Source organism: Brienomyrus brachyistius, unplaced genomic scaffold (genome assembly GCF_023856365.1).
Source record: "Brienomyrus brachyistius isolate T26 unplaced genomic scaffold, BBRACH_0.4 scaffold47, whole genome shotgun sequence".
Taxonomy (NCBI): Eukaryota; Metazoa; Chordata; class Actinopteri; order Osteoglossiformes; family Mormyridae; genus Brienomyrus; species Brienomyrus brachyistius.
The window spans coordinates 1396631-1539575 of NW_026042322.1; the positions used below are offsets into that span (position 1 = coordinate 1396631).

At 46.6% G+C, this 142945-nt stretch overlaps 4 protein-coding genes, 1 long non-coding RNA gene and 1 pseudogene across 16 annotated transcripts; 4 read left to right on the forward strand and 2 right to left on the reverse strand.

Annotated features, from left to right (window-relative positions):
• The first annotated feature begins 11856 nt into the window (after window positions 1–11856).
• Window positions 11857–20456, forward strand: usp38 (ubiquitin specific peptidase 38). Of its 4 annotated transcripts, none has more exons than XM_048999807.1 (11): window positions 11857–11993; window positions 12662–13393; window positions 14839–14974; window positions 15407–15536; window positions 15791–15892; window positions 16318–16476; window positions 16573–16766; window positions 16906–16999; window positions 17226–17332; window positions 18005–19274; window positions 19732–20456. In XM_048999807.1, exons 2-11 carry the CDS (start codon window positions 12712–12714, stop codon window positions 19894–19896), a joined length of 3039 nt encoding a protein of 1012 aa, XP_048855764.1. In that variant the 5' UTR covers window positions 11857–11993; window positions 12662–12711; the 3' UTR covers window positions 19897–20456. The 4 variants fall into 4 exon arrangements, with proteins under 4 accessions (XP_048855764.1, XP_048855765.1, XP_048855767.1 ...); XM_048999808.1 differs by lacking the exon at window positions 11857–11993 and adding an exon at window positions 12002–12176; XM_048999810.1 differs by lacking the exons at window positions 11857–11993; window positions 12662–13393 and having other exon boundaries at window positions 14844–14974; window positions 15370–15536.
• A 3010-nt stretch (window positions 20457–23466) lies between these two features.
• Window positions 23467–64276, forward strand: LOC125723364 (GRB2-associated-binding protein 1-like). 7 transcript variants are annotated; one of them, XM_048999871.1, is made up of 14 exons: window positions 23467–23574; window positions 23794–23956; window positions 24084–24184; window positions 48574–48868; window positions 51852–52062; window positions 52404–52469; window positions 53020–53645; window positions 56185–56276; window positions 56502–56805; window positions 58127–58213; window positions 60160–60253; window positions 60653–60779; window positions 62345–62473; window positions 62627–64276. In XM_048999871.1, exons 3-14 carry the CDS (start codon window positions 24113–24115, stop codon window positions 62783–62785), a joined length of 2262 nt encoding a protein of 753 aa, XP_048855828.1. In that variant the 5' UTR covers window positions 23467–23574; window positions 23794–23956; window positions 24084–24112; the 3' UTR covers window positions 62786–64276. The 7 variants fall into 7 exon arrangements, with proteins under 7 accessions (XP_048855828.1, XP_048855829.1, XP_048855827.1 ...); XM_048999872.1 differs by lacking the exon at window positions 60653–60779 and adding an exon at window positions 61780–61855 and having other exon boundaries at window positions 23485–23956; XM_048999870.1 differs by having other exon boundaries at window positions 23486–23956.
• An 813-nt stretch (window positions 64277–65089) lies between these two features.
• On the forward strand, window positions 65090–74334 carry smarca5 (SWI/SNF related, matrix associated, actin dependent regulator of chromatin, subfamily a, member 5). The gene is made up of 24 exons (XM_048999869.1): window positions 65090–65806; window positions 66967–67053; window positions 67294–67460; window positions 67591–67691; window positions 67799–67899; window positions 68025–68204; window positions 68882–69037; window positions 69242–69373; window positions 69616–69684; window positions 69795–69904; window positions 70052–70278; window positions 70433–70554; window positions 70644–70796; window positions 70909–71041; window positions 71225–71373; window positions 71467–71586; window positions 71674–71781; window positions 71869–71982; window positions 72350–72472; window positions 72596–72728; window positions 72833–72951; window positions 73124–73336; window positions 73451–73561; window positions 73693–74334. The coding sequence occupies exons 1-24, from the start codon at window positions 65723–65725 to the stop codon at window positions 73756–73758; spliced, it is 3078 nt and encodes a 1025-aa protein (XP_048855826.1). The 5' UTR covers window positions 65090–65722; the 3' UTR covers window positions 73759–74334.
• A 93-nt stretch (window positions 74335–74427) lies between these two features.
• Window positions 74428–109736, reverse strand: LOC125723362 (FRAS1-related extracellular matrix protein 2-like; annotated as a pseudogene).
• An 8435-nt stretch (window positions 109737–118171) lies between these two features.
• On the reverse strand, window positions 118172–141246 carry LOC125723324 (uncharacterized). Of its 3 annotated transcripts, none has more exons than XM_048999805.1 (11): window positions 141095–141246; window positions 140795–141001; window positions 138440–138487; window positions 138209–138256; window positions 138072–138104; window positions 137791–137867; window positions 137428–137512; window positions 137186–137287; window positions 129542–129727; window positions 128608–128703; window positions 118172–118943 (listed from the first exon to the last, which is right to left on the reverse strand). In XM_048999805.1, the coding sequence occupies exons 1-10, from the start codon at window positions 141132–141134 to the stop codon at window positions 128642–128644; spliced, it is 888 nt and encodes a 295-aa protein (XP_048855762.1). In that variant the 5' UTR covers window positions 141135–141246; the 3' UTR covers window positions 118172–118943; window positions 128608–128641. The 3 variants fall into 3 exon arrangements, with proteins under 3 accessions (XP_048855762.1, XP_048855761.1, XP_048855763.1); XM_048999804.1 differs by having other exon boundaries at window positions 128608–128706; XM_048999806.1 differs by lacking the exon at window positions 137186–137287 and having other exon boundaries at window positions 128608–128706.
• Window positions 123289–123961, forward strand: LOC125723325 (uncharacterized). Its single transcript, XR_007386861.1, has 3 exons — window positions 123289–123413; window positions 123506–123656; window positions 123687–123961. It is a non-coding gene; the product is annotated as an uncharacterized LOC125723325 (long non-coding RNA).
• Window positions 141247–142945: the final 1699 nt, after the last annotated feature.

A 142945-nucleotide genomic window follows, 5' to 3' on the forward strand; every position in this document is an offset into this window, starting at 1 on the left:
GGAGGGGCGAAGAATATTATCAGGGTGCAGAGGGCACCGGGGTCTGAGATAGGCAGCACTGCAGCTGGACGGTGCTCCCCATTCTGCCATGACAGATTAGCCAACCGGTTCATCCCAAACAGGAATAGCTAGGCTTGAGAAAAGCATGGAATATACCATTTGTCTGTTGGAATAGGGGGGGGTGGCTGTTGTGGCAAGGCACCACCAGGCCTGTGAGGTAATCAAAGAAATGACACGTAAAAATTGAACACTAATGCTCACCGCCCACCTCTCCACCCCGTCGCGCTTCCAGGCATTATTCACTACCATCGTTTTTCCTCTCACGGCTTGTTCCAATCCCCCTCCTCTGTAACTTGGCGCTGTCCAAGCAGTCCTCCTCGCACCTTTGGTACTTGAATAATGTCTTCCGGGTCTTATCGGGAGGTATAAATAAAGGCCGATTGTAGTGATGAATGCAGGGCAGCGGGAGACTAATGCAGAGAGGGGGGGGAGATGTGGATGCAAGACACATTGCATTATGGGAGAATGGATGGTTCAGGCTGCTCTAGGAGCTGTAAACAATCAGGAACGGGTCATGGACTAACAAAAAAAGAATCGAAAGACGATACAAAGTGAGCCATTTTCACTTAACCATTTCCCAGCCGTTCTTTAAACATTAGACCGTTAAGTATATTAATGTGTGGTTATCCGCAGAGCAAATGACAGCATGTAAAGCAGCATGGCGACGCGCATCGATCCGCAAGGCCCCGAACCACAGCGCGTCGATAACAGTCAACGCTCAATGTCAACGATAGACTTTGCTAATGCCAGATGGGGGCGTCGAATGACCGGACGCCCTGAAGATCTCGGCAAAGCGGCTCACTTGGAATCACAGGTCACTGATTGTTTAAAAAATAGCCAATTTCGATGTTGCATCCATTGCACTTATCATCCCTCCGCCTCTCTGAGTATTTTATCCCCAGATTACCCCAGATAACGCAGGACACGAGGCAGGGGACACCAGTGCAATTAACAGTTAATTATGTGCTTTTATCTAAATCAACCTACAGCTCTGCATTTATTTTATAGATTTTTTAAAATGAATATTCTTTACATACGAATTAAAGCATCATGCCCTAGGGGATAACAGCAGGACTATGCCAAAGCCTTGAACCTGCAATTAGTTACAAGTAATTATTAACAAGTCTGGGTTCATTATTTAAAGGTTGCCATGCGTAGTGCGTGTTTCCATCTCAAGGCCACCGGGGGCAGACAGGAACACGCGGGAGTATCGGATGATATGTCAACAATATGCAACAAACCGACTGCAACAATTAAGCATAAAAAATGAAGTAACTATTAACACACCGTAACCTAATACGCGTCACCACACACCGAAGTGCTTACAGTTACGTTTGACGTAAATAATACATTATAGGAACGGATACACAAGTATCATATTTGTCGTAATCGTTAAGGGCCAAGCTTTTCTACCAGCACCGGAACTCATCTCGTTCACATTCCAGTCCGTTGGCAACAGTTCGACAAACAGGCCATTGTCTTTTCATGGCTACTCTCCTTCTTCTAATTAAAGTACAATTCAATTGCGGGGCAATTAATTACAGACGGCTGTCAGTCAGCTGTGAATAATACATTAGGGATGGTGGCGTACAGTGAAAGAAAGTAATTTATGTCACACTTGGAAGAAAAAAAGACACAGGAGGGATAAAAAGGTGGGTAAGATACACCGGTAACAATATTGACTGAGTGGAACGTGAACCTATTCCATCTATCTTGCCCAGAAACACTGAGTGCAGATTATCTGATCTCTGTAATGCATTCCCTGCTCAGAGATACCCATTTGGATGCTCCTCACTTTAATGGTCGAACCATAAATCGGACACCAATCACGGCTCCTACGCCGGTGCTAGATCTTTCCCGGTATCATTGCGGACAGTTATATTATACCTGACATTCAGTGAATAGGAAAATTTATGCCAGTCTTAAAGGAGACTTACAGGCGTACTAAGCAAATCCTAATCAGATTTCTACAGCGCGCACCTTGCTTGCGGGGAGGTTAGATTTAATGGTCGCCTGCGTGCAAGGGGCGGAGCCCTGACTGAATTGCAGGCGGGGTCTCTGCATCTAAAAGGCAAAGACCAATGAGTCAGAGAGCTGAGAGACAGGACCTATCAGGGCACAGATCCAGGTTGGCTTTCACGGGAAGGGAGTGATAAGGAAGATATTACGCATTTAATCTGGGCTGTAGCAATAGCAGAAAGATAATTATGATGTTATCACCTACAATACATTCACATTAACATACTGCTACTTTATCCACAGGGACAGATTCCTTTAAACAAACACCTGACAAATATTGAAAAGCATGCACAGGAATGGATCAAAAGTATGTAATCATGCATATTTGCTTAATTCATAGTATGAACAGATAATCTTCTTCAATAATGATGCATGCATTTAAAAATATATCAAATGACACCCACTATAATGTTTTTGCATGTCATGCATAAGCTTCTGTGGATTTCCCTCAAATGACACTGTCATTAATGCATGACCGTATCATCACAACAACCCTTATCTGACAGAAGGAGGCCGTCTTGAGGTGTTTCTAGAAAAGAATATATAATGTGCATAGAAAACCAAAACGCTCTAGTCATTTTCCCTCTAAATGCTCTCCAAACCTCTGGAAAGGGTGACCTGAAATCCCAATGTCGCTTAAGCAGCCCGTTGGCAAGGAGACACAACGTGACCGTAAGCGGAAGACTTCTCCTGCCCTTCTGAGCATGGGAGCTCCGGCAAACACAGGCACTGCACCGGGACAGCAAGGGGGTGGTCTTACCTGTGCAGGCTCACTCATCGGCCACCGCCGGTCCCTCCTTCACGTCCTCGCGCTCTGCAGCCGTGCACGAGAGAAAGTGAGCGGCTATTAAACATGGATGGCCCGCACTTACGAGTCTTTTTATAACCGCCCTGCAGCCGCTGCTTGGGTTTTACTACTTGCCAGCAATGCAGGAGGATGCACCGTTTCAGTGGTCCGGGGGGCGTGTGTGGGGGGGGTGTCATTAGCGATTCTTGAGCAGCTCTGTCACAGCCTGGGAACATGGCAGGCTCGTGGGAGTTTTACTTACGCAAAAATGTTCTGAGGGCAGAAGGAAAAATGATTGGTTCAGAGAGATAAACTACTGATTGTTGAGGAAGTGAGTGCAAGCAACTACAGGAGGCAGGACCCACCAATCAGATGTTTTGGTCAGACCGCCTCTAGTTGCTTGGACTCACCTCGTCTACAATCTGATTGGTTACCTTTCTGAACCAATCATTTTTACGTCTGCCCTCAGAACTCCCACGAGCATATGACGCCCACAGTGGGTTAACTCAACTTTGCGCTCGCTGGGATTCTCATAAGGTGGGCAGAGCTCGTTGAATGTGCCAGAACACAGAATGGTACGAGGACTCATCTAATATTTCTCGGAAGGTGGTCGGGGCAGGGTTGGCTGTCATGGAGCAAAGCGCTAGAGGGGGTTGTGCCGTATGAGGTAGGAATATCAGAAAAAGCCATGTAACATTCATGATCTGCCCTTGTTGGACAACGCTTACACGCACACTCAGGCAAGCATCCCTGCCCCTCGGGCATTCGGCCAAACAGCTGGTGATATTTAGGACCTTCTGGTACCAAATAACATCAGTCATGAGCTTGATTAAGTTGGGACGCATGTCCGGCCCATAAGTGTAACGTCCTTGTTACATCTCCCGGGTTTTTCAAACTAACAGAAAGTGAAACCAGGCAGGACCACAGAAGGCTGAGAAGGTTCTCCCCTCGAGAGGATGACCGACCTACACAGGCGTCCACATCGCAATTGCGTCCACAAGGCCACCGGGGTGCGGGGGGGGGGCACTAAAGTGCACTTGGAACCCCCCCTATTTTCATAACTGCTCAGAAATTCATGCAATCAGCTGTTCCCCAGAATACAGAATTCACTTCGCTGACAAGCTATTCCCACAAACAGCAAGCAAATATTTGAATGAAACCCTTAGCACGAGCCAGAATTTTTTAAAATGTCATTTATACCTCTGGAGGGTAGCTAACCTTGAATGAAATAACCCCAAGCTATCCCAGTCACGTGTCAATCTCACATCACTGTCTCACCGGGCATGCTGCATCTTCTGAAAGGACACTAAACACATTTTAAGCCTTGGGGTGAATATTATATTGCAGCAAACCTACAGGAGTATGAGGACTGATGCATGAAAACATTTTACAGTTACAATTTTTATTTATGCCGGCCCTGGGATTTGATCTAGCGACCTTCCGATCATAGGCACAGCACCCTAACTCGCTGCGGAACACACCACCCCCACAGCATATTTACATATGTAGATATTTGTTTATTTGACACTTGCATTACCAGCTGTCATTTTGCTGCTAATTGTACACCATTCATTGTTATTTACAATTACTGTTTGATGTTTATTGCTATGATATTTCCTGTTACCACTGTCTTGAAGTCAGGAAAACAAGCGTTTTATTGCACACTGCAGTGAGTGTAACTGTATGCGACAAATCAGACTTTGGTCTGATTTGATTGTGTCCAGTGCAGGGCTGTTTTGAGGCTCTTCGAGGGGCAGGTGCTCAAAGGTTAAAAAGGGGGACCTTTAAAGCACATACTCAAGATCACAGCCCCCTCCCCCCAAACGTACCTAGTCTGTGGTACCTTTAGTAGCTTGTATGCCTTTGCGTTGAGAAAGGTGGGCACTTGAAGGTCTGTTTAATGTGGCTCACTCCGCCATTGCAATGTAACCTACTGTGCCGTGCAGAGAGAGATGGGCTAAAATCCGTTACAGTGGAAAACAGAAATAAAACGAAAAACGTCTGGGATAGTGCTTCACCATCACATTAGGCCCTTGAGCTGACACGGTGAGTGATTTTGAAAATTTAGTGCACGGAATACTCGGTACTCGAAAGCCACGCTCCGCTTGTGCTGTCGGGAGTCGGTGGCGTTTCTCAGGGGACCAGCTGATTGGCCAGTTGCCTCGTCCAATGGCTTATGTCATCTTGAATGACCGGCGACCATAAAACTCGTTGATGCCAGCGGTGCAAGAAATGAAACTAGACTGATTTATGATGTTTCTTACACTTTACCAGGCCAGTCTATGAAAAAAAATTAGCCGGAAAAACAGCGGGGGTTTTATTTATCGATTCAGTCCAGCGCACCGATCCGCGCTGAGCATGACTGCTGACTCTGAAGGGACTTCTTAAGAAACGGAAAAAATTCCATCACACAGAAAAACTGGGGAGAAAACCCAACAGGATTCGGAGACTACAAGGCCATCTGTGCCTGTCAACCCATCAGGCGACATAGGCGGCTGAGAGATGCTTACTTAGCAAGGCAGTTTCACTTTATTTCAGACAGGGGGCGCCAGTGGTGAAGTTTGCCTGGGGTGGCACATGCACTCTGCTCAGTACAGGAGGCTGGGACCAATGGCCTTCAGTGGGGAAAAACAAGCTGTCAAACAGAGACTGGAGCTTTGTATTTATACTTTCAGTAAATCCTACAGCAGGGGTGTCCAACTCCGGTCCTGGAAAGCTACTGTCCTGTGGGTTTTCTATCCTACCCGGCTTCTGATAAGCCACACCTGTTCCTGGTATTTACCTGAAAACAGGTGTGGCTCATCAGAAGCCAGGTATGATAGAAACCCTACTGGACGATAGCCCTCCAGGACCGGAGGGGGACACCCCTGCCCTACAGTCACCATGATGCTCACATCTTAGAGGTCTCAGTCTGTTCAAATATCACTAAACTCCAAAGACATTCACAGTAAAATTTCATGTTTCTATTAGAGAACGGGGCTGTTAGCTAAGATTACTTTAAGAAAGAAGTCATGATTGTCCAATAGGAGTGCTCCTTACCTAAACTCTAATTGGACGATCATTACTTATAACTTAAGGTTAATCCAGCTAACTCAGAAATCCTACTTCAAGAAGCACCCCAACCCCAGGAACTGGCTATCAAGTAAACACTGTTAGACAGACGCTATGCAGACAAGTCCAATGCAGCACCGCCGTTCCCCTGAATGTCAGCTCCAATGCGGCTCCAACACTAATGCTAACACTTCAGTCAAGCAACGATGCCACCTAGTGTTTCAAAGCCTCAATGCAAATAGGAAGCGATGACAGTAGGGGGAGGGGGGTTCTGTTTCCTGCATCGATATATAGCTGCCCCCCCCCCTTTAAAAATCAGCACCATCGCCACAGCAGTAACCACAAATAAATATAATTTAAGAAAATTACGTAAGATGCTCTGCCTGTCATCAGGTGGTCGTCAGTTCGAATCCCAGGATCGGCAGGGGAATTTCACCGGGGGGGCCCCTGAGCAAGGCTCTTAGCGCTCAATAGCTCCAGGGACTGCCTGACCCTGCTTCCTCTCAAAAAAAAATGTGCGTCACTTTGGATAAAGGAATCACATAATTAAATAAAATGGAATCGAAATGAAAGGAACCTCAACAGCCAAACAGCTGAACACGGAAAAGCTGTTGGACCAGCAGACCTTCATAACAATGTAGCTACACCTCTCCCCTGTACGACTCCGCACACAGGCCCAACATTGCAGTTAACGATGCCTCTTTAAAGACATTTCAAAGAGTCCTGACGGTGATTTCAAAGTCATCCGGTCTTGTGTGTAGGACACCCTCATTTGAAGTTTGCAGTAGGTAGCATCTGCTTGACACACCACAGAAATGACAAACAGGACATGGCCAAAATTGCTGCTATCAAGAGGTAGCAACAAAAAAAAATTAAAATCCACCAATTACTCCTTAAAAAAAATGGAGCACTTAGTCACTCTAGCCCATAAAACATTTTGACAACTACAGACCTTATTTTCTTCAGTGAAATGTAAATTTTGTCATAACTACCCGCTTAATTACAGCCATAAGCGTGATTATGTAAATTGCGGGATGTCAAGCAGAGCGAGGACCCCCTGCTTTCGTGCTGCGGGGCAGATGGAGATGCTGAATCCTTGACAGGGAAGCTGACATGGGGAGGAGAAGCAGCTGTTTTCCACATCTTTGGGAAATAGAAATAGGGCGGGGGGGCTATAATCCAATCTGAGGTTTATGGGATCAGAGCCATCAAGTACATTGAAAGCTTGAGGTTGGGTTGGCGGGGGAAGGGGGGGTGGTAGTGGCGATCATTGATTTTTATTCTTTCCAGGTTAAATTGATTACTCTTGCTTGAGACTGAACAAATGTGAGAAAACATGGGCCTTTATCAGAAATCAGAACTTGCTCGCAGCTTAATGGCTGCCTGTTATGTCTGCCAGTTATGATCTGTAGCTGCCCGGCTGCCCACTACAGTTGTGCATGTAGCGTTAGCGAGGATTTTCTAGCCCTTTCCGCATCAATCTGACCCTCATAGTCATGTATTAAGAATTAACCATCATGCATATATGTGTGGATGTATGTGTTATGTTTCAAATGTCCCCAAAATGTAATAAAAATCTGTTATTTTGATGTTGTGGGGACCATTTTTTCAGTCCCCGCTGCAACTGAAAAACTAAAAATGCCGTAAGTCTTTTGTTTGGTTACTTATGGTGAAGGTTAGGGCTGGGTAGGGGGTTAAGGTCGTCATTGCTGGGATTAGGGTTTTCCCTATATAGATGAATGGAGAGTCCCCGCAAAGATAGAAATACAAATGTGTGTGTGTGTGATCTGTCAGTGAGAAAAATGAAAGTTACGAGCACAGGATTTGCAGGTAACTCATGCTGACATGTAAGGATACAGACAGCTTTTGACTCCCTAGAACAACCATCAACAACAAAGGATCCAACAGTCAGACTGACACTTGGCAAGGCTGTGATGGAGGACCTGAAAGAAACCTTCAAAACCACCAATTGCCCTCTAATAACACAGACCAGATTTGTTCAAAATATGGTCTTTTCTGTGACTCTTTATGAGCGTAAAAGCAGGACAATGAAGAAGCAGAACTGGAAGAGAAGTCCTTTAAGAACAGCGTGAACCACATGTAAAACAAGCAGATTCTTGATCAAAGCACACCTGAACTTTCACTCAAAGCATAACTGAGCAGTGCACTGATTGGAAAAGCTGAAGGTGAACCAGAACGAGGACAGAAGGGCTCAATTGTCACAAAAATGAATACAGGAAGTTCTAAGACCAGAACAGAAGACAGACAGTTCTAGAGAAATTTTGTCCATGTGGACACTATGAACTGACTCCACTAGACAGCATTTAATAATATCAGATGTAACATTTTTGCTTGTCAAACAGCAATGACTTAAGGTAACCATGTAGTAATATCATAATGTACACTATATGTAAAGTGCCCGTATGCAAACCTCTCACTACCCTGGGATGTGTCAAGCAAGACCCCAAGCTGGTTGTGTTTTCCTGTTTCTCACACCCTGAAACTTACACAAAAGTCTCTCTTCTTTCCCGCTGTCCCGTCACATGGCTGTATTGCCATCTTTACACAAAGCATGTCTTGCAATGATACTACTCTACTGACTGACAGAGAAACATCAAGCACGACCACCGGGGTAATTTTTTTACGACAGAATTTCTATTGCCACTTTGTCTCTTCCCTCATATCACTGCCCCGCTGAGAGCTTTGGATCCAACAAACGTCCGCGTTAGATATTTATTGGGCCAAATTAACTACAAAAACACGCTTCGCTGCGTAAACAATCAGTTTGAAGACATACTTTTATAAACATAACGGCCGCGCGATGTCTTCACAAAATAACCCAAAGTTGCTGCGATTTAATTTTTTCGCATTTAGATTGAAACAATTATCTGCTCCATAAAGTATAATTGACTCCTCAATGACGCCCGTCACAAAGGCTCTCATACAGTACGCAACAGCCTGGGGGAACACAGCCTGAATGGAGGTGTAACTAGGTACTTTGTAAAACCTGCAGTTATAGCTGTGTTTAGTGTTGTGAATACAACAGAGGTGTTGTTTCTATACTGAATAATATGCCTGGTTAAGCATTTCCGTTTCTCGTAGTATATTAAGACGTTAAGGGGCAAAACACTAGCGGGAAGGACATCACATTGTCCACTAAGGCTGGACAATTAATCGAATTTTAATTTCATTTAAGATGCTGGCTTCCATTGATTATCAAATTTAAATCATTGAGATAAACGATTATTTTGTCGCATTTCGTTTCGCATGGATGCTCCCGTTTTGTCTTGTGTTATAAATACAGTGCACCCCTTTTCAGTCCATTTCTTTTTTGTTTGAATTACATTTAGACTCCAAGCAAATAAAAAAAAATGAAATGTTTTTTAAGTTCAATAGATGCATGATGTTTTCAACGTCAGTGAGTAATCGTGTTAAATAATTGTGATCTCAGTAAATAATCGCGGTTATGATTTTTGTCATAATCGAGCAGCCCCACTGTTCACCCACACCGCCACAAATACTGAACGTTGAAAATGACCACAATGCAGCTCAACTCATCAGCAACAACTACGAGCTGGTGGGGGCCGAACAGCCCGCATTGCTGACAGCATCAGTGCCCCCATCCCTTGGCGATTCGAAGGGCTCTGCAAATTTGCAGGAGCACTGGACCCGAGCTGCAATGTTCCGGGCCATAAAACATTCACCGGTGTGTTTCTCCGCCAGAGTAGAGAATCTCACGGGGACTATTACGTGAGCTGTCTATGATGGTGACATCACCCCCCTACCCCCCAATCCCTGAAGCTCAGGCAAGACTTTCATTGGTTCCTTGAGCTCCAGGCTTTAGTTCTGCAGGCTAATCCTCTTGCCTGGCGGCTCTGAAGGTTGCAGCAAAATAAGTTTGATCCCGCTTAGCACTGCAGCAAACGCAGACGCAACGGTAGCATGCAGAGTAGTCGCTTCTAGTTTTACAGTTTGCACGCGCCGCACGCACGACTGTGGGGGTCGGCTCCGTGGACAATGGGGGCTGTTTCATACCCAATTGTAATATCTGCACAGTCTTAATTATGTCATACATTTAAGTGCAATTAGAACACACTGTAGCTTTGTTTAAATATGCGTGGCAACATTAAGAAATTCGTAGGTCCGTATACGAATACGCGCAAAGCTATCAGCCGAGATGCTATTAATGATATGATATGTGATATGTTTTTTTTCTGGCAGCGACATTAAATATTTGAAACAGAAAAGAACATGCATTTTGGAAATAATATTTTTGTAATTCCACGTTCTGCACTTGTCTCTGCCTGCTCCTGTTCTACCAGTTGCTGCACCCACCTTGACCCCCTCATCTTCTGGGATCAACCAATTAACCTCCCACAATTCAATCCTAATCAATTTATTTGTCACGTACTTGCATTTGGTGGCGCAAATAACCCTAGCAGAGTATTAGTTCAATATACCTAGTTCGACCTGCTAAGTTTACATGCCTCTTGCTAAGCAAGGAAACTCTGCTGACAAATACACAACAAAATAATTCGTAGTTACGATTACTTTGTAGGTATTTAAATATGTTTTCCCAAGACCTCATCGTACACTTAGAACTATATTAAATCCCTCACTATTAATATTCGTCGCCCTTATCTAATGAACCATTATAAAATACCAATTAGTTATCTCATTTGGAATCCGTGACAATAATTAATAGCAAGATCTAATATTTTAGTTTATTCGTCGCCGGTGAGCAATATCATTATGTCAACATGGAGCGCTTCTTTACCTGTCAAGCGCATTTAATAAAGACTGCAACCTTAACATTTTGTTATGCCAGAGGTAAGATTATAAGGTGCGTGTAAGCGAAAATTAAAGATAACTATGCAAACTATAGGAAAAGCAAAGCGCCCGGAAAAAAAGTGTAGTTTCAGTTTGATTTGAAATGATAATATACAATCTGTCATTAATATACCAACTAACGGAATTACGTGTTATAACCATGTTAATAATTCTCAGTTAACGAGTCTTAGTATATGCATTTTATAAAGTAACTGTTTTATATCGAACGCCTGAAAGATTTCAGTGTTTAAGCATTCAAATACACGGATGCATTGGCTACAAATCTCCGATTGTACCAGCAAAAGGGAAAATATTTTAACTCAAACTAGTTTACTTACTTTTGGTCTTCTAAGAACACACTGGATATTAGTAGGATCTTGCCATTTTCAGACAGCGTATTCACAGAGCATTTAAAATTGTGGGATTTATGTTTGGCATGGTGTTATAATAAGATTATTTTCAGAACGTCATGGTCACCCTCTGCACATCTCAGCCGCCAGGTGTCTCTAACACCAGCGCTGTGCATTATGTCTGCGCTTTAAAGCAGGGCTGTGAATCCATAAAAAAAGTTACTAAATATGTCAAGGAACTTGCAACAATGAGGGGAAGTAATGTGAAATGTGCAGTACAACGATAGACATAATTCCATACTTAAAACGGTAAGTTAACTAGAAATTAAATTACACACTGAATAAGACCTACGCTGTTCTAAATCAATAGCACTCCTTAAAATTCTGTAACTTCTAGTCAGGTAATGTGCTGTAAATCTATTTAGCCAAATACATTATACGCCTAAATTAGCACAAAAGTACTCAAAAAACCCAGCTTATTGTTAAAATTATATATAAACTACATTTTGATATTCTGTGACGTAGTTTATACTGCAAGGACCCCTGTGCATGACTATCCGAAAAAAATCGCCATAACGTAATATTTTTCGAGTACCACCGTCAGTACAAGTCATTTAGATATGAATAATAAACATAGTAACGTATCTAAAACATGATAATTGCAATATTATTAAAGTAATTACACAGTTTCTTTATTTTTCATAAGGCATTATACCGAGATGGCAATATTGAGGTCCTTTCTGAATCCGCGATCGTGATAATGACGTTGCACATACGGTTTTCAATCAGCTGATTCCGCGAAGGAGAAAATAGCAAATTAAATTAATGGCTGCGCGCTGCAGAAACTTGGCGGTTAATGATATCCCATTGATCGCTCGTTGACATGAGTCGTTTTAGTAAGTATTTGATGTTTGGTTTGTGTGGAAGTGAAGTGGTTACGCTTGTGAGACGCGTTTCTGCTAAGTCAGTGGCATCCCTGCCTCTGGCCTGCTTTGTTCCATTTCCATACACTTACTGTGAACACAGGTGCTAGCTGGCTAGCTGTTGACTGCTGTGTTTCAGTGATGATATAATTTTAAGTACGTCTGTATTCGAATTCAGTCAACACGTTTTTAAAGATATGTATGTGCCATTTTAGTGGCTGCCTTGCTAATTTAACTAGTTACGAAAAACAGCTAGTTACTTGTATGGACATTATTGGCTTTTTACCTAGGACAGCTAGTGGAGACCGTATTGTCAAAGGTTAATTTTTTCCAAATTCCTGAACTATTTGTAAATGCGCTTGTCGTTACACGATGTGGCTTGTCGAGATGTTTTAACGACGGCCCTGTGTGGTATCAGAAACTTAATTTTTTTTTATTAAAACGGTGTGCTTTTTGTAGATTTGAGAGAAGTTCTAGGCTAATGAATACTTAGTTGTCCAGACAAGTACGGAGTTATTTTTCCGTCTGCTGACTTTAATGTCCTGTATATTGTAAGCTGGGAATCACACACGGTTTTTCAATGCTTGATGAGTTAGACTGTTCGGCAACATTCTGCTAACTGCGGCCGATTGCCACATCAGGTGCGGTTTCTTCAGTGACCTCGCTTCGTGCTGCACGTTAAGAGTTGACCATGGACAAGATTCTGGAGGCCCTGGTGGGCTCGACTCATTCGGTCCCTGTGAAGAGGGCCATCGTGAAGAAGGTGGTGGAGGCGGCAGAGAAGGAGGTGACGGTAGAACAGTGCCAGGCACTCTACAGCCTCACCACACGCCTCATCCTCCTGGGAGAGGACGCCTTCCAGAGGCAGGTGGGCTTCCAGGTGCTGGAGGCATACGCGCGGTACCACCGCGCGGAGTTTGAGCGCTTCTTCAGCCGTGAGTTTGTCCTGGGTCTCCTCCAGCAAGGCTATGGCACCCTGGACCGGAAGGACCCAGCCATTGTGGACTACATCCACAGCTGCCTTCGACTCCTCATCAGCTGCCCCTCGGTGCTGGAGATCTTTAGTGTGCTGCAGGTGGAGGTGCTGCGTGTGGTGTGTGAGCGGCCCGAGCCAGCCCTGTGTGCGCGCCTCGCTGGCATGCTCTCGGACTTCGTGCAGTGCATCCCCCGCGACAAGGCAGCCGTCTTGTTCTGCCAGCAGCTAGTCAGGACTATCGCCTACTTCCACTGCACTGCCAGTCAGGAGAGGGAACTGCGCGAGTATGTCACTCAGGTCACCAAGGTCAGCACCTTGCTTCAGAACATCTGGAAGGCCGAGCCCACCACCTTGCTGCCCTCGCTGCAGGAGGTCTTTGCCATCATCTCCTCCACAGGTGAGGCTGGGGAGGGAAAATGTGCTTCCTGGATTTTAATACTGAAGCCCAACATGTAACTAGAGCAATATGGGGCTTAACTTGCATTGCCTGTCTCACTCATACAGCGTCTTCTGATCATCTAGTTGTAGATCTTTCAATGTCCTCATCTACATCAGGCCCTCCCTGATCCTTCATTCACTGTATAATCCGTAACCTCAATAACTAACAATAAACAGGATTGTCAGCTTTAGCTATGAAGCTCTGGCTTCCAGATGGCATGTTTCCTTTTCCCAGTGTTTGTCCTTCTGCATACAATGTGAGTTCCTGCTCTATTTTTGTATGGCTGATCTCTGCTGTGTTTCTACACTGCAGTATTTTAACTGCAGCAACTGTATCTTTGCACAGGGGCTGCCAGAAAGTGTCAGATATAAATGTATACTCCAGTACTGCATTATGTGACTGGGGTGCGTATGTGTTTGGGTGTACATCAGCAGTCGGAGTAGTTAATTTGTTGGTGCTCTTGTTCTGTGTACTTAGTAGGGAGAATTTTCTACTTATTATTTACATGCACCATTTTCTCTGCTCTCCTGCTTCATTGTTTTAAAGTGGGTCTATTCAAATCACGGTCCTCGAGGACTGAGCCCTGCTGATTTTCCAGCCTGCCTTTACCTGTGAGCCACATGTGAAGTCTCTGACCAATCAGAATCAGTAATGATTAGACTAACTACCTGGGAGAACATAAAACAAGGCCTGGATTTGGAATCAAGGTCCAGATTTGAAGAGCCCTGGTTTAAAGGTTCAAATGTGTTAAGTTAACAGGCAGTATTTATCTGCTTTGGATAAAATACAGCTAGTACTGCAGAGGTGGAAATTTCAGGGCCAGAAAGTAAAAATCTGGTCCAAGATTTCACTTCAACCGACCAGTTGAGTAATCTGTAACCGTGACTTGTTTTACTCAACTGGCTGGTTGAAACAAAATCTTAGAATGGATTTTTACTCTCCGGACCTGAAATTTCCGCCTATGTTGTACTGTCACATTTAGATGAATTTTTAGTAGTTGTACTGAGAGGCAGTTTTATGTATATTCTCATATTTACAGATGGCTTGGATTTACCAGTGAACATCTTTCCTAGCTGAATCCTGTTCCTTCCCCGCGCCAGAATGTTTTCAATCCAACCTACGCTGCTTTCAACCCGCCTCATTATTGGCCTATTAAGCACCGTATGAAGTTGATTAAGATAAGTTTGGGATGAAAACATTCTGGCAGGGAGGGGGGGCGTCAGGAACAGAACTGAGAACCACTGGGTAAACCTATCTGCACTTTCATGGTTTTCACACTCATCCATGTGTCCTCAAACTGTGATACGCCCCCCCCCCCCCACCCGCCAGCACCAACACCGCCGTCGTGGTGAAATGTGGCGAGCACTGATGCCCCCCCAACCTGTGGCGTTTGTGTCCCGCAGACCCCTCGTTTGATCCCTCCATAGCCCTGGCCAGTCTTGTCCAGCACATACCTCTGCAGATGATCACGCTGGTCATCAAGAGCCTCACCACCGACCAGAATGTGAAAGACGCCAGCATGACCCAAGCCCTCTGCAGGTCAGTTCGCTAGAACGCCGACCGACGTTTAACCAGGGTTCGCTACATCGCTTCAGAAACTCCAGTCACACTTCATGCGTATTGGTATCTGAATTTCTGGATTCATATTTTTTAAATAAAAAAACTTTGCCGGTTTGCTTTACGGAGGTTTGAAATATGCAGTTTTTATATGCAATGGATGAGTCAAACTAGTTTAAGTTATGTTTAAGTTTTTATTTTTCAGTGAGAGAAATTTGTTTGATATACTTGAAATTCCAGAACACAACTCTTGTGTGAAAAGGCTTTAGCAGTTTGTTTTTAGTAGTTTGTTTTTGTTTTAAAACCAAATCGATAGTCTGGGCCATGGTGTGGGTTGAGTTTGTCGTCTTGAGTTGTGCTGTTCTGTCTCAGTGCAGTGAGTGGTGACCTCCTGTGACTGTCCTGAACTTCCAGGATGATCGACTGGCTGTCCTGGCCTTTGGCTCATTATGTGGACACTTGGGTGATAGCCCTGCTGAAGGGACTGGCTGCCGTGCAGAAGTTCACCATCCTCATAGATGTCACGCTGCTGAAAATCGAGCTGGTGCGTATGGCTGCGAGCTTGTCGATGGTCTCTAGAAACGCCCCTCTCTCATTGGATCGTTCTGGGGCAGTTGTAGCCTCCACCAGTATTGAATGAATGAATTCCATTCAGCTGGTGAAGTGGAACTTCTCTTCTTGTGTGGACGTCTTTGAAGGCCTGGAGGACCAGGGGCTCGCTCTCTTGCATCCACGAGACGGTATCTCCATGTACTGCTGGATTCAGCTGGTCCCCTGTGTCTTACTCTGTGCCTATAGGTATTTAGCCGTCTCTGGTACCCGATTGTGAGACAGGGGGCGCTGACGGTCCTGTCCCACATGCTGCTGAGCTTCCAGCATTCCCCCGAGGCCTTTCATCTGGTAGGTCTGCTGTCTTCTGGAGACAGATAATACTGTGCCTTTGTGATGTTCGCCCCCTACTGGACGGCGTCGTATTGCTGAAGTCATTTATGCTGAAAATCAAATGCCTTATATCCGTCCGTCCGGAATCCGTCTCTTGTAGGTGAAGGTCCCTGCTTGATGTTTTCTCCAAAGCTGTCAGGCTGTCGGGTGCAGCAGTTATTTACCTGTCACGTGAAAACCTTGTACCGCCCCAGGGTGTAGGGTTGTGCCTTTCTTAATTGAGTAATCGGGTTTCGTAATGGCCGAAAACCACATTCTCCATTTTGTCTGCCACTCAATGGCCCCTGAGTTGCCAGCAGAACACAGAGGTGGCACGTGGTGCCCCATTCTCCCGAAAACCAGGCAGACCCCCTTCACCCTGACTCTGCGGCCTGTTCCTTCAGGTGGTCCCGCACACGGTCAGCCTGATCCAGATGCTGAAGAGCGGTGGGCTCCCTTCCAGCAAGGCCTTCCTCCACCAGTTCACCGAGCTCATACACTGTATGATGTACCAGTATTCCGGCTTTCCTGAGCTCTACGAGAACATTCTGGAAGCCATAAAAGTAAGATGTTGGAAAGTCGCACGATTTGCATGTTGGTGTACTCTCCCATTGGGACATTTTAGTACATCGCATGACACTGAAACCTTATTTTGCAAGGATATGCCTAAGCCCAGTGAGGAGAAGATCAAACTGGTTTTGAACCAAAGTGCCTGGACCTCCCAGTCGAATTCCCTGGCTTCTGGCCTGCCGAGGCTGATGGGTAAATCTGAGACGGGCAAGACGGGCCTGATCAACCTGGGAAACACTTGCTACATGAATAGCATCCTCCAGACCCTATTCATGGCCACAGAGTGAGTAGGCGTCCCATGTCGTCCTTCCCGGAATTCTTGCCCGTCCCGTTCTTCCAGAAGAAGTTCATCCTCCCATCCTGTCGAGGGAGGAGCCAAGTGTGACGTTTGTCTTTCCTTTCATGTTCCGGCCTCTCGGCAGCTTCCGACGTCACGTTCTGTCGCTGCATCTAAGCGGCACCCACACGCTCATGAAGAAGCTGCAACTACTCTTCGCCATCTTGGCTCACACTCAGGTACGAACCCCTCCGCCCCCCCCATTTACCGTCCAGGTTGTGTCGTTTACTTTCATGCCCTAAAGGGCTGATCCCCCAGATCTTAAATAATCCTAGATGATATTTCAATGCTGCCGTTGTTTCAAGTTTTGCAACGCGTCAGTCGAGGATGGAGGGATGGCGCGAGTGTGAATCTGCTGTCCGCCGTATAAATCCGTCAGCTGTATGTACCTGCCCTCCCCTGTAGAGGGCAGCCTATGCCCCGCGGAGTTTCTTCGATGCTTCCAGGCCTCCATGGTTCACGGCCGGCTCGCAGCAGGACTGCTCCGAGTATCTGCGCTACTTGCTGGACAGGTAACTCGCTGACCTGTGAGAATACCACCTCTCCCTTAGTATTCCTGTTAGATGTTAGGCAATCCTGATCCTGGATCAGCATCTCTCCCACCTGGTCTCTAATGAAACCTTTTATTTTGCACGATACGCTGTGTGTGGCTCATTGGGCTAAGAGCCACTGTGCCTCTGATTGGAAGGTTGCTGGTTCCGGCCTGGCCTCAGCATGTCTGTGGCTGCCTTCAGCAAGGCCCTTAACCCCCCCCCCCCCCCCGCTCCCTGGGTGTCGCCCTGGGTGGCTGCCCTTCGCGGCCAGCGCACTCTCACCAGGAGAGTGCAAGTTGGGGGAGGCGTAAAGAGAATTCCCCCCACAGGCATTTAACAACTATCTATTATTAATATTATTATGAACCACACCTGATCTCAGGCAAACAGAAACTCACCAGGTAGGACAGAACCTGCTGGATCCCGCCACTCCAGATCAGGGTGGCCCGCCCCTGCACCAAACGATGACTTGTCCTCTGTAATTCCCCCAACATGATCCCCGCCCATGCTGTGATTTCTGGCATGAGTGAATAGAGAGAGCCAACAAACCCAGTTGCATGCAAGATAAATGTTTAGGCTTCTGGAATGTTCTGAATGTCTGGTCGTCCGATGTTTATTCCTCTCTGTCTCTCGGCATCTGTTGCGACTAAGGTTTCACGAAGAGGAGAAGACCATCCGGGCGCTGATGCTGACTGGCCCGAAACACGCGAACGCCGATGCCGGCAACGGCGGCACGCCCTCAAACTGCACGGACGGGCGCCAGCACGAGGTGGAGGATCCTTCGGAAACGGGGGAGGAGAGGAAGACCCTCATCGAGAAGATGTTCGGCGGCCGGCTCTCCACGGGCATACGCTGCTTGCGATGTCACAGCGTGTCGGAGAAGGAGGAACCCTTTACGGACCTGTCGCTGGCCTTCCAGCCCGCCGCCCAGACTAGGGGGGGTGTGGATGGTGGCCGGGCGTCGACTTCTGCGCACCAGGGGGCGGTCAATGGCGGCGGCGAGACCTCGGACATCCCCGGCAGGGAGAGGCAGGCGGCGGGTGATAGCTCCGTGCCTCCAGCCGACTCCCAGCAGGCCGTGCCCCCGCTGTCCGTGCCTGACATGGTCAACTACTTCCTGGCGCCGGAGATCCTGGACGAGGAGAACAAATACTACTGCGAGCGCTGCTCCTCGCTGCAGCGGGCGGAGAAGACGCTGCGCGTGCTGGAGGCGCCCGAGTACCTCGTCCTGACGCTACTGCGCTTCGCCTACGATGCCAGCTGCCACGTGCGCCGCAAGATCCTGGACAACGTGGCCATCCCGCTGCTCGTCCAGCTCCCCGTGCACTCCCACGCCAGCCGCGGTCCCTCCCTGCCCCAGGCACCCTCCCCCGACGGCGGGGAGAACCTGGCCAAGAAACTGAAGCCCTCTGGAGAGGATGTGGAGGAGCGGGAAACGGAGGAGCGGACGCAGGTGGAGCCGGTGCCGTACGCGCTCTGCGCCGTGGTCATGCATTCCGGCATGTCCTCCGAGAGCGGACACTACTACTCTTACGGCAGGAACGTGAGCTCTAACGATGGGCTCTGCCCCCAGAAGGATGAGCCCCAAGATCCGGCCAACCCTTCGGACTCCAACCCGGTGCTCCCCTCCGGCTCCAGCTGTTCCCCCCTCGCCCTGCAGGAGGCGCCCCAGGGCTCCTTACCCCCGCGCGACTGGTTCCTCTTCAACGACAGCCGGGTGACATTCACCTCCTTCCAGTCGGTGCAGAGCATCACCAGCAGGTTCCCCAAGGATACAGCCTACATCTTGATCTACCGGAAACAGAGCTTGCGGCACAGCCAAGGCCCCGGGGCCACCAACGGCGTCCGGCTGAGCTCAGAGCCGCCCCTGCAGAAGGACCTCATGGAGGCCGTTACGAAGGACAACAAACTCTTCTTACAAGTGAGTGGGGGTTTATATTAGTGTTGGGAGATTTCTGTTTTGGTTTATGGTAAGTAGTTATTCTCTTCCGGGTCTTATGATATTTTTAGTCTTAATCCCACGTCTTCACCCTTTATCCACCCTGTGCCATGCCCCCTGAGGCTTAGTTTGAATCCCAAACCGGTAGGTCTGATTGTGTCCCCCTGACCCAGCAAGCCTGACTTCATCACAAGAGTCTGAAATGACGTTTCTGTGTTATTTGGAATGCAGGTTAATCAGTGCTAAGTGCGCTGCTCACCTTTCACTGGGAGGTTCAGCGTTAATGGGCACTAATGTCTTTGCGGTCGTTTCACTTCTTTGCTTGCCTGTGGTTGACTTTTGCAATGAGGACATGTGTCACTAGGTGGCAGTAGAAAGCCTGTTTCTTTTTACTAGTGGACCACAGCTAACCAGATGCGCTCTCTCCCTTCGCGCCCAGGAGCAAGAGCTCAGCGCCCGAACCCGAGCACTGCAAGCCGCGTCTGCCTCCTGTTCCTTCCGACCGAACGGATCCGACGATAACGAGCCCCCTGGAAGCTGCGGGCCCTCGGGTGGCGGGGGTGGGGGCGGAGGCTTTAACACTGTAAGTCGGCTGGTCTTCTGAAAGGGAGCGGGAAGTGAGATGGGACCGGCATCAGGAGCATCGCTGTGCGCAGGCCGCTGGACTTACCCTGCACTGGCACCCCTCCGACCCGCTGGAATTGACCAAGCCTTGAAGCGCTGACCCCCCCTCCCTTTTTCCAAGTGGTAGCTTCCTGTAACACTGTTTCATTTCTGCATGTATTCCTCTTCTGAGACACAGAACTATGGATTCATTTTTTTTAAGAAAGCTGTAACAAACTTGACATTTTGCCAGGATTACAAGTCATGCAAGAAGTCTAATGCAATAATTTGACTCATTAAGATGCAATACAAACACGTCTGCAGTTACCGTGAGATTTTAATTGCCATGAGTGTGCACAGCGAGAACTTCCGTAGAGAGCCGATTTTTAAACTGCAACCAAGACGTGTAAATACCTTCTGTCAAGTGCAGTCCTTTGCAAATATATATTTAAAAAATGCATGTTTAAATGTTTGATTTAACATTATTATAGGGTTTGGGGAATTGCTATTAATATGCATATTGATTATAATATTGCTATTGCCATTAAATTATTTTCTTGATTTCGGGGAAGTCCTTTGTCATTTAAATAGGTTTTGTAAACTTCTTTGTAATTTGCTCACACCTTACATTGCAATTTGCCATTATTAAACAGTATTACCATATGTTGGTTCAGCTTCCAGGAAGTGAAGGTGATCAGCATCTTGTGTTTACACGACACGCCAGTCATATTTGATCTTCTGTGTGCATGTACTTAGGTGAATGATCACAGGTTTGAGATAGTTGGCCATGCGAGTGATTTCACTCCGCACAACTCTAATGTAATAAGAATTTTTTTTAAATGGCGATATTGGTTGTATATGCCAGTCATCAAGAGCGGCTTCAGAATTAGCTTGCAAATGAACTAGGGTTTAGAATGATAATCTGTATTGTAATGGGAATATAGTTAACGATCCGGATCTGTCATGGTGTACTTTTGAGTGTCCTAATTCCTGTAAAGCAGTTAGAGACTTCTGACCGGGTTAAATAGTTTGGGTATGTAGGGTTTATACAAAAATGCGGGGTGCATGCGTTTCGGCGGGGGTGAGGTTTTGGCTGTGAACACTTTCCGTTTCAGTGCTTGTGTGTGGCGCTCCGAGGCAACCCTACACAGTATCGGCGACAGCGGGAGGGACTGGCTGCTCGCATTCCTGAACCGATTACTGCGTCTTCTGATAAATCGTAGGTCCCGTACGCCGTAATATTCCCAAGATAATGTTAAAAAAGAACAATTTTTTCCCCCTGTAGTTGAAGAGAACTGATATTCTGCATGATATATCACAACGTTTGTTTATGTTGTTAACGCCAACAATTAACGCGTATACAGATGAGCTCCGGGCATCTAAGGAATGAGTGTCGCCTCACCGATGTGCCTTTGAGCATAAATACCATACTAATCCGAAATGCTGGTCAGCCACGCAAGAAGAAATAGAGTGAAAGAAGACTGATGTTTGCCACGGATTTGCAACTGTAATGGCTTTATATAAGGGGAAGTGAGAAGGAAAACTGGAGATATCAGCAGACTTGGGTTCCCCAATAAGCTCAAACGAAGGCAATGAAAAGCTGTAGTTTTTAAGTTGGGGCTAGTATGCTATGCTCTCCCCCCTACCAAGCCATCTATTTTACAGCACATTTTTTCACCCTTTATTCCCTGTGCCCCTTTAGTTCGGGCTCTCCTTTGTACACTTTATGTTTTATGAACAGCTGTAAAATATATTCTGCTATCCATGTAACAGCTTGTGAGTTAATTTGGACATTCGTCTTTATGAACAGGCCTGTACGTGTTGACGAATATAACCGTTGAAACAAGGTAATCCAATTAACCGATTAAATGTTTCATTGTTTGAGTGATAATGGGTATTTGAGAGACCATTGATTTTTTTGTATACAAGGTGTTTATAGACTAGACATTTGTTCTGCAGATATAAAGACATATGAAGTTTCTAAACCGGTATTAATGCATGCGTATGCAATAAAACTACGCAATCCTTGTATACCCTGTCATTTATAGACCTACATAAACTGAAACTTATATTACTCAGTATTCTGTGTATACCCTCAGTGGCCACACTATTAGGCATAGTTGGGAGACTCTGGAGATGTGCTTTCGATCTGTTTTCATTTTGAAATTGGAAGGGGCCCAAATCCGTTCCATCCGCCGGAACATACCTCCCTCTCCCCGGTCTTCAAGTTTTATTGTCAGGGTTGGGCCGGTACTGAAACGTACTTGTATTAAGGATACCAACCTTGGATCGAATCAAAATCGGATCGAAGAGAAAATCAGCAGTATCACCCATCCCTACACGTTACCACAACCCGCCTGCTCGTCCAAGACGTGAATCGTGTGGCTTTTGAAATGATCGGTCGTTGGTGCGGACGTGGTGGTTCCAGCGCCACAGAAATTGCCACTCCTTCGGATTTTCATGCTTTACAGAATCCAGAGTTTACAGAAAAATGAAGCGAAACACAAAAAGTGCAGTCAGTAGCAGTTCCCAGAATTAAAGCATAACGATCCGGGCAGAATTGCCAGACCAAAAACTAGCAGGAACAAGTGTAAAGGTAAAAATAATAATAATATAAAACAGGGGTCCTACCCAGTACTAAGAATGTGTCTAATAAACTGGCCCATTTGGTGCATATTTTCACGATTGCCCCTACAGAATTTTTGAAAAGTAGGATTTACTCAAGTTTATATAAATCTGAATTTGGTAAATACATTTGACTCTTTTTCTTAGTTTGGTGTCACGTATAACGTTTAACTCTAGGATCAAATCTAGGGCTTTCTGGCAGATGCTAATTTCAGCAGAAGGTCAGACTAACCGGCCGGGAAGCCTCTCCAGTTGAGCCAACCGGCGCAGGGAAATTACCACCACAACAGCATTCCATGCATAGCTTCTAGGCAAAGAGAATGCGAGGGATCCGGAGCTGAAACTGACTGAAAGTAGATGAGTTTCAGAGCAGCAAAATTAGACGATTTGAAATCCCGGGGCTCGGAATTGCATATTTAAGAAAAATGAGAAAGTTTTTAAATAAAACGCAGGTAACAAGTAGGTGCAATGAGACATTCTGAATGGGAACATTTTCCGAAAACCTACTGCTGGCGCTGAAAATACAATTCGTGCTTAAAATAATTATAGTAACGGATAACATGATTGTTGATATTGCTCTTTTCTTCTAGTTTCTATTCCCTTTTGTGCCAATTGCTGCTAAAGATGCGTCTTCACGGCGGAGTTCAAAAACCGCGCGGTTGCATTGTGGTCGTTGTAGTTTGAACTCCAGTGAGAAAATTCCCGTGGCAATATATCGGAATTGTATTCATATTCTATAGTTTCTGTTGTTTTCCTAAAAAACTTACAATATTAAGAGCCAGATGTAAGTGCAATGCTATAAAACGATTCAGAGAGGCAAACTTTGTAAATGACTCCCAAGACATTCCCAACAATAGAACTACAAATCCCATGACGAAATGGCTCCCCTTCGTGCACGGCGCCTGTCCCTGGGCAGTCTCCAAAAGAGGCTGAGTTTGGGGGAAAGATTGAGTTACGTGAGCGAATCGTCGCTCCTGACTGTCAGCCACCAGAACGACGCCGAGAAGAGCTGAAACTGGGAGCAAGGTCGGGGGTGGGGGAGAGGAGATCTCAGGTGAAATAGTACTTCGCGCTGGGAATTTTGTTGCCAGCAGAATCACGCTCACGTTTGTTATTTTTTCTTTCCAACTTTGATTCTTGCCATACAAGCAAGCTTTGACTAATGTGTCAAAGTTTGGCAAGATTTGGTGCGCAATGATCACAGACAGTTCGAAAGAATAGTACACGATTTTTTTTAGTATTGTATTTTTATTATTTATTTTTTTTTTGCAAGGAGAATCACACATGAAAGTGCATGGCACGGCTGCGGTGGGACCTTTCAGTCCGAAAGTGATCCGATGGCTTTGAGTGGAGGTCAAGTCTTGCATTTCTTCAGAGCACTGAACTAAGTGTCGGGACGTCCGGATAAGCAGGAGGGACACCGAAACGGATCGACGGTATCTGTCATCGCAGCAACTTAATGCACAACTTATTTGCACGCGCGCAGGTGGCTTTCCCCACTTTCGTCAATTAATTATTTTTTAATTGTTTTTTTAAATATATATATATATTTTCCCACTGTAGGTTTTCCACCACCCGCAAAACAGATAAAGATGAGCGGGGGAGATGTGGTTTGCTCGGGCTGGCTGAGAAAGTCTCCGCCTGAGAAGAAGTTAAGACGTTACGTAAGTTAAAGCCTTATTATTTTAAAGTCGTGGGAAAATGCATGGTAGAGAGTCTTAACACTTGCTGCGGGCAACGCTGTTCTCGACTTTTTTCCCCTTTGTTTGGTTTGTTTTGATGTGATGATAAACACCACGTCGGAATTCTGTCATTTCTTCGGTGGGGAGCCCGCATCCCTTTAGCTGCGCATTACGGACATATACCTCCCATGGCCTCCGATGCCGTCTCAGTCTGTTACAGGGAAATGTTGGTCGCTGGGAAAATGTTGACATCGGCAACCTCTCGAGCGAAGGCCACTTTATTGGAGCTTTCATCTTCGGCAAACTAGACTTCTGCTCACATCCCCACATAATCGCCCCCCTTGCTGAGAGGGTAAACACAAAGAATGCGGGTTTACCCTAGGAGCTTAGTTAAAATGCAGGATGCACGCCTTATAGCATTCAGTGGATCGACTAACCCGGCTTTTCCACGATCGTTAAGCTGTTACTTTTATTTGGATTCGTATTAACGAAGTTTGCTGCAGGTTGCCCGTGTCCGCGTGCGCCACGTGACCGTGTTAAAAAAAATTCTAAAGCCTTTTCTTTTGAGTTATTTCTCAGTTTTGTTTTTACGGTTCCGTGAGGCATTTAGAGGCATGTTCGAAATCATTTTGTTGAATTACTTCCTGTGAAAATGGATTAAAAATATAAAACGCCTTAAACTTTTACAGAGAACTTTTAAAGCGCATCAGCACACAGATAACAGTAAAGGACTGTATTTTAATCCAAGGACCATATTATGCCTTATGATCAGGGTCGTTGCTGGAGATCTTGGGCTCCATGAAGGCATATCATATTGGACCCCCCAGTCAAGACCAATAAAGATATTTTCCAATTTTTCTAGGCCCCCAGTCACTCGGGGGGCCCTTGGAATCGTCCTAAGTCTCCCCTTATGGCACCCCTAGTTATGATCATGCATTATGATATGACTTGCACCTAAATATTTTGGTTGTTGGCAGGATTAATCACTAGTATGTTGAAAGACCTGCATAGTTTGCTGAAAATGAGATACACTCTTCATGATGTAAGCCTTTCGCTACAGTCACTGATTTCTTTATAAAACTCGGTGACACACTGGTCTAGGCTCGGTTTTGGTCGTGAGTAACAATATCTTGTATCAAAACTTGTAGAGAAAAAAAGCCATACGTCGCTTTCCACCCACAAAATAAATTGTTTCTGCTGAATCAGTTTTGAGTTTCTGTCTTTATTGCTCATCCAGGAAGATATGCAAGTCAGCTTGTCCAGCAGTATCAGCCACGTTAGGAGAAGGGATTACCTGTGTGATGATTAAGAGTGGTGTCTCATTGTCCGATTAATCTTTGATATGTGGACACGGCCACTTTGGATCATGCTACAAAGGTGTAGTTTCACTGTTACTCTTGCATCTCTTCGGTAGACTTTGCCCAGAAAGACCACATAAAAGGGTTACTATTTAAAGTGCTGTTACCTAATTTTTTGTCCCCATGTTTGCCTGAGAGAAAATGCTTCTTCTGTTCTCTCCCGACATAAAAGCCTGTGGGTTTCTTGAATTTCGGCTGCGTTTGGGCTGCTTAAATATTCTAACGATGCACAATATTAAGGCTTAATGGGGAGTTTATTCTCGTTGTTATCACGCCGAGGACCTGGCAGGATTTCAGCATGGCAGCTGGACTGGAATCTGTTTCACCCCCTGTCGAGATTTGGAAGTGATGGGTGAATTGTTGCGCATCACTGGATTCAAAGCTGTTTTTCCACAAAACCTGATGGTGAAAGCAGAGAATGTCACTGCAGAGGGTTTTTTTGTGGCTGTTATTCCACACGTAACGTGCCAGCCTCAATTATCACTTAGCTGGCTGTTTGCTGTTGTCGCGGAGACCCAGTGGGAGTGTCAAATTAGGACTGGAACGTGTCGGGATGCCCTGGGGTCACTACTGGTAAACCTTTTGGCGCGCTTTTTTGGCTCGATGGAGCATGGAGACGTAGGGCAGCCAGGCAAACGCCCACAGTGTGCTTAAGGCACTGAGATGCCCACTCATCGCGTGCATGAAGTTTTCATCTGGTCACGTGACCTCCGAGAGATTGGCGGACCTTCCTGCTGTTTGACTGGGCTGTTTCTCTGTGAATGGTAGCCTGTCATCTGAGGCCTGATCCCGTTACTGGGACGTGGCTATGAGGTGCCGTGGTCTTTTTGTGTTTCTCAGCACTTGAAATATAACACTTTTTGTATTTGTAAATGTGCACAGTAATAAAGCTGTTTTATGATGCCCCCCCAGACTTAATTCTTAGTTCTTTGCCTGCAGTCCATTTCTACTGTTTTTTGAATTGCTGGAAAAGACCATCCTTGTTATGCTTGTAAACGGTATAAATCACATTTGCCTCTCATGTTTTCAGGGTAAGATATATCGTGACCCTTTGCTGCTTTTGAATATATCGCAGCTTCTTCCGTGAAGTTGTATGGTCTGACTGGTATGAATGTCTTGATGGTCTTTTGCTATGTTCTTCGTTCCCCTGGGGCTTCTCTCACCATGCGCTGCATTTTTCCCTCCCAAATCCCAACAAACAAACTGAGCCTCACCTATTAAACCTAAAATCCCGAACCGCATTTTCAGTCTAGAGGAAACCACTGCACAGAAATATTAAAACTTGGATTCTGTAATACATTTGCTAACAGCTGTAATCTGATCCATGATTATTAACAGTTCTGTGTCGATGCCTGTATGATTTCAGCGGTTATGGTCACAGTTATCAGAATTACTTAAGCCTGAAAAATGAATTTTAAATATTAAGTGATATTTTATGGTTGTTGTCACTGGGGACTGCTGAATGCATAGGTATTTGTCATGTGTGATTGGTGGTGTGTGTGTGTGTGTGTGTGTGTGTGTGTGTGTGTGTGTGTGTGTGTGTGTGTTTTTTTGCCAGTATCTGCAGGAAGAATAGAGAATGGTATGTGGAAACAGGCAGGATGTGGGATTGGTGGGTGGAGCCAGCAGGAGGTGGGATTGGTGGGTGGAGCCAGCAGGGGGTGGGATTGGTGGGTGGAGCCAGCAGGAGTTGCCTACGTCTGACTAAGCTTCTTGGGAGGAGCAGTTGAGGGTGCCTTTTGAGGCTGACTGGCTGTTCGTGCAAACTACACAGTTGGGATGGTAACCGTTCAGGCAAAGCTTGTTAGCCTTGTTTGTTAGTTGATCAGGCTGCGCTCTGCCCAGCTGTTTCTAGGGGCCAAATGGTCAATGTGTCATGAATTGAGCTTCAGTTACTTTGCTAAGTAGATGTTGCATCTGCAGAGAACGAGAGTTCCCGCCTTCGGCCCTACAGTGTCACTGTACTTAAGTAAGAAAAGGGGAATCTGATGTTTCCTTGCACCGTCCGGCTGTGGGTATAGTTTACACAGAATCTGCAGTTTTCCAGCTAACTTAGATTTTTTTTTAAAATTTACCAACTTCCTGTTTCAACTCCCGGTACTTCTGCAATTGGCAAACTTAAGCACCTCACATTTCAAAAAAGCTGTGTCCAAAATATGCCAACATTCCCAAGTCTGAAGTTCGGTTGGTATGGATAGAAAAAAATAAGTAGACTGACCTTCAATACTTATACCTGTAGCAGTTGTTCTTTTAGTAATTTTTCATCATAAGATAACAATATTTTATCTTACTTGTACATTCATGTGTGTAATTTCCTGGCAGATGAATCTGCGTCTACATATTGCAGCTAATACTGAACATCGTCACTATTTTTGGTATCGCTGTTCAGTCATTTTTTTTCAAGCAGTGTGGATGATGGTTGTCAGTCGTCTTATAAATATTTGTGATCCTTCAGCATAATGGCAGATAAACTTGATGTTTTTGCGTGAAAAGAAAATGCGTGACATTAGTGTTGAAATAGTTCCTGTTTGTCCCAATTCGTTGAGTACATTGGGCGCTTACAAACTGTGTGGATGTTGACGTGTACCTTCACTGACGATAAGATTTTCCCTTGCCAAAGCTGACCTGTGTCGGGCACTGAGAGGAGAAACTAATGGCAAACTGCTTAAGAGGAAGTCCTCTAAAACTCCTAGGAACTTGTGGAGGAACCTCGGCTTTCAAGTAAGTGACGTATTACTGCTGTGAACCCAGAAATTAGGAAATTCAAAGCATTTGAACTGTGGAATTAGTGTTGACACAGTACCATTGTGATATTTAAGCTTTTTGTAAGGTTTTAGTCCAGAGGTTAATTGATATCAGGTTGCTTGTCTTCCTTGCCATCTGTTGTACCTCAGGGGTCCTGGTATCTTGCCTACATTTCAGTTGCATGTAGTTGGCCCAGTGGGATGGGCCCAGTGGGATGGGCCCAGGCCTTGTCAGTTAGCTTTCTCACCCTTTATTTTCGGCGTTCATACGCACGCCCACCTGGATGTCAGTGTTGCTAAGGTTCTCCTGCTGTTTCACTCTAGGGATTCCCCTTACCCCAGCATAAGCAGAACGTCAACAAAAACCACAGGATTTGTAGGTGTCAGGCAAAATGGGGCTTCTTGGATTCTGATTCAGGGCCGAGGATATCAAGCTGATTCTTTTGAGGCTCTGGGTCTTTTAGCTGCTGTTCCAGGGGCCATCAATGTATCAGTGGCCAATTGAAGGTCTTATTTATGCACAGTGAGGTATAATTGAGCGGCTAATGAGGTTGCAAGGTTGCCCAGATTAAGCGAAGGATCGGCTTTCTGGGGATTAATTAAATCTGCTTATTGGGGCAGGAGGTCGGTTTCAGCGATTTATTTTTTTTTTAAAAAAAGAAAAGGCAAACAAGCCACAAACAAAATAACAAAAAAACATTTGTCGGGGTTAGCTGAAGACCTAAAAACACGATGTGTGATGTACAGCCCATTAGATGGGAGTGAGTAGATTGACTGACTCGTCGCGGTCTCAGAAGTAGAGAAGATTATCCATGAATAATTTACCGTCCATTATAAATAAAATACAGCATGAAAAATGTATATTTATTCACAAACAGCGGGTTGCCATATATGCTATCTGTGTTAAGTGTAAGGCATTGTGTAATGTGACGTACGTGAATGAGTACTCGATATGAGTTATGTGTATTGTACATCTATCTGGTGTTTTCTTGCTAAGTCTTTGTCCGAGGCCACCATATTTGGGTCATTTGATAAGTCTGTAGTGGGTAAAGTGGAGAAGACTATAGCACTTCAGCAACCAATATGTCATTGACTCGGTATTGGCCAACTCAAGTGGGTCACCCTGTTGGCTCTCCTCGTTACCAAACCCCAAGTCATGTTAGCATAGCAGGCAGCATGCCTTATAGGCAAACGGATTAGCTGCATTAGCAGAACCGTTCAGTCTTATTCCTGTGGTGGGGTTTCATGGGTCGTGCAAACCAGCTTTCTGTAGTGTACCCCTGTGCGTGCTTTTTAAAAAGCGCTGAGAAGTTTGAGTGAGCTGAGTGATTGAAGCACAACTGTCCAGGCTTCTTCCACCAGCTTTTGCCCTCAGAATGGCAATCAGTGCTTAACTGCACCAGGAAACCTCTGCAGTTGGGTTTTGACTTCAAGTTGTGATTCAGAGTGAGGCTTGGCTAGAGGGCGGCGTGCCTTTAAATGGCAGACAAAGCAATACCTATGAACCAGAGAAGAGCACCGAAAATAAGCCTTGACCTCGAGAAGCCTTCGTTGTGTCTGATTGTGTCTCTTCATTTTATGTACAATTTGAAGTGGTAGATGTGTTTTTGGGGATTGTTCTAAATAACATTCCCATGCAGTGGAACAATTCAGAGAATATTTTTGGCTATAATTTCTAAGACAAAATTTGTATCATAAACTAGGTGATATGATGGTGTTTTATTGTATTATTATTATTTATTTATTCACCAGCTAAAAATAATAAGTTAAAATGTGAGTCTCCTCCTACCGCAGTGAGAATCAGACCAGCCAGCGTGTCACAGGTACCTCGTTTTTTTGGTGACATCCCAAAACACTGCCAGAGATGTCCCCTGGGAAGCCAGAACATGGGTTTCGGCCCTGTTTGTGGTCTGGGGGTGAAGGTAAGTGCTTGTCAGGCTCAGGCTTCAAACCCTGACGTCCTCAGCGCACCTTGAAGGAGGTCTTGTTTTGAGCATCTCTGATTTCAAAGTGAAAAATTAACAGGGAAAAAAAAAACACTTGCTGTAGACACTGTTTGGCTTTAACATTTTTTAAATAAATGTCATAAACTGTTATTTTTCAAAACGTTAAGACGGCACTTAAGTACCGTTTTCCGCTTTGTGGCTGTTCCCCCAACCTCAGTGGTCTCGTGGTTTGGTTTCTGTGTTCCCCCTGCCATGAGAGAATGAAAAAAAAACTGCTGGGTTTTGGATGACAAATATTTCTAATAATATACTTCTTACTGTTTATCCAGCCAGTCCCAGCTGCTAGTCAAACTGGGAAATTTAAGGCGATAGTCTGTAGTGGGTCTAAAAATGCCTGCAAGGCTCTTTTGTTGTTCGGCCAAAGCTGAGCTGGTGCAATTTGTAAACATCTGTGTGTGGGTTCGGTTTTATTGCCCAGCCTTGTTTTTATACACTGAGTCACATTCTCAGATACAGAAAGATTAGACGTGCGTAAGTCATCCCGGAGCATATTGCAGAATCATAAAACATATTTTTGTTTTACCGCAGAGTCAAGCTGGCCCGCGATATGCACTTGCACCATTTAGGTGTGTTCTGATTGTGCCCAAGGAACTGAACCGGGCCCTAGTGAGTGAAGGTGTTTGGGGTGGGGCTGCTGTTTTTTAGGAACCAGAAAGGGCACAGATGCAGTGGCATAAGTTTGTCTGCACCAGTGGTGGAAAGTTAAACTGTTGACCTTTCTAGTTCCAGTACTTAGTCATAGTTGCAGCAACCTGGAGTTTATCTTCATGGAAGCAGAGCATCGCGGTGATGAGAGCAGAAACGTTGGACTTCAGCTAAAACCTGTATGCTCCAAACTTTGCCCCGATACTCCTGCTGGCGGCTGTCGCCGTGGTGATGAGGCCGTGTCGATGGCTGCAGAGTACCACCTGCAACCTCCCTACTAGGCTTGCGGTCTGCTGGCACTGCAAACAGCACTGCAGTTGTATGATGTGCCTGACAGGGCTGAGTGGTCAACTGCGGAGGAGGCTGGCAGTGCCTTGCTTACAACTGTGGGCTTTTTTTTCCGCTCTCTCAATGGCCTAGCTATCGCCTACTGCCTAGTGAGTTTCTTCTCGGAAATTTCCAGTTGCGTTGCAGTTATTTCAAAATATTTTTATTTGTTTGTTTTTTAAAAAAAAAAAAATCTTTTCCTATTCTCTGAGCTGTGCCGTGCTTCCATAACTGTCCAGCAGGGGGCGGAATGCCTCGAACCCGACGCCCCTGGTGGCACACTGCCCTGCCCAGACCCCAGAAAAGGCACCAAATCCAAAGAAAAGGACTAAATCGAAAGCCCCCAACTTTAAGGCACTAGTCCAGCGAAGACACCTGCGAGTCTGGGACGCTGGTCAGTAAGATCAGGGGCAGCCGCTATGTTTGTCAAAGGTCTGGCTGAGATCTGTTATTGGACTGGGTTGACCTCTGATTGGTTGGTGTGCTCTGAACCCCCCCTGTCATGCTTGATGCTTAATATAGTGACAAGAAGCGTCCCTGCCTTGCCTCTGAGAATTCTTTTGGGTGGGGGAGGCGGGCTTCGGGTTGGTTCCAAGCAATTTGGGTGGGTGGTGGCTGGGTGGCGGCTGGGTGGCAGAGGGGAGCCTAAAGACCAGCTGTGAAAGACCCCATGTCATGACACCCTATGTCATTTCTCAGGTTACTGCCAACCACGTTCGGCTCGCTCTCGCTCTCTCACCCACTCTCTCTCATCATCCCTCTATCCTCGGCACACTGTGGTCAGGCTGCGCACTCCCTGACCATTCCCAGCAACCCCTTTACCCCTCTTTTATTGAATCTGCAGCTGATGTCATTGGGCTGGAGTGGAGTGTGGAGAGAGAGAGAGAGTGAGTGAGCGAGAGAGTGAATAGGGGGAGGGGGGGTGGGCGAGTGTGGGAGATAGATAGGTGGCTTGTGAGTGGCTGACCCTCGCAGTGAAGAAGAGAACAGGCCAGGGACTGTCTGATGGGACCCCGGGGGCAACTCTCCCCCTCATTTTTCCTGTATCCCGTGGCTCTCCATCCACGCCTCCATTCCCTCCTCAGCGCTGCCGATCGCCAATTGAAGATGGCAGGCAGTTTCTGCCGCTGACGGGTCCCGCGGTGTCAAGAAAACGGACTCGTACGTGGACGTGGCTCAAGGTCAGTGTAGTTGTAGGTGCCGTTGCCCAGGCTGGCTGGCTGGCTGCTGATTAAACTTCATGTGCCTGCGTTGTCACGTTAATAAAACCAGGGGGGGCTCTTATAGCTGCCCTCCCACCTCAGCAAGTCCCTCAGGTCAGCGGAGTTTAGCTACCCTGCAGTGGAAGTTGGGACCTGCTCGGTTCAGCCCTCAGATGACCAGGTTCTCTAGCAGGTCTTGTGCAGTTTACTGCTTTCAGTGGCTTTATTTTAAGGGAGATGTGCTGTGTGAATCGTGTAGAGCGTAGAACGTGTGAACTGATGACCTACCTTGCCTTGCCTTCAACTCTCTTTTGCTTATTTTGTGAAGTAAAGCTCCTGGACAATCTTACAATTTATCTAAGTGTAACTTGAGTGTTTTGTGTGGCCGGTGTTCCGTCGACGTCCATGGTGTTGCGCTTTGTGCTTGGCGTGTGCTTCTTACCGCCACTGTACTCCGCTCTGTGCCTGGCACATGCACTGGACCCCTGAACTAAAAGGGGAATTGTTCCACTTCGCCAGAGTGTTGAGGGAACGCTTCGGTCATGTGGACCGAGTTGCCATGGGACTGGAATGTGTTGAATTCTAAAGATGTGGCTTTGACAAATGCATGTGACTTGGAGGGGGGGGAGATGGCTGTCGGGCTGGGTTATTGGGGGGGTGAGGGTTGACTCTTTGGTATGTTGCCACCAGGACGACCTTCTGCTATAACTTGCTGGTTCAAAGGAGAATCGAGATGAGCTGCCTGTGGGTAGCCGGGACCCACCTGCGCTCCCGAACCTCACAACCTTGACGTGGCCTCACCCTGAGCTTTGCAAGGCCAGATGATGTTTTCAGCCCATGGGTGAGGGGGTAGGGGGGGGGGCTGACTTCTAACCTCCAGGGAGTCTCAAGGTCCTTAAAATAAACTGCACGTGGTGAAAAAATGATGACTGAAAAATGAAAATATAAGCCAACTTCGGAGAACACTTCTTCCTGTGTTCCTTACACAGACTAGCAGTGCCTCAGGGAGGGCAGTTCCGTGTCAGTCAATACATCGATCGGTGTCTTTAGCCGACCAATTAGTCAAATTACCATGGCAGTTGCATCAATACATAAGCAAGCAAGCAAAGCTACTACATTAGGAGATCAGCTTTAACTCTTGTTTTTTTTTTGTTGTTGTTGTCTGGAATTGAGAAATTTACTAATTTTGTTGAGTAAAAGTTTGATGCCCCTTTGAGCCTCTCATTGATTTGCACGAAACGCATTTCTAGCTGCACAAAGCGTTACGCTGGAGCTCCGTTTTGTGCATTTGTTTGCGAAAGACTGCATGGTATCACCACGGAAATCGGGATTAGCGGGACACCACCCAGCAAGGCCGTTGAGAGCTCGCCTCCGGGCCGCCCGCTTCAGGTCTGGGCAGGTTCGTCGCCCCCGGTGCCTCACCTGAACGCGCGGTGGAACCGCTCGTAATGCCTGTCACGCCACAGAAACCTGTCTGACCGAGCGACGCTGATCAAACAGTCAGGTATGCAAAGTGAGCGGTCCTGCCCCACGTAGTATCGCCCCGGTGCCTGTGTTCTCACAAAGGAGGGGAAAAAAAAGGTAGTTTAGTCGGCGAATGGCATGGTAGTAAACAGTGTTCCAAGTGAAAATGACATCACTCTAATGAAACCTGCCGTGGCCCAGCTGAGAGGCTGAGTGCTCCGCTGTTTTGGTTATTACGGGCTAATTTAATTTTTTTTTCAATTTCCTCCTTTGTGGTTTCTGATGCTGCACTAATGACCCCGTCGAATCCACGTTCTGGCTGTGTCTGCCGCTTATCTCTGCAGGGGTGATGTTTCATTTCCCTTACCAACCCCCTCGTCCACAGATGCACAGGAATTAGATTCGCGTTAAATCGGTCTTGGCTTTTTCGGCACCGAATGAGATTTTCTAGGATTGGGATGGCAGGGTGATTGAATTAAACTGGCTTCCAGGGACCACGCTGTTTACTCTTACTCAGGCCAAGGAGGCGCTACCCTCTCTGTGGGTCTGGATGGAGTGAGGATGAGGAGGGAGAAAGCCGAGACTGTGGGAGGGGCTTCTCTGTGGTCGTGTCTCTACCTCTCTCCACCCAGCCTTTGCTCTGCCTGGCCTCTATTCCGCGTATGGGACTTCTGAGAGGCTAAGGGTGCCTATCAGTGGTGCACCTGCTGAAACGTACTCCCCAACACCCCTAAGCCACAAGGTGAGAGCATGTCTGAAAGGTCCTGCTCTCACACGGATGCCAACACCACTACAGAAACAGACACAAGCTCTCTCACTGGCGTGGCCGTGCCTGTTCACACTCACCATCCCACAGACACAGTGGAAAAAATTGACTGAAATGGGTTAGGTGTCACTCGCCCCACCCGATAACCGCTGTGCTGTTTCACACCCCACGGATTTGACTGCTGCCTCTTAAGTGGAGGAATAGCGTCTGAGGATGCATCTTATATTGTGTGTGTGTGTGTGTGATAACATCAGGAGGCCGCACCAAAACTGGAACCTGGATATCAGGCAGTAAGTTCAGAGAGGATGATATGTATATTCTGAACCATGACGTCTTGATGTTGAAATGGCAGGAGAACACGGGACACAATTTTGAGGGACAGGATGTGGGGGGGGGGTGGGGGGTTGCCAGACAGACTGGGAAAGGGTGAGGGGTGCGGGCCAACCAACAATGGCGTTCCAATCGAGTGGCAAGAGTTGTATATGAGACCCTGGTGGCTGCGGATGGGGGAGGGGTTTGTCGGGGCAGTCTTTATGGACATGTGGTGCAAGGGGATGGGGGGGGGGGCTGGAAGGCTAGTGGATGTTGGCGCTTTCTGTTATTTTCAGTCCATTGTGTCTACTTCCTGTGGGTCAGAGGTTATTGGGGCAGGGTGTAGTGGGTTGGATTCGGGGGGCGGCGGCGACAGGAAAGGAGACATCGCTCTGAGCACGACGCAGGCAGCACTACGCGGGCGGGACGTCCGTGTCCCCCTCCGTGAACGGTGAGTGGCAGGCCTTCCTCCGCGCTCCTCCACTGCGTCTTGCGGGACCGTCAGCCGCTCGTTTGGGTGGGCAGGGCCGCGCTGGCGTCCGCGTCTCTTCTCTCTCCTGGCATCTGTCTGGTAGACACTGGCGTTCTGCGCGACGTCTTGCTTTTGGCCGTGACGCGTGGACCGAGCCGCCGCGGCTCCGGCCGCAGGACGTGGCGTCTCGCGGCGTGGGAAGGCGCGAGACTCGGAACATGAGAGAGCAGCCTGAGACTGGCCATTGTGGTAAGATGTTTGTTTTTCCAGGCTGGAATGCAGTTCTTGCGTGTCTAATTTTTTTTAATTATGTAAATAATTACAGCTCAAACTGGGAGGTTTCTTTAGAAATGTCCAATTTCTGATTTAATTTACTAACCATCTCGAGGTATAAATGTGTAGGTTTGGTAATTACCTTTTAGTTTGTTTATTTATCTTTTGTAACATTTATTTCTTGATGGTTTCGCCCAAAGCTACTTAGTCCTGACGCCTTTACGGAGGCGTAATTTGCGATAGTGCTTTGTTCAAGGTGGGGTCTCTCTTCAGCAACCTTTAGGTCAGGGGTCATTGTGTTTTGCACTGTTTTCTGATGGGGGATGGGCAATGGGGGGGGTTGCTTTCAGCTTTCTGCTCTTAGTGGCATGCCGCGCATTACGAGTTTGCACCATGATCCGATTAGTCCGACTGAAGCGTCATGCACGCCGGCACCACGTCGACGCAGCACACTTCTCACGCACCTTCGCTCTGCATGTGCAGCCCCTAGCTTGCTCGGCATAGGTTTGGCAACATGGAATGAAACCGCGAGCCGTACAGGCAACTGGCACAAAGGTTCGGGCCGGGAGGGGGTCAGCTGCCAGGCGTGTTTGCGTGTGTACATGTTTGTTGGGGGTGGGTTGTGATTTTTAGTTTAGGCAGATCGCCCCCCCCCCCCAGGAGTATACCTCATATCTAGATCTAAAGTTAGATGTGACAGCAGTATGACAAAGGGACCAAAACAGGATGCTTTAGCTCAGGGTGTGAGGAACAGATGACCAGGAAGACGGAATGCCTACAGAGTGGAAACTTCCAGAAGGGGTCTTTTTCTCTGTGTGTGTGTGTGTGTGTGTGTGTGTGTGTGTGTGTGTGTGTGTGTGTGTGTGAGGTCTACTCCAAAGCAGCTTTGGTCTCAATGTGGATGAGGGGCAATATGCTCACCTGCTTCTTGCCAGCGGGCCGGTTGAAGCTCGCGTTAATATTTAACCCCCCCTTAAAGTTAATGCTTCATCCAGAGTCTGAGCCCAACCAGGAGTGTAGCAGGCGAGCTGGGGGTGGGATACGAAGGGTGGTCTGTTCCGCAAGTTGGGTGATTTTTCAGAAATTCTATTCCCATCCACTTGGAGTTTTCTACCTGCGAATGCTCATCTCTCCATGCTCATTAATCAATGAATGGAGATCTGTGAATCGGTCCGCCTCACTTCCCTGTTACAAGACTCGGGGAAAACTGATCGCGCTAAGGACTACTGACACACACTTCGCCCACTGAAAGGTGAGCGCCTTCAAATCACTCGGCGCGATCGCTGGTCGCCAGCGCGCCCAACGAGAGCCCGCATCACGCTGGCTGTCTGAGTCTCGGCTGCATTCCGCGTCGGACGTCCCGCGCTCGTCCTCGGAGTGTGAACCCGGGCCTTGGTGCTGTGGCTTATTTGATGTCAGACCTTATCAGGGCTACAAAGATCACATCAAAGTGATGTCATAAAAAAAGAGGGGAGGGAAAAAGGCAATAATGATTCAATGCCCATGTTCTGGGATCTGAAGAGCCGCTTTTCCCTCTGTTTCTGGGCAGCTCTCCAGATCAGCCATGCTGAGACGAGCCTGCAGGTGAGGTGGCTGGTCTCTGATCGGTTTGTGGTCGCCTGGTGTCTACAGTCGGCGCAGCCATCTTCGCTCCGGTCGCCACGGTGACCGCGTTCTCTCTCCACGGCTCTCTGCCGCTGTCTTATTTTTTCCCTCTTCTGTTTTGTTTCCTGTCGCAGGGTCTCATTCTAAAGGGATGTGCTGTTTGTGCAGCTGGTCCCGTTTTCACCGTGGGGTCCTGCGTTCTCAGCAGTGTCCTCCTCGGCTGACCTTAGAGGCTCCTCCTGCGCCTCCTCCTAGGGAGGCATCCTTCCCCCATGCTCTTAAAAGCCATGGATCTGGGCAGATTTTCCCAGGAATATAATGGAACTTGCACCATTGCTTCTCTTCCGCGGGGAATCAGGCATCTGATGCCCACAACTGCACTGAATGAAAGACACTAGAAGACGGTTTGGCTTTTGTCCCCTCTGACACATTCAGTGCCGCAAGTTCCTCTTCTGTTGTTTCCTGTGGCACAGTTTGCCATTTCTGTACTCTTCCTCAGACTGCCCTAGCTATGACATCTGCTCACAAGTACAGATGATTCTCTCCTCCCGTATTTCTGGTCGTGGGGAGACGGCGTGAGGTACGAAGATCTGGCGGGCAGTATGAGGCTAGTTGCTGACTGGGTGGGGCGAGGCAGATTCCCAGGACTGTCCCAGCCCGGTACCGAAACACAGTCAGCCTTTTTGTTTCCAGCCTCCCCGGAATGAGAGGTTGTTTGCCGGGCGATGGTGGGTGAGCCCATCCCCTTGCCCTCCTCTGCTTCTCCTCAGCACAGCTATGCACCGGGGAGGGCGTGAGGCAAGCGGATTTGTGAGACCGGACTGCGTAAATCACATGGTCCGCTCCATTCTCCCCAAACCCCAAATGGACTTGTTCTGGAATGGGCACTCGTCCAGATTAAACTGGAGATGGAGGCAGTGATGGGGAAATAGGAATTCTCTGAAATCCACGGCCCCTGCACTGGTAACGATTCCACGTGTAAAGTGGTATGCCGGCGCATATAGTATAGTAGGTAGTAATGCCTACTATACTATAAGGTATTGTCATGCTGATGCAATACGCATTTTTTTGAGCACCGAGTAATGCTGCATTCTCTGCAGTCCAGGGGTTTGTAAGCAGGATAGAGAGTTGGGAGGTGGATGGATAATCAAACATGTCCCCTGGAAAACTTGTAGATTATCAGAGCTACATGCTTCAGGTTAATTAGTTCGATAAATGGCAGCAGTTCACTGCTTTCGCATGCCAAGTCCCAGTTGTAAACATTTTCTGGTGCTTTGCAGCACTATTGTCCCAGAATGCACTGCCATGTAGTCAATGTTAGGGCGATCGTTTGAACTTTAGTTAAATCCTAGGAAGGAAAAGAATTTCAGTTCGCCCCAGGGACAAGAAGACTGTAGTGGTTTCTGTTAGTTCACTTTAAAAATACACGTTGTGTCAGCACCAAACGGATGCTCGTTCCATCCAGTGTCAACAAGTATACTTCCTGTCATGTGACTTGACAGTCAGGCCCCCTCGTGACAGTTCACTTTGGTGAAATTCTACAGGGATTATTATAAAGTCATAAAAACACAGGTGTAGGGGCTCAGTGAGTAGTTTTGCTGTTTCACACCTGTGGAGTTGAGGGTTCAACCAATTTTCTGGGTACGCTTGCTCGCTCAGACGTATGTGGTGTTCTGGGTAATCCAGTTTCCTCTTGCAATCAAAAGAACTGCAGCACAGAACCTTAGCATGTGAGTGTACGCCCTTGAACTCACTGATCACTGTCTATATGCCACCTGATTATACCGTCGCCGTAGTCGGACGAGAAGCTGCTGAGATTGGCAGGAAAAAGCAGTGGCTTCGAAAATGACGTTTGTCACGGAATTAATGAGTGCAATGCCGTAATGTTGGTTAACTCTGAAAGCATGATAGCTCTGCATATAGGAAACATTGACTTGTGGTTCACTCATACCACCAGTGGAAAACCTGCTGATTATCTGCTGTTCTTGACCTCATGGATAAAACCTGAAGGGGTCAGACTGGTCTAGAGGTGTTTGCAGGATCGTAAAGTTGGAGTAGTAGCACCCTGATCCAACGGGAAGCAGTCGGAGCCTGACAGTGCCTTGGTGTAATTCTTACTGGATCGAGTGTTGGAGTACGTTTCTGGTAAACGTGTTGCTGGCATTTCTGAGATGCTTGCGGTCGAGATGGGGTCACGGTGTCAGTTTTTACTGTGAGCAGCCAGGTCAGCTGTTTCTTTGCTCGAGGCCGGAGTTTGCGATGAGATCAGCTTCAGGGCTGGAGTGCATCGTGCCGCATTTGTGCACGGAGGCTTTCGGGATGCCAGCTTTCTGTGCTGGGTGTGTGTGGACTCGTCGGCATGGGCATGGGCGGCAAAATGTGATATCAGCGCGGAGCTGTGTGCGCACACGCCTGCCCCCCCCCTCTGGTTCCTGGCCGTCCTGGCGGGGCCTGAGGGCGGCGAGGGAGGGTCTGGAAGGGGTTGATTACGCACCAAAGGAAGTCAGAAAAGGGAGAGGTCCCCCCCCCCCCCCCAAACCCCCCACCTACCCAGTTCCATGTAAAAACGGCCTCATTCGATAACGGGCAGAGAATTCGTCAACAACACGTCCAGTAGGTGGTCGAAAGGTGCGGCTGGGCTGGATTGGAGCTTTCTGGAGAGCGTGGGTGCGACAGGGAGGTGGCCGACCGGCCAGCCCCGTTGTGTTCCCCTCCATGGAATGGCCTGTAGGCTGTTTTCTCAGTGTTTGACTTGAAGGTAACAGCCAGAAAGGCAGCAGGGGTTTAGGGAGCCCCGCCCCCCCCCCCCCCCCCAGACCCAGCTCTCTCCTGCAAGTGAAACGGAGATCAGAGTGTGCGCCGAAGCTGAGGGAGGTAACCGACACCCCACTACCTCAGGAGGCCTCAGCAGTCCGGCTGGCCGGTCTGTACCCTGCACTTATTTCGTTTTTATCGTTGTCTCGGTTTCATGTTTATGTGCACGTTTGATTATGAATATTCCGGATCTCCGATGTTCCGAAGAAAACCGAACGAGAACTTTTGTCGGAACTTTTGTACTACGTTTTGTATAGCAAAAAAGAGATTCTGGGTCATTTCAGCAAGCTTCTGATTTCCCGACAGCTTTAAGTGGTCTCTCTGGCAGGACCATTGAATCGGACTAGTTTCGGGTGTGTTACATCTAAGCAAAATCTTCCTTAAGGAGGGAAAGTACAACTTACTGATGGCTAACTTGGCACAGAAATTAATACAAAATTTTTACTTTAAATTTACTTAAAAAAATTTACTTTTAAATTTACCCCCCCCCCCCCCCCCCCCACAAATGAATTGTGAACCAGAGGTGTCCCTGACGGTGAGTGTTTTTATAGTAAAAACAGTCCCTGGTCCATACGCAGTTGTAATTTCTTGCTGTACGCACTGTGTTTTCGTCTGGTCTGAGGCTGAAAGTGTCTGTTCTGTCCAGCCTGAAATAATGACGCACATTTTCGGTACAGTTCCGTGTTTCTGTGTGCCTTCTTTAGCAAGTGTGCATGGTGGAAATCCACTGTGTCTTGGTGCTGTTCTTTCCATATCAGGGGTGGTGGTGGGGGGGGGGTGCACTGTTGATTTGTTGTTTCTCCTTTTCAGCACAATGTTAGACCTCAGTTCTGTACCGGAGTTGGAGGTTTGGAAATCCAGCCGAATCCTTTTTCAGTTACTTTTGCACGTTTGCCATGGAGATTCCAGTTCACACATCAGACTAGATACCGTTTTACTCCACTGCCCTCTGCCCCCGTTAACCTGCTGGCTGCTGCTAACCTGCCTGCCAGGATGGCCGTTTCCAATCCAGAATCTAAAAGCAGATGGCAGAGTTGTTCTGGGGGTGCTTGTGTAAGGCTTCGGAGCAGGTCATGGGCAGTGCTGAGGTACGGTCGTCTGACCGATGCAGACTCTGGCTTGTCCGGCCTCATTTGGTTCTAGCCTCTTCAGTCTCGCAATATGCTTCCTGCTGGTGATGCTCACAGAGGAGCAGCCTTTTTTGGGTGTAACTGCACAGTACAGGTAGTCAAGTCATCACATCCAAGCGTCACAAAAAAAAAAAAACCGTCTCAGATACAGCAGGGTGGGCAACAGCAGCAGCTGCCCTCCGTAGGTGCTGGAGCCATTTTCCCATCAGCCACATTGCCCCATCATAATGCAGCGGTGGCGTTTCGGGATGTAAAAATAGCACGGCCGTAAGAATGCCAGACATTTTCAGATAACAAAGAGTGATTTATGCAAGCTGCTCCACAAGGAATAGAGGAACTTTTGTGCCCTCTTGCTTTGCGCCCCCCTCTCTCACCATCACCACCCCATCGCCAAGGCCGCTGCCGTCAAAAGTGTGACGGCCACTGCTGCAGTTCTGTGAAACCGAGCATTGTTTGGGCTGCCCGAGCCCCTTTGTGCGCCGCCAGCTAAGCCATGCCTGCATGTGCCGGCGCTTACGCATTCGGCCGCATGCTGAGTGTCGGTCTGCTAGGCTGAGCCGATGATGGGTGGGCGATGTGGACGCATACAAGACTGCGTAAAAGTGAGCCACTTCATGGACACAAGCTTGTGCTCATAGTGGATGGGGCCAAATATGTCATGTGGTGTAAGGAAGGCTGCCGTCCTGATGTGCCTTGTCAGTTAAGAACGCATCTGCAACTCGCCCTTACCATCCTTCGGGTGGGATCCCATTGGTCTGTCTATCTATTCTGTAGCAGGATCCCATTGGCCTGTCTGTTCACCCTTTGGCAGGATCCCATCGGTCTGTCTATTCTGTAGCAGGATCCCATTGGTCTGTCTGTCCACCCTTTGGCGGGATCCCATTGGCCTGTTTATCTTTTCTGTAAAAAGATGCCATTGGTCTCCCAGTCTACTCTCTGGCAGGATCCTATTATCTTGACTGTCTTGCCTTTGATGAGATACCATTGGTCTGTCTGCCTATTCTCAAGCAGGATCCCATTGGTCTGTGGGTCTCCTGTTCTCTGGGATCCAATTGGTTTTGTCTGGCCATCATTTGCTAAAAGTCCAAAGGAATACAGCAGTCTTGTGTGTGACGGGCAGTGCCTGCGTGCTGTTTGCGTAACCAAATGACGGAACGTGGCTGACGAGTGACCGAGTGAAATCGCGCTTCTTAAGGAGCATTCCAGAGGTGCCAGAGAAGTGCGTGCGCACTAGGATTTATTTTGTGCCATTGGCGGAATGTCTAGGGCTATTTGTAGCTGAGTGGTTAATTGCTGTGACACTAAGTGGCCCTGCCCCCCCCCCCCCCCCATGGTTACTTCACTTATGCCTCGCCGATGGGGAACAGTGGTCCCTAGAAACAAATACGGGGGCTGTTTCCAGCTTGAACAGCAAGAATGAGTCAGTGCAGCTGTGGCCCACAGGTCATGTGACCCCCCCGCCCCCCCCAATCTACTTCCGAGCCCATGTCTCGAGCAGATGGTGCATCTACGTGACCATGCGTTGCTGATTAAACCTCAGGAACAGAAACGGCTCCAAGCCAGACTTTGCGTGACAGGTAAAAGCAGACAGACACTCCGGTTTGTTTGCTCATATTCCAGTTTAATCTTGCTCCTGTGCTGTTCCTGCAAATAGCAGGATGCCTTTTGTTTCATGGTCATGGTGTGACTGTTTGTGTGCATCAGCGAGTGAGATCTTAACATCTAGGAGACCCACAGAAATGTACCGCCAGAGGTTCCTGCAACTGCAATTAATACTGCAATCGGAGCTGGGGCCCCTCGTAACTTTGGGAGAAATCTTAGCCACTGGGCTATAAGCAATCACTCATGTTTGTTTTCATTTATTTATAGCTATGTCAGTCTCACTAGATTAATTTTTTATTGCTGTTATAGTAATTTAATATGTTCTGTTGCATGTCAATTGAGAATGATTTCAATTTAGTCCAACGGCTCCAGGCTGTTATGGTTCAGGGTAATTATTCACTCAGGCGTAAGCAGAAGGGCACTGTAAATTCATTTTGTTTTATGGCCTTGGTTGTTCAGTAGTATATGATAGTGTTGTTGACGCGGCTTCTGCTCATTGCCGTTTTGCGCTCGACCGCACACATCCCTCTGCTTGTTTAAAAGCTGAACTCGCGCCCGTCGAAGAACGACTGCACATGTACACAATGTGCAGCAGTAGACTGTAGTTAGTTCACCCTAGAAGGGGTTGGAGAAATGCAAAATGACCATGACTTCTGTGTGGTTAGAAGCAAATATCCAAATCTTTTGGGGTGCTTCTAATTTCCTTTCAGCATCGTTGTAACTCATATTCAAGGTTAATATTTTTGTGACAGTGACTTATTGCTGGGTGCATATTTCCTGTTTAAGGAAGCACGTCCAGCATGATTAATATATTTCAGTGAACAAATACGGCATTATTTTTTTTTTTCTGTCCTTAGCATGATCTCCGCTCCCTAGTCTGAAATGTCGCATTTCAATTCCTGTGTGTCTCCACATTCCCGGTCAAGTCGCTGCCAAGCCATTTCTGATCATGACCATGTGGATTTTGTCTTGCAAGGGTTTGCAGTAAAAGCACTTCAGCCTATTTGATTTTTCTCAGCAGAGCTGAGATTGTGTTTATATTAAAAAGCACTGGAGTCCAGGAAGCTGTTGACTTGACCCAGATGGCTGGTGCGCTAAACGTCTTAGCTGGATCTCTCCAAACAGGGTACAGAACCTGACATGAACATCAGGAGGCATCGCTAGGCATGGATCAGGGTATTAATTCATTCGCTTCTGCAGGCCCCTGTGGCAGAAGACATAGAAACGTGTTGGGTTGTCAAGGTGATGAGAAGCCGTTCACCCAAACAGTCGTTACAGTGTGTGCCTGAGTCAAGAAGGCTTGGTGAAACACAAGGGTAGACCAGCAACTGAAGAGCTATATCAGCAATATTACACGTGAAAATGCAGTTATATGCATCAGCTGCTGTGCCAATCACAATTCTGTAGACATGTAATGTACGGTAGTGAAACACTGGTGAAAACTGACCATTCTGCTCGCCTGTGACGTGTACCATCTCCACAACAGTGTGATCAGTTAGGCCTCATCTTGATTTATTTCTTTTTGCTATTCGAAGATGATGTAATTCCTTCATTTCGCCTCATGCCTGAACAGGATGCGGACGTCATTGTATCGTCCCAAGGCTACGCTGCTCCGTTCCTGTTGTGCCTCAGTGGAGAAGCCGCTGGACTTTCAGCTGACCTCCGGAGCCTTAACGCCCACTCCAACTTTGGGATGATCATGGGAAAGGCCAGCAACAAACGCTCTCCGCCATAGTTCTCCTTCTGGAAAGCTCCTAGTCGGAATGATTCATGCTCCATTCTTTCAGGAAAATAAGGGCTCCCTGCATCCTGAGGAGCTTAAACCTCAAGTCGCATGTGACTGATCTGAGATCCTGGCATTGCCCAGATGGACGTGTAGTGCCATCTGCCATATGAAGTGCAGTGTCCTACTTGGACAGATGCTCCCAGTGAACCCCCTTTGAGTCATGGTAACTCTGGACATGGTGCATAGTTCCTAGTTGACCCCTCTGAGTCATAGCATATGGTGCATATGGCATAGCAGACCAGCACGAGTCATGGAACACCTGCTAATGTCTCACCGGCTTTAAAGTGACTACTTGAGCATCCTTGCAGCATATTTATGTTTATATGTGACTCATTGGTTGGTTCTGTCTAGTCGCTCTGTTTTCTTGAACTCTGCTTGGGTTACACTGTTTTTCCTGAGCATCTCTGCATCCATTACTCCGAGTTCAGAGTAATGGTTCTACATGACGGGTGAGACGGGTCAGGCTTCCTGGTCATGTCTGCTCAAAGGACACCGCGGGTGCAGCCCGACATGCGCCTGGCTTTGGTTGCAAGCATGAGTGAGATTAACATGACGGCAAGGATTCAGAGCGCAAGATGTATGGATGGGTTACTGCTTACCAGGGGTACAGAGTCTGGTAGGACTGGGAACGACAGGGCTGGTCTTGTCTGAGTTGGATTGGGCCTGTGCAGGATGTCTTGCGCCGCGGCGAATTTTGGATGATAAGCCAGCAGATCTCTTTGAGCCCCGACCTAGCTGGACTCGTCGCCTGATTTGATGACTGCAGCTTCTCCTGTCTGCTGCCTTGCCATGCGGCAATGTGAGGGTGGTCTTCCGTTGGGTCTTACCATCTTGAGAGCACAGCTGCTTTCATCTGCATCCTTTTGTTCTTCACATCTAGGCGTCTGTGACTTAGTAAGAAGAATCATTGCTGGTTCTGTATGGCCGTTTCTCCGACGTATTTGCTGCGTTGTGCGCTATTGTGTTTCAGTGGGTAGCGCCGTTACCTCATAACACCAGGGCTTGTATGGAGGTTTGAATTCTACCTCCTCTGTGTGTGGAGATGATATAGCACAATTTGCACCGTGCTCCAGATAGACATAAGAACATACCAGGTTTCAGCAGCATTTAGTTCTTCAGCTATACGTAGCATCAGCCATCCTTAACATTGGGATACTGGGTAGTCTCTTGATCATTTTTTTAAAATGATTTCCACTGGGCAATATTGTGGGTTTCAGGACTCCAGCTTACTTTTTCTGACTCACAAATGTTAGACAATGATGAACCAATAGGTAGGAGCCACAAGCACCTTTTCAGTAAAAAAAAAAAACAAAAAAACAAATGTTTTCCCAGAGCTCCGCTCTGATAAATGGCTCCTGAGATTTGACTCTGGTGACTTGTCATGTCATGTCACAGATTTGACGGCAGTTTAATGAGCCTCTCTAGGCACCAAACCATCTAACGTTGCTGATCAGGCTGGTAAGGCCACGGAACACTTCGTGTGGCTTGTTTTGGTGGGAATCGGTTTCGGCAAAACTGGACCTTCAGAGTGCCTTTCTGCTGTCATGCAACTCGAGATTCTGGCTGGGGAGTAACTCTGCCAGGGCTTTAGGGCAGGTGCACAGATCACCTGCAAATATATATATATATATATTTTTAAATAATGATAATTTGCTGATGAATTGTGTTTTATGATCTGAGCATGCCTGACCAGTGGTGTCACCTACGGCACCTACTAATTTAACAGGTTTAACATGAGCCTGTCCTGCTCACTCACGCTCCCCGCCTCAATGGTTCTGCACCCAAGGGCGTAGATTTGGGTATGGACAGTAGGGACATGTCCCTACCAATGTTGTGGGAGTGTCTTGGGTGTTGGAAGGGGGGGGTGGGGTTCAGGCTGATTTAGTCCATACCAATGTTGAAACCAAATCTAGACCCTTTTCTGCACCTTTCACCTTCCGGGGTGGGGGCCCAAAGGTAGCTCCACAATTTGGACTGAGCATGCCCCACAGGGTGGAAGCTCCGGGAGCAGACCCGGGCCATACTGGGGGGGGACCATGTCTCCCAGTTGGTTTGGGACCACTTGAGGATCATCCTGAAGGATCTAGAGTCTGTATACTTGGAAGCCTTTTAACCATGCAAAACCCACGAGCAAGGTAAACATTTGGCTTTTTTTTTTGTCAGTGATAGACTGCCCAGATAGAGACTGATATTTGGATGGGCTGGACCCTCATGGGTGAACCCCGCATGTGCTTCTTGGAGGGGCACCTCCCACAGGATTATGTGTCGCGGCCGACAGCAGGTCTGCCTTTTCTGCCTGCAGAGTGATGTGCATGGAACCATTTTCTGTAAGTGATGGAGAAGGTTAAAGAAAACGATCAGTCTCTTTTTTTTTTAGAAACACCCGACAGTGCTGTCCAGGGAGGGTGATGTCGGCTGGGTGCCCTGAAACCTGCAGGGCAGACGCTTCACATTGTCTCACTGCGCAACAACCCGCATGCCCCCACTTGTCCGAACGGGGAGGTGTCCTGGGAAAATAGATGCTGGAAGGGCCTCAGTGCCTTTAAGACTGTGCACATATACAGTGACTCTGCGTCATTCCCAGGTCGCCGTCTGTCCAGACAGCTGCTTGGGGAGGAGGGAGGCACACGGAGCCCATTAAATCTGCCCCTTCCATTAGTAACCAGCAGTAACCAGATCTGTCACTTGTTGCACCAACCTCTCCCCTCCAGCCCCCACCTTTGAAAATTAAAACCCAAAGGGTTTTGTCATGTACAGGAAAAATGCATTATTTCACAGCCTGAGCAGTGGGTCCCTTTTGCCATAGAGGGCTGTAATAATAAAAAGCATGCATGTGTATATATACTGTGTTTCTGCCGAGGATCTCTTAGCCAGACTGTAGCAGCAGAAGTAGAAGGAACGAGCTTTTAGCATGTCTCAGCATATGGCAGTGATCCTGCCTGATTAGTGCCTCCGTTACTTGCCCCCTATAAATAATGAGATGTAGAAGCATGTCGTTTTGCTAATCTAGTTTAAGCACTTTACTGACGTAAGCAAACAAAGCTTCTGCTTTGTGTTTCAGGGTTATGTTGCACTGGCGGTGCCAGACGCTCACGATGCTTTTGACAGTAACTGTCACTGATTTATTAGTATTTTTACGGCGCGCCCCTTCCCACATTTTTGCCAAGTTCTGTGATTGGCTGCGGATCCAGCAGTAGTCGGCGTGAAAACCAATCGAGGAAGATCTTTCGGTGAAACCACGCACCCAACATGGAGAACAGCATGTACATGTGCCCCCCCCCCTCCCCACCACCGGCATGGCTCCTCTGTGTGGACTTTCTTGGCAGTGGTACTAAGGGAGCCTCTGTTTCTTTCATGGGCTGGTATCAGACTGTTGCCTCTGCCTTATGATTGGCAGGCAGAGCTACCAATAGCAGTCAAAGAAGATCTACCACTTGTACACCATGAGCCCCTCCTCCCTGCTGTTTATTTTTACTTTTTTCGTGTGTCTGAAACTCATTGTCATTTTAAAAATGCTCCTTGACCTTTAGCTTCGTGGTTTTCCTCTCTGATGTTGAGAATTATAACATGTATCTATTGTAAAAGTGTAATTGCAAGTTCCTCCCTCACACTTCATGTTTTCTGAAATCCGAAGGCCAGAGAGTTGAACCAAAGCGTGCTTGTGGTTAGCGTGCGCCTGCCAGGGTTGGATATTTTTGGACACTGTGGCTGTCGGGGTCAGCACCACTGACATCTTGCAGTCTGCCTGAGGAATGATGGTACATGGCTGATGAAGTTGTTTACTGGCACTGTCCATTGTGCCATGCAGATGAGGGTCGACTGTTTGGATTCCTTATGGTTGTGTGACATCCGTCTCCTTCCACAGGCATGGAAGAAAAGGTGGTTTGTGCTCCGAAGCGGCCGCCTCACTGGGGACCCTGACGTGCTGGTTTACTACAAAAATGACCACTCCAAAAAGCCCATCCGCGTCATCAACTTAAACCTGTGTGAGCAAGTGGATGCCGGGCTGACGTTCGACAAGAAAGACCTGGAGAACAGCTTCATCTTTGACATCAAGACCATAGAGCGGGTCTTCTACCTGGTGGCTGACACCGAGGAGGACATGAACAAGTGGGTCCGCAGCATCTGCGAAATTTGCGGGTTCAACCCCACCGATGACGGTAAGAACTCGCGGTCCTTTTTCTTTTTTCCACAAACTAATGTTTTTTTTTTTATATATATATCCTGTATAATAGTGTTTCCCAGACCGATCCTCAGTTACTCCTAGACGGTCCATGTTTTTGCTCCCTCTTAGGTAATGAGCTGGGAGGGAGCAAAAATGTAGACTGTCTGGCAGGGAGCTGAGAAACACTCCAGCCTATTCCATGGCTCCTACTAATGGGTTTTCAAGGCAGGTCATATGACACAGGGCAAAGAACCTTGGGTCTGATGGTGAAGGTGCTTATTCTCAGTGGCAACCGTCAAAGAGGTGCGTAATCAGTCCTATAGGGGTCAAAAGTGAGGTATGCAACTCAAAGCCCCTCTCAGTTCCCCCTTTCATTTGGCAAGATAATTCAATTAAACATATTTGATACTGTGCTTTTTCTAATATGGTCGCACCACAACACTAAACACAAGACGTAGCAAAAACGGAAAAAAACCTGAAGCAAGAAGTGATACATGCAGCATCCCAGTTGGACTCAAAAGCAATATAAATTATACGATATTTAACATCAGAGGAAGCAAAAATTCCCTGTACCACCTCCGGTGTTCCACAACCCTCTGGTTGGATCTTCTGTTATGGATATCCTGGAACTACTGGATGCTTCGGAGTACAGAGGAGTGTGGAGAACCTTGGCCCTTGGGATATACTGAAGCTGAGCATGGAAGTATGCTTTTAAACCTGAACTCTGCCACTCTGGCCTTCAGTTATTAGCCAGCTCTGTTGTCTTAGATTCTTTTGTGCCCATGCCAACATTCATCTCCCTTCCCACCAGTGGGACTTAAGCCCTCCCCTCCCTTCCCTCACTCCCACCCTCACTTTTTGTAGCCAGCATACACAAACAAGCTGAAGCTCTGCAGCCCATCAGTGTGCAGTTGTGTGTGTGTGTGTGTGTGTGTGTGTGTGTGTGTGTGTGAGAGAGAGAGAGCAGGCCATCAGGCTTGAATAGTGGCCATCATTTGTGACCATGGGAAATGGGCCCCCCTCTGCGTTGTCCGGAGTTGGTCGTCCGTGATCCCGACTGTCGGAAGGCCGCGTTCTGCAGATCGAAACCCTTTCTGCCATTTCCCCCAGAGAGTAGTGATGCTCTGATTTGGGTTTCTGAAGGACAGGGAGGAATGTATGCTCAGCTGCGGCACTGTAGGCGTTGACACGTCTGGTGGTGAAGCAGTACTTCTCTGCACAAGATGTTAGCGTTGCCTAAGCTTTTTTTGGCTTTGCTAAGGAAATGAAGACCTCTGGGTCAAGCCATTTCAGTGTAGGGAGGAAAACACATGCACCCCATTGTCCAGGGTTTGTTGCTGACCACCTGCTTATTTCGGCCATCAGGTTCCTGGTCTTGATGAAGATCTTGTGATTAAGGCAACAGGAGTAGTCTGTGTTTGGGATTGGCAGGATGTAGTTGACCTTGTCTGAAACTTCAATTGAGAGTTTGAAAAGCTTCAAAAGAAATAATTATCTTTGAAAGTAAAGGGTCAGCTAGTTTCTTGTGATAACGGGAGACCTGGGGACCTTGAACAACTGGTGGTTTCTGGCAAAGCAAGAAGTTCAGCTCTGAAGAGGCTGTCAGGCAAGGCTAGGAGTAGGATCGGCCCTGGGACCCTGCTCAAGGTGGGGGGTGGCTTTTTACTGCAGGGTGAAGTCAAAAGCTTTCAGACCAAACGAAGGACCCCCCAGACCCCACTGATAAGTCCGCCTACCTCCAACCTTGAGGGAATGGCAGTGAGGCCATGAAAGTATTGGGGGGGGGAGCAGTGTATTGACAACTTGAGGCCGTGTGGGACTCTGCTTATCCCTGCCATGAGGAAAATGGACCTTTTAGATCTTCAGTGGAAATTTGTCCACAACCTTTCAAAATCCATATCCTATCTGCGACAAAACAATCAGTCATAACGTGAAGATACGCAGCATCCGCCCTTCGGCAGCCAGATCATGTGACCATTAGCCCGACAAAATCATTTGCCATCTGTTTCATACGCTGTCAGTGGGATGTAAGATGGACACTCGCTGTACAGCTGTCAAGCTGAAGTTTATTTGACATGTATCAAAGACAGAGTTGGGTAATTCAGGTTCAGAGAGTAAAAGTCCAGACCAAGATTTGAGCATAAAGAGTCACAGTCACAGAACACTCAACTGGTTGGTTCAAACAAAATTCCGGTCTGGACTGGAATTACCCAACTCTGATCAGAGAGAGGCACTGGGTGGGATGTGATGCATTTATCATTGTTCCTTCAGACGCGTGGACACCATGGGGTTCCGGTGAATGTTTGTGAAACGTAATCAAGGCTGTGTTTAGATTTGGAGCTTGAAGCTGCCCATCTCCAGCAGAGCGACAGTGGAGCCAGCAGTGCCTGGTTGTGGAGCTTTCATTCCTGTCCCCTGTAGGGCCGACGACAGCTGTAATAAGAGACATTCCCGACACAAAGCGAAATCGGTAGCAGTAGGTTTGCAAGCTCTCCACTTTTATCTCCATCCATATTTCACTTTCTACCCCCTAGGAGATTATCCACAAAGCATCTTTGTCCTTTGACACACATACAAAGCGGTTGGCATGGGGGGGGAGAGAGAGTGGTGATACAGGCCATTTTACTCCTGGAGTTCTCTTGTGTAGTAATAAGGGCGATGAGTTTTCGAGGCTGAGCAGGCAAGAAAATGGGCAGCCCTTGGAACACCTCATTTCCTCGTGGTCTGGAGTCGATTATCCAGAATAAACAGGTTCTGCAGCTCAGTGCTTTCCTCTGTCAGCAACATGTGAGCAGCGTGACACTGTTCATGAAACTTCCCCTGCTGTTTTCTGCTCTTGCAGAGATTCTGAATCAACTTTCTTCTGAGGGGGAGGAGCCACAATGATTGTTATATCACATATTTGGTTAATTACGCAATTAAGGAAGTTCAGCTGGAACAGGGACTCACCACTGGGACTGGGGTCGGTTGCTTTACAGACTCACGGAAGCCACCGGCACACTCCGGCGGCGCTGTGGTGGACGTGCCCCCGCACCCGGCACATGCTACCATCGCCCCCCCGGTCATTGCCAGTGTGCCGCCCCCCTACCAGCCCGTCAGCGTCTGCCACCTGGAGCCTTCGTCCAGCCCGGAGGAGCCGCAGGAATATGTATTGCTGGTAAACTGCGAGAGCAAGAAGCCGGGCGCCAGGTGAGACGCACGACTGCAGTCGCTAGGTTACAGTGGAAAGGAGAGATGCGCTGTGTTTGAATATGTGCTAAATGGGTGTCGGAGGGTTGATCTCTCAATCTAGGTTTCTTCTAACTTGGTGTCTTTCTTCTCTGAATGAATGAAATGTGTGCTAAATTTTTACCTCAGTTTTTGATTTAAGGGTGCATCTGGCCTTTTACGTTCCACAGTGGCTTTTGAACACGGCATCGTGGGGGGGGGGGGGGGGGTGCACTTTCCGTACAGGATGGTGAACAGAGCGCATAGTGCAGCACCCATCCCCACCCATAAACTGATCTGTCTCCTTCGTGTCATCGCTGTAGTTCCCTGGGACACGGGGACCAGGAGTACATGCTCCTTGAGCAGTGTGAGAGCAGGAGCGCAAGCCTGTGAGTGTGTTGTGCTGAGACGGGAGCTGTGTGTGCGGGTGTGTGTGCGTGTGTGTGTGTGGAGTGATGTGCACACATACGATTGCATGATGCCTGCCACAAACGCTTACGGGTTTACACACATGCAGGACAGACCTGATGTTTACTTTCACAGATGTACAAGTGCAGACACACGGATGCTTTCAGAATTACATGTATACTTGACGTATTTGCATGTGCTCGCTGATACAGTCACACTCCACACTCAAACAGAAATCCCATGCATGATACAGGAAACAGCTAATAACTCATAAATGATGTGTGAAACCTAGTTATTTTGCACTATTTTGCAGCAGTAACAGGCTGGTTTACCCTGATTTCTGCTGGCTTCCTTATTGGTTACCAATGAGTAAAACCAGCTAATTTTGCCTGCATGTAATAATCACACACTCTGTTTCTGAAATCCTGGTTTAATTAATATGATGCCATAACGATGGAACTACTGCTGACAGTAACTGAAAAGCTATCCAACTGTCACTCATGATTGGTTTTTCCCTCTTCTTCCCAGTAGGCCTGTAATCGAGCTGTCTAAATCCATGTCCACGGAGACGGACTGCAACGATAACATCCCTTCTCACAGGACCACGAAGCCCTCAAACTCCAAGCATGGCTCTGTGAATGGCTTCTTCCCGCAGTCAGCCGCCATCTATGACTCTCCGCCCCCCCGCGCGGCATCCATGTCCGTAGACACAGGCCTGTATTTGTTGCCGCGCAGTTACTCTCAAGACACTGTACTGTTGCCCAAGTCGTCGGCCTCCTCTTCTCCACCCATGCCGGGGGCGGAGTCAGTAGGCGAGCTGCGCGCCTGTGGCGTGCCCCCCCGCCGGGGACCTGTGGAGGCTCGTCTCAGACAGGTATCCCTCAGCTATGATATCCCCCCCACGCCCGGGAGCAGCAGCACTTACCAGGTACCCAGGACGGTCGGGCCAGAGGTGGCTGTATCCGGACCCTCAGACGTGCCCCCGCCCCGCCCACCAAAACCCTCCCCAGTCGCTCCACCTGAGCGTTCCCCAACAGAAACGTACGCCATCCCACGCCCAGTCTCGGAGACGGACAGCAACTACTGCGTCCCCACTGGGGGTCGGACTCACCACAGCAACACCATCAGCGTAATGGATGCCTCTCGCCTCCGGAAAGGTCAGTGCCTGCATTGTTGGCCCACCCCAGGTTGGCCACCCTTTTCTCCGTGGCCCCACCCTCCACTCCCCCCTCTCTGCTTCCATTCGTCGCACTTGACATGCTGTCACTGCCCTTCATGGTCACGGTCCTGCCCCTCTGTTTCTCCTGTGGACTTTTGCCTCAAGTGTCTCCATCCCACACTGGACATGCGCTGTAAGCGTCAGGAACGCAGCTGCTTTCAGATGCACGCATGCACGCTCCATTCTGCTTCACACACTGCCAGTACAAAGCCCTTGTCAGTGTCTCGGTGTCTAGCAAAAAATATTAGGAAAGGGGGGGAAAAAACAACATGACAATATGTTCCCTCCACGCGATCTTATATCCTGTGCAACTGGAGGCCTAAAATTTTCTTTTCTCTCCCTTCTGATGGAGTGTTTATATTGTCTGTTGTTATAGTAACCCTCGATGAAGACTATGGAGCGGACGCATGGCTTCAGACAGCTCCCTCTAGTGGCTACATACAGTAACACGTGGCTGTTTGCTCTTGGCAGATAAATGACAGAGTGTTTATTTCGATGGCTAATGATAAATGGAAGAGCAGAAGAAGCTCAAAGCTGTCATTTCCCGAGACCGTCCCAAGAGATCGGACTTCGGGAAGTCAAAATCTGGCAGATTTCATGTGAAAAGTGAAACGAGGGACATTTATCTAAACATCAAAGCTTTCTGAGCTTTCCTGCTAGACACCCAGGTACAAATCAGATTATACTGAAAAGCCGATACTAGATCATTTAACAGACGGTGCAACACAACGTGCGCATTTGCAAGGAAATGTTTACAAAGTGCTAATGATCGCCCAAAAGCCATCTCACGTGCAATTTGGTTACATGAGGAAACCTCCTGTGTTTGAACCGGGTCAGTAACCATTGGCGCGTGGTTGGCCAGCAGTCTTGTGACTAAGGCTGAGGAAACCACAGAAGGAACACATGCCAAGGGCATTGTGCCCACAACCAAGATGGCCACCTCATAGCCTACCACTGGCACTGACGCCTGTGGCAGCTGTACCAGATGGCGTGGCATACCTGGGGTGGGAAGCCGCAGCTGAAGAGTGCTTTCATCCCCAGTGTGTTCACATCAACTGTACGCTTATAGTAAATGGACGGACAAACTTCCAGACTGCAGCACAGTCTCTACCTGTATATCTGTGATTGATTAATACAGTCTCCATGTATAAACTTACAAATTATTGAATATCAAGTCTGCTATTTCCCATTTCAGCCCCCGTCTCATGGCTGCCTCAGGATCTGGTCACTGTACAGCAGCCTTGAGCAATCGCTTTCAGAACATCTTTCGGTTATGCAGTGAAACAAAACCTACAGAAAATGCTGACCACGCTCTGCCCGCTCTCCATCCCTAAGCACAGGGTTCTGCTTTCTGTTCTGGAACAGCACTCACCTGGCGGGTGAATGGAGCCGCTGAGTTCAGCTCTGAGCGCGGAGCACTTAACCAGAAACACCATTCCTGGAATGCTATCTCAAAGGGCATCGTAAAGTCCACGACACGTCTCTTAGGTTTTAGAGCCTGTTATTATGGCAATACTACTTAACGTCGGCCTCTTGCATCATACTATTGCAAGGTCCATTAATGATTTTGCTTCAGAATAACTCCCATAAACCATTGCGTGGCATTTTTCGAATAATCCCCTTCAAAAAAAATAAAAAAATGCAAATGCCCATTTACGGTAGCGGCACTGAATGATTCAGTTATAGACTGGATGACACCGGAATGGTCGGCTTAAACGATTCAATGGCGTCAGGGTCAACTAGAACGACTAGATGCGTGATACATGAATGACAGATAACTGCATATTTGCAAGACAAGCAACAAGTAATGTTTAGGATTGAGCTGCGAAGAAGAACTTCCATTCAGGGTGATTAGTCCTGGACTTGTTTGTGTGTGGTGACCTCAAGGCCGCAGACAGCTGTGACTGGAGTTCATATAGAGAATCAGGCAGTTCTCAAAATGCAGCCTGCGCCGTTTCATTAATTCCCCAAGCTCACTACCAATGAACGATCTTGCTCCGGTGAACGGGTTTGGCTGCCCGTTGTTTGCTGATCAGCTCATGTTTCACGTGGTTCCCTAGAGCCGTGGTTTTTTTCCAGGAAGTGACATGCTTAGTCTTGTGCCTCTTGTGAATTTACTTTGCCGGGAATTTTTGTCGTCTTTCATATGCTTATTGCTGCATCTTTAGCATGAGGTTTAGGTTGATGTTTAGTCTTCAAGACTTGAGTGTAAAAATTACTCCTACCCATTGCTCTCCTACTCCTCGCTTACAAGCTGTACTACAAAGAAACTTTATCAGTTCAGAAGAGTACAAATTTCAGAAAAGGTGTAAAAGATGTGGTGTGTGTGTGTGTGTGTGTCTATATATATATATATCCTTATATATATATATATCCTTATATATATATATATCCTTATATATATATATATCCTTATATATATATATATATATATATATATATATAGTGGTATATCAATACATTTATGCCTTTTCCAGATTTCGGATCCCAAGATTGCTACGACATCCCAAGAATTCTGTCGGATAGAAGCAGTTCATTTGACTTCAATGAAAGCTTAAATGGCAGCTTTGTAAGTCTTTTTTTAACATGTTAAGACATTTGTTATTAAGAGTTGTGAAAGATTACCCTTCTGTAACTGAAAGGTTTTTCAGTGATTCTGTACAGCGCATCCCCAGACAGAAAAGGTGGCCTTTGCTGTTACTCATCACTGTTTTTTTTTTTTGTTTTTTTTTTTTTTTTGTGATGAAATTGCAGCAGTTCACACAGTTTTTCTGATCCTGTTTACCGAGTACAGAAGAGCAATCGCATGATTGCGGCCAGCAGTGCTTCGACGGAGGAGGTGGATGAGAACTATGTGCCCATGAGTGCCAACTCGCCCTCCCACCATCAGATGGGGAGCATGGCCGAGCTCATTCACGAAACAAACTACGTGCCCATGACGCCAAGCACGGCCGAGTTCTCCTCCTTGGGCAAGCAGGTTCCCCCACCAGCACACATGGGCTTCCGCACCAGCCCCAAGACCCCGCCATGCCGGCCCATGCTAATCAGTGACTGCCAGCCCCCACCAGTTCACCGCAACCTTAAACCGGACCGGAAAGGTGAACAGGGAGGACGGGGTTCTGTGTCCGCAAAACAGGCTGCTTGCCAGGGTTGTTTGTCAAAAGAGGTCTGTGTGTACCTGAATGTGAGCGTGTGTCTGTGCACGCTTGTATGTCAGGATGTCATGATGACGCTCAGTGTGTCTGCATGACCATCAGTATGTCTGTTTGGTCAAAATGGCTGCTTTTCTAATGAATTCCTACTCCTCTCTCTCCGTTACACTGTATTGTTCTGCATGCTTGACAGGAGAATTTTACATTTATGAGTTTCTGCGTTTGGGTTAGCTAACATGATGGCAGTTCTTGATTTTAGACCAATGTAGATGAACTGCCATTTTTTTTTTTTTACTATTCTTAACATCTTCAGTATAAGTCACCACGCAACCCCTTCCTATTGGTTCCAGCTGGTACTAAATATGGCAGGGGGGCCTGGGCTTTGGGGGGAATTCCGAAGCAGCCGTTTTTAGCATTTTGGTATTTTGTTCCTTTCGTTGGCACCCGCCACATGGTCCCCCCCCCCCCGCCCCCCCGCCCCTTCACCTCCGTTCCCATTGTTACACGCTGAATGGGCCCCTTTGATTACACATTCACCCTGCGTGTTACGGCAGAGGAGGGAGGATGGGGGAGGGTGGGGGTTCCATAACAGAACCGGCACAGGAGTGCTGTTTGATTTTTGTGTCCTGGCATAAGTGTGTCACCTAGGGTGGAATGGGACGCTTTGAAGTGGGGGGGGAGGGGTGCGTCTGAACTCTAATAATCTGTCCATTTTTCTTTTCGGAATGGCACTCACTATAAAACAAGAGGTATTAGAGATTGTGGTATGGAAATGATGGGGGGAAGAAACACCCACAGTACATTGTATAATGAAGGGACAGGTACAGACCCATTACCCACAAAACCTGTGCTCCCTCTTTGCATTTCATGCTCTCTGGTCCATGAAGGAGTGTTCTCATCTTCCACCTGGTGGTCAGGAATGCTTCCCTTTGCCACTGTTTTTCTGTGCGAGACACTCTACACTAGCTTAAGGCATGTCGGCACATCTGTCTGCTGTGGTCTGTGGCTCTCTGCAGCTCGCCTTGAATGAATGGATTGTCTTGCGTGTGATTGAGGTATGGTGGGGATCTCTGATTCCCCAGCAGGGGACACTTCCCCTTTCCCATTTCTGTTTCTGCTGCTTTTAACTTCAGTTTGACGTCCTGCTCACCAAGTTAGCGCCATACAGTGAGCTGCTCGATCCATGTACTTTTGCATTGGGGAAGTGGGTGAGACGGTGGGAGTTAAAAGTTTTGGTTTAAAAGAATGTTCTTTTCTTTCCAACCAGGTCAGAGCCCAAAAGTAAGGGTGAAGCCGATTGGTTTAGAGCGAAGTGATTCACAAACCGTAGGTGAACTCCCAGGACGCCGCAAAAGTAAGTACAACGTTCTTTTTTTTTTATAAGAATTCTGACGGTTCTGTTTATTTTTTTTTAGTTTCTTCGTTTAACCCTTTAAATATAGATAGATCTTTCACTAACTCAAACCATCAAAAGAAAAGACAATTCAAGTCTCCGGAAGTCTGATGTGTTCTGTTCATATCTGCGTTTCTCTGTTTGCCCGTCCTTTGCCATTTCACCATACATATACAGATGCTGACAAAAGGCACTTAGTGGATTTTGGGACCCTCAGGTTCCTGATACTCTTCTCTTCATGTCTGAAGAAAGATGCTTTTTTTTTTACACCTCCTTGCTACATCAGCTGAAGTTATACTCTATACAAAGCCAGCGCCTTCGCCAAATACAAGCGCTCTGCTCATCACACATGCTCCTTTAGCAGAGGCGGAGAGCATCAGGCGAGACCGGGCAGACTTGTGCTGGCTGAATGGGAGCACTGGCGCCATGTCCGAGTGTCTGCTTTACAAGGCCGCTGTCTGTTTCTGCTTATCAGTCCTGTTTGCTTTGTGTGATGGATCCCACCAGATGGTGCGTGTCACTTAGCCCGCCAGAGATATTTATCAAGAAATATGGCAGATTGCACCCTGTTAGGGAGCTGCTGCGGCTGGACGTCCTCCAGCTCCAGCTGCATAGAGATAATTGCCAATGACGACAGGGACGCGTTACGATCCCAAATGTGGTCCCCTAGCCATTTTCATTCATTCATGATCCAGTGTTCCAGTGTCACCGCGATGCTGTATCCCCTGGTTTTTCACTGAGCCAGTGAGCGACGCGGCTTCTCCAGTCGGTCATTTGGACATGCAAGGTCGTAATTAAAGCGACCTGCCTCACGCCTGTAGGCACAGTGAGAAATGCGCGTACCAGCTGCTCACAGTAGCGCAGCGATATGGGGCTTGTGAGGAGTGACTGTCCCTTACATCCCAGAGCTGTAAAGGTGGCTAGACGCAAACTTTTATCGACCCACGTTACAAATGTTGAAGCTGCTATTAACATAGTTAAGCAGAGCTTGTGTATGACTATTGAGGGAAAAGTAAAACAGGTTTTAAAATAATTTAATGCTTGATTGAGAATTTCATTCAACACAGTATTGCTAACACCTACTTTTATTAAAAAGTTTTGGCTCTCATACAATCAAGTCTAGATAATACTACACCTGGTCAGTTGCTGGATCGCTGCTGAACAGCGCCCTCTAGTGAACTATTTGTCTCAGCCATTGGTTCACTGCAAAGTTTTTTAATTTTATTTTATGTGGATGTTTAAGTCTCTTAGCCACGTCATATTGAGTTGACTCTTGCTGATACATTCACATTTATCCATAGGACATTACACACAGAGGCCCACATAATGTAATTGTAACTATTCAGGCGGTACAGTTGTGGGCAAAAGTTTTGAGAATGACACAAGTATCGGTTTTCACAAAGTTTGCTGCTCCAGTGTTTGTAGATCTTTTTTGTCAGATGTTTCTGTGGTAAAATGAAGTATAATTACAAGCATAAGTGTCAAAGGCTTTTATTGACAATTACATTAAGTTTATGCAAAGAGTCGATATTTGCAGTGTTGGCCCTTCTTTTTCAAGACCTCTGCAATTCGCAGTGGCTGCTGTCAATCAACCTCTGGGCGAAATCCTGACTGAGAGAATCACTGAAATGATATCAGCAGGTCCTTTTGTGGCAGGAGTGAAATGCAGTGGAAATGTTTTTTTTTTGGGGGGGGGGGGGGGGGGATGAAGTTCATTTTCATGGCAAAGAGGGACTTTGCAATTAATTTCAGTCCATCTGATCACTCTTCCTATCATCCTGGAGTATATGCAAATTGGATAAAAACTGAGGCAACAGACTTTGTGAAAATGTAATAGTTGTGTCACTCTCAAAACTTTTGGCCATGACTGATTTATCAGTGGTAACTGTCTGCATCTCCCTCTACAGCTAGACCAGCACCCCTTGAAATAAAGACCCTGCCTGAATGGGAGGAGCTGCCAGCCCCTGTCCACTCCCCCGTGACCAGGTCATTTGTTCCGGAGTAAGTGTCCTGTGCCTTTGGCCTGCTGTGTGACACTGACCCTGCACCACTGTATGCTCACCCTCATCATCTCACTCATTTTCTATAATGCACTCGCTCATTAGTCTGGGAGCTATGGAAGCCTTGTAGCATCACCAGAATACAGCAAGCAATGCCTGCAGCTGCCGGTACCTTCCACTGTGCTTGGTGAACCTACAGCTGTGCTTCGGGTTGCCCGCTGAGTTCATCTCCAGACCACTAGAGTTGGCGGATTGAGATTGATGGGCAAAATGGTGGAATGTGGGCTACCCTGGTGGCCACTCTGCGTCACTGCAGGGACTGTGCCACTGTAACCAGAGCTGTGTGTGTGTGTGTGCCCGTTTGAGCATGCGTGTGTGTAAACCTTGTCCTGATGATCAGTCCCTCCAGGTTTCCTATGCCTTCGAGACCTCCATCGGTGCACAGCACCGCCTCCAGTGACGAGTCCGACGAGTGTGAGGAGAATTATGTAGCCATGTACAACTCTAGTATCCCTTCAGATGATACAGTATGTAAACCCAGCTCCACGACTACTCTTTGTTTTACTGTTTCTGTTTTAATTGCTTTTATCAAGGTTGTATCAAGGCTAAGAGTTTCTTGTGGATTCACTGGAGCTGCTGACACCCAAGTTCAGCTTCTCTAAATTCAGGGCTTTATAGGAGCCAGATTTCCTTTTCTGTCACACGCTCGATTAAACCATCATGAAGAATCATAGCACGACGAGAGATATTCTTCTCATTATTGCTCAACCATTCTCCGATGAAGTTGATCTCATAGCGCACGTCCTGGTAATACAGCTGGCCATGTAGAACTGCCGGGAAACCAGTTGTTTGGCAGTAAAACCAGTGTAGTAGTTTGACAATCCAAAGTCGTTTCATTACAGTCCTCCATGGCCACGTCAGAAGGGCTCCTCCCACTTCCTGTCCTTCTCTATATCTTCCCACTCTTCTTGTTTACGCATTTCCACTTCCGTTTTACTTACTTTGACCCTCCTCCCCAAGAACTTGTTTTTTTTGGAGAAATCCAACTTGACCCTTCCACACTGATTTTGTCACCTGACTTTTTTTTCAGGGTCCCTTTAACTCTGCCCCCCCTCCCGCCCCCCCCTTCACCTTGTTTCCATGGACCCCTTTCATATTGCAACTCAACACAGGCCCTGTAAATGAATTTAAATAGAACTCTTCTTAAATAACTCTTCTTTAATGCACTGTTGTTGGATAATCAAAGTTGCGGGTTTTACCGTGCCTCGCCTGTGTTCTTACTGCAGAAGAACACGTTTGCCGTGTGGGGTGAAAGGGCTCTGTGACAGCCTGCGTGCATGTTCCTTTTGAAGTGGCATCAGTCCCTGCTTCCATTTCCTGGACCTTTTGTTAATTTGCTTATATATTTTTTTTTTCCAACATCCATGTTTTCCCTCCCTTTTAGTCATCTGCCCCCTCCTTTCTGTTCTCCTCTCCCATTGTGTCCTGACCACCTGCTCCTCTCCTTGCTGTCTTCCTACTATGTAGAGAGGAGTCCTTCTACTGCACGGTCCCTATCACCCCCGTTAAGAGGGAGGTGTCAGGTCTTGACACGCTGGAGGAGGTGAGGAGGGGGCTCCCACAAGGAGCAGTCAGTCCCCAGAGACCAGTTGGGCCCCAAAACTGATTTTATTTTCCCCTTGTAGAGCCTGCTGGTCTGGAATTCCTTGTAATTCTAGTTTGTTGCTCATTTGGTCTGTCTAACTACCCATTTGGGACAAAAAGAGAGAGCATGTTGTCATCAAGAAGAATTATATATATAAGCTGAGTCTTCTTTAGCCAAAGCCTGGAGAACAGTTTAATGGAATGTGGATGTATCAGAATCGACACGTCAGCAAAACTGTGTTTCCAGCCTACATTTCACATGTCACTTAAAAAAAATCTTTTATAGTCATCTCCACTTCTTGGTAGTCCTCCATCATTATAGACACATTGCCATTCTTTTTAAAGATGCACCATGCTTGGGTTGGGGTCATGAATGTCTCTGGAATGCAGTGCGTTTTGCTTATGTTCCAGCTTGCCTCTTCTGTTAAGCTTGTCTCCTTGCTTTCAGAGCATGAAGCTCAGCCCTCAGATAAGCACTGACGGAGGTAGCAGCCCAATGACGAAGACCAAAGCAGACAAGCAGGTGGAATATCTCGACTTGGACCTGGACCCCGGCAAATCGACTCCTCCGCGAAAGGTGTGCTGCCGTGAGAATGGTGTCATGGCTTTTGAAGGCCCCCGTTATGGTTCCAGGCAGCCACATGGAAGATCTGACGCGATTTAATAACCAAAACCACAGGGTGTAGCTGTAGACGCAGTCAACCAATGTGGAAAACGTTTTCCGTTTCAGAAAAAGAGCAATGGGACAGGCAGCAGTGTTTCGGATGAACGTGTGGACTATGTGGTGGTGGACCAGCAGCGGACACAAGCCTTGAAGAACACAAGAGAGGCCTGGAATGATGAGAGGCAGTCCACGGAGACTGACACTCCCACCAAGGGCTCTAAGTGAAGGCTTCTTATCTGGGAGACAGAGCTCCTCACCTTCCTCCACCTCACCCTTGTATCCACGCGTTACCCATGACCCCCCCCTGTGGGACAGAGGCCCCACCCTACCTGACGTCAAGTGCCTCATTCTGTTTACGCTGCCAACTGTTCAGATGCACTGCCCTTTTGAACTGTGGTGCCAGGAGTCCCTGGTGAAATTAAGAAATTAGTGCCATTCTCTTATGTGGGAAATGTATACTTGTTGTTTGGACGTTACTACAGAGGACATCTTTGTAAATCCTGTCATTACTTTCTGCTCGACACTTTCCTGTTAAGTAAAAGTTCACCTAAAGCACACATTTCATCACATTGTAGGCCAAGGTTTTTGTTTTTTTTTTTTTTTGTTTTTTTTTTGCAATAGTAATTTTTGAGTTACTTTCATGATGCATTGACACACTTTTTCCACCTTGATCCGAGTGATTTTCTGTAGATTCGGGCTTTTAAATTCCCGTTTTCAGTTTTCTGTAGGTTCTCGTTGCGCACAGGCATGTGTTTTGGCTTATTAAACACGGTGAATCTGCAGACCATCATCCGTCATCTTCCCCGGCGCTCAGCACAAAGTGCACATCTGTGCTGCACAAAATGCAGGTAGTCATGTTGAAAAATGTCATGTATATGAATGTCCTTTATGTTCGAATATCTAGCTATGTGAAAGCTACAGTGTGTGTGTTCTGCAGGATAGAACGCTACACTTTCTCAGATGGTCAAATTAAACCATCGGGAAAAGGGTGGAATCTATAACTGTGACAGTTTTTAACGGGAAGATTTTAGACTTCCTGTTAATTATGCAAGGTATCAAACTAAAGTATAATAGAACAAATCAGGTACTCATTGAAATACTAACTTTTGCAATCAGTTGTAATTTATTTTGTTTTCTTTTTTTACCATTCATTTTAACATCAGAGGCAACGCATTTCACTCATTGCTCTTAAATTCCCGCAAGATCGACAGGAAATTTAGACACACTTGTCATGGACACGTGTTGCTTTTTCTGCAAAGTAATGCATTTCTAAAACATACCAGTTTTATTGATTGTTTGTTTTCAGTTTTAACTGGCTTACCAATTCATTGCATATTTTCTGAAGAGTATAATTTATTTTTTAATTGATATCCAGTTTTCTTGGGACTGACTGCCTTATCAACAACTTTATAAGTCTTGTAAATAGGACAAACCATTTTATGTAAACTTTTAGTACTTGAGAATCTTGTTTGTGTATGAACTAGTTTTAGTAACTTTTTCACCCTTGAACTCACCATTGATGAGATCTTTGCTGTATATAATAGCTGCATTGTTCTTGCATGTACCATTCGTTGAAGTGCTATTCCTGTTTTTCTTCCAGAATTTTTTTTTTTTTTTGCAAGACAAACTCCAAATCCTTGATGCTTAATCTTTTTTTAATGAATCAAAAGAGAAATGTACATTTTAAACTAAATAAAGACCATTATATATCATGAACAGTTCTTTTGTTTCAGCTATATTTTGAAATGACGGTGTCTTCTGTGGGAGGGCAGTGCCCCATAGGAGAGGAAAAAATAATGATATGATGATAGGTTTTCACTGATTTCAGATTAGTTTTTTAAACTACCTTTTCACTTTTGTGTCTGACAACTGGAAGCCATTTACTGAGACCGAATGGACTGAACTGCGTTTAAACTCGTAGGACGAAAATTTTAGCTATACTAACTGGTTAAACCTCAATTACTTGTCCTTTAAGTACTCCATTCTTTTGAAGTCCGACTAATTTAAAGTCAGAGTAATCATGTTGAGGTAAATATTACTTGCTCTTGCTCCGATACTTTTGCCTTCCTCTGATATAACACTCTCACAAATGAATTATTTCATTTATATGAAAGTCCGTTTCCGCTATCTGGAGTAGAAAAAAAAACAAATATTTCTCCCAATTCTGACTTTATATCTGGCTAAAAAAGTCAGAATTCTCAATCAGGCAGCGTCACTCCTCTGCAAAACGCTTAGGGATGAATATGCGTCCCAAACAGGCATTATTCATATACCCCTTACCAAAAAAGTATATTTAAAGTTCATTTTGTTAAGTATAATATTTGGGACTCCGGTTTCCCCCCACAGTACAAAAACATGCTGAGGCTAATTGAGCTAAATTGCCCGTAGGTGTGTATGTGTGAGTGAATGGTGTGTGAGTGTGCTCTGCGATGGGCTGGCCCCCCATCCTGGGTCGTTCCCTCCCTCTTGCCCATTACTTCCGGGATAGGCTCCGGACCCCCCGCGACCCAGTAGGATAAGCGGTTTGGAAAATAGATGGATGTTTGTTTTGTTTCAGAATTCTGACATAAATGTGTTTTTTTTTTTTGTACTCCAGATGGCGAAAACGGGCTTCCATGCATTTGCGATAGACAATACATACGCGTGTGACTGCTCTGCACAGGAGCTGTTCTAACATGTAAGGTGGCTTTAAAAGGTGTTCTTGTAATTGCATTTCAATTATAGTTTCAGGCGAATGTCGTTGGTGGATCCTGACGATCCACCAGTAAGAATTTCATTCTGGCTTCCCTGCGAGCCAAACACTAAAAACATCTACCTCGAAAAGCCGCTTCTCGCCTTCTGAGTCTGTGGGAACTGAAGAGAAACCCGCAAGTGGAGGGACCACAAACTCTCGCGATGTTTCGTCACGCGAACACAGCGCTGCGACATCAGGGGGAAAAAAAGCCGGGTACTCCGCCGAAACCGTGTGGCGGCGTTGTGGAGTTTTCCTCTCCCCAGTGTGCTGGATAAAATCCGTCCTCTGGGTACTTTTAGCTGTACTGTCTATCGACTTTATCGTTAAAAATAACGCCTGGTGTTAAATAAGTAGGTTTGGGGTCGCGTAGAGATATATATATTCACCTATTTGGAAGAGACGAAAGGAGGAAGACGAAATAGCTGAGAATGTCGGATACTGAGAACAACCTGCCCGAGCAGCCGGAGCCGCGGGTAGAGCAGAACGAGCCAGAAGGAGATGAAGAGGAAGGGGTAAGGATTTTATTAGTCGAAAACTATCTACCTTTCACCCCCGGGGGGTCTGTTTGGTGTGAGTATACCCCCGTTAGCGAGCGAAGGCGGTCGGCCCACCGCCGAGTTTGACGTTTAGCCGAGGAGTCAAACTTTTAAGTACGGGCTAGTCGCCGCTAGCGGCTAACCCAGCTATGCGAGTTCCTGATCCGTTAGTCCGCACACTATCAGCCCGTGGCTGGGCTTCTATCCCGAGCCTGGACGAGGTGATGGGAGTGTAGTTAATCTCTCCGGGTAAAAGTAGCAGACTCCGGCGGGTTTGGCTAGCGGGAAGAGCGCGCTTATTCCCGATTGGGGTACTCCTCGGTAAGGATGCCCGTTAGGCGCTTAATGCTGCCTTTGCCTGACCATCGGCCAGTAGGATTATACCTCCATTCATTACCCAAACTGTCTTTTACCAGTGTTCACCATTAGCTGGCTGCCGCCTGGTTAACAGACCGCGTGTAGTTAGCAGATTTCAAGGCTAGGCTAGTGCCACTTTAGCCTGCTGTGTGGAGCAGTGAGAGCGGGGGTGGCCTGTAATCGCAGTAACACCCGGGAGAAGCGGGAATGAATGGTCACTTACGGGCAGATCGAAACATCCGCTTTCATGCAAAATTAAACCCCATGCCTTTTCCCCGTCTTTTCCTTTGACTCTAAGTAACCGTTTATCTAAGAATTATTATTGAAGCGATGTGATTGTTTTGTGTGAAGACGTTTATTCTTTTATTTGTGCGGACGCACATGGGAAACGAAAGCAGAAATACGTCACCAGCAGCCCGCCCCCTTGTCTAAATGGACGCTTCCGCTGGTCAGAATATGCAGGCTTCCTTGAAAATTTTAACCACTGCTGGGTAATCGCTTTATTAATCCAAGTCCCATGTCACATTTTGCCTTCCCCACCAGTACAACGGCCTTTTCAAACTCGTTGCTAGGTTTTGTATACATAGCAGCCTGCGGTAATATACCGCCATGTATTTCTTGTAGACCATGTCTTATGATTTTGACAACACATTTTAAGTGTTCATTCGGTGCTTTGGATAAAAGCACCCAGAACACACCTCATGGTGTATATATATGTATACTATCCTCAAGCCACTGATGCTTTGTTTTGTAAAAGGGATTGCAAATTTGTTTTTAAGGATGAAGAGCCTGGAAAGAGTTACGGTGAGGAGTTTTTTCCTTCCATACAAGAGACCAAAGGTTTTCCCGGCTATGAAGAGAAAATGGTAATAAATAGTGTAATTCTGGTGCCTGAAATTGTTTGAGCTATATTTGTTTTGTGCTGGTTGGATTGATGATTCAGAATGAAAATTTCATTTGCATGAATATTTAATATTATATATAAAGTGTGTTATCCTTAAAGCAGTTAGTGAATTTTGCTCTGGATGTATTTAAATTGCTGAATTTGTGTGTGGTTCAGTGCCCTTGCAGATGTAAGTGTGATGATTTACTTGTCTGTTTTTCAGCAAACAGATCGGACCAACAGATTTGAGTATCTGCTGAAGCAGACGGAAGTGTTTGCTCACTTCATTCAGCCTGCGGCCCAGAAAACTCCAACCTCCCCTTTGAAGATGAAACCAGGCCGTCCACGGATCAAGAAGGATGAGAAACAGAACCTCCTGTCAGCGGGAGAGTAAGTATACGATGTGCATGTGGGCAGAAGTCAGAATCGGATCACATCCTTAGCTGCAATCTTCTGGGAGGTTCCTACCTTGCTGAAACTCCAGCTTGCTTTTTTTTTTCTTCTTATTTTCCTCCTGTAGCAACCGTCATCGTCGCACGGAGCAGGAAGAGGACGAGGAGCTCCTGAATGAGAACAGCAAGGCCACCAACATCTGCACCCGTTTTGACGAATCCCCCTCCTGTGAGTAACTGTGCCTTAATTCCCAGTGATCAGTTGGGGAATCAGCCTTCAGGTTGTGTGTGTCACTACCTCATGCTTATTGACCTGGTGGGTTTTTCTCTCTACAGATGTAAAATCTGGGAAACTGAGGGACTACCAGATCCGTGGGCTAAACTGGCTGATTTCCCTCTACGAGAATGGAATCAATGGGATCCTTGCTGATGAAATGGTGCGTATCGGTCTTAGGGTGTTGAAACTGTTCAGCTGTTTCTGTTTATGTGCCAATGCTGCGAATTAAGTTGCTTTCAGTTTTAAATGTATATTTTCATCTCTCATGGTTGTTCTCTCACTCAGGGATTGGGTAAGACTCTGCAGACCATCTCCCTGCTTGGTTACATGAAGCATTACCGGAGCATTCCAGGGCCCCACATGGTGCTGGTCCCTAAATCCACGCTGTGCAACTGGATGAATGAGTTCAAGCGCTGGGTGCCGTCGCTTCGTGCCGTCTGCCTCATTGGTGGCAGGGACGAAAGGGTGAGCAGCTGGGGTCTCTCGTAATGAAGCGTCCGGCTTCCCTACTTTTCTCTTTAGTTCTCACTGCCAAGCTTTTTTTTAAACATCTCCAGGCTTTGGTGAGCTCTTGCATATGCTGTGTTTTGGTTTCTAGAAGGCCGCTAGCATTGCTGATATGTTAAGTGAAGTCCTAGTTCGTTGAGAATATTGATTTGTTCAGTTGTTACTTGGATGGGCGGCACGGCGACGTTGTTGCCTCACGCATCGGAGACCTGGGTTCAAGTCTCTGCCCTGTCTCCATGTCTGGAGTTTGCACATTCTCCCCGTGTCATTGTGGGGTTTCCTCCAGGTTCTCTGCCCCCCTCCCCCCCCAGTCCAAAAGCATGCTAAAGTAAATTGAGTTACCAAATTGTCTGTAGGTGTGAATGGTGTGCGTGTGCACCCCATGATGGATCCTCTCTTCTGCGTCGTGCATTGGATGTACTTTTACTATGTGAAATTCAAATTTTCATACAAAAAGGCAGTGTATAAATATTAATGCTTTGATTCTGTGATTTATACTTGCTGCTAACCTCTGAACAGGAGTTTTCCGACGGCCCATTGTCGGTGCTGTTTTTTGCACCAACAACCTGACCTTTAGTAAATGAATTTGGTCGACATTATGAAATAGACTGACGGTGCCCTTTCGTTGTTGCCAGACTGCATTCATACGAGACGTGCTCCTGCCGGGAGAGTGGGACGTGTGCGTGACCTCCTACGAGATGCTGATCAGGGAGAAGGCAGTGTTCAAGAGGTTTAACTGGAGGTACCTGGTCATTGACGAGGCTCACAGGATCAAGAATGAAAAGTCAAAGGTGGGATTTCTGCTATTAATAACCGACCCCATCAAAACTGCCATTTGTGTGCTGTCGGTTATTCGCATTTGATCCTTTGCATTCTATCCCACATTGTCGAGAAGTCGAAGCAACTCGACACGGAGACGAGCCTTATAACACTGCTCCTCCATTTGTGCGACTTGTGTTTTTGATTTAAGCAAACTGTTGGTATTTCATTTAAAGCTGTCGGAGATTGTGAGAGAATTTAAGACGACCAATCGCCTGCTGCTGACTGGAACCCCACTGCAGAATAACTTGCATGAACTCTGGGCTCTGCTCAACTTCCTCCTTCCGGATGTGTTCAACTCCTCCGAAGTAAGCGCTCTGATATTGTAGAACAGTGTGTGTTTAATGACTGAGGAACAGGAGATGTGCTATTTTCAAGAACAAAAAGAAGTATTAAGAAACTGCCCAGCCATTCAGAATGATTTAATGCAGGAAATGTTTTGGCTATCAGTATAGATAGAAGGTTGCAGTACAGGTATATCCTATATATAATAAATTCATGCATTTTAGTTTCACCTGTGGGCTAACCTGTCCTGTTTTGTTTTTTTAAGGATTTCGATTCTTGGTTTGACACTAATAACTGTCTGGGAGACCAGAAACTAGTGGAACGTTTGCATATCGTAAGTTGGATGCTGCTTCTGCTACATTTTCTTTCCTCTCATTATTCGGGACTGTGTTCCTTGAATGACTGGCCTCTTATTTTAATTTTTCATCCCACATGACGAACTAGGTTCTGCGCCCGTTCCTGCTTCGACGTATCAAAGCTGATGTGGAGAAGACCCTCTTGCCAAAAAAAGAGGTGAAGATGTATGTAGGCCTCAGTAAAATGCAGCGAGAGTGGTGAGTACCCTGCTTGGTGTTCAGTGGACGACAGGTGGCGACCTCCATGCCTGCAACGTTTCTGCAAGTACATGGTGTCCCATGTTGCTTCTCTCAGACCCCTGTGAGGAGAAGTCATGGTTTGTCTCCTTCCTCGTCAACATTCAGGTACACCAAGATTCTGATGAAAGACATTGACATTTTAAACTCTTCTGGCAAGATGGACAAGATGCGGCTTCTCAACATCCTGATGCAGCTTCGCAAGTGCTGCAACCACTCGTATTTGTTTGACGGAGCTGAGCCTGGCCCCCCCTACACCACAGACCTGCACCTGGTCGTCAACAGTGGCAAGATGGCCGTGCTTGACAAACTGTTGCCCAAGCTGAAGGAGCAAGGTTAGGAGACTTAACCTGTCCGTCCTTGCTCATCCCTGTGCTTTGGTTGTCATGGCCTTCCGTGCATCCTCTGTGTTCTTCTGTAGTGTGAAGTCATTAGTTGGTATCTTAAGAAATTTTTACTGTTCATTTATGCACCTCCTCCCCCATTTAGGGTCCCGAGTGCTGATCTTTAGCCAGATGACCAGGATGCTGGACATCCTGGAGGACTACTGCATGTGGAGAAACTATGGCTATTGCCGTCTCGACGGGCAGACTGCTCACGAGGAGAGAGAGGCACGTTGCCACCCTTGGATTAGCTCATACATAGTGAGATGTTTACTGCATTGTGAAGTCTCATTCATGTTGTTGCACCCCCCCCATAGAGCTCCATCAACACCTTCAATGAACCCAACAGTCCAAAATTCCTCTTCATGTTGAGCACACGCGCTGGAGGCCTCGGTATCAACCTAGCCACCGCCGATGTGGTCATCATTTACGACTCTGACTGGAATCCCCAAGTAGATCTCCAGGCGATGGTAAGTTTTGTCGTCATCGTTCTGTACCTCACTTTAGTGGAGCGGCACAAAGAAGGTTTAGGTCTTGGCATCCGCTTGTGATCCGTTTTACCGACGTAATTGCTCTTGTCAGGACCGAGCACACAGGATCGGTCAGAAGAAGCAGGTCCGGGTATTCCGCTTCATCACGGAGAACACCGTGGAGGAGAGGATTGTAGAAAGGGCAGAAATGAAGCTTCGACTGGATTCGATAGTTATTCAGCAAGGTGACCGAAGTTCCAAATGAACATCAGTTTGATCAATCTCATAATTGCATGAACTATAGCTAAGATTCGAGTACAAATTTTTTAATTATACTGATAAATGACAGATGAAGGTGGTTCAGCAAGGGCCTGGTTTAACCTGTAGTTGTGAATGACTCGCTGAAGATTACTACGTCTGATTTGCAGGCCGGCTAGTGGACCAAAACCTGAACAAGCTGGGCAAGGATGAGATGCTGTCTATGATTCGCCATGGGGCCACACACGTGTTCGCATCCAAGGAGAGCGAGATCACAGACGAGGACATTGATGCGATACTGGAGAGAGGGGAGAAGAAGGTTTGTTTTGAGCCCCCTTTGGATAGTTTGTGGTGCCATTGTGGCTCCGTCTTGCTCATTATAAGAGTGGCTGATTGTGATTCTGCCTTGTAGACAATGGAGATGAAACAAAAGCTGTCCACAATGGGTGAAAACTCTCTGAGGAACTTCACCATGGACACAGACAACAGCGTGTACAACTTTGAAGGAGAGGACTACAGAGAGAAGAAGAAGGTAAGACAGTCTGGAGCCTGAACTGTCCAAGACTATCCAAGAAATATGTCTGTAATTTTGTGCTCATTTTGAAGTGTACTGTTACAGGTCATCACCAACTGGATTGAGCCCCCAAAGAGAGAACGCAAAGCCAACTATGCGGTAGATGCCTACTTCAGGGAGGCTTTGCGTGTTAGTGAACCCAAGGTTCCAAAGGTGAGTCAGAGGTCGGGGCTTGAGGTCTACTGTATGTGGGGTAAATGAAGCTGGCTGAACATCGCTGAACTTCGCTTACTTCTGCAGGCCCCTCGTCCTCCGAAACAGCCCAACGTTCAAGACTTCCAGTTCTTCCCACCTCGTCTTTTTGAGCTGCTGGAGAAGGAGATCTTGTTCTACAGAAAAACCATTGGCTACAAGGTGTCGTTTTGGAATTCATAGCAAACCTTATTAATCATGACGTTAATCCTGAATGTCTTTAGGTGATGAAACACAGGGCAAATTCTTGATCAAAGCCCCTGGGCGGCTGCCCGCCAGGTGAGACGAAAAGCATCTCATCTGAATCTGGATGATCAGAAAAACTTGCCCACTTCCAGTTAAGGTTTTTCAAATTAGAAGTTTCTTGCCCAGTGTTAATGAGTAGGCGCCTGAGCAGCACCGGTGAGCAACATTGCTCATAAAGTTGCCCTGTGTATCTTCACCTTTTCATTGGCTCAAAATTATATGTATGTCGTCTTGCGGGGTTGGGGGTCATCTTCAACTTAAGTATGTGCTGTTATTCCACCAGGTCCCTCGAAACCCTGACTTGCCCAATTCAGCACAAGTCCAGAAGGAAGAACAGAGCAAAATTGATGAAGCAGAACCGTTGACTGAGGAGGAGCTGGAGGAGAAGGAGGGTCTCCTGTCACAGGTAACCATTACTGCCCCCGTGGGACACCACAGCACTCTGGTATGCTTACTGGGGTCTTGGTCACGGTGATTGCTAAAACAACAATCTGATGTTTGTTTTATCCCATGTCCTTTCTCTACTCAGGGTTTTACTATTTGGAACAAACGAGATTTCAATCAATTCATCAAAGCTAATGAGAAGTGGGGCCGTGACGATATCGAAAACATCGCTCGTGAGGTGGAGGGAAAAACCCCAGAAGAAGTCATGGAATATTCCGGTAAGACTCCCAAGCTTTCATATTTGAGCTCAAGTCAAAGAAGTGAGAGGAACACAGGCTGGATACATTTTGTTTTGTGTTTCTTCGTGTCTGTGTGCGTGTAGCTGTTTTTTGGGAGAGGTGCAATGAGCTGCAGGACATTGAGAAGATCATGGCCCAGATTGAACGTGGAGAGGCCCGGATTCAGAGAAGGATAAGCATTAAAAAAGCTCTGGACTCCAAGGTAAAAGGAAACATCTGTCTGTGTGTGGTTCTTTGTACTTGTGTTCTAAATTTTGCTAAAACCCTAAACGACGTACAGTTTATGGGGGCTTATCATCTGAGGCCATGAGAACTTGAATGTAGCCCTTCATGGTGCAAGGCTAGCCTGCGTAACTATTTCTTCTCGCTGTCAGATTGGGCGCTACAAGGCACCTTTCCACCAGCTGAGGATATCCTACGGCACCAACAAGGGCAAGAACTACACTGAGGAAGAGGACCGCTTCCTCATCTGCATGCTGCACAAGCTGGGCTTCGACAAGGAGAGCGTCTACGACGAGCTCAGGCAGTGCATCCGCAACTCCCCCCAGTTCCGCTTCGACTGGTTCCTCAAGTCAAGGACTGCCATGGTGAGGGGGAGAGGGGGTGCAGCCATGCACCGGGAAATGGAAGTGGACTCCTTAACGACGGCAAAGCTATGATGCGTCTGTCTGATGCGTTTATGTATGTGTGTTTGCGTATAGGAGCTTCAGAGGCGATGCAATACTTTGATCACGCTGATAGAGCGAGAGAACATGGAGCTGGAGGAGAGGGAGAAAGCGGAGAAGAAAAAGCGAGGACCGCGGACATCCTCGGTACGTCAACACAGGCCCACCTGTCCGACAGTGCCCTCCATCACTGCCCAATGTTCCTTTTTACTTGCTCGTTTTCCGCGTTTCATGCCCTTCAGAGCAGAAGTGCAACATTGTAACATCTTTGCTTTCAGGCCCAGAAGCGAAAGGCAGACGGTGCCCCGGACGGCCGGGGGCGGCGGAAGAAGCTGAAGATATGAAGCGAATCCTGGCAGGACTTGGCCAGTCTCTAGCTTTTAGGGACGATAGTGCTGTGTTTGTTTTACGGGTTGTGATTATGTACTGTACAAACCCCAGCTTCAGTTGATGTACTGGAACGAATAGTACACGTGTTATGGTGACTTACGAAATACTGCACAAGTGCAGAAATTATTTTTTTGAAACCTCCTTTTCTAACATTAATGGATATTATGCTACTTTTTAAAATGCGTTTTATTTATACCTTTGGTTAACTACGGCATTCCATTGCTTTTAAACCCCCCCCCCCCCCCCCAAGATGCCACGTTTTACCTCTATAATTGGAGTAGAAAGTGTACACATAAAATAGGGCTTCAATTTTTGTAAATCTGTTGAAATTTGAGATCTGCCCCAAAAATGGGTGTTTACCCCATAGTTTGAGGCACTAGTCTATGTTTATATGTAAGTGGATTCACTGTCTCTAGGTGAAGATTAGCCATTACTGATGTTTGGCTGAAAAAAAAGGGTGTAAAACTGAAAATTATTCATTGTTAATACCTGCTCAGGTGTTGACTATTAAAAATGAAAATCCTCTTCAAGCTTGTGTGATCAGAGTAGTTTGTAGATGCACGTATGACGCTATTGACACCTGTGAGCTTCGCCGATAGCCATGAAATACCCATGCTACAGTGTTCCTTTGGAAAATCATTTACTCAGCATTTTGAGAATAGTAGCACGTCGCAAAATGTGTGGTTCACAATTTTTCAATATGTACCAGCGTGTGCTGATGTCTTAATGTGTCTTTACTCATTTGCTATGATCGGTACATAGGTAGCACACTTGGCATACACACAGTCGCCTTTGAAAAGTCCTGAAAAATGTATAAAAGTCATTGAATTGTTAATGCACCTCACAGGTTACAATTACATTATAATCCCTTTCTGTAGCACCATGTCAATGTTCTGTTGAAGTGGGAACAGGCATATTGAAAGTGCAGCAGGGTACAATTATAAAAACAGGTTAATTGGGCAGACACCTTAAGCAGGGGTGAACATCACCTACTTCCCAACTGAGACCCCAAAGCCTTGTCACGGCGTAGCCCGCGTAATACAAAGAGTTGCCCATATTGACAGTTTCTTACTGAGGGAAAAAAAAACCACACAATTTTTACACAGAACTATATATAAAAAACACCAAGTAAACTAGTGTTAAATCATCCAGAAAGTTCTGTCAAAGTTGCTTGTTGCTCAAGGGGATAAGGGAGGCTACCTTAATTGTTGCTCCTGGAGAGAGCCTCAGTATGCACTCTTGTTCCTCTTGGGGAACTGCCTTCAGCTTGGACTCGGCATTTTCTGTGCTTCTGGGCTTTCAAATGCCAGCCATTCCTACCTACTGGGGAAAACGTCTTGTCGCTTGGCAACCAGGGCGGCAGGAGGGCAGCCGTTCAGACGTTTAGACGTAACGTTTTCAATATACGAATTTACCAATGCAAGTCTATGTGCTAACGACAGTAAGATGTGTAGTGGGGAGTCCAGCCCGTATTAATGCCTATGCCTGTAGCAGTGGGAGTAAACGCTGTTCGATAAGCCCCGTGTTCCAGGTCAGGGTGTCCCTTCATGCATTGACGTGCTGGTTGGAAGCCGACAGTCTTCCTCGTGGCCTTGCACCGTTTGAAAGGTGGGGAGAGGTGACTTCAGTGCTATTGCTGGAAGGTACCAGGATGACTGGGACTTTGGGCAGCCAGCAGAGGGGAAAGGGGGTAAAAGTGGGGGGTGAGGGATCGGTGAGGGGGAGGGGGGATTGGTTACACCTCGGAGCTGTTCCTCCTGCTCATCGTCTCTCTGCTGCTGTGGCTGCTGCCTTGATAAGCCGAGCAGGACGAGGAAGAAAAGGGCGGTAGCTTCTTCTCGGAGGCGCGGCGGCGCCTCCACCAAAGCAGGAGGACGACGGCGAGGACAGCGATGCAGATTAGGAGGACGAGGCTCGCCAGCCCCACCACCATGGGCAGCTGCTCTACTGTACTGCCAGACTCCCTCCCAAAGTTGTCCAGCAGGGGGCGATCAGGAAGCTCTGCGAGGACAGGCCAGGGCTCGCGCTGGCTCACTCTCAATCTGTCGCCGCGGTCAAGAGCGATGTGTTGGATGTTAGTGCCCCGGCTGTTCTCCGGGCCGATCGTCTCCACCTCGACTTGGGAGGCCCGGCGACTCCGACTCTGACCCACGCCAGAGACGCCGTGGAGGTACTCCAGACTCCTCTTTCCCAGTCCACGGTTAGCATTGTCCCTGGAGCGAACCATGTAGATTGTGTGGATGTACCATTCTCGCCCAGCTGCCACCTGGAGAGTGTACAGGAGGTCGAGAGTTTCAGAATGTTGGTGCCTACTGTCGAAAGAAGTTCCCCTTGAAGTCTTTCTCAAATCAATGCACTACACAGACCAAAGAACTGAGGGACCTGTAGTACTTACAGGAACTGGCCACATAAGTCACACCCATTGTTGATACAAGAGCTCACCATGATCTCACTATACTCCTGAAGCGAAGGAGCGTAGGGCAACAACGACCTCACCTGGAAGAGCGGGGATGAGGACAGGGTAAAGCCGTCTGAGCCGGGCTGTTGGACCAGCGAGAGAGCACCTGGAGTATCTGCTGCCAGCGAGGCCTCGAAGCGGATGTTCCCGAAAACTGTGGCCTGGGTCTCTGGCTGTGCTTTGTCCTACGGCGGAGATGCACAAGCTCTAGACACTCAACCAAGTACAGCATACTCAATAGATACTAATTTCAGTATACAGCAAATACGAGGCAGAAGTAATCGTATACATAGTATCATTCACTCAATTTCCTATTTTTGGAACAGAAATTAGGAACTCTCATTGCATATATACGATTACTGTGCTTGAAGTGAACAACAGAGCTATTTAACATACGGTATATAACTATGACTCATCATTGCTCCGGATCAAAGGGATTCGATGGATGGGGCACGCTAATTTGAGAACAACATGCTGGCATACCAGGATTTTGAATCTGTAGAGCAGAGATGAGGCATCAGCCAGACAGCCGTACTCCTTGTCGATGGGGTTGTATTTGGGGACGTATCCGTCGATGCCAGTGCACAGGAAGACCTTCTCGATACTGCATGTGAAGGAGTCACCCAAGTTCTGCACGGGGTCTACCATCACGCGCCCGTAGATGTGAGACCCTAGAGGAGATTCAGAAGCTGATGACACTGTAGGGGTTATGGGCATAGAGATGTACTGCATATTAAAAGTGTGGGAGGTTCTACTGGACAGCTTGGAGGGGGAGAGATTTGGTACCTTCTGAAAAGGCCACATCCGCGCCCTCCCCGAAGCCCATGGAACCATCGGATATCCACAGTTCCCTCTTGGACAGCAAGAACATCTGGGTGTTGAGGGTGAATTCAGCCGCCACTGGGTCGCTGACCTGGGGACAGTGATGGGGAGATTTATGACCTACTCAGAACAGTACGGGAGACAGTGTCTCCCAAGCTTCATGATGCCACCACCCACTGGCTCTAAGAAAAAGCACATTTAGTCACATCAGGCATAGTTAGCCATTTGTACTCGATATTTTTATTAGTCGTCACATTATACACTACGATAAAAGTTCGGCGTACAGCATAGAGGAACAGCAAGTATGTATCATCTCAATACACAACTGGTGCGTTCTCTGTCTTCGTGTTCTTGCATGTTTGTTCTTGGGAGAAAAGTTAACAAGAACACTAGGACGTTCTTCGCATTCTTGGTATCGATAAACACCCATGGACACCCTTTACAGGAGATCTCGTCCCTCACCTGCTGGAAGCGGATGTCCACGTCGAAGGTGAGGGGCTCCCTGGGGTGGCACACGGGGGGAATGCTGAACTCTCGGCTGGGGGCCGCGATGCATGGGATGAGCTTCACGGTGTAGGTGCCTGAATAGTCCCTCACCTGCGGGAGAACGCATGCTAGCCTCCTTAGCAAAAGCACAACACCCCCTAATGGGGGCTGCAATCCCACAAATAATTTACAGGCCTAATCTAATTACACTCATTCTCTTTAAAGGTGCTGACTTCCTGGAGGTTGCTGGTTCAAATCCTGAGAGGGGTCCTGCTGTTTTATCTTTCTCAATTCAATTTAAACTTATTTTTATATGGAGCTTTTCACAAGGTGCTTTACGTGGGTGTGTTGTAATACATTCCTTCATCCTTTATACAGAATGATTCAAAAAAGGGGAAAGGAAAGACAAAGAAATTAAAGAAAAGCACTGATCTTAACAGAAATTATCCCCGGATGCGCGAAGAGCCAAGGCAGGCGACTTCCGAGATATTTTCTGCAAAGTAAGTCTTGCAGGTGTTTTAGCGGGAAATCCTTAGTGGGAACTCACAGCGAAGTCGGACACAAAGCTCCACTGCTGCATGGGCTGGTTGTAGGTGGGCTCAGTCCTGACCAGTGACAGCGTGAAGGTGAGGCCTGGGTGGTCCACTGACATAACCATGGACGACAGGGATGTTCCTGAAGCAGGTATGGAATCGAGGGGTAATGGTCAGGGGATGCGTACATATGTACATCCACTTTACTCATACTCATACTCATATCCTGCTTAGCCGGATAACTTTGCGGATTTAAGGTAGTCTGGGCTAAATGTAAGTGAACAAAGATAAAGTCCATCTATCTTAGACTACCTTAAATTCGATAAATTATCCGGCTAAGCAAGAAATTCTGCTTTGTGGAAACAACCCCCAGGCCCTGACACACAACCACAACGCAAAACCTACACCTAGTTGTGATCCTTCCCATAAGCAAATGCCCATTTTGCTTTGTGGCCTTCTTGCACTGACCCCCAAGCAAACATCTCTTTTCGTTCCTTCCCAGGCACTTTCGTTAAATCCATTACCTCTCTGTTCTACCCAGAGTAGGTTGTAGGGTTGCCAGGTTACACCGCATGCCAACAAGGGCTTGGCGGGAATGCAGCTTCATACCTGGGTGCGACATGACGAACTGTCCCCGGAAACGGGCCTCTGTCTTGAAGTTGACCACTAGGCGTCCCTCCTCATTGATCCTCATGCTGGTGGGATACATGGATCCTGTGGAGGCAAGGAACCACTTTACGTAAAAGGGACAATTCAAGCGGAATTCATACAGAACTGTTAGCGGTAGTGCGATTTTCAAATATTACATCGTCTAAGTGCTGTATATTGCTTCTGCCCGATAGTTCCCCTAGAGCAAGCCAGAGGCAATGGCGGTAAGGGAATAACTACCAAGCTGGACTAAACCTTGGGAGGAACCAGACTCAAAGGGGGGGGGCATCCTCCTAAGGCCAGCAGTGGAAGGCCAAAATTATGAGCAACAGATTTAATAAAATAATAGAAATGAACAAAAATGCATTAACACATAATTTTTTTTTAAATACATGGCCAGAAGAGGGCAGCAAAGAGCAAGGCGGGGGGGCACCTTGTAGCTCAGCCTCCGGGGGGCTGCCGATGCCGTCCTGCCACAAGATGGCGGTATCGTACACAAAGGTCAGCCGTAGCTCCGATTGCAGGTCAAAATGCTGCCAGCCACCCACCGCCACAGGGGAGTGGAAGACGTAGGACACAAAGAGGGGCACGCGCAAGGTGACATAGGACTGCACCAGGTTCAGGACCTGCATGGGGGACCAGTAGAGACAGACGCCGTTTTTAGAAAATATCTGGGCTTTAATGGAGAGACAGGCACCGGGCTGCTCCACAGACAGTTAGAGGCCACCATGCTTAGCCGCTGCCTAGATAGCTGTTAGCATAACATCTGCATTGAGACTTACTACTCAAGCACTCAAAAACGTTGGAAAGCAGGTGTTCTATTGGTGAAGAAACTAGACTCAAATCTTGTGATCTTAAAGGAAGTTAAGCAAAATTGCTTAAGCAGAGGCAGAAATAGTTTGCCATGGCTGTTTTGAGTAAACGTACACACTAAATAAAAAGGTAACATGTATATCACAGTCACATACAGGTTTATCGTGGTGCTGTGAATAGTCATAATATCAAATGAACAGCTTTTAATGAGGCAGCTTTAAATAATACGAACTTGGCAGAAGTCCCGGTTTTATACAATTTCCCATGATGTTAGAAGTCGCCCAGAAAGGTACCTGGCCATCTGTGCCAATCGACCCTCCGCAGTCGCCCAGCAGCTCAGACATGTCGTAATAGCTGTGAAACTCCCAAAGACAGGCCTCCAGGTTCAGGTTGCGGTAGAACCGCAGCGAGTTGGCGCTCCGCATCCCTGCACTGTACTGGTATGGCGCTGTCTCGCCAATGATCTCCGGGTTCTTGGTGCCATCGGTGATGAAGCCATAGCGAGTCTGGACCTCATTGTAATCCAGCAGGTTGGAGCAGCGGTGGTTGCCAACGCGAGTCCCGTCGGGGCTCAGAGTCAACTCAAAATTGGATAGAGGCCGAGTGGAGATCACTGGTAACATGCCTGGGGGTAAATAAATCCTGCTTAGAGACCATGTGCGAGATTCATGCATGCTGCTGATGCAGCAGTCGCTGTAGAAGGGGCTCCTTACCGTCCATGTGCGGCATAGTGACCGTCAGCTTGATGAGGTTGGGGAAGTCGGGATCATCGGACCCCGTGTAGCGAATCTTAGCTGAGAAGGGTTCAGCCCCCACTGTTCCCGGGATACGAGGCTGACAAAGACCTACATGAGAGGATGACAACACCTGAAATGTTTAAAGAACGTTGACTCTATGTTGACCTCTACATATATGATATGAAAGGACTGAGGTGGAAAAAGCATTAATCCAGATTATTAAGGATTATTATAGGGTGAGCAGATAATGCATGTCAGGCAGAAGACTTTGAGCTACTTCAGGTTTTACTTTAAAGCTGAAAGGCTCCTGTGATTGGCTAAATAATTCAGTTCTTCTTGCAGTTCTATTGGTTTGTTTCCTTGATTGAAAGACTCATCCGGCTGTTTCATATTAACATTAGTGAGACATGCATGTTTACGGGATCAGCACACAGTAAGAGCTTCAGTGAAATTCCTGACATGGATTATCCGGTCACCCTAATATAGAGGAAAACAATATGACTGGCCCTCAGGTAGGTACACTCACCCTCCTCTCTGCTGATCACTACCACAGGGCTACTGAGCTCCAGCCCGGCTTCACCGTTGGCATTGTAGGCCCGTGCAGCGCACTGTACACGTGAGCCTGGCTGGAAGTAGATGGAGTCCAGCGTGATGGACTTGGTGTTGGTGAAGAATGTGTTGGTGTCGACCTCGCGCATGGGGCTGGTGACGCCGTCGGCCTCACTCGGTGCGCTCACCAACCAGCGGTACTGTGTCAGCGTGTCGTTGATGTTCTCCGCTGAACAGATGGAGCCCGTCTTATCAAAGTCAAAGTACTTGGGGTTGCAGGCCTTGGGGTTGAGATTTGGAGGGTCAAGGTAAGAGGGAGTACTATTATTATTATTATTACATCATTTCTTGTTTTGTAGATTGGGAGCAGAAGGTCTTGGAGGTGGGACAAACTTTGGTGTAGTTTGCACGAGAGATGTGTGTGAGAACCTTACCGTCACGCAGACAACGGGGTAGCCAGTAGGAGGGTGCGGGTTGTCCTTAGCACGTGCTGTGTCATCATACGTGAGCAGGGACACCACTTGGGGCACGGCGGGGAAGGTGACGTCCGCCACACTGTCAACCTCCTCAATGTACACGATGGCTTTGCTCATCTGAGGAGGAGGCCATTTATGGGTTACGACAACTACCCACTAGGTATTTAGGGACGCTAGGGTCAAGTTGGAAAGAGATGCAGAGGATAGAGACACTGAGCAGTTTTTAGGCTAGGCTGCACGCTAAGAAGCACATGCGTGGTACGAATTTTGCAAGCAAAGCTTCCAGCTGTTTTCTGGAAGCAGCGTGGCTCAAAGGCAGCAGCTGTCTTGCTGTTTTCACTGCCAGTATTCCGGCTCTTGAGGCCTTTTGGCCAAAACTCCAAGGTCGTCATTTAATCTTCATAGACCTCTGGGTTAATTGGTGGATGGGAAGGTCTAAACCTGCTACCCTCACCTGTATCTCAGCCACCATGTACTCATCCGGCTTCATGTGCACGGTGAAAGCCTCTCTCATCTCCCTCTGGCCATCATACAGGATCTGCACCTCCACGATATGCTCCTTCTCACCTTCCTTAAACTCCACATCTGACATGGGAACAAGACGCAGCCCATAAACATGCAAGGCTTGGACACCAGCAGTACAAGGATTCTCCAAGACAAGGCTATAGCTGAGAACGTCTATTAAACAGCCCAGAATTTACCTTCTGATAGGGGGTTGTAGTCTTCTCCTGATGTGGCTGAGCCATCCTTTGTGTGTACCCTCACCAAAGACACCTTTGAGGTGTCTCCCAGACGCAAGACAGGGATTTTCACGACAGCCTTCTGCCCTGGGATCTGCGGCTCCCGAATGCTGTACTTGATCTCTGAGAACTGGATGATGGGCTCTGTGGAGGGGTGAGGGAAGAAAGCAATGGTCCTGGTGATCAGTCTTGTAGGGGTCAGGGAAAACAGTTCTAGATAGACCTACCAGACATACTTCATTTTAAACCCTACTAGGACTACCCTGCAACATTATGTCATTCAGAAACACACACACCCACTGGAAGCGAAGGTAGCATGGAGAAAACTTACTGTCTTTCTCATCTGTTATCTTGACCTCTGCCTCCTTCTGCTCTCCCAGTGATGCGCCGAATGGCGACTCGCTTCGTGGCGTCCCAAGCACCAGGCGGAACTCCTCCTCTTCCTCATATATTGAGTCGTCTACCAACGTCACTACACATGGCTTTTCGCTCTCTCCTGTGAGCCCAATCCAAAGAGTTGTAGTCAGAGAGGGCCCCTTGATTATTTAAGGCATGCAAACACTAACTCGGAGGGACACTTGGGTAGGAGGTTACCTGGCAGGAAGGTGATGATGGAGCTGTCAGTGTTGGGCCGCTCATCATAGTCCATCATCACCTGTGCAGAGCCCTGGCGGGTGTAGCACCTCACGGTAGACTTGTGGCTAAGATCTCCACTGCGGTACAACATGGCACGGGCCTTCCCATCTGCCTCGTCCACCCGATACACGGGGTCTTTGAATTGTACCTTGGGCACTGACGCAGAGCACAATGCTAATGAGTGGGTACCACGCTCAGCCAAGATACCTGACACTTATCTAGCAGGTTGTGGTGAACTTGGAGCCTATCCCAGCCTAGGGTACTGCATCACGGGGCACCAATTCACACACAAATCACACCACATTCAATTAAGAGGTCGATATTGGGTTGAATGCACGTATTCAGACGGAGAGAGAGTACCTGGGACAAACCCATGGAAACTCCACACGTACTATACCAGTCAAAGGTTTGGACACACCTACCCATACAAAGGTTTATGTGTACTATTCTCTACATTTTGCAATAGTTATGGAATTATATACTGACCAAAAACACATTAAACAAAAATTATAATTTATTGGGTGGGGTTGGCAGCTCTGTGGGTTGGAACTCAATGGTCCTCAATGGTGGGTTCAAATCCCATGGTCCTGTGATGCCACCATTGGACCCTTGAGCAAGGCACTTAACCCCAATTGCTCCATGGACTGGCTGACCCCACATTGTCCTCTATGCCAGTTTTAAGAGGACTCCTAGAATGTTTTTCCAGCTGTCCTGAAGAAGATCCCACATATATGCTGAGCACTCATTTGTTGCTTTTCCTTCACTCTCTGGTCAAACTCCACCAAAATCATTTTTATTGCATTTAGGTCAGGTAGCCAGGTCATGTGATACGACACTACCGATCTCCTTTGTAGGTGACTTGGTGTGTCCAAACTTTTGACTGGCATTGTATGGAGTTGGGTGACATTCAAAACCACAACCCTCGAGGTGTGTAACTGTAGTAATACCTGCTGAGCCACCTTGCTATTACTTATATAATATTTCTCATGAATAATCTTCGTCATGAATAAACCTAGCACTTCCCTCCCCTCATGAAGACTCACAGTCAGTAACCGTGTCATTGATGGTAATAGTGGTGCGACTGGGCTCTCCCAACACTGCATTCATGGGCATCCGCAGCACCAGCTCAAACTTCTCGGCTCCCTCCACGATCGGCTGGCCCAGGTCGTCCAGGATGGTCACGCGGAACGTTTGCATGGTCACACCGGGGGCAAAATCCAGATTCCTACTGATGCCCACGTAGTCAACTCCAGCTGCCGGTAAGACAGGTGATATGAGGGTCAAGGAACTCTCTGCCTGCTATCCGGGTTCCAAACCTAGCAGGGCACAAGTTCTGGACACGATTTCCTTCAGCTAATAGTTACGTAACATTTAAAACAAGAAAAAACTATAATAAACTGACTAACAGGTCAGATCGGACTCATCATGCCCCCATTGCCCTCTTACCCTCAGCTGACAGCAGTTCGGTTTTCCTGGAGCGCACCATGACCGTGGCAGTCTTGGACAGATCGGTCCCTGTCCTCCACACTTGGACCTCCACGTAGCCGGCGCTCTCGTCCACTGAGTACTCAGGTTCTCCAAAGTAGAGCGAGGGCTCTGTCACAAAGACAAGATGATTAAAAGTATTAATTCTTGCACTCTATCTACGCTCTACCTAAGCTGTGCCAGGTCCGGGAACCAGCAATTAAGGTTCCGGGTGGCTTCTGGACAGGTGCCATTGAAGAGGACACTTAAGGACACACAGTGCTGATTATGTTGATGTGTCTTTGATTACCATGAGGAGCGGGAAACTACAAAGTAAACGTTGAAGTGGGCCCCAGTATCACTTGTAATTATAAAAATGGCAAGTCTTATTCAGGCCTTCCTGAAGGGTATTCTTGTCTGCTGGAACATACGCTAATAATAGGGATGGAAGTGGAACAAAAGTAGCTTATAACGTCACTGTTGTAGCACAGTTCACAAGCCACTCCCACACTCAAACTACCCTTGACCCTACTGGGTTTCGAGCAGCACATCGTACGCCAGTTATCTGTAAACCTTTCATTCTTCGCCTGAGGGCTAAAGGCAGAGCATCACGGACAGTGCTCCCGAGGCTCCTGGACCTCGGATTATTTGGAGAGCCCATGAATGTGCTCTATGCCAGAGTGAAAGGAGGCAGTCATGCTACCAGACTACTTTGGTGAAAAAGGCGAGGAAGCAAGAAGTGAAGGGCACCACACTGGCCGCATACCAGGCCATGGCCCTTGCTGGGCAGCCTAAAGCCTGTGGGCTCATTCAGCATCATTGACAAGCCAACTTGTCACTAAGTCCCAACCATCCATGGCCAGGCACCCCCAAGAACTACAAAAAAATTAGTGCGTGGCAAGATTTCCACCCACATGGACTAGGGCTGTGTTTGGGAACATGAATCTCATGTGCCGTTAGACTGTGCTCTTCTTCTTTGCTTGTTTCACAAGGCTGTGTCAAACTATTCAACTTCATGTCTGACAATGACGACACGCCGGGATCAAACAACAGGCCTGAGATTAGCATGCTGAGGCTGGGAATCAAAGAGAAAACCAGCCAGATGATCCGTAGCTCAGGTGTCAGCCACGCCCTGGCACATCTAAGATTTGCTGCCAGTTGTTGGCAGGGGAAGAAACCTATAAGTGAAATTCTGGACGTACAAAACAATTCCAAAATGCTAATGTGCATGAGGTGCTCATTCTTTACCAGAGATCTGAGGTAATGACATTAATCTTCACAAAATTTCATAATACTGCGGGACTTTCTGGAAAGCAGAAGATTATCCTGTATGATCAGTATGACGTCGTTTCTGTCTGTCACCCCGTCCTTCCTGCACCTGCCAGACGGAGGATAACATTCCAGAAATTACCATGGTCTAAAGCTACCGTCTAGAGCTTAATAGATCTGTGTAGATGTCAGAGGTTCACTCTCCCGAGAAACAAATATGGACAAAATTCTGAGGCGGATTTTGGGTGTGTTCCAAGTTCACACTGTAGAATGAGTTTCTATATGGAAAACATGGTTTTAATCCTATTTTAACTGGAAACTTTGTAAAAAATAATTGGCAATCTGCATTCACATTGCAATCAAGTGTCATTCTTTTTTTGTTATTTATTTTTATGTTTTTTGTAAAGGAGATCCGTCTCTTGTAGCTTATTACTCATTTGGCAGAGTAACCCAATAAGGTGCCTTGTCATTCTGTTCCCGAAAGACTGTCCATTTTATGAATGAACTAGACTGTAAAGTGGTCTTTCTTGCTCAGTAATCACTGGCTTTTTTGAAGTACATACTCATTAGTGGGACACTGTCTGCTTAAAGCAATGTCCCACTCCCCAGACAGGAAATATAAATTAATGTCGACCTTCAACAGAATGAATATATATAGCAAGGACGGAAAGGCATGAGGGACAAACTTCAAGAGTGACAAAGGCAGAGGTTATGGTGTCGTAAATAATGGGGGGATCATATTCATAATGAGTACTTAAGGACGCCTTTCAAATGGGAAACATACAGCCGATGCATCCAGCCCTCCTGCGACACTCGACTGCTCTTCTCATGTACGCCTTTGATCAGAACGGATAGTTGTGATCAAAAGGCTTTCACGTGCAGCCACACTACCCAAAAGCATGCTGCAGCTTAATGCTTTTAATATTCCTGAGACTGACTCGCCCAGCAGCCACAAAGAGCAATGCGGGGAGTGTGACTGTACTGTTTGGGATCTTGCGTCATCGTTTGTGAGGGATTATATTTTTTAGGGCGCAGTGTTTTTCCTACCCACGGTATTTTTTCTATTTTTTTTTTTCATTTAAGTGGCACAATGGGCCCATCTTCCGTACTGTTGACGTTCACAAAGAGCGTTGAAAGATCAAAAAGGTTTGAAGATGCCTGGCCATCAGAATAGCTTATACATCACATTGTTGACCAAGAGGAACAAAACCACTCAGTTAATCCCCTTTAGGGACTTCGTCTTACTTTCAAAGGGACATCAAAAAACGAGAGAGGGATGTAAATTTGATGGTGTTTGGGGGCACGGTCTACTGAGGTAGATGAACTTGATGAAAGAAACATTTAATTCTTATAGTAGAAGTCCTCCGAAAAGGTTTGCCGATTTAAACATTTTTAAAAGTTTTCTTTTTTATTCTATCTCAAACAGAGACTTACCCCGGAATTTAATTTTACTGGCCCAACCCTTTAAGACGACGATGATGATGATGATGATGATGATGATGATGATGATGATGATGATGATGATGATGATGGAGTTCATGGTGTTACTTTGCATTGAAAATCTATCTTGCAACCTGCTCAACTTAGTGTTTACTCCTTTGCTGGATAAAGATTCTGGCGTGCCAAGAGCCAAACAAATGGAAAAGCCTTGATCCATCCAGGCAATCATTCTGCCAAAGGTTATCTCATGGCATCTGGGCCACCTGAGAGGTTCTGAATCCCAGCCGCTGTTACCTCAGGCATCCCTACCTGTCGCATCAACAATCTACCAGAATTTTTGCTGTTGGACTGGGCAGAATAATGATATAGATACCGGATCATGAGTGTTGCTGATTATGTAAAACCACTATAAGCTGGTCAGATAATCTATAGGCCCCTTGCCCTCTGATATGCAAGTTCCACTCACCATCGTTGCTGTCAGCCAGGATGACCACACGGGTACTGGGGAAGATTGCCCCCACCTGGCCTCCCATGGGCATACTAAGGGTGATGTTGAAGCTCTCCTCGTCCTCGTACAGTGAGTCATCGATGATGATAATGCGGCAGAGCTTCTCACGCTGACCTTTGTCAAAGCGCAGCACGCTGGTGTGGTCCTCGGGCCGGGTAATGTAGTCCGAGTAAGACAGTACCGTGCTGGGGATGGTGCCCGTGGCAGTGCCTGTATAAAATAGTAAGCCGAAGACCTTCAGGAGGGTAACACGGAGCAGAAGGTAGACAACAGCTTGTGTACCATATACTATGTTAGAACTGAATTCTGCTGGCTTTTAATAAAATATGGGAGGCTATAACATATGTGCAGGAAGTGACATAAACATATAAACAAGAAGTGATATAAACATATGTGCAGGAAGTGACATAAACATATAAACAGGAAGTGACATATGTGCAGGAAGTGACATAAACATATAAACAAGAAGTGATATAAACATGTACAGGAAGTGACATAAACATATAAACAGGAAGTGACATAACCATACAAATAGGAAGTGACATAAACATATGAGCAGGAAGTGATATATAATACTTTTGGGTGCCTCACCCTGCTTTGTGTAACAGATGACCATGAGCTCCTGATTGACATCTCCAGACCTGTGCACAGGCACCAGCAGTTCCCCAATATCCTCCTCAACCCTATACTCAGATTGAGGAATGAAGACCGTGGACTCTGCAGAGCAGGAACCAAAGTGGGTTAAGGTTAGTGCCATGCCACAGAAATGTGGAGGCCCCTGTAGCAATGTTCCAGAGCTGTGCATGATCCCTAAATGATCCTTAATGTACAGCAGAGAGAATTATAAAAGAACACAGACTAAAATCCAATTCAAAGCCAATTTGGAGGGGTAGTCTGTAAAGATAAAGACATAAAGATGGTTATTATGCTAAACATTTTCTGGTTCAAATTTCAGGTGTGTTCCTGTTCTGTTTCATGCAGTATATTCAGTAAATAAACAGTGTCAGTCAAATTTCTGGATTCATCTATTAAAATGATTTGTTTTTCAACTAGATAACGACCCTAAGCACACCTTGAGGTTATGTAGTAACAAGGAAAGGGATGGACTGCTGTGACAGATGACCTGACCCGCACGATCCCCCGACCTAAACCCTATAGAGCTGCTTTGGGATGATTTGGATCAAAGAGTAAGAGCAAGGAAGTCAATTGGTGCCCACAACTTGTGGAAGCTTCTTCAGGACTTTTGGAGACGCATTCTAGGTGGCTTCATCTGAAAGCTGGCTGAAAAAACGCCAAGAAATGTTGTCATTTAAGCAAAATAGGGCTATTTATATGTGTGTAAAGTTTGAGGAAATTTTGAGATGTTGAAAACATCTTGTGGTTGTTGCAGTTTTTGTTAAGTATTATTTAATATGTATGACTTCATTGCCTGCAGACGTCTTACTATATGGTGAATAACAGGTAAAACAAAGACGGCCGCATTAAAAACAGGTGTGTCCAGACTTTTGACTGGTACTGTAGGTCTATATCAAAGGACAAAATTTGAAAATAGTTTTATAATTATAAAGGCAGAATTGTGAAATGCGAAGTCTATGTTGCGTGTTAAGTTCACCAGAGGTATTGAGTGAGCAGAGAGGCAGATCGTACCATCGCCCGGGTCCACGATCTCCACTGTGGCTGCATTGGGAAACTCGAGCACAGCCATAACTGGCTCGGACAGCTGGATGTGGAACTTCTCGGATGTCTCGAACTCCTGGTCTGTGAAGATCTTCACCTTCCAGGTAGCCAAGGTTTGGCCGGGGTTGAACTGCACCTGCTTCTGGGCCTTACCCTGGAAGTCCTTACCCTTTTCTGCCGTGCCATCCTTTGTGCCAATGCCTGAAGAACGAGGGGGGGGGGGGGGTGCCAAACAAATCCCATCAAATAATTTTCACAGGCTTTAATTTACGACCATGTCTCTAATCAGCCAAATGATGCAGTTACTGATATATCAGACTATATTACAGTCCCAGTCTACTTATATCCCAGGCAAAATTCCCCTTCAGTAACCCCAGTGGCCTGGGATATTTACCTCTTCAACTAGATTCACCTCACCGGGAAGACGGAAATAAAACGTGGCAGAAAGACATTTTTTTCCAAAAGTGCAGATGCTCCCTGGGTTATGATGGGGTTACATTCCGATAAACCTAAATCTTATGGCGAAAATATCGCAAGGCGATAATGAAGTGTTGAATATCTCATGTAATTTATTGGATAATCATATCCATCCTAAAGTCGAAATATCGTAAGACAGACCATCATAACCTGGGTAGTGTCTGTATTAAAATGTAAACTTCGTTATAGGTCTTGCGTCAGAATATTGCCTAGAGGAAAAGAACATGGGTAAACTCCTGGATGGTACCTAAGTTACAGGAAACAACACAGCCCATTATCGGCAAACAAAGTCTTTGGTGACCCTCATAATACCAGATAAATGGACCAGGCAGCCCTCCATCTTCCTCAACAAGGCCACCCAACAGTTTACCATCCCTGTGATTTAACGTAATCTGAAGAATTATGGCTGGTTATGAAGGGGTTAAGAAACTCAGTTGACCTGTCAACATATATATGTATATAATATTATGTATACTATCATATTGTGTTTTTTTTGCAGGTGAAATCTCAATTTAATGCAAGTCTCACATTTAATCACTTTGACAGACCTTAAATACTGAGAATAAAAACTACAGAAAGCGAGACAGAGATGTGATTGAGGAAAACGGTCACCTGAAAGACAGCCGTGTTATACTCACTGACAAAAGACGTCTCCCCCAGATAGCCTCTGCGCTTGAGGGTCACCTCCAGGAACTTGGCGTCTTCGTCCACCAGGTAATATTCCTGCTCCAGAGAAATCCAAGCCCAGTTGAGCCTGAATGGCTGCGGCTTCAGCCTATTACGGCCTGGAAAACAGAAGTTCGACACACACTAGATATGGCTGCCGTCTACGTCCAGTAACAGGATAGCCAGATGACTTTCGGTTTTGATCTCCTGCCCCGTTTATCTTTACAGACTGACGAAAGTTTTATGAACAAAAGCTGGAGAGAGAGCAAAGACAAATATGGCAATGTGACACCGCATAACGTAAAACACTACAGAAGCTTCCGGAAGCAGACAGAGCTCATATTTCCTCCATCCTCTTGTATCATCCTCATGTTGGCTACCTGGACGGCGGGGTGGGGGTGGGGAGGGCTGGCAGGTTCTCACCCGCATGTGCAGCATAAAGACAAACATGATGGGACAGGGGGCAAACCCAGGGGGGCAGAATTAACACGGTCACATGTTGGCCAAGCTTGGTGGTCTGACGGAGGTCGTCATGCAGAAGTAATAGGTTGTAATTCCTATGTGTTCATTTTGCAGGGAAATGGTACATATGGCTAATGGAAGAAACTCTAAGGGCTTCATAAGCCTCAACAGACAGAGCGGTGTGTGTTGGGGTCGAGATGGGGGGGGGCGTAAATTTATTATCTCCCACATTTAAGGCCCTGGGAACGGCAGCAAGTCCCACAGAGTCCGAGTCAGGTATCACGCTGGATCTCATGGGCTGGTCCAAGTTAACCAGACCCTGAAACTCCAGACCGACAACGCAACCCTGTACGAGACAAGCGGCCATGGAAGATGCCGTGTTTTCATGAAGATGTAACAGTGCCAAGTTCTACTATGTTTTCCAAAAAGAAATGCTTTCTGTACGAGCTCCAATGAGGATTAGCATTTCCGCACACAGTCACCTTATCTCTCCCAGAACCGGTGTCACCTTAAGTCCTATTGTGACGTGAGAGTAAAACTCTCTCCGAGACTCATTTCCGTTGACGTCAGCAGCAGCCCAAAGAGCAGGCCAGGCTTTTTTGCCAGCGAAACTTCCCAAACAGCTCGGCCCTGATCCTTATACCTTCCCCTACGCTGGCCTAAAATTAACCAGTGGATCAGTGCGTCTGCTTGTGGGAAAAGCTCTGTGGGAAAGGGTGGCTCACCGACTGCGCGAAGAAGCCAGCAGGCCGGTTAAGCACCCGGCACCCAGCAAATCGGGCTGAACATGGCGCAGAACGGTCGGGGATTAGGCTTGGAGAGCTGGATATGGGCCACGAACCCACATACACATAGACAATGAGGATGTGATACCCGCAGACTCCGCCCACAAGCCAGACACGCTGCCTCAGATCCTGGAGACTAAACCGAGGGAAGGGAAGCACAGGCTCGCAGACCAGCGGATTTTACGGCACTGTCGCCCAATTCGATGGATGAATTCCACTTTAGTAACAGACAGATTTATGCTGGGGGGGGGAGGGGGGGGAGGTTCACTCACCAGGGTGTATAACATACAATTCATGTGGTCACTGTCCACATCACATTTAGCTGGAGAAATCGCAGCATGTGAATACTGACCCATGTGCAGTTTCACTGGCGGCTGATATCTGATTTCACAGCAACTGGCACTGGTGGTTCTCATTCACTGCTCCCAGTTTTGATTTGTTAATTTTTTTCATGAGGCATCCAGCCAAATTACCTTTTGTTTAGTCGTTTTCAGTCCATCAATTTGCGCTTCCATACCAGGGTAAATTTCACTTCCACTGTCACTCTTACTCCACCCCCCCCCCTTGACCTCCCTTCTTCTAGCCACCCAACCAACCCCCCCCCACCCCCCCCCCCCCGCCCCAAAACACTCGATGGTATGACCCTTCATGGCACCAGGGACAGACAAGTGTCAGTCTCATATTTCGGACAGCAAGTTAAAAATACAGGAAACATTCATCATCTTCATAATAGCAAAAAAAGGGAAGGAAAAACATTTTATTAATCGTTGTATAAATGTGAGTGAAGAACCTTTCCACGATGCAGAGAAACCCGTCATGTTCTAGAATTAGCAAAAGACTTACAAAGGGGTAAAAGATAGTAACAGTGCATTACGTTTAATGTAAAGTAGACATAACGGAAAGGAAAGCTTAACTTTAATTGAATTTGAATAAAGTTAATTGAATCAAAACAGCTTAGTCCTGCTTCATCCTGAAAACAGTGGCATCATGCGTTGTGAGGAATGCAAGGTAAGTCCTCCTCAGACACCAGGGCCCCAAGCTAGACTCTCAGTCCACCTGGGCTGCTAGTTTGCTGGAGGACTGGCTACATTTTGCTATAGAATTGTTTTTTTTTTTTTTTGGGGGGGGGGGGGGGGGGAGTTGCTATGCTGGAGCCTCTTAAATTTCCAAATCTATCCTATTTCTGAAGATTTTTCTTTCAAACTGCTTGATTTCAGGCCATTTTATATGCCAATTAAATGACTGAAGGCAAAAAAATTAATGGATTTATTCTTTTAATTACAAGTCAGCAGAGCCAGTGCATTTCAAAGTTGCATGTAGTAATTGTACGCTGTTGTTGTTTGCAAACTTGCTCTTGGTTGGGCTTGAGGGAACCATTCCAAACGCGCGAGACTCCCGTGAAATGCTTGAGACGTGGCTGGTCTCACCCAGCTTAGCTAGCAGGCTATTAACCGCACTGTACAGCTTTAAATAAACGGGTGCAAAACTGCTGAAGAGCCTTCGCCTAACACCAGCCTTTTTTGGGTGGGGGTTTATGTAGAGAACCAGGTTCTTTGGACCAGCACCCCCCACGCTGTACAAAAGATATTGTACGTTTCGGACGACTTAAAAGTGGGCAATGTAAGGAAACCGCTCAAAAACTACACAGGAAACTCCGCTGCAGACATATGTATTTCTCCAGCTCTGACATCTCCAGATGGGTGCAGATACTGTAGTAATTACCTCAAACAAGCAAACAATTAAACAGTTGCCATTTTAACTGAAAACAATGCAACTAGTATTACGGCAAAAGCGGGTACCCTCAATTAAGGCAAGTACATAATTGTCCTCATTCAGGAAGTTACAAAAGAATACGTAAACAAAACACAATGTTATCAAATTACAGGTTATTTGTGCTTATAAACCTGTTTTTTTTCCCCCTGGGGGACTGTTACAGTTACCCGTTAAGCATTCCGGTGTCTACAAGGGTTATAAAACTATCCGGGTGACAATACAGAGGGTAAGTTGTTGCTTGAGCACTTTTCCAGTGATGTTGGGCAACGAATTTTTTTTTGAAAAACTTTAATCGGCAGTGGGCAATTCTTCATGATCGTCCACATCCAGGTGAGTTGCCCTTTGTCTTACCTGGGGTACGTTTCCCAAAAGCCCTTTCAGTTGCATGATTCCAGCTATGTAAGTTTCCAACATAGCAATTATGCTCTTGCGAAATGCACACCTAGTTTGCAGTTGCCCAGCATCATTGCTCGAAAAGTTGCCCTGTGTATCAACGCCTTCAGAATTTGGTGTTATTGCAGTGTGCAATAATGCAGTGGTCATGAAGTACAAAACACAGCACAGAAAAGGCAAAAATATTAAGGAAATCTTATGGCAAATCTAAATTCCATTACATATTTAAAATTATCTACATCAAAAGTGTTGGGGTAGCTTGCAAACCCTACATACTATATTTCAAGGTAATAAAACTGTTACATGCATGTAAGCGCGTGTGCATACTTGTCTTGAATTGAAAATGTCACACCGGCCACAGGCTATGGACACAAGACAAGGACCAACCCAGAAAGGGGCACCAACACACTGGAGGGCACACTCACATGTCAACATGTTTCTGGACTGTGGGGGGGGGGGGGGGGGAGAACCAGAGTACAGAAAGGAATCCCCATGACAACATAGGGAGAACATGTAAACCCCACACCCATGGAACCCAGGTAGAGACTTGAAACATGGTTCCAGAGATGTGAGGCAATAGTGTTAGTCACTGGCCAAGCAATGCCGGCCAGCATTTCCACACTGTTCATAAGATTAAATGAGAAAAAAATGTTCCATTTTAACAGTAAGGGCAACTGGTCGATTGCAATTAATCTCCCGAGGGTAATCCCTGCTGGTTAGCGAAATGGGGGTCATCAGTCTGTGATACTGGGGTCATGGGATGAAAAGTTTGGGATCCCATATTATAGAGGAGAGTCCTGTCATCACTATGAGTTTTATAGCATACCCAATTACACTGCACCTGTCTGCTGAATGAAATTAATAAAGTTAATGAACAACCAAACAGCATTCGATAGCTATAATATCCATCGGGTCATAATATGTGTGCACCACCTGACTCCAGGGGTTAATTAACAGCACTGAATTACAAATGAAGATAAAAATATATACAAGTCTTGAAAAGGCCCCATATCAGTGATCCAACCCTTAAAGCATACCAAAATGCACAGGAGGGGCACTGTGGGGGCCATGTGAGGGTTAGCAAGCTGACTAAGCTATCTGCAGGACAGCCTTCGTGGCCTTTTGACCAGGCAGGAGAGAGTTCAGAGCCTGCAGTCTGGGCTGGCAATATAATCGACGACGACGATGATTGTGATAAAGATGGCCGCAGCAGGAGGGCGGGGAGACCATGTGGCAGGTGTGGAAGCGCACTGTGCCACTCCCAGCATGAAAGGATTGGTAATGAAATGACCCCCCCCCCCCCACTGCACCCCTTCATGAGCAGGAGACGAAATTCACTCATCATCAGACGTAGTTTGCAGTTTGCACAAGCTGTTCACGTAATACGTTTTTGACATATACGGGCGGACAGCTGCCCATTAGTGAAAGCCACCCAGGAGGAAGCGGGGGTGGAGTGGGGGGGCACTTCAGCCCCCACTGGTCGTTAATTTCACCTCAGGCATCAAAAGGGGTGCTCTGTCCACTCCCCGCAGTCCTGTGCTCCCCCCAGCTGCCAGATTTGGTCCTCAGAGTAGAGACAACTGGGACACGTGGTAAGGGGGGTAGGGGCAGCAGTCTGGGTGGCAGACACCACGTGTCACAGCGCGACTTCTTCTCTGTGGTGGGAAGCCCAGTCAGCGCAGATCATTTTGGCAGAAACCGATCTGGCGGTTCTGGTATCAGCTCAGAGTAAACGGATTGCCCTTTCGCCTGGACCAGAACCATAACCCTCTCTGACTGTACCCTTGTCTGGCACAGAGCACGACGGGCGAACCTCCCCAGGCCTGGAGCAGACGACATTGTGCCCTTGCGGTGTTTATGCGATTAATCTCGTGCCAGCAAGACTGTGCCAGTAACTAATGATCACATTCACGGTGATCCCCTCCAAAACTCCTTATAAAAGGGCAGAAGCGAGAAGGACGACTGCTTGGCAAAAAGTATTTTATCCAAGCATTGGTGTTAATCCCGCTACAGAATAGCCTTTGCCAATAGCAGAATGTCTGTATATCACATTAAATTGTTTTAAATACCCATAAAATTCCACACAATACTTTTATTATTGCTGGGCAGAATGCTTTATTACGCACATATTTATTCAGTCATGCCCCCTGTTCTCAAGCAAAATGATTTACACCTTTAGTTGGAATTAGCGCCCTGATGTGTTGCGGAAGCGTGTCCAGCGTTTTTCAACCTTTCAGAACCGCTGCTGTCTGGAGCCGGTCCAGGCGCCCCGCCGGTCCAGGCGCCCTGCGGTTCAGGCGCCTCCAGGATGACTTGCGCAGTTGCTGGTCTAAGTAAGTATCTTTAACCGCTACAGGCTAACCTAAATTACCAGTGACACTTTAACGGCTTGAGGGGAGGTTTGCTGGGATGCTAAGAATGATATTATGTAGACAACATGTAAATAAAAGCAAAGTGAGCATTTCCATACCCGGGTGCTTGAGAAAGGTCATGTCTGGCCGTACCTAGACACAGTCACGTTGGGATCCTCGCAACGTCTTCTTTTTCTATATTGCTGCAAATATGGTATGGTTTTCAGCTGAAATAGGCCTTGCGCAAATATTCAGCGTATTCCACTTGGTTCGAAAGTTCGACCAGATTCTCTTGGTAACTGAGACTGAAGAGACTGCACTACCTAAGAAAGGCAAAGGTTGGTGGCCATGTTGGTACCCTTTGTCAAGAAATTGACAACGAGACGATCTTGGGGACGTCCCCTAGAGATAGCAAAGGGGAGAATCCCTGGTGTCATTTCGATACCCCTCTTTGATCCATTCAGCCTCTTCATCCTCGACCCCCCAGTGCCCACCCATAAAAACATGAAAGCATATTTCATTGTTATATATTTGGATAGCAGTCGGGGTAAATAACAGGAGGAATCGGCTAATGACCCGCAGAATGATGCAACGTAAGGCAACAGGGCTCTGCATGCGAGCTGGATATATCCTCACTGAGTGACAAGAATGACTATGGCTTTTCTAACATTTCCTCATTAATCTTTCCATTTTTACTTCCCCTGCATCCTTTGGCGGGTCGTGGAGGTCAATTACGGCCATGTGCCGAGACAGCAACTGCAGGAACTTCTACCAAGCTATGCCATTAGTTACGAAGCACTTACGCGAGTCTAACGGTCTGTCATGAACGACTTTGGCCAAACAATGCAAACAGGTGCCTACTAAATCGGAGAATTTACAGGAGAACTTTTCCCAGTGTGATTTGGGGGAGTTGCTTTTAAAATGCCGGGAGGCTGGAGAGCTTAATTTAGGTTCTTCCTAGCATTTCCCAGATTCCATAACTGGCATTACGGATGACAGCGGTATTAATAGTGACATGCCCCCCCTCCTGCACAGCACACATACTGTAAATGTCCCACAGGCCACCTTCTGAATAGGGGGGTCACCCTAACATACCACACGTCACGGGAGGAAGATGAGCCCGACTGGCTCCGGAGCGAGACGCCTTTGCACCTTACGTGAAATTCTGGTGCTAACCTGAAGCAGGCATGGCAGGTAACACAGTCTTTAAAGGGTGAGGGACACATGGTCTTTGCAGTCAGATATGGAGAGGAATCAAAAATCAGGATGCAGATACCAGACGATCCACTGGAGGTGAAGTACTTTCCCATCTGTGAAGGATAAGAATAATCTCCAAACTCCACCCATGAGCCAAAGCCCTTGAATCAGATAAATCCTCACATTGCCGCAGGAAGTGGGGGGCCGTAAATCCGCTATATGCTGTCGACATGGGTGACGGATCGAAACCCAAGCAAGGCCAAATGTACACGGAGGTGACTTGCTTCTTGAAGGCGGAACACAATCTTGAAGTGTGTTGTAAACCCAAGCTGGATATGTCTAACGGTGAAATATTGGTATGCTATCAAAAAATCATCACACGGATAGTTCCACTAAAACTAATTAGCTTTCATTTTTCTAAAATACGGATAATTTACTTTAAAGTGAATAACCCCAGGTTATCGGCCAATCTGACGTGGGCTAGGATTCCCGCTGGACACGGTCTCTTTGAAACCGGATCCGAGGGCCATCCATCCACACCTGTCTTTGAAGGCCCCCACTTTCCCCGGGTCCCTCGGAGTCTGCGAGGAAGAACATTCCTTTCTGCTGCAGCGACCGCATGGCGCTCCTTGTCATCTGCTGTCGGATGCCTGTTTGACTGACGAATGACATCATTGATTACAGGCCCAAGGGTCGGGGGGGGGGGACCATCATTCCCACCCACGGGCAGGTTAATGGGCATCCACACTAAAACGACCATAAGAATTACTTTTCCGTCGTCTTGTTGATCTTTTGACATGTAACTGCTAAATAAGCCTTTTTTATTTAGCACCAGGAACGCCTGTGCCTTTATACTTGAGCAAAGTGTTATTAATTTTAAGAAAAATCCCTTCAAATATAGTGTGACAGTATGTACTTTGCTAGTCCAGTCACTCAGTTGTCTGAAAATAAATTAAGTAATGTTGACTACATTATATCTGATATGAGTTATGGACCCATCATGGAGCCAGTAAGTGAATGCTGAACCAGTTGCTGGCACATGGAATTTGCGATCTTATTAAAGAGCATTGATTAATGTGGGAGCCTCCCTTCTGCCTCAAAGCCTTATCTCTGTGTCCCTCTCTCTGCACTCCCACAGCCCGGAGGTGAACCTTTGATGACTAGCTGGCCCAGCGACGCCTTAATCTCCTTTGGCCCCGGTCGTGGATCCGTGAGCTTAACGGACACGGGCTTGTAGGAGCAAGAATTTACTAGGTCAGTCTCACAACAGGGGTTTTGTAAACCCAAAGGGGTGAACAGCCAACAGAGTGAGATGCCTGATCCGCCCATCAGCCGTCTTCCAGCTGAGGACCTTTCCAAATTTTTAGCAGATTGCACATTATTGGATAATGGCTGACTATATGCACTTACGCGACCGCATCTCGAACGCGACATGACACGGTCATGTCATACACGGTCGGACAGCAACTGCCTTCGGGGACAAAGCGGGACTCTTGCATTCCCGGGCCGAAGAAGCCGGAGCTCGATGCCAACTTCCTGCGAACGTGAGGCGGGAACAATGGCAGCCCCTGTTTCCCCGCTTAGACGAGCCGCAAGGTGGCCCCCTGGAACACACACTAACCTCTTGCGCATGCTTGCATGACGGAGGCCAGACCCTCGTTTTCTTGTTTTCCCAGCAAAGCTACATGGTGATTGACACTGGGCCAACTCTGGCTTCAACATTAAAGTGGAATAAAGCCCCCCCCCTGCATGCCGGATATGAAGTGCAGCCCAATCCCTGCTGACCCTCTGCATAATTACTGACCGCTCAGCAAAACAAAACAGATAAAATACCAGCTAGTGGAGAGGCTGGGCCTCATACCAGCTATGGACAGGATGGTATGAAAAGGTGATGTTCATCTGCTCGTGGTGTTCAGTGTGGGGTGACCACTCGTCCAGATTTCGTTCAGACAGTCCGCTTTTCCAGCCCACTATCTAGGCTGCCATGTTACTCTCTCCAGCCTCTATTGCAAAGCAATGCACACACACACATACTACCAAAGGTTTGTGGGAGTTTTACTTACACAAAAATGTCTTGAGGGCAGAACAAAAAATGGTTGGTTCAGAGAGATAACCAATTAGATTGTAGAGGAGGAGGGTCCAAGCAACTAGAGGAGGCAGGACCAAGATATCTGCTTCCTGTGGTTGCTTGGACCAACCTCCTCTAAAATCTGATTTGTCTGAACCAATCATTTTTCATTCTGCCCTCAGGACATTGTTTTGTGCAAGTAAAACTCCCATGAGTGTACAGAAGCTGTGGTTGCAATATTTTTTTTATATCATTGTCTCGAGATAAAAAATTATTGTGATAGATACACCACCTCCCCCAACAGCTTTTTCATGGTTGACCTCCTCGATGACCCACACTCTTTCTTTTTGGACACAAGTTGTCACCCTCACTCAGAATGGCATCACAGTCCATAGAGGGTAAAATCCGGAAGGACCTCTGGGTCTGATATGCACCAATGATTGGTTCCTCTTGGTTCTCCTAACGGGGGGGTGAAACAGACACTTGTGCTAACAACCACATGTGTCACATCAGCTGAGGATAGGGGGACAGGGCGGCCCTCCCTGCTGTGAGTTCACCCCTAAAATTAACTCACTCAATTCAGCACCACCACCACCACCACCACCCCCCTGGGGGGGGGGGGGGGCACAGGGGCTGTCCACGCATTAAATTGTCCCCAAACATTCCCTGCAAGTGCCATCTACCCCATACCTCTGTACACAGTCATTGTTGTGATAAAGCAGCATCCCTGGGACGCCAGACACCAGCTGGAGTTGGGAGTCTGCCCCCCCCCTCCCGCCCCCCCCACCCAAGTGAGAGAAGGAAAGTGAGTCTCTGAAATAGTTTGTCCCTAGTAAGGGGGTGTCCAGCTTTTTTTCATTCATGTGCCAGAAATGAAAGTCTTTGTGTGCGGCTGATATTTTATGCTCATTCACTGTATTAAATGCTCAGCGTTGTAGAAAAACCTTGTGCCGCAAATGAGGCTCACAGTTCCTGTCCACGTTTGTGAAGCAGAACTCGCTTTCCCTTTATTAATGATAATGATTTCTTCTTTCATTTCTTTCCATTGCTGTTTTCTTCCATGGTGTCGTTTAAAGTCTAACTAGCTGTTAATTTGGGTCACAGATGACTCCCCTTTGGTCATTATCTGCTGGAAAAGGGAGGGATGTCCATGAATTTTACTGGATTGACACAGGGTTGCTGAGCTTGTATGAGCTATAAGACCCACATGGGTCCATATGAACTGTCAGTGAAATCAGTGTCTATAGGCAATGTGATGCATTAATTTCCTCGAAAACCAGGTTTTAGACATTAAAAAGTATTTGGCTTCCTGTATTGTCATTGTTAATTCAAATGCCCAGTGAGTTTCCTCTCAGCCAAAGCAATGCAGAAGATCCAATATTAACCATTCATCAGACTATCTATCAGATGTCTGCTTCCCGTTCAGCGCTTATTGTTAAGTGATAAGAATCTTATCGCTAACTGCTAGCGCAAAGCTCTTCCTGTCAGATGACATGGAGCCCTGGGAAGTGTGAAACGGCCTCCATTGGCCAGTCGCCTTGCGATGGTGCACCTCTGTTGCTTTATAAATGCTGCCAAAACGGGCGCTAAGTTCCCCGACTTCTCTCTTAGCATTGTCACCACGCACCTTCCAGGGTGGGGCAGGCATCCACTCTCCGCTCGTGCCAGCAGCATGTGCAGCAATGGCCAGAACAGGGGCGGGGCCACAAGAGCACTGGGCCCAGCTAAAAGCTGATTGGTCCTTGTCACTCACCGATTCAAACCATATCATTGGCTATTGATCAGGTTGGCCCCTTTGCATGAATTTTGCCCCCTCTCATGACCCTACTGTAAAAACATCCTATAATCATCCTTGGGCATGAGGTGTTAATAACTGATACGCATTAGTAGTGTAATACATTAAAAAGAAACTGTTTTCTCAGGTAGGCCTGCCATGGTAGCACAGGGAGCGGCACATGTTGCATGGAAGTTCTGCTGAATCAGAGGCTGATCTTTCTCTAGGACGCCGATCTCTCACCACCCTATTTCCCATACTCGCCCCTGACCAGCAGCCCCCACCCAGCCTGCCCCAACACGCCCTCAGCAAAAGCCACTCAGTCAACAGACATCTTTTTTTCTTCTCCTTTGTTGTGTCAAGTGCCCCCAGGGTGTCAGCCTTTTAAAACCCCCATCAGCAAGCTCAACACACACACACGCACACACACACACACACACACACACATTACTTCCAGACTTGCGTGAGCTTTGGCCAGACTGTGTAAGACTCTGACCAGATGTATCTCTTCATGAACAACATCACACCTGGTGCAGATGGATTTAACAGGATCACTAATGGGACAGCAAGCACTGGTTTTGCTCAGTAAATTGGAGCCCTTGTACTGCTGCTCAACCCTTCCACTGGTACGAGATCCAAATTGAATAATATAAAGGAGTAGGCAAAAAAAATTTAATTTCTTGGAACACAGACTCTTTGTGATTATTACAAAGCTGAGATTTTTTTTGTGGGGGCAGGATTCATGTCACACTTACCTTTCATTTAGAGAAGCATAGTGTTTTTATGCAAGCTGATCAAATCATCCATCCATTTTCCAAACCGCTTATCCTATTGGGTCGCGGGGGGTCCGGAGCCTATCCCGGAATCAATTGGCACGAGGCAGGGAACAACCCAGGATGGGGGGCCAGCCCATCGCAGGGCACACTCACACACCATTCACTCACACATGCACACCTATGGGCAATTCAGCAACTCCAATTAGCCTCAGCATGTTTTTTTTTGGACTGTGGGGGGAAACCGGAGTACCCGGAGGAAACCCCACGACGACACGGGGAGAACATGCAAACTCTGCACACATGTGACCCAGGCGGCGACTCGAACATGCAAACTCCGCACACATGTGACCCAGGCGGAGACTCGAACCCGGGTCCCAGAGGTGTGAGGCGACAGTGCTAACCACTGCACCACCATGCCGCCCCCCGCTGATCAAATCAGTAGTCATCAATTAGAACGCTGAATTTGTCTCTATATACGTGCATAAATATTGAGTTGGGAAGCAGCATTTAGCCATTTACAGAAATATCCAGTTTAATAATTCATTTTAATTATTTTGACCTGGATTTCAAAGAACATCCTAATACTCAACAATTACATTTTTAGACTGTGAGTGAACTTTCTCTCAGGACAGGGCCGAGCGTGATTGACGCGTGTTAATTACAAAGTTGCACTTCTGGATGAAGATTAGCGGGAGCAGTTTTACTTTTGTATGCCCCACAGCATAATTTTACAAAAAGGACATGATACCCATTGTGAAAAACAGACCATTTCGATATGCCAATTGCTCTCAGTACAGAAAAACCAGCCCAAAATTACAGTAATGTATTTCAAAATCTCATAATACATATACGACTATAGTTAAAATAGCATAGCACCCATCTGTCATATTTTGTTACTTTACTTCGCGTTTGCTATATATATATATCCCTGATTCTGCAAAACTGCAATGCATAGTGGTATTCTTAACATCCCCGTCTATCTGGAGCGATTTACACAAATCATCATTTTCATAGAACTCACACTTGCTTTCATTTGGTAATAAAAATGGCTGCCGTTTGTATATCTTAAAAAGTGTTGCGCAGTTGAATGCTGGAAATAGCTGGGATGGTAGCAAATGCTTGAGCTCAAGGAAACAAACCACAAGACTGAATAAAACTGCCATGGAAAATATTAGAATAAATGCAAACACTGCTTTTGTTCAGCACGATTCCCCCCCCCCCCCCCCCCCCAAAAAAAAAAGCCAACAATTGTAAATGTTTCCTGCGATGCTGGTTTCAAGAATTGCCACACTGGACGTATAACCTGAAATCTAAGATGAAAGTGTCATGTGGCATCTGACCAAAACTGAATTTGCTGGAATATAAATATACACGACCGCTGAAATCCAAAGCCGTGCCGGTATAACAGCTCCGGAGAAACGATACAGACCAAAAAGACGGTGCTACACCAGAGAGGTATGTCGTATACCTAGTGGAGGGTCACCACTGACATGAAACTTTGCTAGCAAGCGACGGTAAAACACTCGGAAATAATATGCTGAGACACACCCTTCTCAATGCTGAACAGAATCAAATCGCCTTTCAAGTTACACTGCAAGTTGCCACCAACTGTGTGACTTCTGGAGAAGGTCACATGGCCTCTTCTATTCCTATCGCTCTGGGTAAGATTTCCGTTAGAACGGGAAAGTGGAGAGCAGTGCCAAACCGGGCACGTTTCGTTTCCTGGTGTCACTGCCAGCGCCATGAATAGTTTCGACACAGTCAGAGACTGTGCATTAAAGAAGTGGTTTCAGAATTACTCCTCTCTCAAGAAGAAAACTAGAAATGCAGCAAGCCCTTCACTAGTTTCCCGCAAACACTTTTTATGATCAGAAGCTGTCTATCTTTGAGGCGTAACTCGTGTTGCTGGAGATGCCAAGACGTTTGGTGTTATTTTTGGAGTTTTTTTTTTTTCTTAAGCACAACGGAAAACAGCTTAATGTGACACTAAAGCAGGCCTTACCACTGTCTTCTACTGTGAAGTAGAAAATGTCGCTTGTGGCATTGTCCCCATCCAGCAGGACGTAGCAGATCTTCATGTCATCGATGTCAGCTGATGGAAACAGACAAAAAATAATCTTACAAAAACGCTTCATTTTGACATTTTCTAGCTGCGGTTTGACAGTTGCAAGCTTAAAGAACAAAATAATTTCGGCATAATTAACTGTAATTTGTTTTACGCTAATCTGCATGTTGTTTTGCCCACCAAAAAGTGTCTGGAAAAACTATTTCGATATCCCCATGTGGTTTAAGTGCTGGGGCAGCATGGTGGTGCAGTGGTTAGCACTGTTGCCGCACACCTTTAGGACCCGGGTTCGAGTCTCCACCTGGGTCACATGTGTGTGGAGTTTGCATGTTCTCCCCATGTCGTTGTGGGGTTTCCTCCGGTTTCCCCCCAGATGTCCAAAACCATGCTGAGGCTAATTGGAGTTGCTAAATTGCCTGTAGGTGTGTATGTGTGAGTGAATGGTGTGTGAGTGTGCCCTGCGATGGACTGGCCCCCCATCCTGGGTTATTCTCTGCCTCGTGCCCATTGCTTCCAGGATAATCTCCGGACCCCCCGCAACCCAGTAGGATAAGCGGGTTGGAAAATGGATGGATGGATGGATGGGTTTAAGTGCTAACAGAGCACATTTATTTTACTTCCGTTTTACAGAAAACCCCAGTTTATGAATTTATCGATCTGCTGTTTTCCTGTTATGCTTTCCTTTTTGTTATCCCTCACTATACGTGTGATGGAGCACTACCTTGCGTGAAGGTCCTGATGCTGTCATTCCCCAGTGCGGTGTTGATGATGAAGCCATGGTGAGGAACCTCTACGACGGAGTACTTGAGGACTTTGTGAGGGCTGTCTCTGTCTTCTGATTTCAGCACCTTGCTGGTGATAAGGAAGCCCAGGTGACCAGTGTGCAGGACCCTAAGAGTGGGGGCTGCCTTGTTGACCACGATCTGTGGAACGCCATTGTCGACCGTGTTGATCTGAATGGTCATCATCTGGGGTTTGCGGGTCTCGAAGACCGTATCGGGGAAGATGAAGAACTCGGTGTGAGTGCCATCCGTCACTGTGAAGGAGAAGCTGTCCTCTTGGGTCTCCGTGCCGTCGTGCCTGTAGGTGATGAGGTTCTCATTCAGGTCCTGCTTGGTGAAGCTGGTGACTGGGCGTGTGCCATTGTATAGCAGCTGCCCGTGCACGGGGACCTGGGTGATGATAAAGCGTAGCAAATGGTCGGGAGTGTCCCGATCCTCCACTGTCAACTCAAAGGGCGTGATCAGCTTCGCCTCACTCTCGCCCACTACCAGTTTGTGGACAGTCAGCACTGGTTTCTTGTTATCCACATCGGTAATGGACACCCGAAAGGTGCGGAAGACAGAGTTGTAGCCGTCTGTCACCTCGAACTCAAAGCTGTCCATCTTCACCTCATCCTCGGAGGTATGGATGTAGTAGATTTTGTTGCCAGCCAGCTGCAACTGGGTAAAAGTGGAAATGGGGACACCGGGATGGTCTGTGCACTCCAGGTGCCCACGGCTTGGTGCACGTGTTATGCTAAAGCTAAGATGTTCATCGGGGCTGTTGATGTCTGTTGTGCTGAGCAAGTCTGTCGTCAAGGTGACTTTGCCCCCTTCCTTTAATGTCACCCCCTTTGTTGATGACATCTGGGAAGACCATGTCGATGCCTCCGATGTTAATGTAGAAGTACCGGTCAATCAGAGGATTGATGCCATCAGTGACGTCAAACTTTAAGAGGTCACGAACACCTTCTTGACCTGTGTGGACATATTGAATCAGCTCATTGTCGATTTCATTTTGAGTGAAGTTCATCCCGATGGTTACATTTCCAACCACGTCTCCAAATTTGGTAATACGCTGTAAGTAACCTTGACCTGGTCCATAACGCACAATGTAAGTGAGGTCTTTGTCTTCAGAATCAAGATCTGTTGCCTTCAGGATCCTGTTACTGATTGTTTTTGTTTCACTAATTTCCACCTCTAGTCCGTCATTGATGGTCATCCTTGGCGTCTCGTCATCCACAGGAATTACCATGATGAGAACTTTTTTCTCAACTTTATGCTTCCCATCAGTAAGCCTTATCTCAAAGCTGTCCTCTTTCGTTTCAGAGTCGTCGTGCTCATATACAATGTCGGATGCTTCTTTAATCTGTTCCAGGGAGAATCTGATAACTGGCACTGTGCCCGTCGTCAGCTGTTGGACTATTTTTCCACGTTTCGGTTTTGTTATAATTTCAAACTCCAGGTCATCCTCAGGAACATCTACATCTGCTGCATTCAGGATTGGCGTGTCAATCACAAGGCTCATGCCCTCCATGACGACAAACTCCCGGATGAAAATTTCAGGCTTTTCGTCATTAGCTGGAATGATTACAATGGGGAAGAAGTGTCGTTTCGAGAAGTTGATTCCATCTGAGCAATGGAAGGTGAATCTGTCCTCCACAGGCTCAGTGCCTTTGTGTATGCTCTGCACATAGTAAATGTGATTGAGACTGACGTCTTTGATGCTAAAAGCAGTGATGGCAGTGCCTGCTCTTGACTTTTCAGATCCTGGGGCAGGAGATATGTTCTCCACATAGCCAGAAGCTGGCTGTACAATTATAGTGCACGATATGTCATCATTGTCAGTATCTACATCTTCTGCTTGAATGTTCTCCAAGGTGATGACATTCTTCTCCCCCTCTATGACAGTGAATTGCTGCCCGACATTGACCACAGGAGATTGACTGTTCACTGGGAGAATGGTCACATACACACGGACGCCTTGTACTTTGTTGCCGCCGACGACCCATTCGTCAGACATATCAGAGATGGTGAGGTTAAAGGCATCATGCTCTTTGACCGGTCCAATTTCACCACTTGTGTGGGCATACACGACATCACCATTGATAATGTTCTGCTGCGTGAACCTCTCAGCAGGAACACCATTCACCATGATCTCCCCCAGCTTCGGGGGCTCCTCCACAATGAACGTCAGTCTAAGGTCATCGGTGTCCTCATCCTTACCCTGTATTATGTTGCTGGTGATCTCCGTGGCACCATTTTCCAGCACATCAATGGAGGCACCAAGCAAGCCGGCTGGGAGCAGAATGGTTGGCATCTCATCATCAACAGGTTTGACACTGATTTTGATGACGATTGGCACTTCATGGAAGCCATCGCTAACATCTACTTTTATGGTGTCGCTAAGTGATTCCTCTCCACTGTGTACGTAGGCTAGCCGGCCACTCTCTATGTCTTCCAAAACAAATGTCTCCCCAGCAGCCATATCAATTCCTAAGTACTGCAGCTGTCCGAAGCGGGGAATCTGGGTCACAGTGAAAATGATTTTATCATCATCTGTGTCTTTGTCAGTTGCGTCTAGTTCGGCCTTAGATATGACGAAGGTGCTTCTTTCCAGCACAGTGAAACCAGTGTTGCTGATAGTAGGTGGCTTGTTGTCAACAGGTTGCAAGAAGATAGTGAAGAGGCCATCGACAGAGTTACCAGCAGTATCTTCCACAATAAAATTGAACTGAACAACTTTTGGAGTGATGCCCAACTCCTGGTCCGGTGGCTTGTATGCCACTTTGTGATGATTGATCTGAGCTTGTGTGAACTCCGAGATCACCATCTCAGGACTCTCAGTCAGGACAAGCTCACCGAGTGGGACCAGGTTGTTTTCGTCAGTGTCTGTGGGAGGCCTGGTAATGTGGTACTTAAGATCACGGTCATCTGAGTCCAGATCAGTGTAGCGCAAAAACTTCTTCGTAAAGTGGGTCAGTTTGTACTCCTTCACAGTCATATACAGTGTAGTGCCAGGGTAAAGCTCGGGGGGAAGGTCATCAACGGGATGAATTTTAATCGTGAACGTATGCTCCCCAGATTGGTTTGGAGGATCATTGTCATCCTGGACCCGGAATACAAACCGATCCATAACTGTGGTGGTACTGTGAGGTCCAGTGTGGCGGTAGAAGAGTTTGCCGTCGAGGATGTCCTGCTGGAGCCACTCTGTCACCACCTGCTCAAACATCTCATCCGTCGAGCTGAACTTCCAAGCAGCCCGGTCTTCCGGTGGCTCTGTTTGCCTGAGTAGCAATTCCCCCAGTGTAGAATATGGGGGCTCCAGAATGAACTTAATGGTGGAGTCCTCAGAATCGATGTCTGTCGCGCTCAGAATGAATGGGGAGATCTGCATGATCTCATTCTTGAAAAGTACCAGTCCCGTGTTGGCGTTGATGATTGGGGGTTCATCGTCAGTCGGCACGATAGTAATGGGGAATAGAAACTCAACCTCATGTCTGCCATCGGTCATTCTAAAGATGATGTTGTCACTGTAAGTGTCACTGCCATCATGCTGATACACCACTATACCTGCGTCCAGATCAACAGGCGTAAAAAACTTTTGGCGGGACCCCAGCACTGTCAGCTCGCCATGCTTCAGGCCATCGATGACAGTGATTCTCACATCGTCAAGGTTATCCTCGTCGCTGATTTCCAAATTATAAGCACTGGTCAGTGGTCTCGACTGCCCCTCAAATAACAACTGGCCTGTATTCTTAGTCGCGACAGGTGCTAAAGTGTTCATGGGCTTCACTACAATCATGAAGGCGAATGTGTCAGAGATGGAACCTTCGGTGTCTACGATTTCGAATTCAATCTGGAAAATTCTCTCCTCGTCCGAATCTTCGGATGGGGGCTTATATGCGATTTTTAAATCTTTGACATCTCTTTGATAGAATGAAGTAATGGGCAGATTTTGATCATCAGTACTGATTATGTAGCCTTGCTGGTAGCCCAGCGGTGAGGTGACATTGAAAATCAAGTCATCTACATCGGATTCGACATCCTCGGCAGCTAACATATCGCTGGTAATAGCTGTCATCACAAACTGGTCAATCTCCATCATCATCATAGCCACAAAGCTTGGTTTGGGGGGCGTGTTTTCAGCCCCCTCCTTAATTCGAACCATGATCTGAAAATGCTCCTGCTGTAACGTGTTACCCTCCTTGTCCACCAGCTCCACCATCATCGGGATGTAGTCTCTGTTGGGCGAGTTGGTGGTGGAGGTGTGCTGGTAGCGAACGCCAAACTTAAGAAAAGCATCGCAGTCGACCATCTGCCCATTTGCGGTGTAATTCAGAAGCTTGCCATACCTCGGGAGTCCGCCAGCGCCAACCAGGGTGCTGACCTTGCAGGATGACACGCTGCTGTCGTAGGCGAACTCCAGGCCCTTTTGGTCGATGGGGTTGCTGTTTCCGTTGAGCTTCTCCACGGTCAGTGGCATGTTGCGCGTCAGGATCTCCAGCTGCTGGAACACCACCTCCACCTCCAGCATGAAGGGAATGATCACCGTGTCTGTGGGAGAGTCATATCTCAGCTGCAGCTTCACCCGATCCCGGTTGGGGCTCCGTGATCCAAAGTGGGTGTACTTCACCTCCTCTGCGCCAAAAGCACAGGGAAACTTTTTGGGGGTCAGGGCACCTGGCCTCTGGGCGAGTGGGTCATTGTCCAACACTGTGATGTGGCAGCGATCCCCAGGCAGCACCTCCGTTATGAGATCCTTAAGAGGGTCCAAAAAAACAGCCCGCCCAAAAGGTACTCGGATCCCATTATTGGCCAGCAAGATGGTGTCGGCGTTAGGTCCAGGTCGCTGTTGGAAAAGGAAAGCAGAATCGAAACTTTGAGCAGCTACGTGACTGAGACAGCTGCTAAGGACAGAAATCACGAAGATCCACTCCGTCGCTTTACAAAATCCCATCCTGTGCAGACAACCAGCCATGCCTGCAGCTAGCTGCCCTGCAGCTGCCGTCAGTCAGACTCCCCCAGACGGATAAACAAACAGTGTGCTTAAGACCTAGTTTCAAGTGGGCTTCTCCCACACAGCCCACACACTCCAAGCAAGTGCCTCTACACCGGTGGGGACCTGCAGGTAATACTCAAAAGTCACAGCCCCGGACTCCTCCCCCCAAAGGCTCTGACAGGATGGCTCCTGTCCCCCAGCTAATTAAGGAAAGACCATTGGACAGCCCCCCTCTCCTCTTGCGCATTCCATCCCCCCACCCCAGCCCCCCGACTAAAGCCGGCATAAAATACCTTCCCTTAAAATTTTGCTCTAAAACTTTGCTTTATCTCATCAGCATTTGTAATGACTATTTCGCATAGTGCAGCATCTCTCCTAAAATACACACTAATGATACCTCCCAAACATGACCATTTTAGATAACTGTTGCTGTGGATCGTATTACAGCAGCCCAAGTTACTGGTCATTCCATGCAGGGTGAAAATTGTCGACTTTTGAAAATCTTCAAACTTCAGCAATAAAGATGATATAAAATAACATAAATAAGATGTAATTAACAGTGATTAACAATGCCAGCTTCTTAACTTACGGCTGTGCCATTATTTAAACCATTTCCCATGATACAAAAAAATATACTGTTGAAAATAGCATGTATTTTAAAACTGCATGAGAGATTACTATTAATGCAAATTATGAAGTCTAGCGTTCAGTTTTAATAAAATGGGTAAATTAAATGCAATTAATTGTGAATTAAATATAAAAAAAACATTTCTGTTTAACGAAACCTCTCATGCAGTGAGTAAACGAACACTGGCGCCCTCCTTTGGCAAAGTCGGGTATTTTTAGAAGATGTGCACGCTGCGGTTTTCTGTCATCTGCCACAACATATTTGCTGTTTTTAAATAACCTTCAACTATAAGCCCCCGCGAGGACGGACATTGCATTTAAACATTCACTTCATTCGTACCTGGTGGATTCTAAAAGTGTACATGGCTTAAATGCATTAAATTGAAGCTGCCATTTATTTTTATATCTTAACCTTTCATGGGTTTGCATGAAATAAGATTAGTGACACTTTCCTGGGGGGTGGCATGGTGGTGCAGTGGTTAGCAGTGTTGTGTCACACCTCTGGGACCCGGGTCTGAGTCTCTGCTCTGATTTCATGTGTGTGGAGTTTGCATGTTCTCTCCTGTGTAATTGCGGAGTTTCCTATGCATTTAGATAGATAGATAGATAGATAGATAGATAGATAGATAGATAGATAGATAGATAGATAGATAGATAGATAGATAGATAGATAGATAGATAGATAGATAAAAATAATTCAAAGCAGCAAACACACTGATTGCAGGACAGAGTAAGTCGGCACACACTGTGTACAGATGCAGATGTAGGATACAGAGTGCATGGCCTGGGTGGAAGAGTGAATTATTTCACAGAAAAAATATTAAGACAGTGTATTGTACACAAAAGTGGAACATTGCACATATTTCTTAGGCTATTGCACTGAAAGAGTTATTTGACTAATTAAGAGGAAAACAGAATGAAAGAGAGGCTGTAATGTGCTGACCTGTCTGATTGCCTCTTTGGAGTGTTAACTGTCCAGGTGATGTCCTTAGTGTCCTTAGCCATCAGTCTAACTGTGGCTGGGAAAAAGCTATTGTAGAAATTTCCGGACCCCACATCCAGAAACATGATGAGGTTAATTGGATTACGACATCCTGCCTCGCCATGGTACCCACAAAGAGCCTCTTTCACAGTGTCCAGTCAGGCCACTTTGTCCCAGCGTCCAGATATGCCTTCGGAATCTGCAATCATGCATCGCCAAGTCTGCTAAAAACACAGCATCTAAAGAACCTATATCATACCGTGCAGAAACAGAAGAACCAGTCCTGGCTTAGCGGGCCGGTTCCAGTCCAATGGCCAGGTCATTAAGCAAAATGGTAGCTACCCGAAAATCAGATGGCTGTGCTTGCGACTTTCCTTCAGCCTTCATTCCTTTCTTTTCTCCTCCGTCCAGCCATCTGTTTTCTGTACCTGCTTGTCCTACAATGGTCATGGGGGTCCAGAGCCTAACATTGTGGTGGAAAGCAGGAAATAACCCAGGACGAGGCACCCACCCGGAGTTGAATTGAATAAAAAAAACTTTTTCTGTTTAACGAAACCTCTCATGCAGTAAACCCAGAGTTTTTTTTAGCCTTCATGAAGTGGAAACAACATTTCGCACATTCTATTTTGAAGATCTCTCTCACTGAGGCGTATGAGTTTAGGTTGTAAATGTGTATATTGGTTGGAAACTTAGTCCTTTACTGAGGTAGTCGCTAAATGAGGAGTGGTTGTATTGTAACTTTGCTCATCAATGTTGCATGTCAAGCTTTATGTAAATCATGGAGGGAAGGCTTGTGGAAGTATTAATATAATCCGAAGTCTACATGTGATGCGAGGGCAAGGCTTCTGATTGGAGGAGGTGACCCAGAGCATACAGAGGTCAGTTCAGGGTCAGGTGGTTCTGGGGTCTGGGGAGTGACTGACAGCATGTGGAATCCTCAGGTTTGATGCAGATCTGTTTACCCAGGGGCCATGGAATTGAGGCCATGATACATATTGTTTTAGGGAGGGCCTGGGGGTGGAGGTGCTGTTGGTGGTCTGGGGAGGGGAGGTTCATTTAATATAATAACCGTTGTCTAGCTTTGGGCGAAGTCTCAGAGTCACTAAGGTCCTTCATATATTTGTTGTTTTACAAGAACCGGAAATACAGGCCCTTAGACTTATTGAGAGGTCAAAGTTCATGACCTCTGAGGGATCGTGCCAAGATGGTGCACAAAATGCCCAACACCTGATATGGGCTGGAGGTGAGGAGTTATGCTAACCCAGTAGGGGGAGTGGGTGGGCAGATGCCCCCAGGTTCTTGATGTCGTCTGATATCCAGTGGGTGTCGATGGAGCTCTAGGGATCACCATGTATGGAACTTCTCCCTCCGCCTTGAACATACAAAGTAAGCGATGGACCACGATGGACCACAGCCCTGCAAAACCACAGTTGATGACCTTTCATATAAATTATTCCTAGAAAGGCCAAATATATCTCTTGCGGTTGCTGTCACTAGGCATCGGTTTTAAATACACCCACCATCCACCCGCCGTAGAAAGAAACCCCTCTCAGCAGGACAAGGCGAACTGCTTGGTCCCACGGCGTGACACACGATCCGGGCTTTGGAAGAAGCTAGCTGGGACGGTTCGATCTTGAGAAGCACAGCATCCATGTGATGGCACAAAAGTGACACAGTGATGCCGTGTGAGATGGGCAAGGCACTGACATAGCCATGGTCTGGGCGGCCAATGGTAGATACTGGAATCTAGCAAAAAAAGGTGAATAATTACTGTATGTCTGGAAACTGATGCAATACTCAGTAGCTCAACTTGCTAAAATAGCCCAGAAGGAAGTGGGGGTGGTTAGTGAGATCATTTGCTTAACCGGAATATCTTCAGCAAGTAGCTGACCATAGTCATTTGGGGTATGTAAGCTGTTTGGGGCGTGGAAATCCAGCACACCGCACTGCGATGTAATCCTTCATTTCCTCACATTCAATCTGTCAGTAGCAATGGGCAATATCGGGCAGTGATTGATTTATGAGGCTGAATTAAGTGTCAGCCCTTCAGCTCGCAAACTCTATCCACCGGCAACGAGATGCACAGTTTTGCAACGAGTGCTGTTGACCTTTAGAGGAGACCGGATGGACGCACGCCCAACGATATCTGGAAGGAAGCGCATCCCACACACACCCTTCAGAAAGCAGATGGAAATAACTCACTGTTTACTGGAGATGCTGACGTAGTCCGCACAACACTGGGCGGCGACTAGCAACCCCAGCTGGAAACTCCCAATCATGTGTGAAGTTCAATGGATGCCACGGATACCCCATACATGTCAGGTCGGTCATTTCATTGCATCTCGGAAATAGGCCCTACTATTTTGGCCAATTTTCAAGCAGAGGGAAGTTCAGAGTAACTATAGAAACAAACAAACCAGTCTCTTTATATAGTCACAACCCGCGGGTTAATTACCTTGTTTCTTCCATTTAAGTTCTCTGGAGTTTTTGGACGTATATTTGCTTTATTTTTCAACTACCGAATATTCGAGGAGAATATTAACACAGGTGAGGGTCTTCTGGTTTCCAGAGAAGGCTGGATCACGGTCTCACTTAGTAGAGCAAATTTGACAAAGGCACATAGTTTGGTGTGACCTGCCAGAAGGCAGGTGAGGCAGTGAGACATGTATTCTACGTATAAGTCATTAGCAGCTTCCCAGTGAGGTGTTCTATTGCGCCCCCTTCAGAGGACCTCAGTGAAGTGCTGGTTGAATCTTTGCCAGCGCCTTGAGTCTGACTTCCCAGGGATAAGCTCCCCACCCAGGGATTGAGATGCCAAGGGCGTTAATGACGCATGATTGATAAGATGCCATCTTGGGTGTGTCAAGCACTTCCCTGGGACGATGCAGGGGGATACTGAGCATTAGGTATCAAATATTCATTTTGAGAAATGCTTTTTGCTCCCAAATGGTTGTGGTTTTATGAATTCATAGATTTATATTGACTGGCCTAGTGCATTTGTACCAGATAAGCAACAACGGTATTTTTTTAATGCGACGCCGGCAAGAACACCATGTTCCATGACCTCTTTACCGCTTGCCTGATAAACTCACTTCTTCATAATTTCTATCTATTTTCACCCTATCAGCTCCCTCATGCCCTTGACCACATGGTCCTGAACATCTTATCGTTAGAACTCAAACCGATCTGGTCGACTTGATCAAGTTGACATGAGGACGTGCCCGAACGCGCAGAGCACCCCTCCTCCTACATATGACTTCAAATTAACGGGAAAAAAAAAAAAAGTGAACGACATACTTTCACAGCAGCACTGTCATTGTGACGAGCTGTGGAATGTGCCGGAGTCAGGATCCCCTGACTGGAGGCCCTCAGATTCTCACCACTTGCGTATAAATGCGGTCAGAACTCACATGTTCCGGTACATGGCGACCTGGCTAGTTGAAGGGTGGTTCGTTGTTGCACGTCCCAAACCTCCCCCCCTCCGCCCCCGGGTCCAGACCACGGAATGAAACCTCAGAAGGAATATTTTGCCAGAGGACCTTAGAGGACCTTAAGTAGTCAAACTTGCAGCTGTCCCCAACACCACTCAGACAGAAGCAGACCCTGAAGGATCCTTCACTGATATCACTGTGATCACTGATATCACTCTGATCACTTCCTCAATCTGTCTCCCAAGTAAATCACTTATTTTTAGTGCATTTCTAGGATTTTGTGCTGTTGTGCTACTATATATGAAAACGAGTTCCATTGAGGTGGCTATCTTAGGTCCACCGACCCTAGAACCCTAGGAGGACCTCAGCTCCCTGGATGAACCAGGTAAAAAGCCACTCGGCGAAAAAAAAACTCCAAAAACGCAGAAAACCCACCTTCTGGCCAAAATAACTTGCAGAGAAGTTCCCTCACCTCGGAATAACTTCCCTGCAGGAGGGAACAGTCCCTTTCTGCGCTTTCACACCTAAGCCCAGCATTCAGACCATCCGGCCGTGTGAATATGCGGCCTATATAAATAGGGGACTGCAGGAACCTGATATGTTTGGATCCGGTTCATCTGCGGGGAGGGGTGGAGGGGTGGAATGAAGTCCCACCATTTTTTCCTTGTTGAGCAACGCCCCCCCCCCCCCCCCCCTCAAAGCCCAGTTATGGCTGCCCATGCCCCCCTTTCGCTTTGCCTCAGTAAAATCCTGGTGGATGCATCAAGCCCACATCGTTGACTCTATACTTGTGCCATCACCTGTCACTGAGGAAGCAATAGACCCTTGGATACAGACTTGATTTAGTGCCTGGTGATGTCTTCCTATCGATGCCCCTCATTAAAGCAGCGTATTTAATTGCCTGTGATGAAACGCATATCACCGTTTATTACCTCTCTGGGTTTGTTATTGGCATAAGCAGATTCACTTGCAGTCCCTAAGGAACAAAATCCTGCGTCATTTTTTAGCTATAATAAATCATAACAATAAAATCACTCGATCTCTTGAAAATATGCAGTTTAAATAACTCCTGTACATCCATCCATCCATCCATCCATTTTCCAAACCGCTTATCCTATTGGGTCGCGGGGGGTCCGGAGCCTATCCCGGAATCAATGGGCACGAGGCAGGGAACAACCCAGGATGGGGGGCCAGCCCATCGCAGGGCACACTCACACACCATTCACTCACACATGCACACCTACGGGCAATTCAGCAACTCCAATTAGCCTCAGCATGTGTTTGGACTGTGGGGGGAAACCGGAGTACCCGGAGGAAACCCCACAACGACACGGGGAGAACATGCAAACTCCACACACATGTGACCCAGGCGGAGACTCGAACCCGGGTCCCAGAGGTGTGAGGCGACAGTGCTAACCACTGCACCACCATGCCGCCCCTAAATAACTCCTGTACATATTTTATCTAATGCAAACCAAAGTACCGGAAAATATGCAAAAAATATTCTGTTTCTGCACAGTTCCTCCGGAGTCTGGAGTTCGAATCCTGCCCGTGCACCATGTGTATGTGGGGTTCGAATCCGGTCCCTGCTCCGTGCATATGTGGGGTTCGAATCCCACCCCTCTACTGTGTGTATGTGGGGTCAAGTCCCACCCCAGCTCTGTGCATATGTGGGGTTCAAATCCCGCCCCTGCTCCATGTGTGTGTGTGTGGGGGGGGTATTGGTGTCTCAGTTACCTGTAGTCTATATGTGTGTGCTCCGTGAATGTATCTATTTGGCAGTTTCATGCACATGAGAAAGCACTGGGGGCTCAGGGCACAACAGGGGAAAGACCACGAACCAGAGTCCCTCCAATCTCAGACACAGCCTCGTAATCCACTGAGTTACACGTCAATAAACCAATCAGGATGCAGCCATTTTTCTCTGTGACCCTGAGCAGGGTAGCCAGTTGGGGGATACATGGATACGTCACACAAATAGGATAAGCATTGGGAGGGTGGGCTGGAGGCGTTACTCATTTTGGATTTTAATTTCTTTACATTTACATGCATTGTATTTAGCAGACGCTTTTATCCAAAATAACATACAAGTGTGGAAAAAAAGCACAAACTCGCTATCATGGGGCCAACTTGGTGCTGGTTAGGCTGAGCTTCCAGGGAAAGGCCAGGGAATCCACACCATTCGGAATCTTCTGCATTTCTTTGAACGACATGGGGCTGCATTTCGTGATGTGAAAAATGCACCGGGGTCATTCAGTGATCAGAGTGGGGGAGGGGGGAGGCGCGTGGGCTGATATCCGCAGGTTTTTAACACTCTTGCTGAGAGAGGAGACGCCCTTTGCACCTGTACTGAGAGCGCAGCCGGGTGGTGATCTGGACAGGCTGAGCAGATGGGCGTACGTGACGGCGAGTGAGCATTAGTGTGAGCGACGATGGATGCCCTGCTGTCAACGTCGTCTTCCTGGCAGGATAAAGGCGGGGCTTTCAACTGTCTGATAACAATATGGGCAGATACAGAGCATAAATGCTGTGTACGATATTAAATCATAACATACAATAGCTTTGCACTGGGATGGTTGATATTTTTATTGCTTTTAAGTTATATTTTAAACAATTAATGGTGAAAAAGCTTACTGTGACGTCATATTTTATGCATTTGTGACAGTTACTAAACATCGGTGTGCAGATTTCAGGGGCAGCTAATAGGTTGGGAGTTTTACCATCACTGCCATCCCTGGCTTCACTACCTCTCTGGGAGGCGCTTTTCATACCCAGTCAACTTACTGACCTGTTGCCAATTAAGCTAATTAGTTGTGAGATATTCAGCCCGGTGTTTAGTTTTAGCATCACACAACTTTTCCTGTATTTGTTGCCCAGTCACAACTTTGTGTTGCTGGCATCAAATTCAAACTGAGCGTGTGTCTGTCATAAAACAATTAAATGTCTCAGTTTCAACATTTGATATGTTGTCCTTGTTCTATTTTCAATTAAATATAGGTTTTCACTACGTGCAAATCAATGCTTTTTATTTGCATTTTATACAATATCCCAACTTTTCTGGATTCTGGGGCTATAGATTCTTTTATGCCAGGTCAAACGCAGGCATCACCAATGGTGAATATCTCTTCCGCAAGGGTCCTCTCGACTAGACTTCCACAGCCCCCCGGCAAAGGGATGATGACTCGTTCCCTAAGGTACTGGGACAGCACTTCAACATCTGGAATTAGGAACCTATATGCTGCTATTGTTAGCAATGGAAGAAAGACCGCTCCCATAATGCCTTTTTCAGTCACTTCCTGGGTCTCAGTAGACCTCAGTAGAGGACATGTGCTGGTCAGGCTTGCCTCTTGTAGCCCTACTTCATGTCGTGTTTGAGAACGCCTGACGCCCAGGTTTTATGTAGAATTCAATGACAAAATCTGCTTAGTGTTAAACATTAATCTATAAATATAACAATAAATAGATTCATGTATTACAAACAAAAGCATGTTTATAAAAAACCACAGACAAAACCAACCCAATGAGATAAAAGTAATGAACTTTTTTATTGTACTGAATAATGCACTTCTTACACTGTCTTCCTGATAAAACAGCATTTTCTACTCTTGCATTTATATGCATTTTGGCAAGCATACTAAAAAAAGAAGATTGCAGAAAAAACAAAATAATATGGAAAGTAACTACTGCTGAACTCACTGAATACAAATCACAAACATACACTCCTACTGACTCCTGCAGTCACATTTAAAATTAAAACAACCGACACCTCGTTCTATCATTTCCTATCATTTCTCATGTGCAGTGATGCGTTGTGCTCTGTTCTCGGTTGTCATTTTCCGCCATAAATTCTTCCAAATCCAGTGGCTTTTCTGTAACACACATAGCTAGTGCCTATTCTACAGTACGATCAGGCTAATCATGTGAAAGGCGTCGGCAGGACTAAGCTGAACAGGGCCCAGTCTAGGTTAACTTACCCTACATAAACTGCACACTCATGTATTATTTTAATGTAAGTACTTGATGCTTTAGTGCGGTATCAATAGTGTGCAGATTCAATACGCGCCGCATGAATTATTAGCATCAGCATTATGTTCAATGGCAGAGTGTATTGTTTGTTTTTATTTAGCCCAGATGGAAATAAAAGCAGGTAAAGAGCAGCGATAGAGTGATGCAAGCGTCAAAAGAGCTTCGAGACGTCGTCCTCAAGCAGTTGACCGTGGTGCTCAGCCACGGGTGGACATCGGCGCGGCCTCTGCTTGCCGATTTCCACTTCACACTCTGCTTGTCCAGATTCTGCAAGAAAGCACATGAAAGTCGATGCCGAGGGACACTCGAAGGGCAGAGAGTAGGATGGGTGTGGACCACGGGGTCACAGAAGCTGTCAGGGATACAGATGCTGGTGAACTTTGCCGCATTTCGCTTGAGTTTCTCTGTTAACCTCCCCGGCCACAAACAGGACCAGGCTTCCTCTTTCGAACTTCTGCAGCGTCACTGAAAGGCCTCTTGTCATATCCTCTGATTACATACTCCAGAACATCTTGTAATCAATTGCAGGCAGGAGAAACTTTATACCACGTCCTCCAGACCAGAAATAATGATGCCTTTGATCTCCTCATCCCCCTTTTCCCCCACCCATCCTATCTGGCCACCTCTGGAACTAAGGACCCCTTGTTGCCCGGGCTTGGCCTCCTTCCCCATTCACATGGATGCCTTCTCCAAGGCCCTCTCCCACCTCAGCCATGTCCCTGTCCATTGTTCTAGCTGCTGTGACCTTTCACCTAACGGCTATGAACTGTCGTCGTTTCACTAACGATAAACACCGGAGCACTTTCCAAACCGCGGTTTCCTTTATGATGGTTACTCCCATAATTCACTGCAGTCAATGGGCCATGAAAATTGTACAGCTCTGCTCAGGACTGGTGGAAAAAAAAATCTGTGCATCAACACAATTATTAGTACAGTATGCTTGAGCTTTTGTAAATGTTTACCTTCTACAATGAGACCATTTACTTGCAAAGGTTTTTTTATCTGGCTGATCCTGGGTGGTTTTAAGTCTCTGCTCGCCCAACTGCCATCATACACGATAAGAGAGTTACCAGCTGTGCAGACAAACGCCACCCTGAGAGGAATAACTTGATGCTGAAATGAATCCTGGGTGTCCTGGACCAGCCAATCAGAGGCTGGAGACCCGATAGGCATCTCTGTCCCCATAAGCGTCGGAAGGCAGCCATGAGTCGATGAATGACGTGGCATTCCGATGAGGATTTCCAGATTTGGGATAAAAGCACGGGACTAATCCCAGGTAACACATTCTTCGCCTCCGGCATCAAGAAACAGCAGAACACCTCCACTATCCCGGCCAATCCGTATTGTGCAAAGAGTTTTCATGTTAAAGGGAAATTTCTGTTGTGCTCAAATAAGACAATAAATCCAGGAAAGGTGACTGGTTGGACAACTACCCCACAAGAGCAAGATAAGAGGTGCTCTACTTGAGCAGTACTTCCTTTGGATATGCAAATTTAAGCTGAACATTAATGTTAGAAACAACATATCTGCAAGAGGTTTGTTCGCACATACATCTTTTTTTTCTTTATTCCAAAGAACTTTGCACACGTTCAATGCCATGTTTGGTGTTTGCTTTTCTAAAAGCGCATCTGCGTGCCCCGCATTGAGAGACCTGGTAGGACTGTATGGGCAGCTTAGCAATGTATAACCACCATACGAAGAGAAGCACGGTGAATTAGGCCCACTACATATGCATGCACTCCACACAGTTCCACCTGTACCGTACTCCTAGTTCTTGCAGAGCTATAGAATGCCACAAACAGCCAGGAGTCTGCAGATGTAACTGTTTAGTGTCTGCTCCGGCAATGCATCATGGGAAACCCACCGAAGCACCGCAGTAGTTGTTTTTCACACTGGAACACGTTACTGTGTCTGACAGGTTTGTGGTAGGGAAGGAGCGTGCCAGGGAGCCCCCAACGATGGCAGGAAACGGCACGCAGCCAAAAGCTCCTCATCCGCTTAATTTTACCTGGTCTAGATTCTCCTTTAAATTGCCGGTTCTGAGGATCCATCTGATCGTGCTGCTCCTTTCCGGAGACGAGCAGGGTACGACAGCTCAGGTATGGCCTCGGAATCATGCTGCTCCATCAACGATGTAATGGGCAGGTGTGGATTTCGCACAGGCACTTGGGAGGGGTGGAGGTGGGGGGGGGGGGCTGCCGATGTGGGGCTCACGGCCGTGTTTCCATCTGCCCCCCGCTTTGTAGCGATGCCAAGCCATTGTTGGGGGTTGACAGCTGGTGCCACGTTAGGGGGGGGGGGGGGGGGGGCGGTTACTTCTGCCTTTTGGGAAAGGAATGTGGAGCTGATGGCTTCAGTGATACCAGCACTGGTGCGTACACATGTTTGCGTGGGTGTGTGTGCGTGCACATGTTTTTGTGCGTGTGTGTGCGTGCACATGTTTTTGTGCGTGTGTGTGCGTACACATGTTTGCGTGCGTGTGTGCGTTTGCACAGTCATGTGATCAGAAGAACAAGCAGTAATACCTGTATTAACTGACAACGGGTGAAAAGATCAGGGTCCCTCCTTCATACACCAACCCTGGGAAATAGTCTAAGCCAATGTCTCCCAATCCGCTCCTCAGGGACCCACGGACCCCACGTTTTTGCTTCCTCCCAATTCCCAAAATGTGGACCGTCTGTCTGGCAGGAAGCTGGGAGGGAGCAAAAACCTGGACCGACTGTGGGTCCCCAGGGACCAGATTGGGAAACACTGGTCTAGGCTACATACTCAATAGCCTGTTGAAATTATAGCCCTCGGAGCAGGTTTCATCAAATATCAGTAAAGAACATCAGCCTGAGCTAAGGAAAGCAGCTTTAAAGTAACTTTTTTCAGTTGTGTTTAACGCAACAAACGGATTAAATATCAATACGAGTCCCCCGGCAATGGACAGGGATCCCATTGTGTGAGACATATTAGTCAAAATGCCAGTTAAACAGCTATGGAAACGTCAAGATGGACAAAGTGCATCACATGTTGATATGAACCCGAGAGCATTGGGTGAGTCCCTAATCCCTGCATTTGATACACTCCACCTTAGTACTCATCAAGATAATCCTGCCCAAGGGAAAACACACACTTCATGGGGAATTAATAATGCTGAAGAATAATGCTCATTATTGTATTACAGAACAATATAATATAATTTCTATTTAAGTGCATCTTGAACTCAAACAATTCAAGCAAAATACCATATAGCCTTTTAGTCCTGTCTACATTTTTCTAAAACCTCTACTCTATTTAACAATGCCTGCTGTATTTTTGCAACATGATCTGAAATGTGTTGAAATGCTATGAGATGAAATCCCTCGCAAAAACTAAACCGAATTCTGTTGCGGTACACAGAGCCATTTCAGCCTGAACGTGTCGTGCTACCATAAACCTCTGCTACGGCACTAAAATTCTGCAATTTTGAAGGCAAGACTAGTTTAATAAGAGTTAATATCAGCGTTGCCATGAGTTCCTTTCAATAACTGCTGTAAAGCTCCTCGAGAATCATCCAACCAAACAACTTGGCGAGTCTTTTGATCTTTCTATGTCACCATAGAGACCGCAAAAAAAAATCCCTCGCAGCCCCCCTTCTTTACTATCCATTGGTGTGCAGAAAAATATCAAAGCTGCTCATGGAAAGAACAAAGAATATACATCTATCTTTTATCTACAGTTCAAAACAAAGGGTACCAAGGTAGGACCATGAGGAACACCTAGATTTGGAGACGTGGCAGGAAGAGGATCCAAAAAATGCCTTCTGAAATGATCCAAAGGCGCATGCTCAAGAGCTGGACATACATTGGCTTTTACTGTGTGCATCTTGCGATGTATAAATCAGAGAAAAGCTCCTGTTGAACTTGAAGACCAGAAACAGCAGCCTGGATGATGAGGGAGCTCGGCTGCTATCTGGCCCTTTACCCAAAAGGAGGAGAAGGGGACCGATTTGGAGATGCGAGTTGAATCAAATATAATTTAGAGATCAGTGGTCATTGTTGACACACCACAGCACAGCACACAACAAAATATGTCCTCTGCATGTAACCCAGTGCTTCTCAAACTCGGTCCTCGGGATCCACTGCCCTGCTTGTTTTCCAGCTACTCCTGCCCCATACACAGGTCCCAGCTGTCTTTCAGCTTCTGACTGACTGAACACACCTGATCCAGGTAATCAGCAGAGTGTAGGGCAGGGATAGCTGGAAAACAAGCAGGGCAGTGGGTCCCGAGGACCGAGTTTGAGAATCACTGATTTAACCCATATGTGTCGTCATGACATAGCAGGGGGCAGCTAATGCAGCGCCTGGGGAGCAGTGCTTGGGGGCGGTACCTTGCCCAGGGTACCTCAGTGGTGCCTTGCTAGACAGGGATTCAAACCAGCAATCTTTCAATTACAAGTGCGCTTTCCTAACCATTAAGACACCACTGCCCACTATATATAATAAAAACAAAAGGGCACAGAACGAACACCCCACCTCACCGCACCTCCCCACCTAACAGAATAACAAACAAAAAGCTTTAAAGGTAAAGTTCTTAAAGGATGCCTTATTTTGTCTTCCTAATAGTCAATTAAAAATATGACTTTATGTCTTATTATATTATTTATTAATCTTATTAATTCTAATTAATGTTTGTTATTAATTATTTTCTGTTTATCGCTATATTTATTATTGTCTCTCAGTGTCAAGACCAGTGGTAGACCACACTCCAGAGGTACATAGTGTGTGTAGACCACACTCCAGAAGTACACAGTGTGGTAGACCACACTCCAGAGGTACATAGTGTGTGTAGACCACGCTCCAGAGGTACACAGTGTGGTAGACCACACTCCAGAGGTACATAGTGTGGGTAGACCACGCTCCAGAGGTACACAATGTGGTAGACCACACTCCAGAGGTACACAGTGTGGTAGACCACGCTCCAGAGGTACACAGTGTGGTAGACCACGCTCCAGAGGTACACAATGTGGTAGACCACGCTCCAGAGGTACACAGTGTGGTAGACCACGCTCCAGAGGTACACAGTGTGGTAGACCACGCTCCAGAGGTACATAGTGTGGGTAGACCACGCTCCAGAGGTACACAGTGTGGTAGACCACACTCCAGAGGTACACAGTGTGGTAGACCACACTCCAGAGGTACACAGTGTGGGTAGACCACACTCCAGAGGTACACAGTGTGGGTAGACCACGCTCCAGAGGTACACAGTGTGTTGAACATGCAAAAGTGTCTGTCTGTCGTCTTGTGTGAAGAACCGCTGTCTTTGTGCAGACTTGTTCATTAGCAAATGTGGAATGTAAGGAAGGTAATACATCAATCTCCCCCCACTCAAAGATTTTGTGTACCCTTTAATTAGGATTGGGCGACCTCTGACCTTTCACTTAGCCCCCAATGAGAGGGGTCGTCGAAAGACAAGGAATCCGAGCAGAAAGACGGCGCACGGATCAGGAATTACAGCGCTCATAAAATCGCTGTTTGTACTCCCTTTACGGCCAGCAAGTCATTGACCGTGCGATTAGTGATTCATGTCGTGGTGAACTTCGCGTATTGCACACTGTGAACTGGTGATGACCTGCAGATTCACGAAAAACTTCAACTTGTATTCTTGCATCATACCCTTTCTCAATCTTCTCTAAAATCTCACTTTTTTTAGGAAAATAAAACAAAACACAGGCACCAAAAAAAATTAAAACATTTAAAATCTGCATTTTACCCAGGTATACAACCCAAATTTAAAAACTGATTTTATAAAGCTGATTTATGCTGATGTTCCAGGAATTTGTCTATCGCGGTAATCATATATTACAGGATGCGCTACAACAAACTTTTCACCAGCAAGTCGGAGAAATGACTCTCTGATCTGGTTGTGTGCTATAAATGCACGTTGTCATCTGATCTGGACTCTTTTAATTTGGCCCTATTTTTAATTTACTCTTAATTCAGGCAACATGTTCAGACATGGTATGATTTGGTTTTGGCTGGTCTGTAGCATGATCGATGAATGCTGTAACCACCAACCAGGCAGTCTGCTTAGACCCTAAACATACCCAGGCACCCCTGATGATCAGAAAATGGGAACATAGGGCATAAGAGCAGAACTCGCAGCTCAGTGAAGGTCACTTGGAGCCATGGCCGTACTAACGGCCCACTGTGACCTACTTGCAAATTCATTGCAGAATTCCTCTATATTTAGCTCAGTAAAATAAGCATGGCCGGCAGTGATGCCCACGGTGCTTTAAAAAGCAAAGGCCGGACAGCTGGGCAGCATTTAAATAAGAGGCGATCCTTCCTGCCTCTCAACTGAGCCTTGCCCTCGTCAATCACCCAGCTCGGCCCTATCGCATTACTGCCTGGCTTGGCTTAACGCCTTCCTTCAAAAATAGAGGGGGAGAAAGGACAAAGTGAAGATTTACAGGGACGTCGGGGGTCGGGGTCTAACCGGCCTCTGACCGTTTATGTGACAATGACAGTTCCGAGGTCTGGTGTGGTAGCTCGGCCCGAGAAGAGGTTAAGGGAAAGGCATCACAACTAGAAAACACTCTGACACCAAATGCTTTTCCCGGGAGTTGGGATGCGTCATCAGTTTATAATCATCGGTTCTCGGGGTCAAAGTCATGATGTCAGAATGACGGAAAGCACATCAAACTCAGGAAGCACACAGACTGATGTTTCAGACAAGAGTGAAATCATCGCATTGCACCGCGAGTCTGAAGCCTGAAGACAAAACTCACCGCCTGCCAATATTTCTGAGACATTAATGAGACCCATCACCCTCTGAGACATGTCTGCAGTCCTGATGCTTTCTCTGTTAATATGCAGATTTGAAAGAGACCCCAATTAGAAAATGGCAGTCAGAGCCTAGGTTTAGCTGCTGTCCAGCCACAACCACTGCTGCTGTGAAGGAGTTAATTTTTGGTCCGCCTTAATCCTTTGTGGGTCTGTGTGTTTAAAAAAAAAACTCAGCAATAAACTTCCACTTGACTCTGATTAATGAAATCTGCAGGCTTCGCTTTGGATACCAATGGGGGACCAAGGGCACGTTTGACCCCAACCAATGGATCCTCTTTAGGATGCCATAAATGAGGAATGAACAGCCTAGGTGAATAAGCTAGCCAGGTGGATTCCAATGCCTTTAACAAATGGCTATGAAGCTGTGCTACGCTCTTCAATAATAGCAGCCCCCACGGTGTGGGTAATGGTCTGTCCGGCCAGAGTGTGAACACGTTATGTAGATTAAGTACAACCTATGTACTGTAGGTGTGCTGAACTTCACAGTTACTAAGTTATTTGTTTAGCCTACAGTTATGAAATGTGCAATTTACATTCTCTTGAGAACGTAAGTAAAAGAACAAACAAATGTATAAATGACTAAAACCCAATGTACAGAAAATGAAAATTCAAACATTTAAAAGCACAGATTTTTGCTAAAACCTCTGTGCCATTTCAGTGGTATTTATATGCCTTTAAGGCCATGTCCAGACTTGTGGTGTTTGATTTTGAACTTAAAGTATCCAAAATAGAACCACCAAATTAATATATTTCGGAAAAACTTCTGAATAATTATGAATCTTAAAAAAACAATTAATGGCCCCTAAGATTTTCTTATTGTTATATTGCACACATGGTGAAAAATTTGGTAACAGGACCACGAATTACACAGAAGCGACCCAGATCCTGTGTGGGTTCTGATGGGCCTGTGTTGTGGGCTGTACCAGTGTGTGGCCTCATTAGCTGATGAAAGGGCGAAGGATGGTGGTTCTAATGACCTCCCCGCCATCGCACTATAGACATGTGTGTTCTTGTCAAAAGGATTTGTCCAGATCTCTCCCCAACAATCTCCAGGCCAAGACACTAACTGAAACCAGGTTCAGTCTCCAGTTCTGGGGTTGTTCTGGTTCTCTCTGTATTTTAACGGATTGGAGGGTAGGTGATATCGGTGACTCCACATCCAAATATTTGACATTCGCGCGGCCACAGACTGGCACCGTCTGCATTTTTTGCGAACAGCTGAAGACATGAAACCAGACCAGGCCGTCCCTTCGTCTTCCACAGAGCGCATTTTTGCTGCGCCGTGGGGGAACGGGCGAGCTGCAGTCACGTTACGGACATGCTAATTAGGAGGGAGGCTGCGACAATGGGGCCTCTGCGCACTGCACGTATAACCGGCTAAGGCTTCGGCACGCAGTAGCCGTCACCTGTGGAACGGCCACGTCAGCACCGTGCAAAAATGTGTCGGGAAGTGTTTAGTCTGACCCCGTTCTCTGTTGGTAGGGAGGTAACTTGTCAAAGGCTCCCTAGTGTGACTGGAATAGGTGCTGAGAAGCCCTACATCACATCCAGACATTCCCACAGAGGAATCTAATCCTCCTCCAATATCAATCATGCCCCAGGATGCGATACGGGCTGGTGGGGCCGTTGGTGCAGCAGCGGTGCCACGGGGCAGCATTACAAATCCTCAATCCCCAAATCCTCGGGGCCTGGCCTGGAACAGAGCCCAGGGTGTGGCAGTACAATGCCAGCTGTGTGCATCTGCTCTGGATGGCCTTTCAGGCCCGATTCCTCACTATCCATCTTAATCTGTCTCGGGTGTCTTCCGACTGGAAATAAAAGTGCAAATACAGTGAATCCGTCCATACCAATGGGGGTGGGGTGGTCAGGGAGCCTTTGGGGGGGGGGGCAAAGGCTGTAATTACGACATGGTCCAGATTAATTGCAACTGAGGGGAATTACTCTCACGCTAAAGCTGAGCTGCTTCCCCAGTCCAACCTTGTAAAATGCTTATTGTAATTGTGACATAATTCCTTCAAAGGTGATTTAAAGTCACTAATGTATATGTTCTGCGTCAAACAGTTAGAAATATCACACAGACAGTTTTTCTCTTCCTGCAATTACACTTATATGCGCGCATCGCATTTTTTTCCATTTCCCCTTTCATACGTCTTACTGGAGACGGAAAAATGTCTCTCTGGCAAGCAAGCAGCCCATAATGAACAAGTTTTTTTTTAAATACACAGAAGCATTTGCTACGACGTGGGTCTGAGGGGAAGTGCAGATGACGTTTTCTTTGTGACACATGCACAATCACACCAGTAGCTTGACCTTATGTTTTAAAATGGAAAGCTACTATGGCAATGTGTCAAATAAACGCTAAAGGGAAGCTTCTTCCTGTGTCATACTTCCTGCGCGCGACTCTTGCTTTCTCTTTAAATGTACCTCCGGAGCTACCCTGCCCTCACCATCCATGTGCAAATCAGTTCCTTTAACCAAACAAGCTATCTGCCCCTTTTAATGAGTCTCTGGGAACATGGACGTAATTCCCCTGGAGCTATCAACAAGTCGGTGCCTGAACCAGGAGCAAATGGGGGCTCGATGGACTAACACATCTCACACAGCGAAGTTCGCGAAAGTCTACTGCCATCTTTGGCCCTGGTGCTGTGCTATTTGGCCCCTCTGTGCAGTACAAACTTGATAGAGCGTCGACAAAAAGTAATTTTCCTCAAAAGGACTTAGATGCTGAGATCAAGTGGTGACTAGTTGTTGGCCCCTTGAGCGAGACGCTTAACCATCAACTGTTGCAGTAATGGTTTATTTTGTGGAAAATGAGAAAGCATGTAGTCCAGTTAAAGTTTCTAAAATGTCAACTTGTATTTTTTTTCTGAAATGTCTAATGTGACTGACAGGAAAGAACATATGTTCTTTGGGGGGGGGGGGGGCGTATCAGAGGGACTCTGCTGACAGAGACATGCCTGCTATCCTGTAGCACCAAGGCGCATAATCGGTTGCTGTCGACGGGATTTCCAACTCCCCCCCCCCCCCCCCCCCCAAAAGGCCGATAATCGTATGCAGGCGCGGGGGCCAGACTCCTCGCGGCGCTGTGAGGTGATCTGGTACCTCAATGCGGAGCTCACCATGTGAGATCCATCCCACCAGATGAACGTCATCTTAAACAGGCTCGTCCAGTTTGACCTCGGAGAAACTCAGAGCTGGGGCGCTGGTGGCCTCCGCTGCTGGGAAAACGAGAAACGATGGACAGCAGATGGCGTGTTTCCTCATTAACAATATAGCCAACTTCTAAGGACACGAATCTTTGCAAGAATCATGATTAGGTGTCTGTACATGATTTATGAGATACAACTTTTTTCAATAGTCTTATACACACTGATCCCCTAAGAATAATGTAGAAAAGCATCATTTTAGGAATTTAAGTAAAAATCTGTCAGGTTTTTAAGACCATACTCGTGTTTGAATCTTACATGCTAATTTGGGGTCATATGTAAAATATTTTGGTAAACATGAGGATATCTTACAGCTATCCCTTCAAAGATCTCACGGCTCTTGCCTCACTACTCGCAGGCGTGAAAATGTCAAAGCACCCCGCCCTGCTTTTCTACAGTTTCTCTGGTTTACACCATCAGCCGTTACTTGGCCAATCAGAGTGCAGCGCATAACTGGACTGACGAGCGAGGCCCCATGAGTCATGTGATCTAAGCCTGTGATGAAGCTGATTGGCCTCTGCTAGGAGTGTTTCTCAATACCAAGAGCACAAAGCTTGTACTTGTGGTAACGGCAGGACTGGTCTTGCTAACTCGCCTCCCAAGAATGAACTTGGGGTGCAATGAATCATGGGATTGGTCTCATTTGGCGAGGATGCAACCGACATATCCCAGATATTTGAGGCGGGGCAAGAACGACATTCAGAGATTATTTCTGTCCTTCTGTACTTCTGTTCTTGAGTATTGGAACTGGTCGTCGGCAGTGGAAGACGACGTAAAACGGTCAAGTACGCATACTGAGAATCACCCCGGGTCTGGGTTTGGATGACATTAAGCATCCATAACTAACCTTTCGGCACATCTGCGCCTGGGCCACTGCTTCCGTTCTCATTGGGCAGGTCCTTCAGCGACTCCACAGAGGTCTGATTGGAGACATCGGTGTCCCCTAGCTTGATGTCGTCCAGCTTCTCCTCAGACTGGTCCATGGGGGCCGGAGCACTGGTGCTGCCTTGCTTGACAGAGTTCCCCGCTTCACCTGAACACAGAACAGAATCGTCCCGCCATCCACCTGACATATTCACCGCTTCTTATCAACTTCAACCATAATTTTAGCAGAAGCCTGCTATGTCTTCTTTTCTCGTAACATTCCATTGTCAAAATCCACCACTAAATATCTATTGGTCTAGAAAGGCATCCCTTAAGTTAATTTCAGAAGAAGGGTGTCAAGTTTAATAGCTTTTAAATCTTGAAAAAAACTGATGGTGAATTGATAGTTATTGACTGTCAGCATATGTCATGAATGCTCACCTAGAGCACAGATGATGCGGTAAGACTTTACCTAAAGCTGTCATCTGTAATACATTACAGATACCTTCATAGTGCATTATAATTGTCAGTATGAAAATTAATTACGCATTGCAGCATCTTCCATTGACAGTCATGGGGCGTTATAATGTTGATTATAATACTTCATAATCTCCAATGATGAGCTCATCTGTAATGCACTACAGTGGAACCTGCTTATAGTGATTATGGTTATAGTGATCACGGTTATAGCGATTAATCACTTGTATGTATCAAAAAGTTTGGCGCCGAAACATTCCTGTACAAATACTGTTCACATAATTCGCTTATAGTAATCAAGTAGTTTGCTTAGAGTGTTCTTTTGGGTCTTTTTATACATAACATGGAAAAAAATTAAACTTTTTTTTTTTATTTGCCTACTTTCCCTTCTGCTTCTGATTCTAATTCTGCATGCACAGAAAAGACGACAAGAAAAAGAAAGTCATTTTCTCTCAGTGACAAATATACTCATCTCAGATATGGGTTATATACAGTACTGCGTTATAGCGTATTTCACTTATACAGTACAGTGATTTCATTTGTACAGTACTGTAATTTGAAAAGTGTTTTAAACAGCTGCGCTGCATTTTGAAAGACTGTAAAACTCAGTAAATAGTGATGCTGTCTGTTCTATTACCTTACATTCATGTAATAAAAATACAAATGTCATTTATAAGGAAATCTGCCTGAAAAAGAAAATGATTTGGTTTTAATGATCATTTGCTTAAAGTGATCAATTTCACCAAGATAGATGTGATCATTATGAGCGGTTTATACTGTACCTCCAAAATGCATTACATTTGGTCTGTATAAGAATTAAGGATGCTTTATACTGCATTATGAAGGTATCTATAGTGCTTTATAGATGAGAGCTTCATAGAACATTCATAATGCTTAATACACATGGTTATAATGTGTTATGCATTATAATGCGTTCTGAGTGTGTTCATTGATTCTTATATACATGACATTCATGGGTGTTACTAATCTTGCTTAAGTGAAGGTTCCAGGTTATTGTTACAGAGCTGCCAGGTGTAGCGGAATGTACTGGATGCCGTTTACTTTGTTTTAAGCTGTCGCGAACTTAGAATCAAATTTTGGCAAATGTGTTCCTTCCACACAAAATGTGGAATTCCACCAGCTGCGACCCAAGGTCCTGCTGCCGATTATAAACACGCGACGTAAGAACAGGGGAACCTGGTTATAAAATGTAGTTGCACGTTTTGCGATGCTTTTAACGACGGGAGAACCAGCTGACCATCCCGGCCAGAGCAGTGGGCCGATTAGGGACACGCCCACTCGGCACAGCTGGTCCCCGTGGGGGTGGGCCAGACCCCGTCATTAGCTTGCTGGAGTGGGCGCTGTGACATCCTGCCCCCAGGAAGCGCGACGCCCTCCCCTGTGCTCTGGTCTGTCATTCACCACTCGCCACCTTCAGAACTTTCATCTTCCTGCCTCACCCGGTTCTGTAATTAGCCCTAACGGGTCCGCCGGCCCAGTTTCTGATGCAGTAATTGAGAAAGTGCCACTTAACAGCAGGTGAGGGAGCAAAGCCGGTATTTAGAGTCAGCTTGCAGACGTTTACACCTAAGAAGAGGAAAGTGAGAGGTAGGGGGGCCCGGCCAGAGGAAAAGCCTTTGCTTGGACATGCCGCATGAAGCTGGGGTGTCGCTAGGGCTGTGTTAGGGGGGGCTTTAGCCCTCCAAAATAAATATAATAATAATCCTTTATTGGCCATTGCACAAGTACAGGTACATTTGGAGTTCTTCTCTTTGCCTAGCCCATGTTGCTTGCTGTAGCTGGGGTGGCTGGGGGGGGGTGGGTCACAGTATAGGATCAGCTAACATGCAGTGCCCCTGACACTGGGGGTTAAGGGCCTCGCTCAAGGGCCCACGGATATGTGACTGGTCTGCAGAGGCAAGGATTCCAATCGGTGACCTTCTGATCATGAGCACGGAGACTTAGCTGGCTGAGCCACTCACCGGCCCCTAGGGGTTTACATCAGACCCACACAAACAATTTTTTTTTTTCTATAGCGCCTTATCACAACATTACATTGTCGCAAAGCGATTTACAGCATCCCCACCCAAAGCCCCCAATCATTAAGCCATAGGCGACAGGGGCAAAGAAAAACTCCCTAGAAGTAAGAAACCTTGGGAGGGACCAGACTCAAAGGGGGAGCCCATCCTCCACGGGGCAGCAAAGGAAGCCCTAACCCTAACCAGACCCAAAGGGGGAGCCCATCCTCCAGGGGGCAGCAGAGGAAGCCCTAACCCTAACCAGACCCAAAGGGGGAGCCCATCCTCCAGGGGGCAGCAGAGGAAGCCTTAACCCTAACCAGACCCAAAGGGGGAGCCCACCCTCCAGGGGGCAGCAGGGAGAGTCAAATAGAAGAGATGGCAAAGTTTAGCTTTCTATGCATCCAGGCCTCTGCTCCCTTATCGCAAACAGACCAGTACATATCTATCTTGTTAGATGACGCCTTGTCAGCGGAAGTTGCATATCCCCTAAATGAAGCAACCCTGTAATATTAACCTACTAATTTGCGAAATGCTGACTGGAGATAATCATCTCCATGGCAGGGAGGCAGTGGAAAGTGAGGAACTTGCTGAAAAACAGACCCACTTAAGAGAGCAGAGCGACGGAGGAGATGTCAACAAGCCAAGGAGATTGTGACTGCAAAGATGTATGGCAGCACAAATATTTAAATATTTTGAGAGACAGGAAAGATCTCAGTGCTCACCTGTGATAAGGCTTGGCTGTGGGATGGGGGCTGTTTTCCCCTGCGCTGCGGTTTACCCCCACAGAAAGGTCAAAAATGCAGAGTATTTTTACACAACATGAGTCCAATCTTGCACTTTTTTGTTTATCATATTAATTAACTGGCTGTGAGTTTAACTTGGACAAGCAGGCGATGTCGCCTTGACTTGCTCACAGCCTGCTCTTCTCAACGCGAAGTCTCACCAATACTCCTTTAGAAGGTCCGATTCCCCTTAAAACACGTTCTGTTGATTTCGAGCGGATAGTGCAGAGGCATCCCTGAACACAACACCTGCAGAACCTTCCGGATCTGCCTGACACTGGAGTAAACACACAACAACGTGCTCCAGGCCCCCCCGACCACACAGCTGATGATTCACAGTCTCACATCTACGACCTACTATAAGTGACAGGCCTGAGAGGCTTCCGGAAATGGCCCTGCAAGCTGTACCAGAACAAAGCTGTTGTGATACCAGCGGAGAGCAGAGTACCTCCAAACAATAAAAAAATAATCTCTAAGGACACATGGGATGCTCAAAACATTCATCTTCCACTTCTCGTCCCGATTATCCAACTTGAGGGTAACAGGAGCAAAACAACATCTGTCCATCCACACATCGAGGCCACTTTCCCAACAGAAGGTCAGAAAGAACATAGAGGATGTCTATTAAAAATGAACACTGGTCATGAGCCACAGAAAGGGTGAGTTATAGCTGGTCTAAACTTCAGCATGTAGAGAGATTTTTACAAATAAAATAGGCAGCTTCCATCCAAGGAGTAAAAGAACCGAATCAAAATGGCGCGACCCAATTTATTGCTAAAACAGGTTAAAAAAATTGCTCCTATTGCCGCGTTAAGAACTCCCAAAGGAAATCTGTAACATTGTCATCTTTAGTCTTACGCTTCCTTCCTTTGACGTATGACAGTATTGAAAAGAAACTGCCAGAACTACTCTCTAGATCAGGGGTGGGGGGCCTGTTCCATGGAGGGCCGGTGCGGGTTTTTGGGAAGACCTCTCGATCAGCCAATAACAGTGGGTCCCCAGGACTGGAGTTGAGAGCCGCCGTTTTATCGGCTAATTCAAATTCTAATTTTATTTGTCCCGTGCATCATCGTACATGGTACAACCTGCAGAGAAACGCTTAAAAAGCGATAACACCGGTCCTCCATGGAACAGGTACCTCACCCCAGATGTAGATGATGGTCTCTAAACATGCATCCGTATTGTCTCAGCCGGAGTCATGAACCACGCTGGGCAACAATGATCTGGCTTTTTTTTCCCACAAAGCATTGAACTCTCAGCTAACGTCTTGCACTAACTCTAGGGGCAGGAATGATGTCCTAATGTGTCACGGACAGAGACGTTAACCCCCCAGTGAAGACTAAAACAATACGCAGCACTTCTCGGAGTCATGAGTGCAGTATCTGATGTCAAAAGTGGACTTTTCAATACACAAAGACAAAAATCCTCAGTTAATACTAGATGTTGGCTTCCCTGTTCAAACCAATGTAAGGATCCTCCTTCCCCAACATAAACCTTCCAAATCCCTTTATAATAGACCGTAATTAAAAACCATGCAACGACAACGGAGTAGAGACCACCAAGCGATAATCCCAAAGTTACTATAGGTGGTGTAAATCCTCTGAGTTACCACTTCCACTTAGTGGTAGGACTGAGTATTGCAATGAATTTCACAAGGAGGGAGGAGCCTCACATTTAATCACTCTTTCTTACAGCTGAATGTCTAGCTGAATTAATCGATACTTTATTGATCCCCTTGGGGAAATTGTCTTTACGCCTCCCTCAACTTGCTCTTTTGTAGCGCACGCTGTCCGCGAAGGGCAGCCATCTGTTGGGGCGCCCAGGGAGCTTCCAGACGAATGTTTAACTTCTGAAAAACTCCACACGTTAAGCATGTGCAGTTCCATATGTCTGTGCATATATGTAGATCTAAAGCCATTCTTAGTGAAGCACCAATTCTGTCCAAGTAAGTAAGTAACTGTGGTTGCCATTGCTTTGGAGTTCCATATCACGATATCAGCCAATGTCTTATTAAAAAAACAAAAAAAAACTTCAACTGTCTTTAAACATACGTCACGCTGGCTTGTGGTTTTCTGCTCGAGTTTTCTAACTGTTCGAAGAACCGGAACATTGTGCAAGTGCAGGACAAACGGCAATCTTTATTTACGGCCGTTATGCCAAACGAGAACGATGTCGAAGCTGCATAAACGTAGGAATAAACTACTTATTACTATTATGTTTTGTAATAATATTAAAAGGAATCGTTAAAATACGTATTCACAAACCTTGCAAGGTCTGTTTCCTGCTCCGACCCTCATCTTTCTTTGCCAACTGACCACAAAGGTCCAGCTGACGGGGAGATTAATGTTCTGCCGGCATCTTCCTTATTCCCGAGGCATACGATGAGCGATTATTCAGCGTTATACTCGGCAGCAGGTATGGAAGGCCATTCGGGACTTAATGTCCACTTTGACGTCCGTGTCAACACGTCAAACAAATTACGTCTTAACATGAACATTATTTACATCATGCCGCTGGAGTGAACCGTCCTGCGTTACGTCATGCAAAATGCTGCTAGTAGCGTGGGTGCCCTTTTTCTGCACTAGTAAAGTGGTTGCCCTTAAAACTGGAAAGACACCTGCTTGCTCTTGCATTTTAGTGACACTGTTGAGTCAACAACAGAGGCTAGCATGAGGTCTTCTGCTGGCTACGACTGGTTTATGCTGGTTTTTTTCAGTGGGGGAACTAGTCACGCAATTGACTACATAATTCAAAGGGCACTCATTCTATCCATGGTTCATTTTTTCCACACCTGATGTATTTCAAAACCGAAGTACGTGTGAATCAGGCCTTTCTACGTCAGAAAAGATGAACCGGCAGTAAGCTGTCACACAATTAACCAGATAACCCTGCCAACAAAACCAGCAGAGTTGGCTGTCAGCATAACTGGTATAACGCATCCTGATTATACCAGCATATGTTGTGTTTTGGTGCTGGTGGAGGACCATTGTGACATGCTGCTAGACCAGCACCAAAATAGCACTAACCAGTACCAAACCAGCATAGACCACAATAGAAATCATGCTGGTTTTTTCAGCTGGGCAAAGCTCCACTTAGTGTCCAACTGCACATGCAAACTCCCTTCCTTTTCTCATTCTGAGTTTCCTCTGTTGCACTGTACAGTGAAATGGGTTGTTCCGTTGGTTATTTTAGTTATAGAACAAATGCAGTGGCAGCTCTCATTGACTATATGAAGATACAGTTGCTCAGTTTTGCTAATCAGAATGCATAATCCCTGAGTGCTATATCTTGCATTATTGAAAGGCAACACTGGTGTGTTATCCTAAGGGTTACCATCACCAAACCTTTTCTTGGTGTTTTAGGTGAGTATTGTCTGCCTGGGGTGACATCGCCCCACTATGGGGTCTTCAACCGAACTGCAGGACTGTTTGAGCACCAGGGTGTATAGGGGTGAGGATTTCGTTGCAATGCAATAAAACAGATGTGAAAATGTAGATAAAAAATATCAATATTAATGGACTGGAGTTTTACCTCAGATCACATAATGCTGAGAAATATGAACCCCAAATAAGGCGATTTACCCCCTGGAATGATTTTTGTTCTTCAGTGTGCTACATACAGAGTAACACTATCAGACTCACATTATACAGGAACTGGTGCAATCCGGTATAGGACAAAATCAGTGTGTAGCCAGTGAAACGAGCATTTTTATGTCATAACCAGCATATGGATTCTGATCTTTGGTGTGGTAGTTGGCATTTTGCAGTTTCTTAAAATTCCCATTGATTGATTTTGTCCCCTTATGCCAGAATTTTATCCATACACTCTCTATAACCACTTGTCCTATTCAGGTTTATGGGGTCTGTATTCTATCCCAGCAGCTACGCGTACGAGGCAGGGAACAACCCAGGATGGTGGCACCAGCCCCAAGGGGGGGCACTCACACCATTCACACATACGGCTAGTTTGGTAACTCCAATTAAATTCAGCCTGTTTTTAGACTGTGGAGAGAAGCTGCAGGACGACATGGGGAGAACACGCAAACTCCACACACATGGAGTCAGGGCAGAGACTCGAACCCGGGTCCCAGAGATGTGAGGCAGCAGTACTAACCACCACCACAGACTTGGGAATTTTGCTTATTTCCTTATGTGGTAATTGGCATAAAATAATCTGAATCAAGTTTATTAGCACATAAATTTGCCCCTGTCGCGGAGAGTTGAAAGATGGAGGGATCGTTTTTACACTGCTTAGTGTGAGCAAAGTTTATGGGATGCTTTGTAAGGGAACTTGTGGAAAAAACCTTTTTAAAGGCTGGTTACCATGACACTTATGAACAGGCCTAACCTTTCCCATCTTCCACTGCGACGTGCACAGCGTCTGACAGCGGCCCCTTCGCTTCTGCGCTGGTCTCGCTAGCTGTGAACATCTTCAGCTCTGGGGTAATTTCTAGTGAGATAACAGAGCTGTCAAAATGCAGCCTTTAGAGGCACTCGCTCTCCTGCCCGGAAATCCTATTGCAACACGGGACACAGCGAGAGGAGCTCGGCAGGAAACAGTGACACGAGGAAGAGAAGTGACTTTGGCACCTTTTGGCGACGAGCATTCGGACGCGTCCTGGTCCATGGCGCTCAGCGGAACTCCGGCATCCTCATGATTGTCCACGTTGTAGCCCTATAGATACAGTATAACACAGTGGTCACTGCACACAGCTGAGGAAAGCCTGGATCAGGGTCTCAAAACATAGTGGGAGAACTGGGAAGGACCCCTCTTCCTGAATTAACGAATCCTACAAAAAACTCAAACAATGCAAAGTTTATGGATTGTTGGTCCAGGTGATTTAATGTCTAGGGACATACGAATTTGCCCTTGGGGATAAATGAAGTTTCTTTCTTTCTTTCTTTCTTTCTTTCTGTCTATTTATCTATCAATCATACAGAAAAGTGACGTACCTTTTTCTTTTTCAATATGCAGAAACTTGGTATGGTAAGAACGGCGACAATTATGATGATGATTATGATGATATACGCTAAAAGGAATAGGAAATTGTGAAACTGAGTAAATTATTCGAAAACGGGTTTCAATACGTGTCACTTGCCTTGACATAATCGTGTAAAAGTTCCTTTTTTTTCATATGCAAACATTTATGCCTGGTTATTCAATTATCTCCACTAATACGCCGTTACTGAGGGGCACATGGCAAACGCATGGCTTAAACGAATGTCTCTCTTACCGATGTTTTTGATAGGGAACCTTGTGTTTCCCTCTGAGGAGAAACAAGCAAGACAGATGAAACAAGTTTATGAAATCATTCAATAATGTTCCGTTCATTCAAATTCTGTCATTTTAAAAATGCCAGAGCCGCCTCACCGGTGCTGTTAGTTACTGTTTGTCTGGTTGTAACTGACTGCTTCAGCCCTGCAACAAAAACAATGTCCAGTGTGACCAGATATTCTGCCATCTTAACCCCCCCGATTAATGAAATCATGAACGGTATTCCACTTCAAATATGCTATGAATCCAATATGCCGGTGTTTCCTCCTGCATCTTCCAGACTGTAGACGCAAAGCGCAGTGTTTAAGGATGCTCGAGGCCTCTCACCCGTCGTAGAAGATGATTTCAGTATAGTTGCAGTCGGTCCTATTGATCCTGTAACAAAAAACCAAAACAAAAATGATGAGCAGGGGCAGATGAAGACCAGCAATACATACGCAGCCCTGCCGGGAAAAGTAACATCAACTAATTAAACAGATACTAACTAATTAGATATTCATAATTTATTCATTGGGCGGCACGATGGTGCAGTGGTTAGTGTTGCTGGCTCACAGCAAAAAGATCCTGGGTTCGGTCTTGGGTCCTTTCTGTGTGGAGTTTGCTCCAGTTTCCTCCCACAGTCCCAAAGCATGCAGGATAGGTTAATTGGTGTGTCTGAATTGGCCCTGTAGTTGTGAGTGGGTGCACCCTGCAGTGTGTTGGTTCCTGCCTGCATCCATTGTTCCTGGTATAGGTTCTGGTCCCCCGCGACTGCAGAAAATGGATGTATCATTTACTAATTCAGCAGTCTATAAAAAAATCCATCCATTCATTTTCCAAACTGCTTATTCTTCTGGGTCGCGGGGGGTCCGGAGCCTATCCCGGCAGCTATGGGTACAAGGCAGGGAACAACCCAAGACAGGGGGCCAGCCCATCACAGGGCTTTATAAAAAATCTAATTACAAATATCAGTAATTACGGGGAAATGTAGATAACTGCCAAAATGAAGGAATTTATAATTGTTTTTATTTATATTGCTGTTTAATGCTACCTCAGATACCACTGCAGTATCTCCCATTATTGTCTACATGCCTTGAAATCCGTTAACTGGGGCAGTCATGACCTGAGGTGACAGTGTTTTCCTGCCCTTCAGTCAGTTACCCGTGGTCGGAGACGCTGCCATTCTGGAAGTTTTCGCTACCAAAGCCACAAAAATTGCACGCCAAAGTTTAACTGCCATAGCCACCTCTAGCTCTGCGTCTCTAGGAAAACGAACACACACTGACCGGCGTCCCCCGTTTGACATAAACATTTCAAAGTATGATTCTTCTGACCACTGGACGTTGTGCGGCTGTATTTCTTACACACCACTGAGAAAAAAAATACAAGTGTAGAACGAGTGCACTTACGGCCAGCTAATATACCCAAAACCGAAGTGGACACCACCAGTCAAAGGTGTCAACACACACTGAGATTTTCTGCATTATACTCGATATTCTTTCCTAACAAATGAATCTGCAGTATGTTCACCGTTTGAGTACCTTTATTAGCAAGAAAATGTCACATCTTTGAGTCATAAAATTGACCTCCTCCTATCAGCAGAGAAAATTCGAGCTGTTCTTTTCCACTAGGGACATTAAATACTGCTCTGTTTCGTGGGACGAAATGGTTAACTGGTGCATTTAAAGTCAAAGGTCATCAAGTGACCTTCAGAAGGAATGGGCGACATTAAGTGCAGGTGTGAAGTGCGCTGTTAGGACAGTGTGTGTCAGGCTCCTAGAAGCAGGACTGAAGTCCCATAAAGCAAGGAAGCAGGCAAGGAAGCAGGCCTTCATCAATGAGAAACAGGAAAGAGCCAGACTGGAGATTGCAAAAGAACGTATATTTTACACAGACTAATACCCATAAATTGAGAAATGAGTGAAACAGAAATTTTTGCTGCGGTCTATAAATTTTTTCCAGAGCTCTATACTTGATGAAATAATTGCTTCAGGGTTGTTTTCCTGTTCCTCATCTCAAACCAATGCAGCAGCACCTTCAAAGCCTTCCCCTAAAACTCCAATGTCAACATCACATCGGCCGCAGTTCCTCAGGAAGCATCAGCAAGCGGAACAGTCTTCATCGCTGACGCAACGCTCGCACCTGAGTCACTGGAGCAGTTTCTTCTTGCTGCAGCAGCTAAGGCAATGGGCGATCTCACCTCAGAGTGTCACAGGACGGTAACTCCTCAATCATACCAAAAGCCATACTTCTGTTTACTCAAGCAGTTCTGCAATTCGACAGTAATCATTTTCGCACTTTGCTACTAATTCAAGGGGGGGAAAAACTGGCCGACGTATTTAGCAGACACAGCAAATGCAAAAAGTTAGCTGGGATAACTTAAGCATGAAGTCAGGATCATCCAATAGGAATGCTCCTTACCTAAACTCTTATTGGATGATCAATACTTCTAGGTTAAATTAACCCGCCCCCCAGGGGATTAGGGCCAGATCGGCACAAGGGGGCCCAGATGGCAAAATCCGTTCCCATCATCACACTTTTCTCAGTTTGGTCAGGATGCAAACAAAAGTTTCTGAATATTAAACGCGATTAGGGAGCGGCCCGACACGCAACATCAAGATGGAGTCTTTGCCCACTGCATTTTTTATTTTCTCACTTCTGTAAGACTATAAAAGTACAGCGTTTCAAGAAAGAGGCCCTCACCGTGGATAGTGGTCGTTTTATTCGCTGGTGCTCCTGTCCGCCCTGAAGTGTTGGTGGAAGGGAGTACAGTCGATGTCACATTGATGGGATAACTTTCTCTGCGAGTCCAGTTTGCCGTTGTATTTGTATAATTATCATGCCGGGGTGTGATGGTAGTAGTGCTGTTAATGGTGAAATTGCTGGCCGCGACAGTGATTAACATGCCACCTAGAAACAAAACCGACGCTGTCAGGATTTACTCAGTTTCACAGCTCAGATCCATCCCGTAGCTTAGACGCGAAGTAACTGATAAAAACTCACCGAGCAAGATGAGGCGGCAGCACATTGACGGCTCCATCATCCAGCAGTTATGATGAACTCGTAAGCGTCTTGGCGTGCTTTACCTAGGTGGATTTCCTCAATTACTGAGGCACCACGTCTGTGACGAACTGAGTTAACCTAACCACAAAACAGGATCCTAGCCACGAAGTTGAAAACAAGTAAGAAACGTAAAAAAAAACAGTAGCCAGAGTTATATCTGCACTTGCATTGCTGCTTTGTTATGCATAAATAATCTCGAAGACTGAATCATGTTCTTATCCGGAAATTAGATTGATTGCATTCATTTGAAATATATTTGAAATATAAATGTTATCCTTACAAAAGTGATAGTTATTTATGGAACATTCTGTAACTTTATTTTAATTCAGTTTATTTTATCTTCTCTTTAGTATTAAAATATGAAAACTCAGTTTACAGATACTGATTTAAAATCCGTTTGGCCTCTCCGGTTAATCTGATCTCCTCGTTATTGTGACATTGTACTCAGCCGGGTGTGACAGGTAAACCGACTAAATAAATAAAATGAGACGTTTTTGGCGATTCCAGCCTGATGACGGCTCCTCGCTTTCGCTGGGTCAGCTCCATAAATTACAGTTTTAACACAAGGTGGCGCTGTTTGCCAAGGAAAGCGGTTTCTTGCGAAAGCGGTCACACGTTCGAAACAGGTTACCGCTTGCTAACTGAGTTTCGCGTTCATAGCCTTTTCCTGAAAGCGACACACTTACCAAGCGAGGAACATGAGTTTGAAAATCACACTAGCTATAAAAATCATCCTTCCATGCAACCATTCAGGGGCTCATGGATACCCTGGCAGATTCAGGGGGGCCAACGCAAGACGGGCCCTTTAAAACCTAAAAATGAAAGATGACGTTTTATCAAATGGTTCAGAATCTAGCTACGCTCCCGTATCCATCCCTCCGTCCATCCATTCAACCAACTGCTTGACTGATAACCCAATAAAGTCAGTCTTAATCTAAATCAATTTGAATCTTTACAAAACACAAGTCAACAAAGACATCATTGCTTTATCACCATGAATTCCAGAACCGATATAGACACATATGTTAATTTCACAATTCAGGGAGCTGATTATTTGTAATAAAAAAAAAAAAAAATACAAGTAAAATGTTTTCTTCCAGGGAATCAATTATCGCGGTTACAGGTCAGTTTAAAGGAACTGTGTATTCGTTACGACTTGCCACTTAAAATGAATCAGGGCAGCCAAAAACCCTGCTGTGGAGCCTTGCAGCACTTCCAAGATGCCGACGCTTCATTGTTTTTCACCTTCCATGTTTCCTGGATGTAATCGAGTGTAAAATTCAGCGTAAAGTCAGCCTGCGGCGAACAGGAGCGCGAGGTCTTACTATTAGCATTATTTAACGAGGCCTCCATCACATCTATGCTGTCGAATAAAATGTTCCTGGCGTATTCAAGCTGAGTGACATGACTGAAGGTCTGGAATATCAGGGCTCTGGGTATGCAGAGGACTGGGGTTTGAGGGAGGGGTGTTTGTGTGTGTGTGTGTGTGTGTGTGTGTGTGTGTGTGTGTGTGTGAGATGGGGCGGCGAGGGGGGTGTCATTTATCGCTGTTTATTTCGCCATGCCAGAAGTAATCAAGGCCAGGATTAGCACGGCCTGCCACCCAGTATACGCACCCAGTATACCCACCAGCCCACGGACAGTTGAACTGGCCACTTGCCGGGCGTCTAATCCAGGCCTGAATGGCCTCCAGGCTGGGTCCTGTGCCTCCTATCGTCACATCGGAGTGCAGAGGACGGACAGGGGCGCCCCCCGCCCCTTCCCCCCCCTCGGCCCCCGAGTGGATGAGCT

Coding starts and splice junctions, on each gene's coding strand:
- usp38 (XM_048999807.1), top strand. CDS start 12,712: ATGGACAAGATTCTGGAGGCCCTGGTGGGCTCGACTCATTCGGTCCCT. Junction 16,767..16,905: donor ACCCTATTCATGGCCACAGA/GTGAGTAGGCGT, acceptor GCCTCTCGGCAG/CTTCCGACGTCACGTTCTGT. Junction 17,333..18,004: donor CTGCGCTACTTGCTGGACAG/GTAACTCGCTGA, acceptor GTTGCGACTAAG/GTTTCACGAAGAGGAGAAGA.
- LOC125723364 (XM_048999871.1), top strand. CDS start 24,113: ATGAGCGGGGGAGATGTGGTTTGCTCGGGCTGGCTGAGAAAGTCTCCG. Junction 24,185..48,573: donor AGAAGAAGTTAAGACGTTAC/GTAAGTTAAAGC, acceptor CTCCTTCCACAG/GCATGGAAGAAAAGGTGGTT. Junction 60,780..62,344: donor GTATCCCTTCAGATGATACA/GTATGTAAACCC, acceptor CCTTGCTTTCAG/AGCATGAAGCTCAGCCCTCA.
- smarca5 (XM_048999869.1), top strand. CDS start 65,723: ATGTCGGATACTGAGAACAACCTGCCCGAGCAGCCGGAGCCGCGGGTA. Junction 67,692..67,798: donor TTTTGACGAATCCCCCTCCT/GTGAGTAACTGT, acceptor TTCTCTCTACAG/ATGTAAAATCTGGGAAACTG. Junction 72,729..72,832: donor AGAAGTCATGGAATATTCCG/GTAAGACTCCCA, acceptor GTGTGCGTGTAG/CTGTTTTTTGGGAGAGGTGC.
- LOC125723324 (XM_048999804.1), bottom strand. CDS start 141,134: ATGATGGAGCCGTCAATGTGCTGCCGCCTCATCTTGCTCG. Junction 138,105..138,208: donor AACAGTAACTAACAGCACCG/GTGAGGCGGCTC, acceptor GTTTCTCCTCAG/AGGGAAACACAAGGTTCCCT. Junction 137,513..137,790: donor GCATATTGAAAAAGAAAAAG/GTACGTCACTTT, acceptor CTGTATCTATAG/GGCTACAACGTGGACAATCA.